At 42.6% G+C, this 144,179-nt stretch overlaps 1 protein-coding gene and 1 long non-coding RNA gene across 6 annotated transcripts; both read left to right on the top strand.

Annotated features, from left to right (window-relative positions):
- Positions 1 to 43,379: 43,379 nt before the first annotated feature.
- Positions 43,380 to 76,555, top strand: LOC147452745 (pentatricopeptide repeat-containing protein At2g33680-like). 5 transcript variants are annotated; one of them, XM_086518344.1, is made up of 3 exons: positions 43,380 to 43,833; positions 43,911 to 44,236; positions 74,282 to 76,555. In XM_086518344.1, exon 3 carries the CDS (start codon positions 74,313 to 74,315, stop codon positions 76,089 to 76,091), a length of 1,779 nt encoding a protein of 592 aa, XP_086374470.1. In that variant the 5' UTR covers positions 43,380 to 43,833; positions 43,911 to 44,236; positions 74,282 to 74,312; the 3' UTR covers positions 76,092 to 76,555. The 5 variants fall into 5 exon arrangements, with proteins under 5 accessions (XP_086374470.1, XP_086374469.1, XP_086374467.1 ...); XM_086518343.1 differs by lacking the exon at positions 43,911 to 44,236 and having other exon boundaries at positions 43,382 to 43,609; positions 43,704 to 43,833; XM_086518341.1 differs by lacking the exon at positions 43,911 to 44,236 and having other exon boundaries at positions 43,382 to 43,630; positions 43,704 to 43,833.
- A 2,493-nt stretch (positions 76,556 to 79,048) lies between these two features.
- On the top strand, positions 79,049 to 81,821 carry LOC147452744 (uncharacterized). The gene is made up of 2 exons (XR_015188923.1): positions 79,049 to 79,359; positions 80,837 to 81,821. It is a non-coding gene; the product is annotated as an uncharacterized LOC147452744 (long non-coding RNA).
- Positions 81,822 to 144,179: the final 62,358 nt, after the last annotated feature.

The raw sequence follows: 144,179 nt of genomic DNA, 5'->3' as shown, positions 1-144,179 counted from the left end.
AAGTGTCAAAATGAGACCTATGGGCACTCATTCTAGGGTTTTGGGACGTTGCGGATGCAACACTGTCGTCAAAATTGTCAAATTCCAAAACTATAAAAATTTAGATTAGCCCAAAGCTTTTATGAATCTTTTTTCTTTATAATAAAATGTATGGATATTTACTTTCAAGGTTTTCGCGACATCTCAATGCCATGATCTTTCGTAGGATTATGAGAATTTTCATGGTGATAGATCAAAATTATCAATATTTATCTCTTTCGCATAATATCATAATAATAAAACCTCTTTAATTTGACACAAAATATCTTGCAAGGTTTTAGGTCATGTCCACATTTCTTTTGCTAAGTGTTAGAACAAAGTGTATCTACATAATATAAAAGTGAGATCAAAGTTGTAATTTTCTATTGTCTGTCTATATTTCACTAAAAATTAAAGTGAAATATTCTTAAAATATACTTTATTGCAAATTGAATTCTATATTGTAGTCTCTAGAGAGATGGCTTATAAGTCATTATGCAAGGGAATCTCTTCAATGTCACCATGCACATTAGTTAGTACGATTAGTCTCTACTCTCCCACGAGCAAGCTTGATGATTCGGTTGCATGTCATCATCTCGCAACATCTCTTTGATGGCAGTATGAGCATAAATTAAAATTGTGTTATATTGGCTTCCTTTTGTAAACCAGTGGACAAATCACGATTTTTAGTCAATCTTTTCCTTGATTAGATGTATGACTCGCTCGGTATTTTGTTTGCATGAAAAATTTTGCTTGGTGTTTTATAAAACTCGATCAACAATTACGGTGGGGTTGGTGATTGAGAAGCTTAAGCGGGTCAAGGATTTCCTCCGAGACCACATAGAAATGCTGAGACTGGCTCGTCAAAATGTTTGACAAGCACATGATCGGTATAAAATGTATGCCGATGAGAAACGTCGGCAAGTTACCTTCAGGGACGGGGAAGAGGAATTTTTGCACGTGCCAGAGCATTTAGAAAGTCTAAAGACTGAGCCAACACCTAAATTATCTCCGAGGTATTGTAGGCCTTACAAGACACTCAAGCGAGTTGGTGATATGGACTTCAAGCTCTCATCACCTGCGCACTTTTGCATTCATTTGGTATTTCATGTAGGTCATTTATGTAAACGCTTACATAAGGATGAAAATGTTATTGACCAATAGATTTTGGTTGATTTCATTGAGCCTCCAACCCAGCTGTCTAAACCTGAGCGTATTTTCTAGTATCATGATCTACATATGCGCCATCATGTACATCGACAAGGATTAGTCAAGTGGAAAGACATACCTACAAAAGGTGTCACTTGGGAAAACATTAGTGTTCTTAAGAAGAGATTTCCCACTTTTGTTTTTTAGGATGAAAAGTCTTCTCCAAGGGGAGAGTAATGTCAAGTCAGGGGCCAGTCTGGACAGAGCCCGGGGGTGCCTATATATGTGGTTGGGTGGAGAGTCATTGTTCAAGCTCCTTCTAGTCTCGGAGAATAAAAGCTTACAAGCTCAAATTTACTTGCGTCACCACAACTACACCATCATGGGCATCCCATATAATGAAAAATGACGAAATTAAATTCAATAGCTACCAAGATTCTCTGTCTCACCCCCCAACATTCCTCTGCACCCCACCCTCTCCTCGTCCCACCTCCCCGCATGTGGTTCGTGAGTTATGGGTCTCCTCCCCTGTATCTTGCCTTCTACCCTCCCTTTTGACACCTTCCTCCATTGGTCCTTGATAGAAGAGAGTCACTAAGATTACACATGTTGTGGATTCTCTCAATGGTTGAAAGCAATAGAGTTGCGAAGGTTGCATATATTTACATAAAGATAGATAGATAGAGAGAGACAGAGAGAGAGAGAGAGAGAGAGAGAGAATCATCCACAGAGGTTAGATATGACCCATGGGACCAAAACAAAAGATAACAATCGCTCTAAGTATATGAGGGCGTTTGATACATATCAATTAAGGACTGAGGGTCCATCGAAAGGGTATAAGAAAAGATCAAAAACCTAAGGGGGTTCAAGTGAGTAGTTAGCTGGTTTGGGAGTTTGAAACTCTTGGATGATGGATTTACCGCCTTGATAGAGTGCCCATTTACCTTGCTTGCGGGCTTCGTGCATCTTGTTGAGTTAGCCTGCTTTCATCTTGAGTTGTGTCATGGTTAATTCTTCGGCAATCCAAAGCTTTATTCCCTTCAAGAGTTGGGATTGGCGTAGCAACTTGATCCACTCCTCTTTGTCCTTGAAAGAGGTTGGGTGGCACATGCCTATGTGTGTTGTTGATCCAAGAAACAATTTTTGGCTTGATCTGAACTAGTTGAAGAATATCAAGAAGTTTGGTGATTGCTTCTTCGAGGGTGTCCTTGTCAATGCACCATGGTGGGCAAGGCCCCCCAATCTTGACATTGAGGCCAAGAGATTCTTGTAGTTGGCACTCTTGTAGGGAGGGACGCTTGTATCTTGGTGTCAATATTTTTATGTGCTGCCTTGTGAGATTTCTTTTGGATTGCCATGACACTCTTGGCAAGGGAGGATTTGAATTCTTGTGCCTTTGCAAGCAGAGCTTGGTTCTCTACTTCTTTCCCATCCTCAAGTTTATGCAAGCGTTCCTTTAGTTTTCCATTCTCCTCAATGAGTTTTTGAGCCTTAGCCTCTAGATCTGTAATCCTTGCTTCTTGTCAAGCAGTGTGGTCCTTCTTTGGAGCAGTTGCAACTGCAAGAGAACTCTTGCTTGTGCATGAGATTGGAGTATCAAAAGACATGTTCAGCACTGCAATGGCCTTAACATTGTCTAAGAAAGACCTAAGGCTCAAAAAGAGATCCTTAAACCTTAAACACCTTAGCCTTCACCTTTGCCCTATTGAAGCCTGTAGCTTGAGACACTCAGCTCTTTGTTCGCAACACCGACAATAGATCTCTATTCACAACACCAATTGGGACTCAATTTGGGAGCAAGGCCAATTGGGAGGCCAACGAGCTTCAGTAGTGGCTATTGTGAGGAGCCAATGACCAAGATTAACGAAGGTGCTGACAAAGCAGCTGCCAACAAATCTTCATGTGAGGAGCTACTAACAATGATTAACATAGTTGTTGACAGAGCCCTTGGCAAAGGTACTACTAGACCTTGTAATGGATTGCCCTATTAACTTGATAGTAGCGGAAATTAATGAGAATACTTTTAAGAAATTACTTTTTGAGCATAGCGGGTGAACATAGTTAAAGATAACAACATAATCATAGCAATTAGTTAACTTGGCATGAACAATACTTTTGCAAGAGAGAGAATTTAGAGAAAATGACAACAATGGAGGACCGGATTTAGGTGGAGCCGGTCCCCCCTTCAATAGGCATCTGTATTATGATTTCTCCCATTAAGAGAGACTTGTTATAATACAATCTTTGTGTTCCTTGTGACCTAGGTGATGCAATGAAGATGAAAAGCTTCATGCATCACAAGCATAACATAAACTTTGGAGAAAGCTTTAACTCTCCCAAGCCTCAGTCCCAAGACCTCAACCACCTTCGAAGGTGGAGAGAGCTAGCAAGGAATGAGGGTAGGGAAGAGGAAGAAGAACCATTTCATAGGCAAAAGAATTAGCTCCTCATTTATCATAACTCTTCTTGCTAGCATACATAATAGCATAGTAATGAAGATAGAGAAGATGGCAAGCTTAAGCATTGAAGCATGGCCCTTGGTTGGATTTGCACTCCATAGCCAAGAGTGTTGGTGTAGGCTCTCAACCTCTACTTGCTTGGAGAAGGAGAGGGAGCTCTTGCACTTCGCACATTTCATAATGAGAGTGTGTGTGAGGGTGTGTGTGTGTGTGGGAGAGTATACCCCCTAGCTTGCTTTGGTCGACCCCCCCTTCTAGCTCATGCTTGAAGCTCATTGGACCCCTCCAGGCCTAGCCAATCATAAGAAGGAGTTATACCAAGCAACAAAGGTAGCCTTGGGACAAGTGTCCCCCTTTCCCATTTGAGAGAGAGGACTTGATAAATGCAAAATCAATCAATTAAATCTCCTAAATTATCATTGGACCCCTTGGATGGCCAACCAATGGGCTTCAGGCACACAATGAGGGCAACATTGTTACCATATACATGTCGTAGTGATGTGTGTGAACACACTAGGACCACCGGGGCATTTTTTCCCTCTTTAGGAGGTTTTCTCCCCTGAGCATTGTATATACGCCCATCACTCCAGGTCTATCTATCTTTCTATTGCACACTAAGTAACACTCTCTCTATTGTGTGTCTTGAGCTTCCTTTGTCTTCTCCAAGCTGTGTGTGTTTCTCTGCAAACCTAATTCCAACAATTGGTATCAAAGCAGGTTATGCCCTCCCGGGCTTAGTCACCAGTTGCTCCAATACACGCCTGCTCACTTTCTCCAATTACAGTGAGGTTTGGTGAGCGTTTGCAGGTCTACAGATATTATGCAAAAATGACAAAATTTTTGTTAGTGCGGATTTTTGCATAATAGTTGCCTTACAGTCTTCTACGGTTTGTGCTATATAGCACGTGTTGTTCCCGCTCCATTTCTCCTATTTTCAGGCAGTTTTCACATCAGGTACAACATTTACCATGGCTGACAACAACACATATGTGTTCAAGATGTTTGTTGTTGAGGACAAAGTTGGATGGGGACAATTACCCTATGTGGGCTTACATGATGCAACATGTTCTTATGTCAAAGGGCATCTAGAATATTGTGCAGGGCATTGATGTACGTCCTGGTTCTGAGCATGTAGGCGATGTTGAGGATGTTGCAGGTCTTGCTGCAAGGATTGCTTCTATTAGAGTTGTTTTGCCTACGGTAGAACAAGCTCATTGGGATGTAAAGGATGTACAGGCTCATGCATTGATTGCGTTATCTGTGAAGTGTTATTTGTGAAGCGCACCAATGTTCCTCACATCCGTTCAACAAAATCTGCAAAACAAGCTTGGGATATTCTAGCAGGTCTTTATGCAAGCCGCAATGAGGCTAAAATTGCTTTGCTGCGTAAAGAGCTGGAGTCGAAGATTATGCATGAGGAAGATGATATGGACATTTTCCTTGCTAGTGTCAAGGATATCAATGAGCAACTTATTTCTGCAGGTGAAGTCATTTCAGACGGTTCCCTTGTGCACACTGTTCTTGATGCCTTACCAGATTCCTACCATACTTTTGCTAGTTCTTGGAGACTGATGACCCAAGGAAATCTTGAAGTTGTCAAGTTTGATGCATTATGCACAATCCGGTTGCAAGAGTCACTTTCCAAAAAAAACAGGACTAAGCAGCGTGCAGTTGAACAGGCTTTTATTGCTTCTCAAAGAAAGGGTGGTAACAGCAATGCAGCCACTTCTTATGGTTCTGTTGCGAGTGGCAAAACTTCTGTTCCAAATGCTTCTGCTGGCAGCAATTTGTCTGGGAAATTCCGATGATAAGGGTAAAAAGAAAATGCGTTGCCATTATTGTAAAGCTAATGATCACTTGATCAAGTCGTGTCCTAAGTTGAAGGCCAAAGAGGCTAAGAAGAAAGAGGGTGGTTCCACTGCAAATGCTGGTTCCACTACAAATGCAGCCATTGTTGAGTCTTCGGTGAAAGGAGAGTGTGTTGCTGATGTTGATGCAGAATGGACTTTTAGTGCAGAGTGCACTTACAATCCTATTGTCCATGATGCATGCTTGTTAGTTGCTGCAGATTATGTGTGGTATTTCGACAGTGGTGCTACAAAGCACATTACCTCACATCGTGAATTGTTTACCTCTCTCGAGTCTGTCCCTCATGGGAATTCAGTCACTTGTGCCAACAATGCCTCTTATCTGGTTCAGGGTGTTGGAAAGATTGTGCTCACTACTGCGAATGGAAGTTCCTTCACACTTGTTAATGCATTTTATGTACCTGGGATCAAGAAGAATCTCTTGTCTGTATCCGCACTTGCTAGACTTGGACTTGTAGTCAAATTTGTGGATGATAGATGTACAGTTCATGATCTCAGTTTTGGATGAAATTGTTGCATCTGGCCTTTTGTGCCGTGGGCTGTATAAGCTCACTTTGTATGACAAGTGTGGATAAAATTTTGCAAATGCTGTTGAAGATTCAAGAGCTATTTTATATGCAAAACTTTGGCATGCACGTTTTGGTCATCTGAATTTTGCTAGTTTGCTGCGTTTGTAGAAATCTGATATGGTTGCTTCTTTGCCGCCTCTTGAAGCACCTGTCAAACATGTTTGTGAAGGCTGTATTTTGGGTAAGATGCAGCGTTCTAAGTTTCCAAAGGATGGTTCAGTTCGGGCCACATGCAGGTTACAGCTTGTGCATAGTATTATTTGTGGGCCCATGCAAACTCCTTCCTTAGCAACTATCTTTACTTCGTGACTTTCATTGATGATTACTCCAGGCATGCATGGGTATTTCCGCTTAAAGAGAAGTCTGAAGTTTTTATGTGCTTCAAAAAATTTCTGGCTATGGCTGAAAATGTCTTGAAATGTACTATGGGCACCCTCCGTTCCGATCGGGGGGGGATTATATGTCTCATGAATTCAATGCATTTCTGGCTAGTCGTGGGATAAAACACCAATGTACAGTGCCTTATACACCTCAACAAAATGGTGTTGCTGAGAGGAAAAAGAGGTCACTTACGGAAATGGCACGATGTATGGTCAAAAGTCAAGCTTTGCCGCATTCTTTTTGGCTTGAGGCCATCATGTGTGCCACTTATGTACTAAACAGGTGTCCTACAAAAGCTTTGCAGTCTATTACTCCATATGAAGCATGGCGTGATAGAAAGCCTTCTATTGAGCACATGCGTGCTTTTGATTGTTTGGCATATGCTTTGGTGCCACAAACACAACGCAGAACATTGGATTATAAGGCTGTCAAATGTATTTTTGTTGGTTATAGTGCTGAAAGCAAAGGTTACAGGTTGTATCATCCGCAAACAAAACGTATTCTGGTCTCACGAGATGTAGTGTTTGTGGAAGATTCTGTTCAGCCCTTGCTGTCATGTACTAGAGAGAGTAATGTAAGCTCACATGACATTTATGACACTTTGTTGCCTCTTTTCAGCGGTGGAAATACAAATGTAAGTTCCAATGAGGCAAATGTACAGCCTATGGGGGTTTCTAAAAATGTTACAGATCAGCCTATTACTGATGCAGATGTACATGATGTACTTGATGAGGAAAGGACTGAAAATGAGCAGGCTAGAGGTATGCCAAAATGACTAGTGCACACTTTGCGTGACAGTAAATTGGATGCACCTTTGTCTAGTCGTACTTGTTCAGGCTCTCGCCATGCATCTTATGCATCAGATTGTTATGTGTTGGCTGTGTCTAGCTTACATGATGTTGATAAGCCTCTGTCTTTTGATGAACAACAGAATTTAGAAAATTGGATGGCTACTGTACAATCAGAATATGATGCACTTATAGAAAATGACACATGGACTTTATTTGATTTGCCTCCTGGAAAAAAGGCCATTGGTATGAAGTGGGTTTACAAGTTGAAACGCAAGCCTAATGGTGAGATCGATCGCCATAAGGCTCGACTTGTTGCAAAGGGTTATGGACAGCAAAAAGGCATAGATTATGAAGAGACTTTTGCTCCCACTTGTCGTATGACTACTGCGCATTTTCTATGTGCATTAGCAGCTCATTTTGGTTGGGATGTACATCAATCAGACATTGTTACTGCTTTCTTGAATGGTGACATATTTGAGGAAGTTTATGTAACGCAGCCTCACGGTTTTGTCATAAAAGGACAAGAGGACAAAGTGTGCAGATGTAAGAAGTCTTTGTATGTGTTGAAGCAATCTCCTTGTGCTTGGTATGAGAAAGCTGACACTCATTTGGTCAAACGAGGCTTTCGTAATAGTCCAACAGAAAGCAGTTGTATGTAAAGCGTGAGGGTGATGTACTTCTCATTGTGGTTCTTTAGGTTGATGATTTGTTGATCACTGGACCAAATGAGAGACATATTGCTGAATTTAAGGTTGATTTGAATGCTACTTTCAAGATGAAATATTTGGGGTTGTTGCATCATTACTTGGGTATATAGTTTAAGCAATGTGATGGTGCTATTGCCTTGTGTCAGAAAAGTTACATAGAGACATTGCTATGTAAGTTTGGACTTAAGGATTGCAAACCTATTGCCACTCCCATGGAAACAAGTTTGAAGTTGAGTCTACATGATGCTGGCGATCCTGCTGATGTCACTCTTTATCAAACTGTTGGTGGCTGCCTCATTTATGTATGCAACACAAGGCTGGATATTCAGTTTGTTGTATCACAGGTCAGCAGATTTATGCATAGACCAAGGTCTAAGGATTGGCAGGCTGTCAAGAGGATTTTCTACTAACTTAGTGGCACTTTACATATTGGATTGTTTTAACCCAAGGGGGGATCATTGCCACCAGGCTTACATGCTTTTTCGGACTCAGATTGGGCTGGTTGTTTTGACACGCGAGTGCCCACAAGTGGTTTTTGTTTCATGCTTGGCAGTTCATGTATATCATGGTTGAGAAAGAAGAAACCTATTGTGTCCACTTCGAGTTGTGAGGCTGAGTACAAGGCAGTCTTCACAGCTACGGTTGAGTGTGTATGGCTCAGACGCCTTATGGCTGATTTGGGTTTTGGACAGGACACTGCCAACACTATCTACACTGACAGTCACAGCGCATTGGTAGTTGTGAGGAACCCAGTTTTTCATGCTCGCACAAAGCACATTGAGGTGCATTACCACTATGTCAGGAGAGGCTCTCAGCAGGAGAGATCAACTTGGCTTACGTGCCAACACAGGACAACCTTGCAGATCTTTTCACAAAGGCATTGTCTCGTGAAAAGTTTGAAGCTTTCCGCAAAGCTTTGGGCTTACTCCCCTTTGTGGACTGATCATGTGCTCAGGGCATGGCACTTCCCTTTACTCATGTGCCATCTCTCGTTCACCGCATCACTCCAGGGGGGATTTGTTACCATATACATGTGGTAGTGATGTGTGTGAACACACTAGGACCGCCGGGGCATTTTTTCCCTCTTTAGGAGGTTTTTTCCCCCAAGCATGGTATATACGCCCATCACTCTAGGGCTATCTATCTTTCTATTGCACACTAACTAACACTCTCTCTATTGTGTGCCTTGAGCTTCCTTCATCTTCTCCAAACTGTGTGTGTTTCTTTGCAACCCTAATTCCGACAAACATGTGGAGGAACTTGACAAGTGTCCCCTTTGCTTTTTTTGTACTAGGCATGCCTTGTGTGAGTGTGTGTGTGTGTGTGCTCTCTCATCCCCCCACATGTAGGGCTCGGCCCCTCCTTGTAGGGATTAGATATTTAACTTTTGACACCTCAAGCCCCTCAAGCCTAGGCCCAGTTCCCACCACAAGCTTGGCCCTTAAGCACTTCAAGCTTGGGCTGTGGGTTCTCACTTCAAGTACAACCCTAGCATCTCAAGCATGTCAAGCACCTCAAGCATCTCAATCATCAAGCACCTCAAGCACCTCAGTCATCAAGCACCTCAAGCACCTTAAGCTTGGGCCGGGTTCCCACCTCAAGCACCTCAAGCTTGGGCCGGGTTCCCACCTCAAGCTCAGCCCTAGCTTACCTAAGGTCAAAGGACTTTCACACTAACTATCGGAAGTCTTCAATGAAGCTAACCCTAAGGTCTTATGCTCCATGGGTTAGCCTTGCTCTTTGATAGACCATCTCCCATTTGGCCCCCTTTACCAGTGGCCCCGTGTTGAGATAGATCTATAAGCACATGTCTATATCTTAACCCTTGTTCCCGTTTATTCTCCCACATTAAGTGATAAGTTTAATATGAGAAAATCATTTGGTTTGGTTAGATATTAGATTTTATGACATTACCTCTCTCTTGAAATCATAGTCGTCCTCGACTATGAGGTAGAAGAGATAAAGCCTTAGTCATTAGTCAATCTTACTTAGCGAGTAGAGGATCCCTTTTTACCTACGAAATCTTTCCAAGATGGATGACTAATCCATTTGGTGCTTGGGAGACATAGATGCCACAAGCATGTCTGCTCTTTAGTCCATTTCATTCTCCCAAGGTAGAGTGACAAATTCTACTTGGTGTTTGAGAGACATCATCGATCACAAGCATGATTCTAAGCATGCATACTATTTAAATTTGTGCACAAGTAAAAAGAGAATTAGTCTTATAAGACAAAAACATGGATCATTTAAAAGAAATTTGTACATTTGCTTACTCTAGTGTAGCATTGTAAGCATTGACAAGGTTCATACTATCCTTAAGTTGTATTCCTTACATTCATTTAGCATCTTTAAAAGGATAATTTTTTAACTTAATAAGATACCATCGGATAATCTTACCATGTCGTAGTACCTTGTCTTCATGCCGAAGGATAGCTTCGGGTTGTAGCACCTCTTCTTGGTCTTCAACTTCGGGAGGGTCTTCAATAATTGGTTCACTTGGGGGCTCTCCTTTGTAGGGCTTAATAGGCTCACATGAAAAGCATTGTGTATGAGCCAATGGTTGGGCAACTTGAGTTGATGGTCCGTCTCATTGATAGGCTTCAAAATTTGGAAAGGACCATAGTATCATTTTGCTAGCTTAGCATAATACTTTTGATGGCCCGTAGGATTTTTGCCCGTCGTTTGTCTTAATCGAGCCTTAGGAAACTTAAGTAAGACCCAATCATTTTATTTGAATGTTAAGGCCCTTCTGTGCTTATCAACAGCAGCTTTTTGCCTTTGTTGAGAGATGGATATAGCCTCCGTAATCTTTTGATTAATTATAAAAGCCAAGCGTGCGAGTACTTCACATAAGCTTAAAGGGAGAGAAGGGATCCCACAAAGGAAAAAAGAGAGATTTTACTCAAACATGGTATCATGGCATTTGCCAACGCGTTTCGACTTATTGAGTCTCATCAGGGCATTCCATGAATACAAAAAATTCTCTCTTTAGGCTATTGGTTTTATAAGCACTTTTGGAGGGAAAAAAATATAAGAATTTTGGAGGGAAATGTGGGTAGGTGGGCATTCATTGGGCTTGAGTACAACTTTAAGAGTTTCAGTGGTGATGGATGTAGACCAAGAAATAGATTGGCTTTGTTGGGCATTCATTGGGCTTGTGTACAACTTTAAGAGTTTAAAATGGTGAAGGGTGTATACCAAGAAAAAGATTGGCTTTCTCTAGTTGAGCATTAAATGGGCTTGTGTACAACTTCATGGTGATGGATGAATACCAAGAAATAGATTGGCTTAGTTGAAAGTCAATGTAATTCCTTGGGAGTGGAATTTTTTAAGGTGTTAATTTATTGGTGATCTTTAGAGAGATTGCATAAAAGTGGTACCAATGGCTAGGGGGTTTCATGAAGCACTGGAATCCTTGATAAGGGTCAAACCGTTAGATTTCTCCAAGAGATTTTGTCGCAACCTCTCCTTCATTATACAAGATTGAAGTCTTGAGCTGTGCAACGATGAATTTGATGTACATGGCTATCTTAGGTTAAGGTTTGGGTCCAAAGTGTGATGGAAGGTTAGGTTGAGGTTTGGGCCTGGGGCCAGAGTGTGGTGGAAGGTTAGGTTGAGGTTTGGGCCAAGAGTCTGGTGGAGGCAAACGTTTAGCTTAAAAGAAGCTTGGGGTTATGGGGGCAAGGTTAAATTTGCTTGGGATTAAAGTTTTTATGAGGGCAAGGCTATCTTAGTACCAGTCACCAACTTGGCGAGGCAAAAAAGAATGACAAACTATAAAATTGGTGCAATTTACCATAGGCTAAACTGATAAATGAACTTGGAAGGGTTGCATCTCCATCGGATGTATGTGGACTTGGAAGGGTTGTATCTCCATCGGATGTATGCGAAGACTTACAAATTACAATTTAGTACAATTGTAAGGTGGGGTGCAAGTCTATGTCAGTAGGTTATTAACGGTGTCCAGCGAGTGGATAGTTAAGTAAACAGAGGTTGGTTATGATAATAACATTGTATCCAATAAAAAGCTGGTAGAGGCATTTTTAAGTTAAGGTATGCCAGGTTTTAAGACAACCAAAAAAAAGGGGCAAGGTTTAGTATGGTTTAGCATTAGAGTTTTATGAGGTCGGGTTCAACTTGGTTCTAGGTAACCAACTAGGCGAGGCAAAGACCGGGGAATGTACAAGGTGGAAAAATGGAATTAAATTTCCAGGTAAGGTCAAGGATGATTAAAGTTGTAGGTTATAACATACAAGGAAGGTGGGGTCAAGGCACATAAAGCTATCAATTTTAGCATGGTGCGGATGTACAAGATGAAGGGATAAAACGCATGTAGAAGGGGGATACAATCCACAAATAGCTATAAGACTGGTGCCTTTTAGATGAGGGTAAAGTGATAAATTCCTTAGAAGGGCTACATCTGCACCGAATGCATGTGGAGATTAATAAACAACATGTACAATTGTAAGGTGGGGTGCAAGGCCGTGAGGGTAGGTTAATTACTACGGTCTTCTAGCAAAAGATAGTAGAGTTGCATCGAGGTTAGCAAAGCTAAAAAGGACCTTGTATGTTGAAAATTTTGTTATGGTAGTGGATAGTCAAGTAGAGAGACATGGTTGCATGGAGATAATAAGGGGCGCTTGAAGGTGGGCAAGTGAGGTTATCTCTGCTCATGGGTTTGATGGAAATGGTGATTGCTCGGCTTGGGCAGTGTGAAGTAAGCAGATCTATGCAACAAGTGGATGTTTAATTAATGCAAGGGCAAAGGAATAAAGTTTGAGCTAGCTACTCTTCAGGTCTCAATACTAAGAGAACTGGTTGGACCTGATGTTCATGCAAGGGCAAGGGACCTATAACTGGCATGGATCATCACTTGTGGATGCAATTATTGGATGTTTCAAACACCTTAAGACACTCCAGCTCAATTATTAGCACTAAGGACATGCTTTTAAACTCTTTCCAGAACATACTCATTGCATCTACAAGCAATGTAGGAGATAATGAGTAGAACTTGCTGATTAGCTAAAAAATGAAAAGTGAAGCGAAAGGGCAAGGCGGGGGAAGGGGGGAAGACTTGCAGTAAGAGCGTGTTGCAGTGTTTAACTTCCTGTTCTTGGCTCAAGTAACAACTAAAAAGCGTTAATCAAGAGAGATAAGCATGGAAAAGGTCCATTAACTACCATAAGTAAGGTATAGAGGGAGATTTGGCAAAAGCACTCTACAGAGTAATGGGAATGGGGCTTTGGAGAGGGGGGGGAAAGGTATTATAACATGGGTTAAGGCAGATGCATGAGTATACTCAAGCATCTTCAGTTGAGCAAACTCAGATGAAGCATCCCCGTCAATCTTGGCTTAGCAAAATCAGAGTGTTTAGGTAGAGTAGCTTACCAAAGTAAAGGGGAAGTGGATTGGGAGAGAAAAGAGCTTGTGTCAAGCTGGAATCATGGGTATCAGCATAAGTAAGGTATAGAGGGAGATTTGGCAAAAGCACTCTACAAAGTAATGGGAATGGGGCTTTGGAGAGGGGGGGAAAGTTATTATAACATGGTTAAGGCAGATGCATGAGTATACTGAAGCATCTTCAGTTGAGAAAACTCAGATGAAGCATCCCTGTCGATCTTGGCTTAGCAAAATCAGAGTGTTTAGGTAGAGTTGCTTACCAAAGTAAAGGGGAAGTGGATTGGGAGAGAAAAAGAGCTTGTGTCAACCTGGAATCATGGGTATCACAGGCCAATGTTGATGAAGCATTTCCATTGATCCTTGTGAAACAAAAATGGCCTGCTCTTGTGTAATGCAAGGCCATGGAAAGGGGTGGCCTACACATTGCAGGCCCTTTGAAAATGAGTATCGCGATCTTGTTGAAGAAATGAACCCTTTCTCTTGGAGACAGACCCGCAGAAAAAATGGGTGTAAAGACCTCCCCACAAGCCATAGAACCGTCAATAGTGGGTGCCGCAGCTATTGCAGATTTTCAACATTGAAGGTTGCAAGAGGCAATACAGCAACAAGAAGCTAGGTGGTGCGGCTATAAGTGAGTTTATAAAGCAGTAGGGAACGAGCTTGAGAGGAAGCAAGAGAGGGAAGAAGGGAGCGAGGGCAAGGGGCAACACTACCTGTTCTGCCTTTGTCCTACTAGATGTGGTGGGTACAGGGGTATATGGGCACCCAAAATTTGTGGCTTTGATGGGTGTGGCACAAGGCACAGGGACAAAGGCAGGTTGAGAAGTGGGCGAAGATGCACAGAAGGCACTGGTTGGCTCTGCGGCAAGGGAGAGAGGGAGGAAGGAAGTGAGGGCCAAGTCAGCTTAATACTCACCTTACTAACTTCTTTCTGTTTTTTCTCATGAGTCTTTTCTATCAAACACATGGACAAAAATGAGAGCAAGACGTATCCACAGGCAATGGTCAAGAGGAGCCAATGGGAGGAAAGTTACAGGAGCTTATCAAAACCATGCTATAGAGGATGCTTCTGACTACCTGAAAGGTGTATTGCCTTTAAAGGGTTGGAATGGAGTTTCATAGCTTTCTGTGAAAGTGAGATGATGGTAATGGGACATGAGTTGCAAGCACGCAGGCGGGCTAACAACAATGGTGTAACTAGAAAGTAGTTGGTTGAGGGTGGGGGCTGGGGGCATCTTATTGAGGGTAAATATACAACCAATAGGGAGACAGGTCCAAACTGCTGTGAGGCATGGTTGCAGGGCATAATCACACAGCCGAGAGAATACCTGATAGAGTGCTTCAGGCCATTACTTCCCAAGGCTTAATAGGAGGTGGACGGCACCAGGTAAGACCGCCAGCTACCTATCTTGCAAGCTTGAGCTCGAAGAGAGAGATGGAGCGTGGGGTTTGTAGGGCACGGGAAGAGGATCATAACCAGCGTGGGGTTTGTAGAACACACAGGATACCTCCGTATGAGTCTTATTGGTGTGCCACTGAGTAGGTTCCTATGACCAACAGCACAGGCAGTTGTAGCATAAGGGTTGGTGTGCCACTGAGCAGGCGACTGCAGCGCAGAACCTTTGCGAGAGGTTTGCAGAGGGATGACCAACAGCGCAGAAAGCTGTAGCATAAGGGTTGGTGCCGAATCACTCTCTCAGTAAAACCGCCTCTGTTTTGAGGTCGTTCATCGAAGAGTTCACTTGATGGCGCACCCCTTTACTAAGAGGTAATCCATGAAGGAAACTATTGTCTAGAGCCAAAGCCGGTTTAGGAGGCAACGATGTGTCACGGCCATACTCATTGGCGGCAAAGATCTTTCCATGTACTTTGAGTAGCAAGGGATTTTTAGGTCTTCCCGCAATCATCTCAAAAGGTGCTTTTCCCGTAGAAGTATGTACAGTATTATTGTAGGCATACTCTACAAGTGGTAAGTACTTTTTCCATTGTGAGAATTGATCTACTTCTGTAACATAAGTCTTTAGTAGATTGAGTATCGTAAGATTGGCTATCTCACTTTGGCCATCCATTTGTGGGTGATAGGCCGAAGAGAAATTCAATCTTGTTCCTAGATTTTCAAAGAGACCTTTCCAAAAATTAATGGTCATTCTAGGATCTCTATCTGACACAATGAATTTGGGTAATCCATGGTGTTTGGAAATCTGAGATATGAAGAGAGTCGCCATTTGATGTGCCTTAATAGTCTTTATCACATGAATAAAGTGTGCTTGCTTCTAAACCTGTCGACTATTGTCCATATTCCGTATTTTCATGGATAGACTTGGGCAATCCAAAGATGAAATCCATGGATATACTCTCCCATGGTGAATTTGGGATAGGCAATGGCTGGGTATCCCAGGTTGCTTCCCTCTATCATATTTGGTCTTTTGGCATACTACACATTTTGAAACATACTCTTGTATGTCCACTTTTATGGTAGGCAAATAGAAATACGTCTCTACTCCTTGAAGAGTAGGTTGAATACCTCTATGCCCCGCGTACGGAGGAACATGGTATTCATACATAACTTTCTCAACGAAGCGAATGCGTAACACATAGCCTATTGCCATGGAGAAGATAACCATCCTGCAAGGTGAATGGTTCTTCTTTCTTCCCCAAAGCAAGGGCTGACATTATGTCTCTAAAGTCAGGGTCAGTAGCATACTCATCTATCATAGAGGATAGATCATTGTGAGTAGCTATAGACACCGCATTGACTTTTGGTCGTCGTGAAAGTGTATCGGCAACTTGATTGTGCTTAGCAGTGAGCAATATGGAAATTAAATTGCGAAAGAAAATTTTCCCACTTCATTTGTTTGTCAGAAAGCTTGGTTTGCATCATGAAATACTTTGAGACTTTGGTGGTCGGTTCGTAGAATAAATGGAGTTCCCAATAGGTAGTGCTTCCATGTGTCTAGGGCATGTAGAACAACTAAAGGCACTTTCTCATAAATGCCCAAGACTCGTTCATCCGTATTGAGCCTTCAGCTCTCATATGCAATGGCATTCCCTTTTTGAAGAAAAATTACTCCAAGGCAATCACCACAAGCATCGCATTGGACCTCAAATGGCTTTGAGAGATCCGGAAGCATGAGGACTGGTTGGGAGGTAAGCTTCTCCTTGAGCTTATCAAAAGCATTTTGCTCCTTAGCAGTCCATACATACTTAACGTTCTTCTTAGTTAAGTCATGTAGTGGTCCAGCTATTTGAGAGAATTTTGCTATGAAGCGTCTATAGTATGTGCACATACCAATAAAGCTTCTTAGCTCATGTAGATTCCTTGGATTAGGTCATGCTTTTATTACCTCTAACTTCGATGGATCCGTACGGATGCCATCTTGAGAGATAATATGACCTAAGTATTGAATCTCTTGAAGGAAAAATTCACTTTTCTTTTGGTTGAGAAATCTCCCTCAATGCTTGAAAAATCAATTGGAGATGTTGCTTATGTTCCTCCAAAGACTTGGAGTAGATGATGATATCATCAAAGAACACTCCAGTGAGTTTACGATAAGGTCTAAAAATTTTCTCCATTAGACAATTGAACGTAGTTGGTGCCTTAGCAAGCCAAAAGGCATGACTAGATATTCATAAAGACCAAACGTTGTGCGAACCACGGTCTTTCGGATATCTTCATCCAGTATCATTATTTGATGATAGCCACTTTTAAGGTCAATCCTACTGAAGTAGGTAGAGCCTTGTAGCTTATCAAATAGATCTTGTACCCAAGGCACGGGAAATTTTTTTTTGATAGTGATATGGTTTAGTGCTCGATAGTCCACACACATACGGTATGTACCATCTTTATTTTGCACTAAAATGACTGGAGAACAAAAGGGAGAGGAGCTAGGCCTCACCATCCCTTTGTGTACCAATTCTTTTACTTGCCTCATGATCTCCTCTTGTTGAGCTCGTGAGACTCGATAAGGAGGCTTGTTAGGCGGTGAGCTTCCTGGAAGAAGCTCAACGCAATAGTCATCATCCCCTCGTTTTGGAGGTAAGTCCATAGGGATATTATCGATGAACACATCTTGAAATCCTTTTAGAAAATTAAACAATTCTAACTCTTCTTGATTCCTACAATTTACATTTGATGAAACATTAGAATCTTTTAGAGACTCTTTGACAAAGATCATGTACGCAAAAACTGAGCTCTTCATTGATTTATCAAAAGCAGGAGGATTTACAAGTGGAATAGTGCGACCACGCTCACTAGCATCTATATACATGTTCTTTCCCCTGTAGGTGAAGTAGATTCTCATTTCAGGGAACTTCATATTGGCAGCCATGCGATCAAACCATGGCGCCCCTAGGATAGCATCCTCATGTTGGGGAGGAGAGATGAAAAAGTCTTCTTTGTTGACATAGCTTTGGACATGAAGCCTCAACTTCCCAATCAAGGGAGTAACGGAGGCTTCTTGTCCCTTGAAAGCTATGTCAGCCATTACCATATCTCCGATCTCGAAAGCTTGAATGCCCAACTTGGTGGCCAACTCCATTGATATGAAGTTGTGAGTAGAGCAAGGGTCAAACAAGATGAAGGCATCATGCTCTCTTACCTTTCCCCAAGCATAAGAAAGTGATGATCCTTTGCAATGAACATCCTCTTTTGGAGCTTTGATGGTCGAAGCCCTAGGAATCTCATTGCGAGCATTCTTCTTGGGGCAAGAATGATAGCCATGTCCTTGCTCTCCGCACTTGAAACACTTATAGTCCTTGTGAAAAGCTTCAAGCTCTTCAAGAGAGAGTTTGTTTTTGCCTTTGTAAACTCCCTTCTCCTTGGACCGATTGTTGTTGTTGTTGTTGGAAGTACCTTGGGAAGAATTTTGAACATTGGTTTTTCCCTTTGCATCGTTTTTGTCTTTGTTTTCCATGGGCTTGACATTTCGTCTATCCCCTTGATGGAAATCGATGTGTGACGCAACCATGGTGTGATGGATTACTTCACTAATAGTACCAGGTTGTTGAGAGTTGATGTATTCGGCCATCTCTTCAGGTAATCTTGCACATAATTGCTGCCTTTTCTTGTCAAAGTCTATCTTTTGAAAGACAGTAGCCTTGAGATGTAAATCCTAAAACTTGTCTACATACTTGTCGATAGACTCGTGAGAGAGAAGCTTCAAGTTGCGCCATTCGGTAAGAACTTTGTTCTTTGCATCGCTTGCAAGGAATTGCTTCATGATGGAAACTTGTAGAGTTTTCCATGTCTTTGGGGCTTTGCCGTTGCCACCAAGGCTAGCCCACCATTGACGAGCTGATTTTTGAAAGTGCATAGCTACATGGTGTAGCTTGGAGGACTCCGTAAAGCCCTCGTCTCCAAAGGTTGCATCAAATTGCTAGATGAAGGCCAACACTTTGTCGGTAGCACCAAAGGTGCCATCATAGGTGAGAAAAGAGATACTCTTTCCTCCCTCCTTGAACTTCTTTAGCTTTTGGGACCTCTGCCATGAAGGGTATGATTTGCGATGTGCTCCCCTCTTGTATTCTCTAGGAGAATAGCCATAGCTTTCGTCAGAAGAGGAGGAAGGTGAAGAAGAAGGAGAAGAGGGTGACCTCTTTCTAGCCCTTTTGTTCCTTTTTTTCCTCTCTTCCCTTTCGGAATGACGAGGAGAAGGACTGTGTGTTGATCTTTTCCTCTTGGGAGGAGTGGGCGCGTCTAGACCGTCGTCTTCGTGGAGCCACATCTTCAAATAATGTTTCATTGCTTTCTTGCTCTTTGGATTCCTCCTCTCGAATGGGAGAGAGTCTTCTTTTGGGGGTCTCTTCAAGAGGCCTCCTAAGCTCTCTCTCCTCTTGGAGAGGAAGGGAAATCCCATAAGCATGAAGTTGTTGAGTAACTTTGGCTTGCAAGGCAGGGTTGCCCATAGCTTACTGCAACCTAGTGACGAGATAATTCACAAACATGGGGGCATCATCATTAGCACCTTCATGTGCAAAATCAAAGCTATCAATGTTCATTCTACTCTCTTGATTATTGTCAGCCATGTTAACAAAATTTATGTATGTACTTAGTGTATGCTTTGGCAATTCAAAACCTTAGTTGCCACTCCTCTTAGCCTTTGAAAATCGGCTCTTAAGTATCTACATCCACGGCTCGAAGTGGTTAATTATATAGAGTAGTGGAGTAGGTCTAACATAGCAAAGTTGCCGAGGGCTAGCTCCGTTCGGACTTCTTATGGCTAAATAATGGTAAAGCCGTAGGCAAGTCTAAAAAGACTCCATTATTAAGTCCAAAGCTCCCGAGGTGTGCACCATATCCCACATAGTAGATTCAACAAAATCGATAATAGATTCAAGTTCCACTTACACTAATATAATTAACAAAATCAACCATTTATAGGCTACTTAAGGACCTCTCTTCTTCAGCAAGAAAAGAGAAACCAAATGCTCTTATACCAATGTAATGGAATTGGCCTATTAACTTGAGAGTAGCGAAAATTAATGAGAATACTTTTAAGAAATTACTTTGTGAGCATAGCGGGTGAACATAGTTAAAGATAACAACATAATCATAGCAATTAATTAACTTGGCATGAATAATACTTTTGCAAGAGAGAGAATTTAGAGAAAATGACAACAATTGAGGACCGGATTTAGGTGGAGCCGGTCCCCCCTCCAATAGGCATTTGTATTGTGATTTCTCCCATTAAGAGAGACTTGTTACAATACAATCTTTGTGTTCCTTGTGACCTAGGTGATGCAATGAAGATGGAAAGCTTCATGCATCACAAGCATACCATAAACTAAGCTTTAACTGTCCCAAGCCTCAGTCCCAAGACCTCAACCACCTTCAAAGTGTTGGAATTAGGGTTGCAAAGAAACGCACATAGCTTGGAGAAGACAAAGGAAGCTCAAGGCACACAATAGAGAGTGTGTTACTTAGTGAGCAATGGAAAGATAGATAGCCCTAGAGTGATGGGCGTATATACAATGCACGGGGAAAAAAACCTCCTAAAGAGGGAAAAAATGCCCCGGTGGTCCTAGTGTGTTCACACACATCACTACCACATGTATATGGTAACAAATCCCCCTTGGAGTGATGCTATGAACGAGAGCTGGCACATGAGTAAACGGAAGTGCCATGCCCTGAGGACAGGATCAGTCCACAAAGGGGAGTAAGCCCAAAGCTTTGCGGAAAGCTTCAAGCTTCTCACGAGACAATGCCTTTGTGAAAAGATCTGCAAGGTTGTCCTGTGTTGGCACATAAGCCAAGCTGATCTCTCCTGCTGAGAGCCTCTCCCTGACATAGTGGTAATGCACCTCAATGTGCTTTGTGCAAGCATGAAAAATTGGGTTCCTCGCAACTGCCAATGCGCTCTAACTGTCAGTGTAGATAGTGTTGGCAGTGTCCTGTCCAACACCCAAATCAGCCATAAGGCATCTGAGCCATACACACTCAACCGTAGCTGTGAAGACTGCCCTGTACTCAGCCTCACAACTCAAAGTGGCCACAGTAGGCTGCTTCTTGCTCAACCATGATATACATGAACTGCCAAGCATGAAACAAAAACCACGTGTGGACACTCGCGTGTCAAAACAACCAGCCCAATCTGAGTCCGAAAAAGCATGTAAATCTGGCGGCAATGATCCCCCCTTGGGATAAAACAAGCCAAGATGTAAAGTGCCACTAAGGTAGCGGAAAATCCTCTTGACAGCCTGCCAATGCTTAGACTCTGGGCTATGCATAAATCTGCTTACCTGTGAGACTGCAAACTGAATATCCGGCCTCGTGTTGCATACATAAATGAGGCAGCCAACAGCAGTTTGGTAAAGAGTGACATCAGCAGGATCACCAGCATCATGTAGAATCAACTTCAAACCTGTTTCCATGCGAGTGGCAATAGGTTTGCAATCGTCAAGTCCAAACTTACATAGCAATGTCTCTATGTAACTTTTCTGACACAAGGCAATACCACCATCACATTGCTTAAATTGTATAGCCAAGTAATAATGCAACAATCCCAAATCTTTCATCTTGAAAGTAGCATTCAAATCAGCCTTAAATTCAGCAATATGTCTCTCATTTGGTCCAGTGATCAGCAAATCATCGACATAAAGAACCACAATGAGAAATACATCATCCTCACGCTTTACATACAATGTGCTTTCTGTTGGACTGTTACGAAAGCCTCGTTTAACCAAATGAGTGTCAGCTTTCTCATACCAAGCACGAGGAGATTGCTTCAACCCATACAAAGCCTTCTTACATCTGCACACTTTGTCCTCTTGTCCTTTTATGACAAAACCGCGAGGCTGCGTTACATAAACTTCCTCAAATATGTCACCATTCAAGAAAGCAGTAACAAGGTCTGATTGATGTACATCCCAACCAAAATGAGCTGCCAATGCACATAGAAAACGCATAGTAGTCATACGACAAGTGGGAGAAAAAGTCTCTTCATAATCTATGCCTTTTTGCTATGCATAACCCTTTGCAACAAGTCGAGCCTTATGGCAATCGATCTCACCATCCGGCTTGCGTTTCAACTTGTAAACCCACTTCGTACCAATGGCCTTTTTGCCAGGAGGTAAATCACATAAAGTCCATGTGTCATTTTCTATAAGTGCATCATATTCTGATTGCATGGCAGCCATCCAATTTTTTGAATTTTGTGCTTTATCAAAAGACAGAGGCTCCTCAACATCATGTAAGCTAGACACAGCCAAAGCATAACAATCTGATGTATAAGATGCATGGCGAGAGCCTGAACGAGTACGACTAGACAAAGGTGCATCCAATTTACTGTCACGCAAAGTGTGCACCAGCAATTTTGGCATACCTCTAGCCTGCTCATTTTCAGCCCTTTCCTCATCAAGTACATCATGTACATCTGCATCAGTAATAGGCTGATCTAAAACATTTTCAGAAACCCCCATAGGCTGTACATTTTCCTCATTGGACCTTACATTCGTATTTCCACCACTGAAAAGAGGCAACAAAGTGTCATAAATGTCCTGTGAGCTTACATTATTGTCTCTAGTACATGACAGCAAGGGCTGAACAGAATCTTCCACAAACACTACATCCCAAGAAACCAGAATACGTTTTGGTTGCGGATGATACAACCTGTAACCTTTGCTTTCAGCACTATAACCAACAAAAATACATTTGACAACCTTATCATCCAATTTTCTGCGATGCACTTGTGGCACCAAAGCATATGCCAAACAGCCAGAAACACGCATGTGCTCAATAGAAGGCAATATCATGCCATGCTTCATATGGAGTAATAGACTACAAAGCTTTCGTAGGACACCTGTTAAGTACATAAGTGGCACACATGATGGCCTCAAGCCAAAAAGAATGCGGTAAAGCTTGACTTTTGACCATACATCGTGACATTTCCGTCAGTGACCTGTTTTTCCTCTCAGCAACACCATTTTGATGAGGCGTATAAGGCACTGTACATTGGTGTTTTATCCCACGACTAGCCAGAAATGCATTAAATTCATGAGACATATACTCCCCCCCTCGATCGGAACGGAGGGTGCCCATAGTACATTTCGAGACATTTTCAGCCATAGCCAGAAATTGTTTGAAGCACATAAAAACTTCGGACTTCGCTTTAAGCGGAAATACCCATGCATGCCTGGAGTAATCATCAATGAAAGTCACGAGTACAGGTAATTGCCCAAGGACGGAGTTTGCATGGGCCCACAAACATCACTATGCACAAGCTGCAACCTGCATGTGGCCCGAACTGAACCATCCTTTGGAAATTTAGAACGCTGCATCTTACCCAAAATACAGCCTTCACAAACATGTTTGACAAGTGCTTCAAGAGGTGGCAAAGAAGCAACCATATCAGATTTCTAGAAATGCATCAAACTGGAAAAATTCAGATGACCAAAACGTGCATGCCAAAGTTTTGCATCTGAAATAGCCCTTGAATCTGCAACAGCATTTGCAAAATTTTGTCCACACTTGTCATACAAAGTGAGCTTATACAACCCACGACACAAAAGCCCAGATGCAACAATTTCATCACCAAAACTGAGATCATGAACTGTACATCTGTCATCCACAAATTTGACTACAAGTCCAAGTCTAGCAAGTGCGGATACAGACAAGAGATTCTTCTTGATCCCAGGTACATAAAGTGCATCAACAAGTGTGAAGGAGCTGCCATTAGCAGCAGTGAGCACAATCTTTCCAACTCCCTGAACTGGATAAGAGGCGTTGTTGGCACAAGTGACTGAATTCCCATGAGGGACAGACTCGAGAGAGGTAAACAATTCACGATGTGAGGTAATGTGCTTTGTAGCACCACTATCGAAATACCACACATGTGAATCTGCAGCAACTGACAAGCATGCATCATGGACAGCAGGATTGTAAGTGCACTCTGTGCTAAAAGCCCATTCTGCATCAACATCAGCAACACAGTCTCCTTTCACAGAAGATTCAACAATGGCTGCATTTGTAGTGGAACCAGCATTTGCAGTGGAACCACGCTCTTTATTCTTAGCCTCTTTGGCCTTCAACTTAGGACACAACTTGATCAAGTGATCATTGGCTTTACAATAATGGCAACGCATCTTCTTTTTTCCCTTATCACCAGAATTGCCAGACAAAGTGCTCCCAACAGAAGCATTAGGAACAGAATTTTTGCCACTCGCAGCACAACCATAAGAAGTGGCTGCATTACTATTACCACCCTTTCTTTGAGAAGCAATAAAAGCCTGTTCAACTGCACGTTGCCTAGTCCTGTTTTTTCTAGAAAGTGACTCTTTCAACAACAATGTGCATAATGTATCAAACTTGACAACTTCAGGATTTCCTTGGGTCATCAGTCTCCAAGTACTAGCAAAAGTTTGGTAGGAATCTGGTAAGGCATCAAGAACAGTCTGCACAAGGGAATTGTCCGAAATGACTTCACCTGCAGAAATAAGCTGCTAATTGATATCCTTGACACTAGCAAGGAAAGTGTCCATATCATCTTCCTCATGCATAATCTTCGACTCCAGCTCTTTACGCAGCAAAGCAATTTTAGCCTCATTGCGGCTTGCATAAAGACCTGCTAGAATATCCCAAGCTTGTTTTGCAGATTTTGCTGAACGGATGTGAGGAACAATGGTGCCCTTCACAGACAACGCAATCAATGCATGAGCCTGCGCATCCTTAACATCCCAACGAGCTTGTTCTGTCGTAGGCAAAACAACTCTAACAGCTGCAATCCTTGCAGCAAGACCTGCAACATCCTCAACATCGCCTACATCCTCAGAACCAGGACGTACATCAATGCCCTGCACAATGTTCCAGACACCCTTTGACATAAGAACATGTTGCATCATATAAGCCCACATAGGGTAGTTGTCCCCATCCAACCTGTCCTCAGCAGCAAACATCTTGAACACATCTGTGTTGTTGTTGTCAGCCATGGTAAATGTTGCACCTAATGTAAAAACTGCCCGAAAATAGGAGAAATGGAGCGGGACCAACCTGTGCTATATAGCACAAACCGTAGAAGACTATAAGGCACCTGTTTTGTAGAAAACGGCACTGATAGAAATTCTTCACAAAATGACGAAATAGCCTGTGCAGTACTGTCTGTAGTGGAAACGGAGGCCAAAATGAGCGCAAATCAAAATTCTGCGCGGACCAAGCTCTTCGAGTTCTCCCGAAATTTTTGTCGACCTGTGAACGCTCGCCAAAGCTCACTGAAATCGGAGAAAGTGAGCAGGCATGTGCTGGAGCAGCTGGCGACTAAGCCCGGGAGGACGTGACTGCTCTGATACCAATTGTTGGAATTAGGGTTGCAGAGAAATGCACACAGCTTGGAGAAGACGAAGGAAGCTCAAGGCACACAATAGAGAGTGTGTTACTTAGTGTGCAATGGAAAGATAGATAGCCCTAGAGTGATGGGCATATATACAATGCACGGGGGAAAAAACCTCCTAAAGAGGGAAAAAATGCCCCGGCGGTCCTAGTGTGTTCACACACATCACTACCACATGTATATGGTAGCACGAAGGTGGAGAGAGCTAGCAGGGAATGAGGGTAGGGAAGAGGAAGAAGAAACATTTCATAGGAGAAAGAATTATCTCCTCACTTATCATAACTCTTCTTACTAGCATACATAATAGCATAGTAATGAAGATAGAGAAGATGACAAGCTTAAGCATTGAAGCATGGATCTTGGTTGGATTTGCACTCCATAGCCAAGAGTGTTGGTGTAGGCTCTCAACCTCTACTTGCTTGGAGAAGGAGAGGGAGCTCTTGCACCTTGCACATTGCATAATGAGAGTGTGTGTGAGTGTGTGTGGGAGAGTATACCCCCTAAGCAACCCCTAGCTTGCTTTGGTCGACCCCCGCTTATAGCTCATGCTTGAAGCTCATTGGACCCCTCCATGCCTAGCCAATCATAAGCAGGAGTCATACCAAGCAACAAGGGTAGCCTTGGGACAAGTGTCCCCCTTTCCCCTTTGAGAGAGAGGACTTGATAAATGCAAAATCAATCAATTAAATCTCCTAAATTATCATTGGACCCCTTGGATGGCCAACCAATAGGCTTCAGGCACACCATGAGGGCAACATGAGGAGGAACTTGACAAGTGTCCCCTTTGCTTTCTTTGTACTAGGCATGCCTTGTGTGAGTGTGTGCGCTCCTTGCCGCACTGTCGAAGCAAGGGACTTGCCTATCACTGTGTGCGAGCCACAGACGGCTCCAAGCACACAACTAGCTTAACTAGTAAGCTCAAAAGAGGGCAATGGTGTGTCACTCACCACTCTATGCTCCTGCCGTGGAGGATTCCTCGCCGCGAAGAAGAAGGAGACGCCGCTACGTCGCGCTCAACCGCTTCACCGCCGTCGTGCCGCCGCAATGCTCGATCACACACACACACTCTCTCTCTCAAGTACACACACACACACAGTAGTACACAAGGAGATGGAGCAAGAGCACTCTTCTTGCATTGCACAAATGAGAGAATCCTACATTTTAGGTTTAGAATGACTTTTATATGGGCTTGCCCCATTCACACTTGGGCGCCCATGCTTAGCCAACTAATCCCTTGAATGTCCCAAGTTAGAGTGCGCCTCTCATCGGCGATCACTCTTACCCTTTTCCTATTGGACCGACAAGCCCCATTCACACTTGGGCGCCCATGCTTAGCCAACTAATCCCTTGAATGTCCCAGTTAGAGTGCGCCTCTCATCGGCGATCACTCTTACCCTTTTCCTATTGGACCGACAAGCCCGGCACCTGACTCTACCAAATACATAATACACGTCTGTCGTAGGTGATGGGGTGTCCGTGAGCCGTGAGGGTTAACATGCCCCCCTTCCTGATGTAGATTCCGTCCTCGGAAGCTATTGAGTTGAAGCTCGTTCGTCGAGGTGGAAGAGCATTTGAGATGAATGTCCTTAGCCTTCTTCAATCACTGCAAAATCAAACAACATTGGTACAGTAATTGCATTCTCATAAGCGATTAAAAAGCATATGCAGTTTTAGGCAGACAAATCGATTGGTAACAGAAATTTAAACAATTTGTCAGCAAATAAACATTAAATTGCAATATAATCAAATGCATAAACAGATGTAAAGGTAAAAAATTAAACAAGTCTGGGGTTGCTAATTTAACGGTCGAAAGGCACTAGAGATCGACTATTAATACCATGGGTAAGCTTCTTAATTTTCTCTTGTTAATTAAGTTGTTTAATCGCGAGAGCCAAGTATTTCATGTTCGAGGGCTGACTAGAGGCTATACCTAGAGGACCTTGTAGTTAAACTACGATAAAAGGAATTTCTCATGAAATCATCGCCTGACTGATTACCTTTTCTTTGACCCCCCAAAGTCTTTTCACAATGATTCAATTTTGATGTGTGTGCTTATTTTGTATACCTTGGGTTTTTTTCTTTTTAAGGAAAAGCGCCCACACTGGGAACCTCTAGGGCTCTAGTACCATAGGCGATACATGTGAGTGGAGTACCAGTTTAAGCAGGGATTTCTCTTCCAGCTTAAAATTTTACATTGTGGCACTTTGATTTTTTTTTGTTTTGTTTGTTTTCATCATTTTAATTTTGTAGCTTTGGGGGGTCATATAACTCTGATACACCTCCCCAGGTTCATCACACTAGTAAACTCCCTTTATAATACTTAAGCTAAAGGTCAATAGGGTCAAGCCCACTAGAAAGCCCTAGTACATTTCACACAATGCTGCCTAAATCGGATTAAGAACCTAAGTAACCATTGTTTATTAGGAAGGCATTCCCCATGGTATTAAGAGAAGATTTATAACTCCTAGCTTGGTCAAACTAGCTTAGTCGGACTGCTTGATTTTTAAACCTAGACAAGTGATTATGACAAAAAATTACATTGAATTAAATGTTTGATACTAAGAAAATGCGGTGAATATTAGGCTACCAATCACAATTAAAGCAGACAAACATGGATGCAAAATAGATAGGGGCAATGCTAATGGACAAAAAACACCTGTTTGTGTTGATGGTCGTGCTTGATCTGAAGTGTGAACGAGAGAAAGGTTCCATGAAGGTCCAAATTCTATCAATAGCAACACGTTCCTGTACACACTAGGAAACAAAAGGAATACCTCCAGGAGGCACATTAGTGGGAAAAGGTACCAACACTTATTGAACACAACAAAAAACATAAGGAACCCTAACCTAATTATTTGCACTCCCCCTAGAGAGTCAAGGGAATAGGATATTGTAGAGGTTGGGGGGAAACCCTAAGGCTAAACCCCTATCCTCGTCGTCGAGATGAACAAAGTCATCATCCATGAGACCATATGTGCCATCCGTGTAGTCCTATAAATTTTCTTCTTCATCATAGGTGCCCATGTTTACTAAGAAGGTCACTAGACGCCTATAGTCATCTTGGTCAAAAGGGTAGGCTTGTGCAATGGGAGAAACGCTCTCTACTAAGTATGGATAAGACGTGGTCAAGAGACGTATCAGCCATTCTAACTCCTCAAAATTCCTCTCACATGCTAGCGTACCTATCAAATCCCATTCACATGCAAGCACTGGAAAGACCATGTGAAACATTTGTGAGAAGTAACGAGGGTACCTCTCACCCAAGGCAGGAGTGGATGACTCTAGCGTACTAGCCATATCTGTACACGCAAATAGATGATGGTTAGAGTGCAAATATTACAAGGGTCGTGTTCTTGTGCATAATTTGTTTTTATGATTTTGTGTTATGGCTCATGCTCTTTTACTTTTTTATCTTGTTTTTGTGAGTATAAGGCTTTATATATACATTCCCTAAGATTGGAGATTAAGAGGTCAGGGATAAAGGTGGAGAGGGAAGCAAGTGAATAATGGATGTCAACAAACACTCCCCCCTTCCTTGGGTAGATCATACCGTTTGAAATGATGTCGTCACCCTTTGAAACCAGTTGTTCCAAGTTGTTATAGGTGAAGATTTTTGCCATTAGTTTTCTATTACCTTAGGTGCCTCGTCGAGTTGCAAGGGTGGTAAGGTACTCTCCCAGGATCGAACTTGAATTGGTTCATCAGGTGATTCTTGAACACTGGAAGGTGTGGATTCCTTTGTAGCTTCATGGAGGTCCACTATTGTAGGTGGAGGCTGTGTAGAAGCTTTTACCTCTATGGATGTATTACATGAGGAGCTAGAAGCCTCATGGAACTCCCCCCTTCCTAAGCTAGGTGGAATAAATTGGTTTTTCCTTGGAGCCCAAACTAGCTCTGGACTAGGTGTGTAGCATTCTATGATCTTTTCCTTCCCACGGTCTGCCATTGGCTTTAGCGTTACACTGTTTGACTCATATGGGTTTGTTGTCAATAGGGAAGGACACATTTTACGTTTAGGTACCCAAATTTGCTCATTTCCATCATAGTAGCCTTGGGCTTCTAATAGTCGTTTTGGAATCCATCGTGATTTGGTCTTGACTCTCCTAGAGCGCGCTCTTGGTTTTCCAGGGAAATTTTTTCTTGAAATGGATGGGAGGGTTGAGGTAGTTGGAAGTAAGGCCTTGGGGACCCATTGATATGTACTCTTAGGTCGTGCAGGTTGAGTACTTGCAATATTACTGCTTGCTGCGACTACAAGTGTTGAAGTGTTAGGTTCATGGGTAGCCGGCAAAGACGAGTTAACCACCTTGGCTTGTGAATGTTGGCTATCCTTCAACTTTGCTAGAGTTTGCAACGTAGGTGACTTTGCTTGAATGATAGGGGTAAGAGTCGGTGGTCGCGTCGTGACACTACCAGTATCCCAATCAATAGTGCATTTGGTTGCCAACATCCACGTGCGTCCCAGGTTTACGTTGCCTTCCATAGCTCCCGCGGGCATGACTAGAAACCTCTGCACTATGCTTCCATTGTCATAGACAACAGGGGTCTGAAGGACTCCAAGAATAGCAGTTTTCTTTTTATTAATGCCCTTGACTTGCATCGTACTCGGGGATAGGGTCAGTTTCCCTAATTGACACCAAACTCCATAGGATAACAAATTGTGTTTAGCTCCCGTATCTAATAAGGCATTGTATAGTACTTTCCCATAGGGGCTATTTAGCTCAATTGGGTATCGTAGGGGTGGCTCAGATTCTAATGAGTCGTCATCTGTGTCCTCGAAAAATGCTTGCGTGATTCCCATATTAGCCTCTCGTTGGCGTCTAAGACGTTGTTGTCGTTCTCGAGCCTCAACTCTTGCTTGGATTTTTCTAAGCACTGCTTGTTCCTTGGCAGCCTTCTTTTGATGAATGGCTTGCAACTCTTCCTGGCTTAGAGGATCATAATATCTTTTGAATTTACTCCCATTAAGGAATCCAATGGTTTCAACTCCATCTAGAGTCTCCACACGAATGGTACCTTGCGGGGTAATTTCACACACTCGATATGGTCCCTTACTAGCGTATTTCAATTTCTTCTTTTCATTACGTACCCTGTACATAAGAACTTTATCACCAACCTTGATGTCTTTATCCTTTAAATGGCTATCAAACCACTTCTTTCTCCTATCCTTCTCCACTAGAGCATTTCGCACAGCTAATTGTCTCTCTTCATCTAGCCTTTCCAGGGTATATAATCGCTCAACTAAGGGGTTACCATCCCAACCTTCTTGAGAAGCTACTCGAAGACTAGGAATGACAAACTCCCATGGCATAACTGCTTCTTGGCCATACACCATCTTAAACGGTGTGCAATTAATAGCAACTTTATACGCAGTATGATAAGCCCATAAAGCTGATGTAAGCTTTAGGTCCCAATCAGTGCGATGAGCCTCAACTGTCTTTGTCAAAATGGAGATGAGAGTTTTGTTGGTACTCTCAGCTTGGCCATTTGCTTGGGGATAATAGGGTGTAGACTTGTGGTGAGATATCATGAAGTTTGATGTTAGTTCTTTTATTACTTCATTTATAAAATGAGTTCCATTGTCACTCACAAGTTCAAAGGGGCATCCAAAACGTGTGATAATGTTCTCAAAGAGGAACTTAGCTGTTGTTTCTGCATCTGCCTTTCGTGTTGCTTTTGCTTCAGCCCATTTGGTTACATAGTCGGTAGCCACAATGATATATCGTGATTGCGTGTTACGTGCAGTCGGACTAATCGGTCCTACAAAGTCTAAGCCCCACTTTTCAAATGGTTGGGTTACCTTGATGGGATGTAGAGGCATCCTATCCCTTCTTTGTGGCTTCTTGAAGCGTTGGCATTCATCACATCCCTTTGCAAAAAGTGATGCATCCTTAAACAGAGTGGGCCACTAGTAGCCTGACTGTAAGATCTTTCGGGCAGTCAACTTTCCTGAAAAGTGACCACCAACTACGCCCATGTGTGCCTCTTGTAGAATATATAAATACTCATCCTCGCGGGCACAGCGTCTAAGAACATCATCTTTTCCTCTCTTATAGAGAGTTCCAGCCAGTAAGCAATAGGGTTCGCATTCCTTGATTAATATTCAAGCTATATCTTTTCGTAGCTCTTTGGGTGGAAAACCATTAACTAAGAAGTTAACAATCTTTTCACTCCATTCAGGCATTGTCTCAACAATAAACAAAGGAGTATCAGACAATTCATCATCAACCCCCGTAGGAGCTTCGCCATTAGGGATACGAGATAAATGATCCGCCATGACATGTTTCCTCCCAGGCCTCACAACAACGGTGAAGTCAAACTCAAGAAGAATTAACAACCATCGTGTAATTCGACCTGTGGAACACGGCTTGTTTACCAAATATAGCAATGCTTGATGATCAACATAAAACACAAACTTGGTAGCAAGAAGGTAATAGCAAAATTTCTTTACTGTGTAAATCATAGTTAGACCTTCGCGCTCTGTAGTAGTGTAGTTCATCTTGGCATCATTTAATTGGCGACTTGCAAAGATGATAGGGTAGTCCAATTTATGTTCTCCTGGTTGAGTTAGAACACACCCAATAGCAAAGTTTGATGCATCAATATGCACATGAAAAGGTACATTCCAATCAGGTGTTCGCAAGATTGGAGCACTTGTTAGGGCCTTCTTTAATAACTCCTAAGATTGATGACATTCTTCCGTCCAGTGAAACTCGATAAGAAGCTTGTACAATGGACGCGCTATCTCGGCAAAGTTTAAAATAAACCTTCGATAATAACCAACATGGCCCATAAATCTTTGAACTCCTTTATAGTTCGTAGGTGGTGGCAAATCGGCAATGGCTTTAATCTTACTCTCATCTGTGGATATCCCATTCTTGGACACTATGTGCCCTAGAATGACTCTATGCTTAACCCAGAATTGGCATTTGAAAGGGTTCAATGAGATGCGATAAAATCTTCACCTTTCAAATATTTTTCGTAGATATAACAAATGCTTCTCCCAAGAAGAATAAACACAAAGGTCGTCTAGGAAAGCTTCACAAAACTCCCTTAGAAATTCTTTAAACGCGGTGTTTATTAATCGTTGGAATGTAGCAGGGGCATTTGTTAAGCCAAAAGCCATAACACGAAATGCAAACACTCCAAACTCTGTGATAAAAGCAGTTTTAGCTTGGTCCTCTAATGCAATTGTGATTTGATTGTAACCAGAGTACCCATCTAAAAAGCTATAAGCTTCCTTGCCCGCAACTCTTTCAAACACATGTTCTGAATATGGCAAGGGATAATGATCTCTCGTAGTGGCTGCATTAACTTTCTTGAGGTCCACGCACACTCTTAGTTTCCCATTCTTTTTTAGCACAATGACTATTGGAGAAACCCATTCTGAGTGCTCAATAGGGTATATGAATCCACATTGGATAAGTTTTTCAATCTCCTCTTGTACAATTTTGGCGTACTTAGGATTCATTGGATAGGGTCGTTGCTGGACGGGTTTAGCAATGTTGATCATGGGAATTGTATGCTGCACCACAAAAGGTGGAACGCCCTTCATGTCATGATATGTCCAAGCAAAGATATCCTTGTATTCCTTGAGGAGCTCCTTAAGTATAGCCTCTTCAGTTTCGGTAAGGTCTTGAGCAATAAAGACTGGTTTAGACTCCTCACCTGGTTCTGCTAATTCTATCTCTTTAACTACCGCTGGACCATCATAGACTCCACTGCTTCCATTGGTAGGTATTCGTTGGGCTTTGGCATACACAACCTTTCGCTCCCCCGTGGTATAAGATTTAAAATGTTCAGGAGCCGTATGTAAGTCAGCAGACTCTTGTCCTGACAGAGACCTTTCTTTTAGTTCTGCCTCCTTTTGTTGTTGTGCTAACCCTCGGTTTTGACGTCTTCTTATAGTTCGACTCAATTTCGGCTCTGTAACCTCCAATTGAGCGAGGTCAATGGGTCGCGGGCTACACCACATGACACTTTGGAGATGTTCACCCCAATTGTCTACTAGCTTTCGATGAGCATCACATGCCCCTAGATAGCTAAGCCATTCTGCAGTAGATCTTTCCTTGTTTATCCTAGCTCTCACATTTGCTCGATATCGTCGTCTCTTATATGACCTTTGTTTCTTGTTAAGGTTTTGATTTTGGTAAATGTTTGAACTCGACTCGCCTGATAGTTCTTCGCTTGTATCTTCTTCACTCTCATATAATTACCATAGACGGTCATACTAGGCCTTGAGTGTTTAGTTTCTATACTTGGTTCACTCGATGTTTCCTCAGGTTCTGAATCCATTTCTCCCTGAGATTCCGTTTCTGATGTGTATTGGCCTGAAGCCTTTGAGGAATCATCAATTTCACTCTCAGGTAGGTGTGCCTCTTTCTTATCATCGGATGTTACATGCGCTACACCTAACATGTTTACTGGTGCAATGTGTGGTATCTCTTCCCCATCTGGTGTTACCCAGGTTGTTCCTCTAGCTCCCCATGTATCTATAGTTGCCGCTAGGTGTACCCAATCGACATTGTCTGACTCAGCCATTCCGGGTAGGATATCCATATAAGGAGAGTTCTCTCCAATATCCGTGTCTTCGTTACACGTGTAACAATACTGTAATGGAGCTGAGTGAATTGTTGTGTCTGATCGATTATCAATGATGAATTTATTTCCTAGAGGATGTGTTCGACCACTTAAAAGATCAACTCGAATGACAGAGTCTTGGAACTGTAAGTAGACGTGGTTTTTGGACCAGTCATGCACCATTTTTGCTTCCCTCATGAATGGACGCCCTAAGATCATCTCAAATGACATAGGATGCTTGGAAATCCATAACAATGAAAGTATGTCTTACCTTGTGTCCCAAGACCTTGATCCTGAGATCCTTTAGCATTCCAATAGGCGTAACAATAGATCCATTAGCCATTTTTACCACTACGCTTGTGGATTCAAGGTGAGGTCTCCCCATAGACTCCCAACAACTCTTTGTCACCATGTTGACTCCCGCACCACCATCAAGGACCCCCTTTACAGTTAATCCTTTAGTAGTGATTGGTAGAGTAGCATTAGATTCATCACCTTCAAAGTATTTCCCCAACTTGTTAACGGGTATTTCAATTACAGATTCATGTCCCGCTAGGTCAGATGGTGGTGCTAAATGTTCCTCATCATTCATTACCGAGTCAGGTTTGTTCATATGTGCAAACTGTGGTAATCCGGCCTGTAATTCTCCATTGAGAAACGCTCGCAGTGCTAGGAATAATTCTGGATCTCCGTATAACTTAGATATGATAGTCGTACGTATTTCTGAGGACATGAAATCCATCAGCTTGGCAACATTTAATGGCATCTTGTGAGACGTAGGACCCTGACAAGAGAATGGTGAAGATGGAATCTTGACTTCCTCAAGGGGATCGGGCATTCCCTCACCAAACATTCTCTCTAGTAGGAAAGGTGTGTATCCACTTTCAGATGTCCTACCCTCACTCTCTTCCCGAATGATACTGGGTATAGCTAACGGTCTGTAGTTATTGTGAGGTTGAACTTGTGTGGGAAACACAGTGTCCGACATCTGGATATGTTTGGGTTCAGATTCTAATTTTCGTTGAGTTTCTTCCACCAAACCCCTCAATTGTTGGACTCGTTCAATTTCCACTGTTGGGTTTGGATAGGTTCCAATCTTTCTCTTGCAATCCTCATTTTTTGTCTCTCGTGGCTTATCTTGGGGGTTCGCAACTGGGTGGTTTAACTTTGAATACTCTTTTGGTGTTCGTCGTAATTCCCTCTCGTGATCCTCCTCACTGGCTTTTTCCTTTGTAGTAACAGTTTTGGTCTCCATGGTCTCTATCGAATCTGAGTCATCCTCAGGGTCATTCATATACACGGGATCCTCTCCTGTCCCTATGTTAGTCTTTGAACTAAGTTTTGAGCTAGAAGCATTAAGGGATTTCTTTCTTCGTGTTTTCTTCTTTCTCGCTCGGCCAATGGATGCAGCATCTCTCTCTTCGAGGATGTAATTTTGCTTTTGGAACATCGATCGTGTGAGTGCATTCACTGGTGCTATGTTTATAGTTGGTGGTGTCCCATCAACAATCTCTATTAAGTTCAATGGTGTGATTTTTGGTGCGTTTGGATTGTTAGGACACTGTGCGATCAAATGATCTATGCCGCAACGATTACAAGTGAGTATTGGCATTGCCAATGCACTCCCTTGACTTGTTTGCATTAGTGCAGCATTCTTTTGCATTCTAATGGGGCACTCAGCTACTCGATGGGGTCCACCACATTCGTAGCATTGAAGAGGTGGTCTCCTAGCAAAACTATTAATGTTTTGGCCTCTTGCTGCTAGCGCAGTAGCTTGATATACCAGTTTGATTTGTCCCCAATGGTCTTCCATATAGTACATGGGACACTCCTCAAGCATGTCGACTCCATAGGTGATACTAGAGTCTATGTCCTCTTTGCAATCTACATAAGTACTAGATGACTCGCAACCTATTTGGTTCATAGGTGTAACTCTTGGATGAGGGGGTTGCGGTCCTAGCACTGGAGGTGGCAACGGTGTGGTTTGGACCACATTTTGGGTTCTAGGGACCATGTGCTGTAATGGCAACTGTTGCTCCATGGGTGGGGTAGGCATCAATGCAGGAACTCGAGGTGAGTCTGCCCAAGCTATAGGCGGTCTATTTTCCATGATGTGTTTAAGCATTAGGCAATCCTTCGCTTGATGGCCATACCTACCACACGCGTTACAAGTCCCGTTAAACTTTACTCTGAAAGTAGGGCATTCACTCGTAGTGTGTGGGCCCAAGAAAATTGAGCACCATTGTTTCTCCCTTCTTGGATACATATGAGTGTTTTGTGGAGCACGATTACCCCTAAGGCTTTCTTGGATGGCCTTGGTGAGATCTGCCAAAGTCATCTCAGATATCGTTTGCTCTTTCACGATTGTCTTTATCTTCATTGGCTCATGCCTTGACGCTTGCGAGCTACTAGACTTCGGCTCGGCAGACACTCTTTCTCCTGCAATCATTAAATTATCCTCCAATTGGATTGCATTCATGGTGACTGCTTCCCAAGTAGTGATACCTCTAATGACTAGGCCATTATAGATACTTTCATGTCGTAGTCCCCTAATGAATCTATCGAGCAATTGCTTGTTGTTGAATCACTCGTTTGGATTGCATCGAGAATTCAAATTCTTTAGGCGACTAATGAAGTCTCTCACGGATTCACCTTCTTCTCGTTGGGCTTTCTGGAGCTGAGAGGCTACACCCCAAAGTACTCCCTCTCGTATGTGCTCTTTCAAGAACAATATCCTAAGAGTAGAGTAGATTGTTTTCTCTTCTACTCTTAAGGTTCTATACCAATCTCCAGCCTTTCCGCTTAGGGTCAAACTCAAAGCCTTACACTTATGTAGCTCATTGTGCTCTTCCAAGGAATCGCACACATGTTCAAAGACTTCCATATGCTTTCTAGCATCTCCGTCTCCACTGAATTTATGTGTGAGCTTAGCTACTTGAACTGCCTTGCTCCTCGGCTCTCTATCAGGTGCACTACGCATGTTTTCCGCAATAGAGCGACCAATAGTTTGAGAAAATGCTGCCAAATCTCCTATTTGAGCAGGTATAATGGGTGTATGTGCTCTTGGAACCACATGTGAGATGGGAGTTGGCCTTGGCCTTGGCATACGCGCGGCTCTTGGGTCCCATATTTCGTATGGTGGTGTACCAGACGGTGGTCCAAAGTTTACAGACGTGGCCCTAGGCATAGGGGGTGCCTGATATGGCATGTTATTATTAAATGGCATGGCTCCACTTGTATAAGAGCTTGGATAATGCCATTGTGGATTGTAAGCTCTTGGAATAATCAGAGGTGTAGGAGCTACATGAGGCTGAGGTACGACAGGTGCACATGATTGATACATACATGTAGGTATAGTTGGGGGCACTGTGCTACTAGGCATCGGCGCAGTATTAACAAATGAACTCCATGGTGTACTTCTTTTCATGCTCACCACTGGGATATGCATGGTAGCCGTAGTGTCATTAAGAGAAAGATGAGCTAGATCTGGGAAGGTAAAGCTGCCACTTGTGGGCTCAGATTGTACTGAGGCTCCCGGCGAAACAACATATGGAGGATCAATGGGGCTCACTGAGGGAGTCTCCATTTGTGATAGGGTTGGTTGGTTGGCCTTTCCCGTATCCAAGAATCTCATTAGGCCTGTTGAAGGCATGTTGATCCCTGTGTTCTGTCTTTCTAACTCGACAATCCTATGGAAGACATCACAGACTTTCTATTGTTGCTCATCTATGCTAGTAGCACCCGATGTGGATTGTAGAACATCTAACCAACCCACATGATAGGTGTGTCCTATGTACCGATCAGTTAAAGATTCTGCTTGTAGGTCATACTCCCAATTTTCGTTTAGGAATATCCCATCTAGGCCTGGCGTGCTGGAGGTTTCCCTCGAAGTGGAAGCATTATTGCTCCCCATCGCTTGCCCCTCCGTGACTGCTACCTTGGGAGCACTCGGTTGCTCGGCTGGCATGATTGTTGTCATAGGAGCCTTTGCTTTCAGGGCTCGACTTTGTTCTAGCCTTCGTAGGTTCTCAATTTCCCTCTCCCTTGTTGCTTGCATATAGCGTTCGATCTCTTGTACTTCGGCAAGACTCCTACCATCGGGTAGTAGAACCTCAGAGGGAGATAGTCCTAAAGGATCAGGAGGTGCAATGGATGGAACATTCACATGCACACTCTCAAGAAGCATAGGGTCTATTTTAGGCATGAATGACGAATTTACTTCCCCACTCCCTTCATTTATTTCATTAACCGCATGTTCGGAGCGAGTAGCTCTACTAAGGGTCTCTTTTAAGCGGCTAAACACGTTGGACCCGGGCCGTGGGCCCATGGCATGCATGTCTTGACTTGAACTATCAGGGTTTAGTGTAGGATACCCCTCCATGACTTCGTAGTCAGAGGAAGAATCACTAGATGCGATATGAGGATCTTGGGTCGCGCTACCTTGAGTCCCGGCCGAAGGTCCAGAACCTAGGGTGGAGGAATAATGGGTGCCCGCGTAAATGGAGGCACTACCAATATGCTCGTGCTCTAACACTCGTCCAGAGCGTAGGTTCATATGACTTTGATCCCCTAGAAGTGTCAGTGAGTGCCCGTGAAGGCTGCTCACCTAGTATTTTTGGGTGTTTTGCAACCCAAGTCTTTTCTTATTTTTTTTATTTTTTTGTCCTTTTTTTTCTTTTGACCCAGCTATAGAATAGAACGTATGATAGCTCAAAACGAGCGTCTCGGTCAGAGGGATGTGCCGTGCTTTACAGCCCTCCGTTTGGTCACTTTATGCCCTCGGAATCCCTAAAACCGTCAATTTCTAGTAGGGAACTAGGCTCAAATTAGAAAGTCTAAGGGTGCAAGTGGGAAGAGAAGGGAGGAGAGTGGAGGACTTGCCCCACATGCTCTCATTCCCTCTTGAGGGGGTAGGGTATATATATAAGAGTGAGTCTAGTATATATCGTTAGACTGAGGACTGAGGCCTAGGCCTGGGCTTGGGCTTGGGCTTGGGGAAATGATCCCGATCAAAATTTTAGTGTAGCCCCCCAATCACTCACGCTTAAATATTTTCGGATTTTTTACAATTTTTTTTAATTTTTAATTTTTTTAATTTTTTTTAAATTTTTGGTCGACGACCGCGCGCGGTTTAGGTGACCCTTTCTTGGCCACACACACTGTCAACACCTACCTAACCTCTCTATCAACAGCTCACAGCTCACTACCTTATCTACTTACTAACAGTGCTGCTAACCACTAACTAATCTGTTAACCACTCTGCTAACTGCTTACTGACAGTGAGCTAACTGTCCACCTACTTCCTCTCTCACTACCTTACTGTGCAAGGACTGTGTGCAGGAAAACCTTAACAGAAAACTGTGTACAGATTGTGTGCAAACAGAAATTGCTAACTGTCTACCTACTTACTCATTCACTGCGAACAAGCTAACGACTACTAATTGTGCAAAGACTGTGTGCAAACAGAAAACACAAGATTATGCAGAAATCACAGAACTTGTAGACAATACAGAAATTAACAACTTGCAGAAAAATAACTCATTCCTCTTCCTCTTCCTCTTCTTTCCTACTACAAACAACTCATAGAAGAAGCACAAAGTGCCTCTTGGGCTTAGTGCAGGGCGATTCCCTGGCAATGGCGCCAAAAATGTGCGCTCCTTGCCGCACTGTCGAAGCAAGGGACTTGCCTAACACTGTGTGCGAGCCACAGACGGCTCCAAGCACACAACTAGCTTAACTAGTAAGCTCAAAAGAGGGCAATGGTGTGTCACTCACCACTCTATGCTCCTACCGTGGAGGATTCCTCGCCGCGAAGAAGAAGGAGACGCCGCTACGTCGCGCTCAACCGCTTCACCGCCGTCGTGCCGCCGCAATGCTCGATCACACACACACACACACACACTCTCTCTCTCTCTCTCAAGTACACACACACACACACAGTAGTACACAAGGAGATGGAGCAAGAGCACTCTTCTTGCATTGCACAAATGAGAGAATCCTACATTTTAGGTTTAGAATGACTTTTATATGGGCTTGCCCCATTCACACTTGGGCGCCCATGCTTAGCCAACTAATCCCTTGAATGTCCCAGTTAGAGTGCGCCTCTCATCGGCGATCACTCTTACCCTTTTCCTATTGGACCGACAAGCCCGGTACCTGACTCTACCAAATACATAATGCACGTCCATCGTAGGTGATGGGGTGTCCGTGAGCCGTGAGGGTTAACAGAGTGAGTGTGTGTTCTCTCATCCCCCCACATGTAGGGGTCGCCCCCTCCTTGTAGGGATTAGATATTTGACTTTTGACACCTCAAGCCCCTCAAGCCTAGGCCCAATTCCCACCACAAGCTTGGCCCTTAAGCACTTCAAGCTTGGGCTGGGTTCTCACCTCAAGTACAACCCTAGCATGTCAAACACCTCAAGCATCTCAATCATCAAGCACCTCAAGCACCTTAAGCTTGGGCCGGGTTCCCACCTCAAGCACCTCAATCTTGGGCCGGGTTCCCACCTCAAGCTCAGCCCTAGCTTACCTAAGGGCAAAGGACTTTTACACTAACTATTGGAGGTATTCAATGAAGCTAACCCTAAGGTCTTATGCTCGATTGGTTAGCCTTGCTCTTTGATAGACCATCTCTCTTATGGGCCCCTTTACCATTGGTCTCGTGTTCAAATAGATCTATACGCACATGTCTACATCTTAACCTTTGTTCCCGTTTATTCTCCCACATTGAGTGATCACTTTAATATGAGAAAATCATTTGGGTTTGGTTAGATATTAGATTTTATGACAAAACCTAGTGATAAATGGCACTTGTGAACCGAGCCGTCGATTGTGAGAGCGAACTATTAAATGCCCCATTGTGTTTGGTGGGCTATTATTGTGTACAATTGAGTTCTATTGTAGGGTATATGTTAAGGTATTAAAGCCCAATGCCCCCCCCCCCCCCCCCCCCCCCGCCCCCCAAAAAAAAAAAAAAGCTGCCCATTGCCTTGGGGGAGACTGTGGATGTAGGGTTTGAGAGAGAGAGAGAGAGAGAGAGAGAGAGAGAGAGAGAGAGAGAGAGAGAGAGAGAGAGAGCTACACTACCTCCTTCTCCCGTATTTTTGGCAATGTTTTTCAAGCCATTCGACTATTGCCATTTCAATTGTGGAAAAAGCATGTGTAAGAGATTCTGCCTAATAAAGATATTTCCACTATCGTATGTGACATATTTACAAGCGTAGTGGTTAGGACACGTTGCTTGTATACTCAAGGTCATTGCTAGTTCAATTTTTAGTAAGCACTCGATGGGGATGGCTAATGATCGTGCTATACATCAATGCAACACTGGAGAATGAGAGCAAGGAGTTTCTATAAGTTTGTCCTTGTTGAAACTGTCAGATTGAGATGGGAGCTTCACTAGTGAGCCTTGCCAACTTGTTGAAGAGGTATAGAGGGTGACCATGCAGAATGCTAGCGCTCTCTCTCTCTCTCTCCCCCCCCCCCCCCCCCCCCCCCCAAAAAAAAATTTAAAAAATAAAAAATAAAATAAAATAGAGAAATGGTGTAAATCACCCCTTTGTCAATATATATATGCCAAAGGAAGAACTTTTTGGGGACCCACATGTATATGACAAGCCAAATGTAGTGGCACAACAATAAAAGTGTATGCATGCATGCCTATCAAACTTGGTGGAAGGAGAAGTGATTGAAAGGTCTTATCAATGACCGGATAAGGTTAGGGATTGACACCAAAACATAAGCGCTTTCTGGGGATGGCCAACGATGGTGCTATGCATCAGTGCAACACCACAAATTTGAGAATGATATCAAGACTAAAAGTGAAGTCCTTGTTGAAGTCGTTAGCCCGAGATGGGAGCTTCATAGGTGAGGCTTAATCAACCTTGGCATCTTGTTAATGAGCTCAGAGAGCATACCAAGCATAATGCATGGATGTGATGCCGAGAATAACATCTTAAGTTCTGGTTCTAAAGTTATGCTCTACTTGCCTACACTAGCTTGGCTGCCCACGGGCTTTATGAGGCTGGGTGCCCTCACCCTGAATTCCAACATAGTCGTAATCACACCATATCTCCACTTCCCAACCACCTTTATATACCCTTTTGTGCCTCCATATATACGATCCCTACACGTATGTCCATCTCTTGGAATAGGGAACTTGATAGTCCTTATTCCCATAAGCTCTTAGCCAAATCTCATAGGCCCCTAGTTGCAGGATCCTTGTCTTGACATTACTCCCCCTTAAAGAAGGGTGTCCATCTTGAAAAATACCAATGAAAAATCTCTTCTTAAGAGCACGAATGTTTGCCAATAAACCTTCATGAGGTGTATCTATCCGGTCATAGCAAAGGCTGAACATCTTAAAGCTGAATGATTGCAATTAGGATGACAACTAAAACCCATCTAGAGATTGTCCACTTGGCCAAAAGGGATCTCAAACTAGTAGAAGAGCTTATCCTCATTGAGGTGCTCCATTTGAATAAAACTTATTGCTCTTACTTGTTAAGAAACTTCTTTTGGAATCTGGAATGCTTACATACTTTCAGCTGAATGACTGGCATGTGAACTTGCCTATGACACATAAAAAAGTTTGGTGCCTTATATTAAAGTCCATGGGTACATTTACTCTCCATATACATAGTAAATTCCAAAACTAGTGTTGTCCAAGTGTAAAGAACAATAGCCTTGTATGGAGTGGCTATATGAATTGAATGGGCAAAGAGACCTTGCACCTATAAGCGAGCCACCAAGGGGTGCAAGCTAACAAAGTAGCCTGAATTCTACGCAAATGCACATGGCAAAGCACTCTAGTGCTTTTGCTTTCTAGTTTAGAAGCACTGCTCTTAAAAAAAAGCCATTTTCTTGGCCTTGTTTTTTTAGGTCAAATTGCTAAGGCAACCATGATTTATGCCCAAATCTAAGGATTCAGATTTCCCACATTGCCCTCCCCTTGGAACAAAGGCTGGTCCGAGCACTTTTTTAATTGCACCTATGTGCATGGGGTTGAACTCGGGACCCCACTGCTAATAAGCCAAGGAGATAAGTAGGAACTCTTTGACTCTTTGTTGAGTGTAGGGCCACATTTTTCCATAATATTCTTGTGCTCCAACAATGTGAAGGAGGTGGAGCTGAAAAAGGCAATGATAGGGTAGTTGTGGCCCTACACTTTTTCAAATTGCATCTATAGGCACAATGTTGAACTTGGGACCCCCCTACTAAGAAGCCAAGGAGATAAATAGGAGCTCACTGACTCTTTGTTGAGTGCAGAGCCACAACTTTCCATAATATTCTTGTGAGCTCCAACAATGTGAAGGAGGTGGAGCTGGAAAAAGGCAATGATAGGGTTTGCGACCTTGTGCAATCTAAAAGCACCCTAAAAGTACCCAAATTTTGGCCGCAAAAATAATGGTTCATAGAAATATAACACGGGATTGCTAATTTCAACCAGAAAATTTACACTATAGTTTTTTTTTCTGTTTTGAAGGTACAATTGACATTTTGAAAAATGCTGCTTGACTCGATGGCCACCCACAACACTAAGTTACACGGGGTCCGCGCGGTGGGATTGACGGTGTTGATCTCTGATGCGAATCTCGACGCAAATGGGTGGCCCAAAAAGACGCATTCTTGTGTGCACTCGCATGTATCGAACCTGGAACCCAGGTCACCCGGGTCCCGCGCAGATCATGTGCTCTCAATGGCAAACATAAGAGTTATAAATACTCAAGACATCCACTCCCCTCTTGTTTTCTAAATTTGTCCTTGTTTACTTCTATCTGACGGCGCTGCCCATATAGATTCCCGCTTGGAGTGCTGAGGAATGGCCATGATGGCGATCGACGTACGACACTACCATGACCTCATCAGAGTTGGGTAGAGTGGGGCAGCAGTAAGCAGTAAGTCTATGTTTCTGCATGCACGTGTTTGGGATGCAGTCTAAAGTGCATTTGGGTGCCTTGTAGGCCTTACACTCACATCCTGATCCGACTGTGGGAAAATGAAGACGGTCTTGTACCGCCAGCTTAGAGCTTACTGCTCTTTAGCCCAGTGCTTGCTTGGGGAGAGAATTGGTGTTGGCTGATCGTACATCTGGTGAGGTTTCCTCGCTACTTCCTTGTTTCTTTTGCGAGGAGTTTTGTTCGTACTTGAAGCTCTATCTTAGTTTTTAGTGTCAATTGGTTCCGCACATGCTACACGGGGCTTCATTTGGCTTGCCTCACCCATGAGAAACTACCCAGCTAGGCAGATCATGTTCGAATGGAGTGCAACAGCGGATTACAATCACATACACAAAGAGGATTATGCATGGTGAGATACCATTGATCCAAATGGGGTTATGCTGGTCAGATGCGGAGCTAAGATTGCCAAAGCTAAGATTTCCTAAGCTTTCTTAGGCTTACCTTGGCTCTAAAGTAGTACTAGCACATTGACGTGGCACAGAGAGCTGACATGTGACATTTCAACATACATGCTCCACCATATATTGAACATAGAGGTATTTTACCCATAATAGGGCTACCAAACCTTTCTTCTTTCTGCATAACATAAGGAAAGATACTGACAGTTATATCCATGAATGCGTTTTGTCTTGTTGAATAAAACAGGTCAAGGATTATCATGTATGCTTACTCCAAAATCTGACCTAACAACTGAGAGGGACGACTAGAGATATAATTTGAGGATGGAACACAGAAAGATTGTCCAATCATCTGTCCAATAAGGGTGCATGACGACAACGAATGGTGTCGTCCACCATGGTTAACTCCTCAGGGTTGCAAACATAGCACCAGGTTGATGGTTGGGGTGCCGCCGAAGTGGTACCCAATACCAACAAAAAAATGATGACCGGTGGACTGAAGGGAACACTCAATAGGGGATGACAAAGCACCCCAAAAACTCCAAATGGCAATTCACCTGCGAAGGTGCATGAGAAGGAAGATATAGAGGTGCTGTGTCTCTCTTCATGAAATTAGTAAAGTTGAGTAGCACTCCTACTGCTTTACTTTGGTCTAGGGCATACGTGTATGGCTAGTGTGTCTCTTGGGGCTGGCTATGTGACGACTTGTTGATGTGGCAAGATCCATTGGAAGCTAGGGATGATCGGGAGCGTAAGGGGCAGCCAACTGGAGAACAAGGCCAATGCAAACTGCAAGCTGCTACATGGCAATTTACGCTGTGCCTTAGACGTGGTTTCAAGGAGTTTCTTTTGGATCTAGGGAATATGTTTGATCTTTCTAGAATGTAAATAATGCGAGTGGAAAGTGTGGGCACTCTCATCCCGCCCCCGAAGTTTGACACATGTGGTAATTGTCTATCTGCGGCACCCGATATGCAACGATGCGCGAATCGCCTCAAAAGTGATAAAAAATAGAATGTGGGTTTGTGGCCATGAAGTTTAGGTATCAAGGATCAAGCCTACAAAATTTGGTGGATTTTGGAGTCTGTTTGGTATGTTTCCTGCAAAAAATACCCGTCGGGGTTTAAAACTGGTCCTAAGAAAGTCATAAAAATAGTAAAACAAGGTGTGAGATGGCCTAGTTCTACACCCATTATTGGGCACTGACGACGTTAGTGGGGATGTCGTGGTATTTAGTCAATACTATGCATGATGGAGCTGATGGTTATATCGTCTTGTGGGTGACTACCATGGGTCTATACCTTGCACTTTCCTTAAGGGTGAATCTGGGCTTATCTTGGATTCATCTAGGTATATAATACTTTTTGCCACATCACTCAAGGTGCTGTGAGTGTCTAGGCTTGAGGAGTCTTTGTGGAGTTAATTATGAGCATTGTCCTCTGTGTGTGAAGGAGGAAGCACGGTTACTACAAGTGGTCTTATGCAGTCCCGTCTTGTTCGCATCCTGTTTCCGAGTGTGTGGAGGAGTGATTGAGAGTATTTGCGAGGAATTGAGGAAAGAAGGTGTGGCTTTCTGTAAGACTATGTGACTCTGTATTGGTGCTATTAGGGTCGAGGCTACACCAAAGAGTCCAAAAAGAGTAGAGTTTGGTGAAGCTTTTGCAATGGTTTGAGAGAGGCCTTTTGTGGCTTGAGTTTTTGATGGTTTTCCTTGTATCTTTTGGTCGCCATCGAGTGTGATTTCAAGCCTTGATCAACTCGACTCGCCTTGTAGTGTCTGCGGGCAGGCAAGGGTTTGTAGGTTGAGACGTTTGGAGCTTGAAGTGGGTTTGGAGGGAGGATTTACATTGAGCTCTTGAGTGGTTGTGTATGAGGTGAGAAAATTAAGTGAATTCCTTGTGTTATGTTGAGGTGCGAGGGGGTGTGAGTGTGCACACTGTGTCTTTTGCTCCATCATTTTTTGGCGATCCAGTTGGGGAGGGGAAATTTGCCGGTTGTGTACCCAGGTGAAATGGTTTTGTTGTGAAGTCTGAGAATCTTTGAAGAAAAGTGGTGGTGTGGTTGAAGCATAAGACTTCAACTTTTGTGGAATTACTCAAGCAAAGGAGAAGCAACTCCAAAGGGATGACGTATAGTAGGCCGATGTTTACAGGGAAGGAGGATGTGAAGGATTGGATTGCTGACTTTGAGTGGCATACACTTGGTATGCACATTGTAAATGATGAAGCAAAGCTTCATGTATTTCCTCTTGTACTAAAGGAGAAGCTCGTGAGTGGTTTGAAGGTTTGAAGGAAGACAAAAAGCAAACATGGGAACAGATAAAGCAGACAATTTTTGACAGGTTTGGAAAGAGACTGACGACAGAAGCAACGACAAAGTTGAGAGGTTTGTAACAAGATGTTGATGCTAACTTTCAAGAGTTTTTGCAACATTTCAAAGGACTTTGGGTGCAATTAGAGGTAGCATCCCAAGTACTGCTAAGGGATTTCTTCAAAGTACGGCAGTTTATGGACTATCTGCATCCAAGTGTAAGGGAGAAGAAGGTCGACTGCTACATTTAAAAGAGCAGTGGAAATTGCCGAGACCAAGAACAAAAAGATCAAACGAAGGTGGAGCAAGGCACATGTCGACCCAATGGTGGTGCAACCAATGGTTCATATGGTAGCGGATGACAGAGTGAAGCGAGTGGTTCAAGATCCTCATCCCGTTATAGCCAGGGCTTTGCATGATCTTGCTAGTCAGTCACAAGAGTTGAGGATTAACATAATGGATAGAAATTAAAGAGAAGAGCGGGTAGCTGGGCGAGGCAGGGGACGAAGGCTACAAGGAAGATGCTACAATTGTGGTGAAGAGGGTCACTATGCCCCTGATTGTCCTGAACCACCAAGAAAGCGAGGAGGGATGTAGGACGCCGTTGAGGAAGGGGGGAGGAAAATCATCAAGAATGAACACTAGAAGCACCACCGCAGCAACAATAACCTCAACCATTGCCTGCAAATGGAGAAGGTAGTGTCAAAGTCGACAATGCGGAAGCGTAGAGACCAAGGGGAGAAAGCACGAGAGAGAGTCTCCTGAACCTTGGCAATGAATAATTGATGTTAATACAATGGGGGTTGAGGGTTGCTTATATAGCAACCTCAATAAATTACCCTACCCAGACTTTGACAAATAAGTAAAGTAAATACTTAAAAGCCAAACTAAATAATGGGATCACATTGGGCACATTGGGCAGTTGACTTGAGATGCCAAAACTCTTAACGTTCTCTTTGCAGCTCATAATGGACATAAATAGTGAGATCAAGTCGATGAAGAAGCTACCATGGACACCCCAACAACTGCAAACTAGTGGATACACCTCGGATTTGCTAATCCTCAACTTTGTACCTTCGAAGAATACCATCGTGAGCATCAATTGTCTTTTAGAAAATTGAACTATAGACCACACTACGTCCAAGAATCCCCATTCGTGAAGTGTGAAGTTGTGAACACATCATGTCGAAATTACTTTCCAGACAATGAACTTTGAAACACATCCTATCCATAATATGACCAACAACAATGGATTGGTGCACTCATCCATAGTGTTTTAGATACGTCTGATTGGTTCCGTGCTAGATGCATGTGCATTGAACACGGATTAAAACACCGATAACCTGAACTTCAACACAAGGGTCTAAATTAATTATATGGAGCACTGTTTGCCCCTCTCTGCCACTCACAAGCCTCTCTCTGGTTGAAGTAGTGACGGCAATTATCCTTTGACTAGAAATCTAGTGTCGTGGTCACTGTGGTCGCCACCACGTGTGCCATGGTCATATTTATAACAACTGTTGTCGGACCTCGTAGGTACCGAGGCATATGACTGAGTACTCGTAATGCAAGCCTCGTCAACCTTGCCTTTGCCGTTGTCCTCTAGCAAACTCGTGCATTTGCTTTTGGCTTCATCTTGAGCCAAACAATTTACGGGTTTCCTTGAGAACCTTTGTAGAGCATATGTCGCTAATGGGATGATTGATTTGCTATCCATAGCCATTTGTTGGTTTTGGTCGATGTTGTTGGCACTTGAGCAAGGGGGGGACATGTTGAAGTTACAAGATCTGGAAATCTTGGGATCCTTCTTGCACTCCAAGAGATGGCCGCACCAACCAAGCCGCAAGTTTTCCAACTTGTACCAATTCCCAAGCTGGTCTACTCGTCTGCTACTGCACAAATTGGTGACGTGGCTGGCCCCTGGACACACTTTGAGTGGGCAGTAGATACACACACACCCCGGCTGGCAGATCCCGAAAAGTTCGCTGACATGCAGATGTGGTAGTACCATACGGACTCCCAGATTTGGGGGGGCATTTTCCGTTGATAGGCTGACGTGGCTGAATGTACGGATTCCATGATTTACGGGCAGCTGTACGGAGACCTGCTTTTTGCGCAACTAAAATCCTATGCAATATTTTGAGAAGCTTTTGGGGTCAAATTGCTTTATTTTGCAAAGTTTTTAAAGGAACAGCTTTTGGGGCTCTGCTTTTGGGCATCCCTTGTAACCTTTAAATTGGTGGGCAAGGCCTCACAACTCAGAGCATCTGGACGCAGAGTCTGAGAGTGAGCGCCTGCCTACTCTCGTACTTTGAACACAGATTAATACAGAAAGAAATACCGAAAGGGGTGCCAGTCTTTGGGGCCAATATTTCTAGGCATGGAACTCCACCGGGCCGTGTCGAATCAATTGCGAATTGTGGACTGTTTTTAAGTGAGTCTCTGTTGTGTCGCGGTAGAATCTTGACTTGGAGTGTCCAAGTTTGTTACAGTTGTATTAGAGCACAGAAAGATTCTTCTTCTACGGAGGATCTGATCCTTTTTGCAGCGCGCACAGCTTTTGAGAAAGATTCTTTGTGTCTCGACCCCAGACATATTAGCCACTCCCACCCTTCATACATCGCGCATTGGGCGCGCTCCCGTCTTCATCGCTCTGTCTTACAGGGCATAAAGCCATAAAGAATCCCAGATTACACACATAGGTTCTTGTGGAGAATCTGATAGAGATGACACCTCTCAGTGGGAAGGCAAAGAAAAGTTGAAGATCTGGCGCAGGAACTGAAGAAAAGAATGAAGATTCGGGCAATTTTTTTTCCAGATAAGTTTGTCAGAAAGGAACACAAACGACAACTACAGATTGGCATATGTGTGAACAGATTGATTAAGTACTCCAGGGATCCAAGATTGGCGAAACACCTGAAGAATTATCCGACTGATAAGATTTACTCGAGACGGCGTGTGGTCATTGCTTCTCCTCTCAGGTAGGGAGGAAAGCCGAAAAGACAGACGAGTGTAGAAAAGCGGAACCTGTATTCGCAGAAAGACATGGACAAGCACTCTTGAAAAGACGCACTTCTACAGAGCCAACCAATATGACTTCCTCGAAGACGAGCAAGACAACAAAAGAATTTAAAGAAAGTGGACAACCGATTAAATTTGAATCCTTTTCTGGGTTCCGAAATGCTCGAACATGGTGGTCCACTCTTCTTGTGAGGAAGGAAGCTCTAGTTACATGGTTGAAATTCAAAAGGCTCTTTATTTCTTCTCGGTTGACTTGGGAGTACGAACGAGATAGATGAACCGCTTGGAATCATCTTCGGATGACTAAGGGAGATTCTTTGGATGCTGATTGCGAGAGATTTTGGAGCTCTTTTCTACCACTACCTTCATTTAAGAAGGTCTCGTTTAAAGAACAGATTGAGCGGTTTTGCTGCGGACTTCCTACGGAGATCCGAGACTACTGCTCGGAACAAAAGTCAAATTCCATTCAAGAATTCATGGGTCATGCGAAACGGGGTTTTGCCATACACTTGGGCAATCTGACTTACCCCATTGATGAGAGTTTGACTCAGAGAACCCAACATACTTCTAATAATGAAAGTAGAAAGAGCAAGAGTTCCAAAGAAAAGAAAAGAAAGATACACGTCCCTGACAGACTCTTAGAGAAAGGGCTATCTATCTCAAAGAGGGGAAGTGTTTTGGTTGCGGGGAATTTGGACACATCTCCGCAAAGTGCCCCGAAAAGGCATAGCAAGAACAAATTGAAGACAGGCTAGAGAGTTCTAGAGCAGTAGATGAAAGCAGAACTGGTACCACATTGCGTGGGGCCCGAACTGAATCAGATGAACGAAAGTACAAAACTTTGCCGCACTTAGGGAAAAGTGATAGATCAGGAAACTCTCATTTTCTTTGATGGAGGAGCCAAGGCCAACTTCTTTTCACTTGAATTGGCGGCTCGATTTGGAATTACGCTCGACAGGCTGAGGCCATAGGCGGAGGTAGTTCTAGTGGCAACCGGACGGGATGTTGCCATTACACCGATCATTGGCAAACTTCGTTCGCAATGTCAGTGGTGTTTTGGGCACGAGGACTTCTACGTAATGCTCTTAGGAGGTTGTGACGTCCTCCTCGAAATCCCTTGGTAGCACAAGAACAACGCGGTGGTTGACTATTGGGCTGAGAAAGCGACTTTGACAAATGAAGGGCACAAAGATTGTACTTGATGAAATTCAGAGAACTGAATGATGATTGAAGGTCGAATATATTTTGACCTCGAAAAAGAACGCCAAGATTTTCTCCACAATCATGCTGATTGTTTCTCTGAGGGCCTGCCGGGCGAGTTGCCACAAGCTCGTCCTGAGGATCATACTAATGATCTGATACTTGGAAGCACACCACCGAACCGGCCACCTTACCGTGTGAGCCGAGCCCATAATGAAGCGATTATGAACCAAGTGAAAGACCTCTTGGAAAAGGGTCTTATCCAGCCGAGCACTTCACCTTACTGCTCTCCGATATTGTTGGTTTTGAAGAACGATGGATCTTGTAGAATGTGCATCGATTATAGAGCTCTCAACAAAATCACCATCAAGAACAGATTTCTGATTCCTAGGATTGATAATATTCTTGACCGACTATAGGGATCCTCTTGTTTCAGCAGGATCGATTTGAAGAGCGGATATCATCAAATCCGAATCGCGCCAGGAGATGTCTACAAGACAGCTTTTTGGACGACCTTCGGTTTATATGAATTTTTGGTGATGCCTTTTGGCCTTACCAATGCATCAAAAACTTTTAACCGAATGATGGACATGATTTTCAGAGAGTACAGATCTTTTGTTGGCACTTTCTTTGATGACATTATTGTCTTCTCCAAGGATGAGGTAGAACATAGACATCATGTGATATAGGTCTTTCAGGCATGATTGCAATAAGGATTAGTCACTCGGGCATCTGCGAGGTCCCGACTGGATCTAGGTACGATTGCTAAATACGTTGCCGATTAATCATGGTCTGAGATTGGAATGATTGTTGAATGTGATTTGTCATGTGATGTCCTGTGATGTGACTGTCAATAGGTACATGTGCTAGATGTGTTGTTCCTAGTGTGTCGGCACTAACCGTCAGTGTCTGTTAAGACAGTTTATGGCCTTTGTTTGCTTTGCAAGCGTAATCGAGGGCGATTACAATGCTTTCAAGAGAGGGGTATGTCACAAACTGGTGACGTGGTTGGCCCCTAGACACACTTTGAGTGGGTAGCAGACACACACACACCCCGGTTGGCAGATCTTGGAAAGTCCGCTGACATGTTGACGTGGCAGTACTATACGGACTCCCGGATTTTGCGGCGCATTTTTCGTTGATAGACTGACGTGACTGAGCGTACGGAATTCCGTGATTTACGGGCAGCTGTACGGAGACTTGCTTTTTGCGCAGCTAAAATCCTACGCAATATTTTGAGAAGCTTTTGGGGTCAAATTGCTTTATTTTGCAAAGCTTTTAAAAGAACAGCTTTTGGGGCTTTGCTTTTGGGCATCCCTTGTAACCTTTAAATTGGTGGGCAGGGCCTCACAAGTCAGAGTATCTGGACGTAGAGTTTGAGAGTGAGCGCTTGCCTACTCTCTTGTACTTTGATGCTAAAGCCCACTATCCTGCAACTGACTCAACACACCTGTAAAAGCACTCAAATGCTCAGAAGTTGACTTCGAGTCATCAAGATGCATATTCACTAACTTTCGCATCAAATGCACATGGTTCACAGGCGTCGTGTTCTCATAATTAGACTTTAGCTTTTGCCATATGCGTAAGCAGAGTCTAAACGCTTGATATCCGTCAAAATGTCATCATTGATAGCCTTCTTATTCAACTTGGCCCACTCTTCATCAGACAAACCTTGCGGCTTATTCTCTTCCAATGCATCTTCACAATCCTTTAAGAAAAGGATACCTTTCATGCGTTCTTGCTAGAGGTCGAAGCCTTGACCATCGAACCGTTTGATTTCCATCAAACTTTCAATGTCAGATGTGGAAGAGGTAGAAGCCATCTTAGCTCAACCACAAGTGTGTATACAAGAGAGATGCAATAGGCTGAAAATTTCAGCAAATAGGAGCAACCACAAGACTTTGCATACGATAGACCGCAATTTCTTTACATGAAACTGTCCAAATCTGAATTTTCAGTTGAATATGTGATTTAAATCACCTGTACTCAGCTTTTCACTCAAATCCTCGCAGAAACTATCAATACATGTGATCCCACAAATTTGTTACATTTGCGTATTGCTGTTTTAGCCTGTTTTGACCTAAAAACAGCATGTTTTGGGTAGTTTTGGCTGTTTTGGTGACTTTCTTGACCTCGAAAGCAAGGGGCTTCGTGATGGAAGTGAAAATTGTCGCGGGAGAGCAAATTTAACTTGTTGTCCAACAGACTACGCAGGTCCTATTTTGAACCCTAGAGCTCTGATACCAGTTGAAAGTGCGAAGAAGAGGCTACCGGGAGATGCACGAGGTGAAGGAGTGCAGGATTGGGCCGGGGTAGAGCCAGACACAGATGCAGGAGAGCAGAAGCGCTAGGGATCAAAATCACAGAGAGAGAGAGCTCGCACGTTTTTGGGAAAAACTCAATAAGTGAGTTTTGGGCTTTCCCACTTTTATTATAAGTGACTTTAAAAAAATATGTCCAGGTTCACATTGAACCTGGGCAAAGTATAAAAACGTACAAAAGGGGTTATTTAGGCCTTTAACCCAACATGGGTCGAGTGCCAATAATCTTGCAGATAACCGAGGAGGATTTTAAGTGTTCCACCTCGGCCATCAAGCTCGCTTGCTCTTTTGGTGAAAGAGCAAGTCAAAGGGTCGGCTTCGCAGGGTCAGGCGAGGGGGCTTCTGTCACAAGGCAGGCACCACGTGCCAATAGAAAAGAATAGACTGAGCAGACTTTTAGCACTTCAATAACAACAGAACTCTGAGAGAGAGAGAGAGAGAGAGAGAGAGAGAGAGAGAGAGAGAGAGAGAGAGAGAGAGAGAGACGACACGCGACACGGAGTGGCGGAATTCCACCCTAGAGAGTATTGGCCCCAAACCTTGGCGCCCCTTTCGGTATTTCTTTATATTGCATCATCAAAGTACAAGCCGGTACTCCAGACTCTGCACCTTCTCCAGGAAGCATGCTAGAGAATGAGCCCTAGCCTCATATTTAAAGGCCCTTGGCCTAAAAAGCAGTTTACATGAAAAGCTTTTAAAATCAAAAGCTTCTGATCCAAAAAGCAGTTAAAAAAGCTTTCAAACTCAAAAGCTTTTGGTCCAAAAAGCAATGCCAAAAGCTGCAAGCGTAAATCACGGAAATCCGTACAACCTGCCACGTCATCATGCCAGCGCAATTTTCGGAAATCAGCCAAGCTGTTGCAGTTTTAGGGTTAGGGTTTCCAGAATTAGGGTTTGCAGGTTTTAGGGTTAGGGTTTTCAGAATTAGGGTTTCAGCAGTTAGGGTTTCTGGAATTAGGTTTCAGCAGTTAGGGTTTCCAGAATTAGGGTTTCAGCAATTAGGGTTTCTGGCAAAAATTAGGGTTAGGGTTTTTTGCACTCGGGCAACCACGTCATCACTGTGTGACACTTCTTCTGTTGCTTGTTCTTCTTAGGGTTTAGGCCCCTCGGTCGGCATCTGTAAGTTGGCTCCATTATTTAGGCTTTGACATGTCAGCAGTTTGTTACAGTTTTTGAGGAGTCCCTTTGTGGTGGAGTAGAGGCCGCCATTCTATGTCTGCTGCTATCAAAGAGGGGGCGAATGTGTTGATTCCGTCACCAATAGGGTGCAAATCAGCCCACAACAAAGGAGGTGGGTGAGCAAGTCGAGGGAGCGCGAGGTGGGAAGGGCTGGCGGGCTGCCAAGGGCAGCGCAAGGAGGGAGGAGTGGCGTGCTGCTGAAAGCAGTGCAAGGAGGGGAGGAAGGGTTGGCGGGCTGGGTGGATAAGGCAGGTTGCGCACGTGGAAATAGCACACGTGCTGGCTGGGCAGCGCACTGTAGGCTTGGCGCGCAACGCGAGGGGGGAAGGGAGAGGGGATGGGAGAGCGATGGCGAGAGGGGAGGAGGGTGCTGGGTTGCAAGTAGAAGATGCGCAGGGTAAGCGGCATCAGCAACGAGCTATTTGTAGTCCTTAATCTCTATATTTCTTTATTCTTATTACTCTTGAGAAAAACTTGTAAACTTCTACAAGCTGTCCCACTTTTATCGGGCTGAAATTCCCCTACTCTAACTCGATTTTGGCAGCATAACCATAGTTGAAGTCTCCATGGACAAAATCCCAAGTTAGCAGTGACTTTCCATGGACTTTACAAAACCTGGCGAGAAATTACAGCGCGCTGAATTCTCTGTTTTTGGCCTCCAAAATACAGCAAAACACTTGTTCTGTGATTCCCTAGCTTCCCCGATGCTCCTGGGACTAAACCTGCAAAAAATTACAGCAAACTGTAATTCTCTGTATTGCGCTCCGATTCACGTGCTGACCACTCCTCTTGGTAGCCCTCGAGCTCCCGCACCTGTAGGGTCACTTGCCCTTTGAATCAGATGAGATTCCTCGCGAGAAATCTCTCTAAATTCTCTGTATTGCGCTCCAATTCACGTGCCGACCACTCCTCTAGGTAGCACTCGAGCTCCTGCACTTGTAGGGTCACTTGCCCTTTGAATCAAAGGAGATTCCTCGCGAGAAATCTCTCTAAATTGTCCTATACAAGCACCCACGGCTTTCTCGAGACTCCCTTGGCGATAACTTGCAGTTAAGGTGCAAAACCCTAAACCTGCGGAAAAACACAGCAGGCTGTAATTTTCTGTTTCGCGTCATTTTGAGCGGAGCAAACACGTCTACACATGTCTTAGAGGTCCCACACGCAATGGGACATTTCCCTTTCGAATCGGACGAGTTTTCACGCGAGAAAACTCTCCATTTTCGTATTCCTTCGCGATGGAACTGTGCGTAGCTGTAGGGGATTAGCAATAAACTAATCCGATTCTTGTATAGAAGGCTCCTGCCTTGGCAAACATGCATAAAATCCCGAGAACTGTACGTAGTCATCTGAGAAGCTCAACTAGTGGGGCATTACCATATGTGCAAAGGGAAGAGAGAGATGCGCGAGAGCAAATCATCGCGCTACATAGAGCAAGGGAGAAGGCAAGCTTTCCATTAAATCTGTGATCACCTGCTCCCACTACTCTCTCTCTCACACACACACACACACACACACATTGTGTAGCACAATAATGAAGTCCAAAAATCAGCCCCCACTCAAAAATAGGCGCCCCCCTCTTGGATGAGGCTTTTGTAAAGTGTGTTGGCTTGCATGCAGCTCCCCTACTGTCAAGTGTCCATTTGACTCTCTTTGGTTTAATTTTCTAGTATTCACCAACTTAAAAGTCTTGCCGAGGGGCCTAAATGACTTTGAACTGAGCCTGGCAAACCTTTTACTACTCGGATTTCAGTGCTGACTGGCCTGACCATCTGTGGCGACTTGCCCTTCTTGACTCCGGGTGAAACTCTTGGTCAAGGACAGTTTCACACTTGCCATGCAATGTCTGGGCATTTGTGATTTTAACAAGAGGTCCCAAAAATCAAATAAAAATCAAGGGAAAGAAACTAACAAATATATATAGTGGTTGTCACAGTCTCGTGACACTAGTGCTCTCTCTTCCTGTCGTGCAAACGCCCTCTTCAGTGTGTCATTGCTTGTAGATTGTTCTCGTGCTCGTACGGTAAGGGGTTCGCGCTAGGATCTTGAGTACGAGGAGATTTATCGTGATAGATCCGAGATCTGTTGGCTGCCCGGTCTCGAGAGGAGGTTTGCTCACGGTTGCTGACAAGTTCATCATCTTATTCACCCTTTTCTGCTGCACCTTTGACACCTACATCTCGTCTGAACCGGGCCATAGATGTCCTCGTAAGTGCATTTCGTTTAAATAGGATTTTATTTTAATGAAATGACCTGATTTTAATACAATGGTCGCCCAATGTTTTAATAACATTAGAACTCGCCAATTTATTAAAACCCCTCACTTAATTGGCCACCCACGGTGTGAAACTTGCAATTTAAAACAAAAGCACCTTTGCGGGCAGTTTTTGGCGAAACTTCCCTCTCTTTTGAGACGGTTTGACCTCAAGGGCGGCTAGCCGTCCCGCTTCTCTCTCTTTTACCGCACCGATGCGAGAGGGTGTGAGTTTCTACGCCTCTGTAAACCCCCCCCCCCGCCATGCTACTCTTGCTTCTTTATCTAAGCGTCTTGGGCTTATTCTCCAAGCAAGCTATACGAACATACTCTTATATTACTCTACCTCCATGTCATGGCATTACATGGTGCATCTCTGCACGAGATTGGCGCCACAAGCACGCATCAACCCATGGAGGAAACACAATTTCTTCTCTCAACTCCACACACTCGCACGGGCATTGTCTGGATGCCTTTTCTTTTCCATCTCCCGCTCCACATGCATTTCGCGTTTTTTCGCCCGCGATCAAGAGTCTCTCGTCTCTTCAAACTTGTTCAGGCCCTCTCCTACATATTTAATCCTTAACCTAACATATCCTCGGGATGGGAGTAGTTTTGTTTGATATAGAGAATATTGTAGACCTAAAGCATGCTAGGGTTAGCATGCATTTTGAGAGCCCCTATATACACAGCTTTAGAGGAGGACACAAGAGTTGCATAGTTTGTTCAGTGCTGCCATCTATCAGTTTTCTTTTAGCCATGATACTACACAGACATGGACATCATTGGACTCAGTTTGTCTCATAGGCCAACATGGCCTGCAGACTTTAATACTCTCTCTCTCTCTCTCTCTTTCATTCTCTCTCTTTAAGGAACTTTGACACCCCCTGTAACAGGCTTGGACACTCCAGTCTCCAAGTGAGAAAATCAATTGCAACACACGAACAAAAACTTCAAAATCACTGAGCTTTAATAGAGAGAGAGAGAGAGTCGACACGGCCCGGCGTGGTTCTGTGCCTAGAGGGATTGGCCCCAAAGACTGGCGCCCCTTTCTGTATTTCTTTTTATATTAATCATTGCCAAGTACAACTCCCGAGGGACCTCTGCTCTTAGACTCTACGTCCATATTCTCTACAAAGTGAGGCCTTAGGGCCTCTTATAAATTTACAAGGGATGCCAAAAGTAGAGCCCCAAAAGCAGTTACATAAAAGTTTCAAACTCAAAAGTACAAGGCCTCCCAAAAGCTGGCTGCCAACGCAAAATACGGAAAACCGTAGGAACTGCCACGTCAACAACTCAGTGCGTTTTACTGAAATCCGTACAGTCAGCCACGCCAGTAGCGCGAATCTCGAAAATCCGTACAGTAGTCTGCCAACTTTATTTAAATTCTCTAGTGTCCTTTTGGGGCCGCGTCAAGAGGGTGCCCATACGTTGGAACAACGTTGTCAATAGCCCTTTGTCCGTTAGGCATGCCACGTCATCAGTTTGTGACATACCTCCGTCTTGAAAGAATTGTAATCGCCCTCGCTTACGCTTGCAAAACAGACAGAGACCATAAACCAGTTCAGTAGACATTGACTCAAAGTACCGACGCACTAGGAAACACACATCTAGCACTTGCACAAAGACGACACAGTCAATGCACATTCACATCAAATCAATCACATAAAAATTGATTCCATATCTAAGACCATGATTCTGTGCAACGTATTTAGCAATTGCATCTAGATCCGCAAAGGACCTCACTGATGTCGGATTCAACTAATCCTTATTGCGATCATGTCTATAGATTCTCAAGTCCATGAGTAACGTATTTAGCAATCGCATCTAGATCCACAAAGGACCTCACTAATGTCGGATTCAACCAATCCTTATTGCGATCATGTCCATAGTCTCACAAGAGCGAAATGCTGCAGCCATTCAGTCTTGCAAACCTGCACTCACAATCACATGAGTGAGCACACAAATCAGATTCATTTTCGGGAATTCCCATGTTGAAGTACTTCTTTCATAAAGTCCTATAGCAGAATACTGTCAGCACAACAGTATCCCTGAAGTCCAAAAGGAAATCAATGACTCTATTCCATCCTGGTAATCTGTGATAAAGGAGCGGAGTGACCCCTCTCTCGTGCAGTCCCATCTGCACCAGATTCAACCCTGCTGATTCAAGGGATCTCTCGGAATAGTCAAAGCTAGACCGAAATCTTAAGGTAAAGTTCCAAATCTGAGGAGTATCTGCTAGTCCTCCTCCTACATTCACTTCACATTCAATGCCGGATGGTTCTTAACCAAGAACCGCCGTTCACTTTACCGTTCTCTTTTCTTTCTTGGTGAGCCAGTATCTGTTTCAAAACAAGAATCTCCTCGCTCTCTTCCATTTCAGGTTGCACCTCAGGCTTCCTGTCCACTGACACCTCACCCTTGAAATTTTTCAAGAGACTCACATGAAAAGCAATGTGAATCTTCCAAGTTTCTAGCAACTTCAGTCTGAAGGATACATCATTTTTCTTTTCTTGAATCTAGAAAAGAGCCATAGTATCGCATTCTTAGCTTCGAAAAAAGATGCTCCTTTCCTTTTCAATTCCTTAGGCGTGCCTTCTCAAGCCGTAAGAGCACCCAATTATCTTCCTTTAGCTGCCAGTCGCGTCATATCTTGTCGGCTGTCTTCTTATGCCGTGCTTGAGACTTCTCAAGAGCCTCGTGTACCTTGGCAAAAGCAGTATCTAGATCTAGATTATACTGATCTGCTTCAAAAATCTTATCCTGGGTCTGGGGAATTCTCTGACCTACTAGCTGGTTCCCTTTTTCCTTTCTTTCCTTGTGCCCTGGGACTTGTGGGTAGCTTCTTTAGCTTCCCATGTTCATTGGCACGTCAGTCTCAATCATTGGAACCCTAAGACGCACTATCATCCGATCTCCTTTCTTAGGAATTTTTTGATGAACTTGCATCTTGTTCTCCTAGTTCGTGGAAACCTTCAGATGGGATGAGCTGTCATCCGGTTCCCCTGATTCATATCTGACGGACTCTTTCCTTGTTTATGGGGATACTATCTTCTGGTGTAAACTGTCACAAACTGGTGACGTAGCAGGCCCTCGGACACACACACTGCCGGCAAACGCGCCGACAGGATGACGTGGTAGTGCCGTACGGACCTCGGCAATTTTCGTTGGATGCTGACGTGGCAGAGTCTCGCAAAACGCGTTGAGTTGCTTACGTGGTAGAACGTACGGATTTCCGCGAAAATTATGCTACTGCTTTTGGCTGACTGAATAAGCGCTGAAAGCGCTTGGGAGCCATTGCTTTTGAGTTATTTGATTTTAGGGCTCTCCTTTTGGGCATCCCTTGTAAGAATAAATAAGTCCTTTTGGGACTCACTTCTCAGAGCATTTGGATGCAGAGTCTGAGAGTGAGTACCCACGGACTCTCTTGTACTTTGCACACATATTAATATAAAAAGAAATACCAAAAGGGGCGCCAGTCTTTGGGGCCAATACCTCTTGGCACGCAACTATGCCGGGCCGTGTCGTCTTTTGTGAAGCGTTTTGAAGTGAATCTCTGCTGTGTCGCGGTAGAATCTTGACTTGGGGTGTCCAAGTTTGTTACAGTGGTATCACAGCACAGAAAGATTCTTCTTCTATGGAGGATTCGATCCTTTTTGCAGCACACGCAGGTCTTTGTGAAAGAATCTTCGTGCCCCGACCTCGGACTTATTAGCCACTCCCACCCTTCATACATCGCGCATTGGGCGCGCTCCTGTCTTCATCGCTCTGTCTTACAGGGAATAAAGCCATAAAGAATCCCAGAATACACGTGTTTGCGTGGAGAATCTAACAAAGATGACACCTTTCAGGGGGAAGGCAAAGAAAAGTTGAAAATCCGGCATGGGAACTGAAGAAAAAGAATGAAGATTTGGGCAAATTTTTTTTTCGACGGACAAGTTTGTCGGAATGAAGTACAAATGACAATTGCAGATTGGCATATGTGTGAACAGATTGATTAAGTACTCCACGGACATGAGTTTGGCGGAACATTTGAAGAATTACTCGATTGATAAAATTTACTCGAGATGGCGTGTGGCCATTGCTTCTCTCCTCAGGTAGGGAGGAAACCGAAAGGACAGATGAGTGCAGAAAAGCGGACCCTGTACTTGCAGAAAGAGATGGACAAGAACTCTTGAAAAGAAGATGAACCAAAGGACAACCAGAAGATAAACTTAAGATTTACAGAGCAGCAGCCGAGTGCGGAAGAAAAGGAAAGATGAAAGCAAAACTGACACCACATTGCATGGGGCCTGACCCAAATCAAATGACTTAAAGTACAAAACTTTGCCGCACTTGGGGCAAAGTGAACGATCAGGAAGTCCTCATTTTCTTTGATGGAGGAGCCAAGGCCAACTTCTTTTCATGTGAATTGGCGGCTCGACTTGGAATAACGCCTGACAGGCTGAGGCCACAGGTGGAGGCAGTCCTAGCGGCGCTCGGACGGGATGTTGCAGTTACACCGATCATTGGCAAACTTCGTTTGCAATGTCAGGGGTGTTTAGGGCACGAGGATTGTTATATCATGCCTTTGGCAGGGTGTGATGTTCTCCGAGGAATCTCTTGGTACCACAAGAACAACGTCGTGGTTGACTGGCTAAGAAAGCGACTTTCACAAATGAAGGGTGTTAGGTGCAGTGGAATGATTGTGTGCGCTTTGCTCAAGATGAGTGCTCCGAACTGTGCTCAAGGTTCCTTTTGTTCTTATGGAAGGTAGAGCCTTCTGTTCTTAATGAGAGATGCTATGATCACAAACAAAGTGAATGGACATTGTGCGTGCAAGTGTATGAGAGTGAGAGAGAGAGATACGACACCAGAGACGTTGTAAAACCCTCCTCCGAAGGCCCCACTCTCGTCGGCGAGAGTGGTCTACTTATGATTGCACAAAGTGGTACAATGCGTATGCAATGGGTTGATGCAACTTGGACTATGCCAATGACGACGACGGTGCGACGACGACGACTTTAGGGCTGAAATCTGTGGTCTTCTAATCGCTGAATTTCCGGACTGTTTCGGTGGCTGAAAATGACTGTTTTGGCTGCGTTTTCATGGGCCCGAAATTGGGGGAACTTCTGCAACCAATGGGGATGAATCTGCTATTATTGTGTATGCTGAAAACGCTGAGTATTCTGCTGCAGAGCAGGCTGAAAACAAAAACGCTGGTGTTGCTCTGTTACTAGCAAAAACGCTGATGGGCTGAACTGGAAAAACGCTAGCAAAGCTGGAATTTGATGGCGATCATGGGAATCTGCAAACGCTGGAATGCTGAGGGTGATGGCGATCATGCAAAGGATGGAAATGCCAAGGCTGAAGTGCGGTGAGGATGGGGATGACAAACGCCTAGGGGTCTTGCGGGGTTCTGCTGAGAAGTTGCCTGTTGAGCGGGAAGCTCCTACTGCCTCTTCTGCCAGAAAGTGCTAACTTGGGTTTGCTTATATATTAACTTAGCAAAATTGTTCTACCTACTTTTGTTGGAAAGTCACTTAAAAATAATAAGTGAAAATACCAAAAATAGGGAAAATAGGCTAAATGCACTGGAAAATTCCCCTGACTGAATCTGATGGATCCTGAAGGGAATACTGATGATCATGCTGTGTGCAACGAGAGGATATGCATCTATGCTAAGTGACTGGGCATGCACGGTCTACGAATAGACTCACAAAAGTGCCAGATCACTGCTAAATTTAGATTGACTGAACTGACTGAACCCTGATCATGCTGTAGCTTGTCCACGGACACATAGGGTTGGATGTGTCACGTTACATCCCCTCCTTTTCAAAGTGAGGTACTAGTACCGAACTGTATGGCGTCGAGGGAGATCGCCAATAGCATCCGGAATCCTGGAAGGGACTCTTCGCCGGCCCACTTTGATGTGTGGGTCGTGCGGTACTTGAACTTCATAAAGGTCTGCAAAGCTTGCTTCTTTGGGCCGCGCCGAAAGCGACACAAAGTCTTCTGTGGCTCCTTCGATGCTTCAACTTCATCTAGAGTCTTGCTTCTTTCTTCTTCAAGAATCTCCATGGCTGAAAATTCCTGAAACAACTTCCAACACAAAAACATGAACATATCTATTCCATGTAAAGTGAGTGGAAAAAATCTTGTCTTCGCTAAAGACTGTGTATGCAATGTAGATGAACAAAGAGACGGAGTGACAACCCGTTCACCACACACATGCAAACAATGAGATCGCATCTTTTCTGTTGGATCGAAATCAATCAACTGTGGCAAATCACAATGGAAATGCCCATGCTTGGTGCTCATACTTTCTTGTGCTCGTTCTACGAATGTGTCATGCCAAGGAAGAGACATGGAATGTGACTTCCTTACATACATACTTTTCAGCTTTTCATGAACAATCCGCATACATTCGTGCTCATCCATGAGAGAAATGTGCTCAACATACAATATGTCATGCCTAGGAAAAGGGATCACATAACGATGCTGACTAAAATATAGGAAACGATCACGAATGAAACATTCGAACAATGCGTGCGTATCAATCATGCGAACACATAATACTTCTTGTGAGGGTTCTTTGGACCTAAGCTCGAGAGCCAAGATCGGTTCTTCCTGAATGATCAAATCGTCCTGTGGGGGTTCTTTGGACCTCGACTCGAAAGCCAAGATCGGTTCTTCGTGATTGATCGAATCTACAATGAGGTTAGCTTCGCTAGAAAAAGCATCAACTTAACAATCACATCTTCTTCATGCAACTCATCATGCTTGTGAGAAATCACATCTTGATCATGCAAATCATCATGCTTGTGAGAAATCACATCTTGATCATGCAATGCATCATGCTTGTCATTGGCATCCAAATTATCATGCTTAGCAATATCATTCAAATCATCATGCTTATCTTTGTCATCCAAATCATCATGCTTGTCACTCAAATCATCATGCAAATCATTGTCATTCAATTCATCATGCTTCTCATAATCATGCAAATCCTGTGGGTCATGCTTTGGAGAAGAAGAGACTGGGACAGTCTCCTTTCCCCAAATCTCTTGCTTATAAATGTGAAAAAGAGAAAGTTTTTCTTGCCCGAGATACATTTTTTGGGACACATCGTCTCAACAGAAAGGGTACAGATGGATCCGGCCAAAAGTGACACTATCCGCGATTGGCCTGACTTGAAGAATGTTCATGAAGTTAGAAGCCTCTTGGGCTTGTGTTCTTACTATTGGCGATTTATTCGGAAATTTTACAGAGGTAGCTTCCCCTTTGCACATTTTGACTCAGACAGGAGTCCCTTTCTCGTGAGGACCGACAGAGGTGACTGCCTTTCAGACACTTAAGGAAAAACTAACTCCTGGACCAGTGTTGGCTTTGTCAGACTTGCAAAAGCCATTTGGAGTTTATTGTGATGCTTGTGGTCGTAGTTTGGGAGCGGTCTTAATGCAAGAAGGCCATGTGATTGCCTATGAAAGCCGATTGTTTTTAAGGCCAAATTGACAGCACAGATTTATGAGAAAGAGCTATTAGCAGTGATCCATGCTCTTACTCAATGGCGACATTACCTACTCGAAGCCACTTTCACGGTCTTTACTGATCATCAAAGTTTAGGCTACTTGTCATAGAAGCAGCTTTCGGAAAAGCAGATGCGGTGGGCTAACGTCTTCTCACAGTTTCACTTCCAAATTGTCCATGTGCAGGGACATAAAAACTTGGTGGTAGATGTATTGTCTCGGAAGCCCCTAGTCTTGGCTATTTCTGCGTTTCATCATAGAAGCTTCGAGGATATGGTTGATCGGTACGCCACCGATCCGGATTTTTCCGATGTATTCACTCGAATACAGAATGGGGAGGTAGTAGCGAGATATTCCATACGGAATGGCTACTTGATGAAGAAAACGATGTTGTGCGTGACAAAGCCATTGAGGGAAAAGGTTTTGACTGAGTGCCATTGTCCACCTTTTACGGGTCACCACGGCATTGACACCACCTTGAAAGGTGTGGAGCGTTATTTCTTTTGGCCGAGACTCAAGAAGGATATGGACGACTTTGTTCGCAGTTGTTTACTATGCTAGAAGGTCAAGTTTGACAGGCAGAAGGCACAGGGATTACTACAACCTTTACCCATTCCCACCCGCCCCTGGGAAAGTATTGCAATGGATTTCATCTTTGATCTCCCGAAGACACAGAGTGTGTGTGATGGCCTTTGGACGGTCATGAACAGATTCAGGAAGGAGGCTCATTGCTCTGCAAAAAAGAAGACAGTTAAGCCCAATCCTTTGGCAAAACTGTTCGAATATATGGCATGTCTGAGCCCAATTTTTCGGACAAAGATCCGCGGTCTACTAGTTGTTTGGACATCAATCTGGGAGAACATTGGCACGTGGTTGCAGTTCTCATCCTTGTTCCACCCGCAGACAGATGGGCAATTTGAAATAGCCAATTCCATGGTTTTGAATTTGTTGAACTCTTGTTCTTCGGATTAGAAGACTAAATGGGAAAAGTATTTGCCCTTGATGGAGTTTGCCTACAATGACACACAGGAAAGACGCCATGTGAAGTGTTCGAGGGTGCTAAGAAGCTTCTTCAATTTCTAAGCACCTAAGACAAGATTTGTTTGAAGTAGATTTTTGAAAAAGTCTAGAGGGCATGAAAGGCCACCTAGCAGTTCAGAGGAGGAGAGCTCATCCTCTTTTGACAATGATCATATCAACACGAAAACCAAGGAGTTCAAGGAAGGGAGTCAAGCCGTCACGTTCTAGACATTTTTTTCAGGCTTGTACAACAGTTTGACGCTGCCTTCTTTGGAGAGCAGCGGTTCTCAGAACATTCCAAGGAGCGACAGGCGGCATCTTACTTGAAAGGAACGGTGCAGATGAATATGTCATCACGACTTGGTATCACTTGAAAATGACTTAGAAAGATACAGTGGATGACTACTGCCAGAGGTTTTTGGATACTTGTTGGAGATTCTCTTGAAAGACCAGATTGAGCGGTTTTGCTATGGTTTGCTAAAGAGATTCAAGACTATGCTTTAAACCAGAAGTCTCATTCCATTCAGAGACTTATGGGACATGATTAAGCAATGATTTGGAATGCATGGCGGCTCATTGACTTATGCGACGGGTAGGATAGTATCCACCTCAAAAAGGCAAGAGTCTACTAGTGAAGAGAATGAATCAAGGGAACCAGATAGTAGCTCATCACACGATTTTGGAGAATCAGAGGGTTCCGACGAACTAAGGAAACGAGATGCAAGTTCATCAAAGGATTCCAGAGCAAGAGGAATCAGATGATAGTGCGTCTTAGGGTTTCGATGATTGATTCTGACGTGCCAATGGATAGGGGAAGCGAAAGACGCTACCCGCAGGTCCGAGGGCACGAGGAAAGAAAGGAAAAAGGGAATCAATTAGTAGTTTAGAACATTCCCCAAACCTAGGATAAGAATTTTGAAGCCGACCAGTATACGATGGACTTGGACACTGCGTTTGCCAAGGTTCGGGAGGAAAGTAAGATGCCGCCTTTCGCACCCTGGGGTGTCTTGAGAACCCTCCAGAGAAGGTGACGTCAAACTGAGGTAGAAACTCAAGGGCTCGATGGGTGTCCTGGTAGCTTGAAAACGTCTCAAACGTGACTGCTTGACTCCCTTTGCCCTACAAAACAACTAGTAGACCAGGGATCTCTGTTCGAAACAATGGACTCAGGCATGCATCTGTAAGACAAATAGTTTTACTAAATGATTGGGCTTAACTGTCTTCATTATCGTAGAGCAGTGAGTCTGCTTACTGAATTTGTTGATGATTGTCCAAATGCCATCAGACCCACTTTGAGTCTTGGGGAGATCAAAGATGAAATCCATAGTAATGCTTTCCCAGGGGCGGGAGGGAATGGGTAAAAGGCTGTAAAAGTCCGTGTGCCTTATGCTTGTAAAGCTTGACCTTTTGGCATACTAAATAAGTGCGAACAAAGTCATCCACATCTTTTTAAGCCTCGGCCAATAAGAGTAACGCTCCACACCCTTCAAGGTGGTATCGATGCCGCGGTGGCCTGTAAAAGGTGGACAATGGCACTCTGTCAAGACCTTTTCCCTCAAAGGCTATGTAACACACAACATCGTTTTCCGCATCAAATGGCCAGTCCGTATGGAATAGCTTGGAATTGTCCCCCCATTCTGTATGCCGGTAAAAATATCAGCAAAGTCAAGATCAGTGGCGTACTGATCAACCATATCCTCGAAGCTTCTGTAATGAATCGCGGAAATAGCCAGAATCAATGGCTTCCGAGACAATGCGTCTGCCACTAAATTTTTCTGACCTTGAACAAAAGAATCTGGAAGTGAAACTGTGACAGGATGTTAGCCCATTGCATCTGCTTTTTCAAAAGCTGCTCCTGTGACAAGAAGTAGCGTAAACTCTGATGATTCGTAAAAACCGTAAAGTCAGCTCCGAGTAAATAGTGTCGCCACTGTGTAAGAGCATGGATCACTGCCAATAGCTCTTTTTCATATATTTGTGCTACCAATTCTGGCCGTGAAAACATTCATTTTATAAGCAATGACATGGCCTTCTTGCAACAAAACTCCTCCAAGACTACGACCACAAGCATCACAATAGACTTCGAATGACTTTTGAAGTCTGGCAAAGCCAACACTAGTCCGGTAGTCAATTTTTCTTTCAAAGTATGAAAAGCATTCACCTCTGTCGGTCCCCACAATAAAAGGGACTCCTTTTTGGGTCAGTAAATGCAAAGAAGAAACTGTCTCTGCAAGTTTCCGAATGAACCACCGATAATATGAGCACAAGCCCAGATAAGCTTCGAACCTCATGAACATTCTTCAAATCAGGCCAATAGTGTCACGTGTGCACTTCACTTGCACCACGTGGACACGCTTCTGCCATAGTCTAGCATGAGTCTTACCTTAGGACTGAGCCTAGCACCTTTGTGAGCCTCTAGCAGGACGTGCATGTCCAGGCCAGTCACACTTGCATACCCTCTCTTGCACAAGAACAGTCATTTCATCATGTAGGTATTTTACCGCGTGAACTACCTCTTATGAGTCATTTTATTCTTTTTGTAAGTTTATTGGGAAGCTTTGCCCTACCCAACATATAATTCCTATAAAAGAAACCCATTGGGCACTCAGTAGAAGGAGAAGAAGCAGGGACACAAGGAGGCAGGCACCCAACAGTCAGGCAGCACCTCAGCAGGAGCCCTAGCGTTTTCTCAAGAAGAAGAAGACCCAAGGGCCAGATCAGCCTGGCGTTTTCAGATTTCAGCAGACAGCCCAGCGTTTCCAGTTTTCAGCCTTAGCCTCGCGAGAACCCGCTCCCACCCGGTTATGGATCCTCGCCAGATTCCCCATCTAGTACCAAATCAGCCTAGCGTTTTCAGAATTCAGCAGATCAGCCGGCGTTTTTGCATTTCAGCCCTAGTTCGGCAAAGCAGTTGTTGTAGATCCAAGCCGCAGTACTGCCACAGTAGCAGATCCATAGTTGAACATCTGCGTTTTCAGTTTTCCGCATTGACGCCGTCATCGTCGACACCATCGTCGACATCGCCATCGTAGATCCCGGACTTAGTCGACATAGTCACCATCAAGTACCACAACATCAACACCATTAGCATCAGCATCTCAGCATTTAGTCAATGTATTAGCATTGTGCAAGAATAAAGAAAGTACTTGCTTTGGCAAGAGAGCAAGGGGGCCCTCGAGGGTTGGGACCCGACATCCCTGCATCGACTCTTTTCTCTTTCGTCTCTTTCTTTCATTCAGTTTAGTTCTTTCAAGTGAAGTAAAGTGTCCCTTGTGTTTGTGTGCAGAGTACTAGATCCGAGCAAATCTTTATTCTCTTTTGCAGCACCTGACATTGGTATCAGAGCTTTGTGCGTGCTTCAACTTCGCGATCTCGAGGGAGGAACCTAAAGAAGAACCCCATAAGAATCAAGAACCCCAAGTACTAAGAAGAACCAAGAACCTGAAGAACTCAAGAACCCAAGAAGAACGGAACCCAAAGAATCCAAACAAGACCAAGAACCCAAGGAACCTTTCCCGGTTTTTTTTCTTGAAAGAATCTTTGAATCCCGACCATGGACTTACGAGATCCCATCTTCATTGCCATGTCTTTGAAGGAAGACCGACATCGGATACACGAAAACCTAGATCTTGAGTACCAAGATCTCCTAGCCTTGTATGCGGATATGGAAGGAGTTGGAGACAGGATCCCTAACCTCTTCTGCATTTGCATTCGCATGTAGCATGCATCCACTTTCGTCGACAATTCTTTGAGCACCCTTTTCAGCTTCACCCGCAATGTTTTCATGACAGGACTATTGGGGTGGTGCTACTTGCTTGCAGGTAGAGTCAGCACGAAGGCTGGTATTCTGCGACAGTAGTAAAGCTACCTAGTAATTCGTACGGTAGATGTTTACATCGTAGTAGTACCTACATCCGTAGTATCTACCCGTTTGGAGGAATTTTCATTGGTGATGCATCCAAAGCATCGGAAGCATTCATCATTCAGCATCAGAAGTACAGATAGAAGTTCGGCAGTTGTGCCTCACTTTTAATCGGGGGGGGGGATGTCACTTGCGCACTTCACTTGCTCCACGTGGACACGCTTCTGCCATAGTCTAGCATGAGTCTTAGCTTAGGACTGGGCCTGGCACCTTTGTGAGCCTTTAGCAGGACGTGCATGTCCAGACCAGTCACACTTGCATACCCTCTCTTGCACAAGAACAACCATTTCATCATGCAGGCATTTTACCGCGTGAACCACCTCTTATAAGTCATTTTATTAGAAGTGACTTTTGGAATTCTTTTTGTAAGTTTGTTGGGAAGCTTGCCCTACCCAGCATATAATTCCTACAAATGAAACCCATTGGGCACTTAGTGGAAGGAGAAGAAGCAGGGACACAAGGAGGCAGGCACCCGGTAGTCAGGCATCACCTCAGCAAGAGCCATAGCGTTTTCTCAAGAAGAAGAAGACCCAGATCCTCCTGGCGTTTTCAGATTTCAGCAAACAGCCCAGCGTTTCCAGTTTTCAGCCTTAGCCTCGCGAGAACCCGCTCCCACCCGGTTGCCGATCCTCGCCAGATTCCCCATCTAGTACTAGATCAGCCTAGCGTTTTCAGAATTCAGCAGATCAGCCAGCGTTTTCAGAATTCAGAAGATCAGCCAGCGTTTTTGCATTTCAGCCCTAGTCTAGCGAAGCAGTTGCGGGTCCAAGCCGCAGTACCGCCACAGTAGCAGATCCATAGCAGAACATCTAGCGTTTTCAGTTTTCAGCATTGATGTTGTCGTCGTTGACACCATCGTCGACATCGCCATCGTCATCGTCATCGCAGATCCCGAACTTGACGACCGCATCATCATCGTCATCGTCACATTCGTCATTGTCGTCGTCGACATAGTCGCCATCAAGTACCACAGCATCAGCACCATTAGCATCAGCATCTCAACATTTAGTCATTGTATCAGTATTGTGCAAGGATAAAGAAAGTACTTGCTATGGCAACAGAGCAAGGGGGCCCTTGACGGTTGGGACCCGACATCCCTGTGTCGTCTCTTTTCTCTCTCTTGTCTCTTTCTTTCACTTCAATTCAGTTCTTTCAAGTGAAGTAAAGTGTCCCTCGTGTTTGAGTGCGGAGTACTAGGTTCGAGCAAATCCTTATTCTCTTCCGTTGCACCTGACAAATAGTCTCAATGTTGGCTGGGTCCATCTTTACTCCTTTTGCTGAGACGATGTGTCCCAAGAAATGTATCTCAGGCAAGAAAAAAAAAACTCGCTCTTTTTCGCTTTTATAGCCAACTTATGGTTTCGTAGTGCCTGGAAAAACTTGCAAGAGGTGGTGTTTGTGTTCTGCTTCATTCTTGAAGAAGACGATAATGTTGTCAAAGAAAGTGTCCACAATTGATCGGTACTCTCTGAAAATCCTATCCATTATGCGTTGAATGTAGCCGGAGCATTCATAAGGCCAAAGGGCACCATCAAAATATTCATGTAAACCAAAAGTGGGCCTGAAAACTGTCTTGTAGATGTCTCCAGAAGTAATTCGGATCTGATGATAACCACTCTTCAGATTGATTCTGCTAAAGCAAGTAGACCTTTGAAGTCTGTTGAGTATATCATCGATCCTTGGGATAGGGAATCTGTTCTAGATGGTGATTTTATTGAGAGCTCTATAATCAATGCACATTCTCCAAGATCCATCTTTCTTTAGTACTAGCAACATTGGTGAATAGAATGGTTAAGTGCTAGGTTAGATGAGATCCTTTTCAAAATGTTCTTTTCCTTGGTTCATTATTTCTTCATTTTGGGCTCGACTAACTCGGTAAGGTGGCTGGTTCGGTGGTGTACTACCGGGAATCAAATCAATCGTGTGATCTTTAGGACGTGAAGGAGGCAACTCGCCTGGTAAGCCCTCAGAGAAACAGCCAGCCTAAGCTTGCAAAAAATCTTGTCGTTCCTTTTCGAGGTAAAAAATATTCGACCTTTAATTGTCATTCAGTTCTTTCAAGAAAATAGAGTAAAAAAAAACCTGGATTTCATCAAGTGGGATGGACTCGTCTTTCGGTTTTTTTTTCCCCATCAAATACAATCTCTTTGTCGTCCTCATTCGTCAAAGTCGCTTTCTTAGCCCGATAGTCAACCAAGGCGTTGTTCTTGTGGTACCAAGGGATTCCTAGGAGGACATCATACCCTTCCAAAGGCATGATATAAAAGTTGTGCCCTAATGACCCTTGACAATGCAAACGAAGTTTGCCAATGACGGGTGTAATGGCAACATCTTGTCCTGGTGCCGCTAGAACTGCCTCGCCTGTGGCCTCAGCCTGTCGGGTGTGATTCCAAGTCGAGCCGCCAATTCAAGTGAAAGGAAGTTGGCCTTGGCTCCTCCATCAAAGAAGATGAGGACTTCTTGGTCTCACACTTTGCCCCATGCTGTGCAAAAGTTTGGTATTTTCGTTCATCTAATCAAAGTCGGTGGTCCCCACAAAAATCTGGTATTGGTCTTGCTTTCGTCTTTCCTTTTCTTCCGCACTCACGTGCTGCTTTGTAACTCTCTGGCTTATCTTCTGGTGGTCCTCTAGTTCATCTTCTTTTCAAGAGTTCTTGTCCATCTCTTTCTGCAAGTACAAGTTCCGCTTGTCTGCACTCGTCTATCCTTCCAGCTTTCCTCTTGACCTGAGAGGAGAATCAATGGCCTCACGCCATCTTGATTAAATCTCATCAATCAGGTAATCCTTTAGGTGGTTCGAAAATCTCGGGTCTCTGGAGTACTTCACATATGCGAACCTGTAGTTGACGTTTGTACTCTGTTTGGGCAACTTTTCTGCCAAAAATTTGTCCAAATCTAATTCTTTTCTTCAGTTTCTGCACCGGATTTCAACTTTTCTTTGTCTTCCCGTTGAGAGGTGTTATCTCTGTCAAATTCTCCACGAGAACCCATGTGTAATCTGGGATTCCTTATGGCTTATGCTTTGTAAGACAAAGCAACGAAGATGGGAGTGCACGCGATGCATGATGTACGAAGGGCAGGAGTGGCTAATATGTTCGGGGTCGGGCCAGAGTGGCTTCTTTTACAGAAAACTGCGTATGCTGCAGAAAGGATCGGATCTTCCGTAGAAGAAGAATCTTTTTGAGCTCCGATACCACTGTAACAGGCTTGGACACTCCAAGCGAGAAAATCAATTGCAACACACGAACAAAAACTTCAAAATCAGTGAGCTTTAATAGAGAGAGAGAGAGAGAGTCGACAGGGCCCGACATAGTTCTGTGCCCACAGGTATTGGCCCCAAAGACTGGCGCCCCTTTCAATATTTCTTTTTATATTAATCATTGCCAAGTACAACTCCCAAGGGACCTCTGCTCTCAGACTCTACGGCGAGATTCTCTACAGAGTGAGGCCCTAGGGGTTGTTATAAATTTACAAGGGATGCCAAAAGCAGAGCCCCAAAAGCAGTTATACAAAAGCTTCAAACTTAAAAGCACAAGGCCTCCCAAAAGCTGGCTGCCAGCACAAAAGACGGAAAACCGTACGGATTGCCACGTCAGCAACTCAGTACGTTTTACGGAAATCCGTGCAGTCAGCCACATCAGCAGCGCAAATCTCAGAAATCCATACAGCAGTCCGCGTGCTTCATTTAAATTCTCTAGTGTCCCTTTGGGGCCCCGTTGGCAGGGTGCCCATAAGTTGGAACACCTTTATTAATAGCCCTTTGTCCGTTAGGCATGCCACGTCATTAGTTTGTGACACCCCCATCTTTGATGTATACCATACTACACCCCCAATTTAGTACAAGATGGAGCTAACTAGAGTGCATATGATACTTGTATACCCTTTGCTAATCAGCAACGGTGGTTGCTGCAATTGTCAGCTGTGTTTTACGATTTACGAATACACATCAATGTAAGAAGTTGCCAGCAGGTCATGAGGCGGGTAGAATTGGCATGCGTAGCAAGGTTGTACTGTACGTACGTACAGATCCTATGCGTACAGTACAGATCTGTACCGTACGGATAGGATCCACATGGTATTATTTCGTAAAACATTTTAGAGCCCGGCTACCTGCGTGAGGTTGCTTAAGCAGGGTGAGGCTACGTTTACCCCTTTTACCAAAGTTTGAAGCCAGCTGTAGTTTGCAGTCATTACCAGAGGGTCTCTACAGAGAGTGTACAGAGGGTCGTCACAGGTTTATGGTTTAGGGTGTAGCCTTGGCAATGAGTATTGATCAATTGTCACTTTGTGGTATTTAAGTTTGAGATCATCTCATTGTACATGTGAGAGATATTGTGATTGAAGTACGTGTACATGGTAATAGGCATTGTCCGATTGTCAACGTACAGGCCACAAGAGACAAGTCACTTGATTGATGTTGGGGATAGGTAGCTCTCCAATCAGCTATATAAAGTGAGATTTTATGTGCTAGTAGGTTTTCTATTGTGAAATTCCTATTTTTCTCTATTTTTTAAGGTTTTTCATCAATGGTGCATATTTTTACGTACCTTAAACCTTAATCCGTACAGGATTGCGTACCTTACGTACCGTATTTTACGTCTGGCTCCACCTTGCTGCTGCACAGAACCAGCCACACTATGGCAGCACAAGCTGCACAGGCAATAAGTGACACACATTATGGTAGCTCCCACAGCCAGCGGCGCACAGCGCACAGCGCACAGCAGGTATGGCAGCGATGTGTGACAGCAGTGCACACAGCAGAGAAATGCAACATTGCGAGCAGCAGGCTTATTTTGGGGAAAGCACCCCCCCCCCCCTTTGTGTTTTCCCCCTTCTCCCTTGTGCACTTGTTTGCCAGCAGAAGTAGGAGCAGTCTCAGATGGCATGTCTATGGAGTCTTTGTGGGCTGCCTGTGCATCCCTTGACGGATGACTTCAATGGGAGATGGCTTTCCCCATCCTGTCAGGGATGATTGGGAGCGAGATCCACATCGAGTTGTTGGAGTCCAGGCGGCTATCACAGAGAGAAATTGTCATCACTGGTTGCTGCCCCATTCATTATGTGATTCATCTTCTGCTATGACTTTGACACATATATGTGTGCGTGTGTGCGTGCGTGTGCGCATGTATTTGTACATGTATGCCCTGAGTGAGAGTCGGCCAAACTGATGGTTCATCGTTTTCTTGTAAGTTATGCACAAGTATGGGTCTTATCGTGCAAATTTGATAGTTTTTTGAGTCTTCTTGTGCAAATTTGATAGTTTTTTTAATCTGGCACATACTTCTGTGTGTGACTGGATTTTGTTTGTAGGATCAAGAAATTCAGCTTTATTATGCTTTTCAACTTTGATAGTGAATACACTGTATATTGCCCACAAGATCACATGTTTGTGACACAATATTGAGCCTAATGTTTTGATTATGCATTCTTTTTGGGTTATCACCTGCACAGGGATTTCAAGTTGCATCTTGCAAGCTGCCAAATGCATACACAGGCCTTGAACTGTCAATTAAAACCTCAGTTCAGGATTTTACAACATACGAGTAACATTGAAAGGAGGCCAGTGATCGATCCTGGCATTCTGGAGACCGTGAGTTTGGAGGAGGCTCTGGCTGTACTAAATTCGGAAGCTTATCGTGTTTCTGTGCAGGGCTTTATTCATATTTTACAGAAGTGCAGGAGAAGTAAAAGCCTTGATTATGTGAAGCAAGTCCGAAAACACATTCAAGATCATGATTTGGAAGTTCATAATGTACTTGGAAGCTACCTTGTTCCAACCCTGGTTGAGTGTGGAAGCTTACGTGATGCTCATCTCCTCTTTGGACTGATGTCTTATCACAATGAATACTCCTGGACAGCTCTCATACAGGGGTATGTTGATTGTGGGGAAAGTGAGCGTGCCTTCCGCTTATACCATGACATGCAATCAAACAGGATTAATCCCAATACATATACATTTCAGTCTTTACTGAGAGGTTGTATCAAATTGAAGTCTATAGAAAGAGGCAGAAAGCTACATTTTGAGATTGCAGAAGATGGTCTAGAGGGTCACCCCTTTGTTGCATCTGCCTTGGTAGATATGTATGCAAAATGCGGCTTTATGGAAGAAGCACAGGAAGTTTTTAATGAGCTTCCCTGTCACGATGTTGTTGCATGGACAGCACTAATTGGAGGCTATGCTGAGCATGGATACAGTGAGCAAGCATTGAGCTGTTTAGATTTGATGCAGAAGGAGGGCATTATTCCTAATACTATGACTCTTGTGTGCAGCTTGAAAGGCTGTACTAATTCACACTCCATACATGGAGGTCTTTGGTTACATTCAAAAATTGCTGAGGAGAGGTTGGAAGGAGATTTGTTTATTGGGAATGCGCTGGTGGATATGTACGTGAAGCATGGCTTGTTGGAGAATGCGCTCAAAGTGTTTGAGACAATGCCCAATAGAGATGTAGTTTCATGGACTGCACTTATTATGGGATGTGGAGAACGTGGGCTCGGAGCAGAGGCATTGCTGTGTCTAAAGCGAATGCGGAAAGAAGGCGTCTCACCTAATGATGCCACATATGTCTGCAGTTTGAAAGCTTGTGGTGGGTCCGGTTCAGTAGATGTAGGCTTTGAGGTACATACACAAGCTTTTAAAGAAGGCTTTGACCAACATGGTGCTGTTGGCAATGCTTTGGTGGACATGTATGCTAAGTGTGGCTCACTGTTGGAAGCGTCCGAAACTTTCAGAAAATTGCCCATTCGAGACATAGTCTCATGGAGTGTGCTTATAGCAGGGTATGCGCACAAAGGATTTAGTGATGTTTCTTTTGGGTTGTTTGAAGGAATGAAAGCAGAGGGAATCAAGCCAGATAGCAGGGTGCTTCTTGGTGTTCTTACTGCGTGCAGTCATGCGGGCCTCATGCGGAAGGGCAAGCATATCTTTGACACTATGGAGAGCGAGTATGGTATCTCTCCAACAATTGAGCACTACAACTCTGTTTTGGATCTTCTAGGCCGAGCCGGTCGATTAACAGACGCAATGGAATGGCTTGAAGAGATGCCGTTTAAACCAAATTTTGTAAGTTGGATCACCCTTCTAGGTGCGTGTCAAAACTGGTCGAATGTGGAGTTTGGTAAACATGCCTTTGAGTGTGCAGTCAGGCTGGATAAGACTCAGATAAGCAGCTACATAGTGATGTCTAGCATCTATTTAGATGCTGGTATGCATGAAGATGCAAAGAGAATTGACGCTTTGAGAGCAAGCATTCTAACTTGAAGAAAGCATGACATATATATGGCATTTCAGGCTAGAAATAGGATGAATCAATTCTTAATGTCAAAAGCTGCAAGTTACATCCATTACGCTCCAATTGGTAGAGAGAGCCTGATTTCAAAAGTCAGCAGCAGCTTTCCATAGCCATAAAGGGTCCCTTGGTCATGGGCACAACTGGAAGCTAATCTAAGGGTGCCATTAGCACAACTGGAAGAGTTGCTATATCTCCCATCTGTAGAATAGCCGCACCTCAGAAGAGTGCCATCACTTTCCGCAATTCAGTAGAGAAAAGTGGGATCTTTTTAAATTGTGTTTGAAAGTTTCTGAAGTACACTGGCCGGCCACTAGTGCAGGCACGCAACCATGATGTCTGGGGATGTAACAGTGAAGCTACCATACAAAGCTATTGTACAGTGCTACATTGAAGCCACCATAGTGTATCCATATGGCAATCATGTTGGATTTTAGAGTGTGTGCAACTTGATTTGGCGCATAATTTGGATGAAGCATGTATGTGCATAGAATTGAAGTGGCAACACCTTAAACACCCCTTATTTCATTTCAATTTCATGTCTTTCTTCATCTACCATAGTGTATTTGAATGAGGGAACTGAGATACTAGTGTATATTTTGTAATTCTGCAATTGTTTAATTATACGACAGTCCAAGATAAGTAGAGCTTTCAGTTGCAAACATTGGGACCTTATCAATCAAGTTAGTCTTTGTAGGATATCTATTCTATATATTAAGCAGAGAGACATTCAGGGGGCCACGTGGTGCAATTTGCTTACCCGGCAGTGTGGCCCTGCATCTCTGGCAACAGTGAGGACAATGCGCGTGCAGAGAGAGAGAGAGAGAGAGAGAGAGAGGCGGCCGAAGTCCGTTGGCCACACTATATTTGTTTGTGATGGCTTTCTTTGTATTGTGGATTCTGGGATTAGTGGAAATATGACATACGAGTCTCAGTGTTTTTATAACTATCATGCTCTTGATCCTTTTTTTTTGATGGAAATCTTCAATCTATACAAGCAATGTGTGGACATACATTGTTTCTTTCATAAATGGTTAGAAAGTAAAACATTTCCAATTCAATCACACAATTTTGTAGGCACAGGTACTTCAGCTCTCTTGTATTTGCAAAACACTTTCTTTTGCATCCTTGTTTTGCTAGTAAGTAAACCACGTGCATGGCAGGTATAAAGGGTTGACATACAACCAAAGATTCTACTTGGATTCCTGCATATTTGGCTCGATTTATGTTTAGTCGACTTTGGAGTCTCCCTTTGAATGGCAAGTCGTCTCGAAACAAATTGGCATTAACAGCTACATCTTTGTACTATCAACCCTCCAAGGCTTGTCACTTAATATTCATCCTTGCTAGGAGTACATCTTGAGCATCTGTTCAAAGGGCAAAAAAGCATATTGAGCCCGAGTGAATGTAGAAATCATGCCTATGCAATTCATAGATAACGACACAAATTCAAAGGAATAAGTACATGTAACATACAAAACTTCCATGCAGCTAAAGATGTGTAAGTGACATAGTTGTCTAGGAATGCCTTGGTTGCTAAGGTGAGTTATGTTGTAGGGTGTTTGGTGAAGGACTTCATGAGATGTGGCAATACCTATCACCCAAAGTTGAGTCCAATGTGTTTGAGCAATGTCTAAAAAGTTGACTACAACTTGAGAATCCTTAATGTTAATTCCAAAACTTGAATTAAAGCTAGGTCATGATAGTCCATGTGGCAAGAATGAGTGCTTTTGCTTTGGAAAATCTTTGCGCAATGATAGCGCAAGAATTGGCTTACATTGATCTTTTGCAAAATGAGCTTAAAAATGACATACAAGGATATGCTTCCAATTGCATAATTTGTCAAATGGTAAAATATGATAGAGGGAAGCTGGCTATGTTATTGCAACCTTTGCCAATTCTAGAGGTACCATGGCAAAAGTGTTTTCGTAGATTACTTCTTTGCTATCCCAAAGTCAATTCATGGAAATAATGGAATAGGATCATAGTTGATAAAGAAGCTCATTTTTTTCCCTATGATTATGATAAGAAAATACATGGGTAATTAGTTTGAAAACTACCCGTTGTTAAAAGGATCATGGAATTATAGCTAAAGAATTAGGTGCATCTAGGTAATGCCTCCATTGGTTTCTATGGCTTTGAGAAATTTGAGGCTTTTGGACCTGCATGGTTGCCCCCTTCTCTACAAGTGAAGGAACACTGGTGGGGATTTGACACTTTCCTTGAGAGAGGGCAAGATGCTCAATACACAGTATATGCTAATGTGTCTTTCCATTTTTAATTAAAATCCCACGGTTTACATTTACATATGTGTACACATATAATGTACATGCTTGTTCGTGGCCTACGTCTCTCAAGCACTACATAGACAAGTAGTCTATGGTGGAATGGTTTAGGTTACATGGTAATGAGATTCTTGCAATGAATGATGTCCCTCGAGCATCAAGTAGAGTAGCCATCTATTGTAAAAATAGGTCTCGACTACAATGTTGGTGTAGGTTGAGACAAATTCACTCTTTGTATATGAAAAATCTTGCCGTTCCTTTCAAGTGTTTAGGGATAGATTAATATATATTTGCTTGTTATGTATGGTAAATCTACAAATTGATTTTCCCCACTTTTGAAGATGTCATTTATTAGTTGCACTGTAGTATTATTGACTTGAAGCATGTGGGGTAATTATCATAAAATGAGCATGCACATGATTTTGATGTGTTTGTCTTTTTTCAAAAGTCCAACTTTATTATAAACAATTTTATTGGCCTAAAACATGAAATGCTTGCGGAGTGTGTTTATGCCATGAAAAATACATGAGTCATGACTACTATAAGGGAGGGATGCTTTCTTCAAAGACCTTGACATTAGCCTACTTAAATGTCACATCTTGTGTGGTGGATAAGTGGAATGCACAATTGAGGTAGCAATTTTTATGCCATCTTTATCAAAGTCTTGAATGCTCTCTCTCTCTCTCTCTCTCTCTCTCTCTCTCTCTCTCTCTCACACACACACACACACTCACACACACACACACACACACACACACACACACACACACACACACACACACACACACACACACACACACACACACACACACACACACACGAAAGTTTGCTCGACGCAAACGCGATTGTATGCTATTTGCGCAGGCAATTTCTCTCTCTGTTCCAACGGTAGACCTCTTTGTTGCTTTTGCCCTCGTCAGTAGTTAGGGCGCTAGTCTTGCACATGGGTGTGCAGGTTTGTGCGTTTTGGCCCCTACGAGCTTCTGCAACTGTATTTATCTCAGTTTTGCTATGTTGATGAGTGTGTGAGAGGTTTGTGTGTAAGAGAGCAGACAGTTCATGTTGAGTTTATCCTTTTGTCGATATTCTTGGGATTTTCATCTCCTTCTCTTTGTTAAGGGTGTGGTAGTGGACTGCTATATCTTGGTCATTGGAATCCCCTGGATGGGATGGTCTTACATTTAGGTTTTTCCTTCGATTTTGGGAGTCCCTGAAATAGCCTCTATTTTTCATGATGAATCATGCATGGACTACACAATCTTTGCCCCAATCATGGAAAGAAAGCCTAGTGAAATTGCCTAAGCAAGCACTATGTGAATCCTTTTCGCATTAGCATCCTATTATGCTTATGCATGTCATTTACAAATTAATGTCAAAAATGATTGCTACACACATTAAAGATTCTTTGTTTTTTTGGGATGCTGCTCAGTATGGATTCATTCCTTGCCGACAAATTATGTATAATATTGCTAATGCTTTCATAGGCATTGAGTATACAAAATATACTAGACAAGATGTACTTATCGTGCATATTGATATAGAGAAAGCATTTGAAACTATTCGTTGGAACTTCATTGCACAAATCATGGCGTGCTTGGGCTTTGGTTTCAAAATGAGTTGTGTGGTCTACTTGACTAATCCTTGGGTATAATTTATGGTGAGCTTACGTAGTTGTGGGATCTTGGTCATTCTATCAGGTAAAGATTTCCTTTAAGTCCCATGTTGTATGCTAATGCCAGTCAGCCTCTATTACTTTATTTGGACTCCTTGATGGCATCTGGGCGGTTACATGGAATTTTGTGGCACAAGCGTATGCTAGTGATCCATGTTTGGATAGAAATCAACAAGATGATGTTTGATGTATCATGGAAGCCTTGCACATTTATGGGTTGGCTACTGGTCTTCATGTCGATTTCCACAAATCTAAACTTTTTCCATTGCATCAAACGGATTGTCATTTGAAATTATGGCCAGGTGAGATTGTGAAGTTGGATTAGATTGTGCGGCATCTTGGATACCCTTTGACTTGGTCAGTGAACAATGCCAAATGCTTGGATTGAGTTGAGCGTAAAATTAGGTCTAAATAATAATATTGAAAATTATCTACCCGGCCGTTACATGTATGAATCAGAATAGTGCAACCCATCTTGATGGCATACATGCAGTTCTTTCTACCATTGTTGCATTGGCCACCTCGTTGTCTTCGTGCTGTCATGTCTTGAGTTTTGGACCATTTTTGGTCTACTTGCTCGCACAAAAAAGGGATGTGATTTCTTGGTATGGATAAACTATGTACTCCAAAGCATTGTGGTGGTTTGAATATTTTACATTTGTATTCTCATGTTATTGCAAGGAAGGCCATGATGTTATTGGTACTGGTGGAACAAAAACAGCCTTGGAAACTGATGTTTGCTTTTTGTATTCTCATGCAGTTTCTACACCTGATTTTGGTCATTGGCAACCTTCATAGCGGGATGTGGTTTTTGAAAAATTTGAAGCTATGATTTCTGGATGTCCCCTTGTAGCTGATCGGAAACAAGTCACAAAGTAGTTGTCATGGCATGGTCGGGATGACGCGAGTGGAAATTTAGACTCGAGAGTTTGCATTGGAGTTTGATTTTGATGAAACCCTTATCCAACGGTCTCCTAGACATGCATATTTTATCTCCCAAAAATGCATTGATGTGATATCAGATGTTGTCGATTTGATGGGCACGTACTGTCATTCAAATAGGTTGCTCGCACTTTTGGATCTACAATGCAGTATGGACACACGTGGCAGGTCATCAAGGATAATGTTGATTCTAGATCTCCCATTTTGTCGCTTGGTGCTGAGGATCGACTTTGTGATTGGCATTATGTTGGTTATTTGATTCTCTCTTTATCTGTGAGAAAGCTATATTTTCATTTGCCGTCATCTTCTTGGATAGGGAAACACTTTAATATAATATGGAATATTAATAAGGGTACTGCATGGTGGTGCAACAAAGTCATCAAAGTGTGGCATGCTAAATTCCCTTGAAAGAGGGAATTTTTATGTGGAGATGTATCATTGGGGTTTTCCCAACTGGCAAGTTTATTCACTCCAGAGGAATGGCTTCCTCATGATCTGTTTATTGTGGTGCTTGCAATGAGAATATTCCACATTTATTGTGGTTCTTCTCTCATATGCAGTGGTTTGTGGATTACATCTCTTCTTGTCTTCACACTCAAATCTTTGAGATACCTTTCGGTAAATATTTTTGGCTTTTTGGAGTGTTTCCACCGTTGCTTTGACAGTATGCCTACTTTTTTGATTGGGTTAGATTCTAGGTGCTTTGGACAATTTGGAGAGCACATAATTTTCTCATGTTTCAACAGGTTTAGGTGAATTATGTATTCTTCTTGAAAAAATCTCTTTGACAGTCTCTTAAATTTGCCCATGACTTGGATGACCTCTCCTCCCTTCACCACCAGCTTTATTTTGATTGTTTCTAATTTATTGCATGTAATTTTTTCTATAGGTTTTCCTCATTTTGAGGTTTCCCATTAGTAATTCAATTTGACATCACTAAAAAAAAAGTATTTGTGTGTGTGTGTGTGTGTGTGTGTGTGTGTGTGTGTACACACACACACACATACTCTTATCTAGATGAGATAGTGTATTCTTACCCTCAGTTGGCTAGAGCTCTATACAATCTGGCCTACCCACACAAGTATCTTTTGAGCAAGTCTAGCTTGCACACGGCCGATTATCTATCTCTCTCTCTCACAAAGACTCATTTGGATTATTGACATGATAAAAAAACTCATTTGGTTTTCCTTAGTCCCTCAACATTTTCAAGCACCACTCACCTAGCATCAAACTCATTTAGTCTTCCTTAGTCCCTCACCATTTTTGGACATCACTCACCTAGCATCAACCGACTTATACATCTTTATATATTACCACATGTGGTAGCTCTACATATTCAATGTTACCTTATGAAGACATGGCATGACATGCATATGGTTAGAAGTAAGTGAGGGACTCCTACTTATGGTCATGATCATCTTATAATATCAAACTCGAGATTGAGCCACTTGGCACTTTAGGTACACACACACACACACACACACACACACACACACACACACACACACACACACACACACACACACACACACACACACAGAGTAGATAATAGACCTTCTTTAATCTCCCTCGCAAGATCCACCCTTGCAAAGTCCTTCTTGCCTCACTACTTGTTGAAGAAAGGAGCCCAATCACGCCAATCCAGACGGGCCTACACAAGCTTTTTCCTTATTTATTGTTCGCGTAAGCTGACGTTGTAAATCACGAACTCAAACCATTTTGTACTTAATGAAGAGGCTAGATGCCAGAACCCATCACATTTTTGAAGGAACTATCCCTTTCTAGCCAAAAACTCAATTTTCTACCTTAGGTGTGTGAGCCAAAATTGGTAAATTACTGGCATCTGGTTTTTACTTTGGAGCTCACGTAGTGAAGAGTATGCCTACGCTTGCACACTCAGTACTCTTTGTATGGGTAAGCATTCTTTATTATGAAACTTGATGTGCTGCTTCCTCATGCTCTTGGCATCATGTACATGTTCAATGTGCTACCTTTGAATGTGTGTGTGAGAGACGCAATGAGCGGTTTTAGCTCTAGGTCGCCTAGTAAGTTTAAGTGCTTGTTTTGACTTGTTGATGGTGTTTTAAGTGAAACTAAGCATTGAATGAGGTTAGTAGGTCTCATGATAAGCCAAACAACCCCTCATTCGTCATTTTTGGTGAAGGTGAGAGGTGGAAAAAATTGTGGTTGCTCACCTTACCAACTTTGACTTTTGCAGGGTTTGGTGACCCCCAACCTCAAGTTTCATGTCATTTGGAGTTCATTTGACCCCTCTACGACCATTTGAGTGTTAGTTAGACCGCACGGGAGACTCAGACATTTTCCACATAGTTGCTTCCTTGCTTGAGTGTGACATCTCTCTCCTCAGTGCATTGCCATTGAGGCATTTCATTCAACACTTCTATGTACTAGTGGGATTGGCTACGTCCTCGGATTAACATATTTATGTTGGTTTGAGTTCACCCCAGGCTACATTTTTCGATTGCTGCGATCCGCCAACATTGGCACCATTATCGGGGACGTAGGACTTACACTAGCGGAGGAGGTTGTGGTGAGGTTCTTCTTTCCCAGTTTCCAAGTGTTACAAATCATTACATTTATCTTTATGTAGGAGAGTCAGTGAGGCTCGCTGATTTCTCAGGTAGACTGAGGAGACGTTGTCGTGCTGTGACACGTACATAGTGGGAACGCATGCTACAAGATCTATCTTGTATTTTTTTTAGATACATAATTATATTTCCTATAGTGTACATATGCATATTTAAGTATAATAATAAGCCTTCTATCTCATCCTATTATTTTTCTCAAGGGTAACATATCCTTACTTTACCATCAGAAAATACTATGGGAAAAGCATCAATAGCTCCGCCTTTTTAACTTGGGGCAAAAAGCATTGATTCTTTATTTCTACTATTTCATTATCATCTCACACCCTAGCTAGGTCCTATATCTAGGGTAAACTCGAATATATATATTCTATGTATTTTTTATACTTTTCTTATATTTCTTTTTAAATAGCTACTAGGAGAGAATCAAATCCTAGTGGGACACCAGGTGGCATGATTTCAAAGATACACTTATTTTAATGCATTATTGCAAGCATGATTACAAAACTTTGTCAAGGAGCAATGTCATGCTTTCATATGGCATGAGGTGTCCTTTGGAATTAAATGAAAGTCAAGGCTAAGGAGACCACATGAAGACTTTTGCTGCCATAAATGGACCCTATTTTGATGAATTTTTTACACAAGGTTCCAATCCGAATTGGAAAATGATTTTAAAATGAAAATCGTAGCTAATGAGCTGAAGTTTCTGCCCATATTTTTACTTTTTTATTTGGAGCTACGGTTGAGGAGATATGATCAAAATACTGGACCCCAGTCTGCCCACATCATGCAGGGACAGCTCATTTCCAAACTTTTCCAATTCCTGTTCACACTGGCTCCTGTCTTCTTGTGTAAACCCTTGGGGGTTCCCTTCACCTATAAAAGGGGACCTCTTCTTCCTTGGAAGGAACTCAAGCATTCAAGCCATTGATGAGAGGAATTCTTGAGGGAGTGAGTAGTAATGCCTAATTGTACTTAGCCCCATTAACATAAGCCCAAGCCTACACTTTCTCCTAGAGGAAAACTAGCCATTCTTGTACGCCATCCTTGGAGGATCAACTCTAATCAAAGAAGGTGTTGTACTTGGCGTATCAATCAACGTTGAATTCTCTCCTCTTCTTCTCTCTCCCATCAATAATGGTGCCAAAGGGTTTCAAGTAAGATGTGTTCTACATTGATGTTTTCTTGATTTCTTGTTGTTTTCATTTTCATCTCTAATCCAACATATATATATGTATCTAATCTCATCTCCTTAACCAAACCTATCTCTCTCATTCTTAGTAATTCATCCTCTTTAGGTTCTCTTTGCTACAGGTACATCTCTCCCCGCAGTATCCTTATTGCTTACGGGCAAGAATAGGGCTTGGGAGGGAAACTTCTCATCTCTTCACTTCTCTCATATCTACATTTCTCACATACTATCCTAGATGAATAACCCACATGATGATCATTTCTATCGCTTTCACTCTATACGATCTATTAGAATTAACGTATGGATTAGCCGTAAAATACACTTTCAACAACGTATAGTGTTTCTCTTCGGTCCTGAAAGGCTCAATGAAATACTTCTATCACCGGATCCCATCATACTACCTTTCATAGACTATAATTTTTCTTTTGATGTAAGCGTAGTTATCTTGCTATGAACCAAGAGGATTTATACACACAATTAATCCCAATCACTAGACAAAATATATATATTATGGTAAGCACAAAACTACAATTCCAAAGAGCAATTCGTAGCCTATTTGGTCAGCCAAGATTGAATGCCATTAACTCATCCATTAACCCTTTCATATTACCCATGATACGATATGACCATAGCCTTGATGTTTTCATCTTCGTATTGTTTTGACATTCTCTTTTGCGTTCTTTCTTTGTGTGTGTGTGAGTGCAAGAGAGAAAGAGTGAGTCTTCTTTGATTGCACTTCATTCCAAACCCTAGTCTTCATGGCATCTATGGTTTAACTCCTTCATATAGTTTTTGTTGAGTTCTCTCACAAACTCTCACAGCCATAAGCCCGGTGCTTTCCTGGCAAGACCGCAATTTCTCGACATATTTTTGGTGAACCCAACGCGAATCTGCTAGGGTGAGAGTTTGTGGGTAACCATGGGTGATCATGTTGAGCAAGAGGGTATGCATTTTGACCCAGCAACAATGCAAATGTTTCAAGCATTTGCAATGTTCATGCAACAACAACATGCTACTGAAAGAAGGGAGATTTCAGCAACGAAGGCCATACAAGCGGTCGTCAACAGAATGGATCAGTTCAATGGCAAAGATGTAACCAAGTACTTACGCGAGTATGTGAAGGAGATGGAGCTGCATCGCGTGTCAGAAGGTGAGATGATTCAAAGCTTTGAGCTAGTTGTTGCTCCAGAAATTAGGGAGCATGTTAGGGCAATTAAAGATGGGCATGGGAGAAATTGGGAAGAACTCAAAGTAGCTTTAAAGGAGGAATATTTCATGGAGGACTCTGAGAGAGTGACCAAAAGGACATTCTTAGAATGGGTAGTCAAGCCAAAGCAAGGACTATCAATAACAGAGCTACTTAGGGAATTTGAGTGGCGCTATGCACAACTCACTAGGACAGAAAGGGCCACACTAGATGCAGAGAAGACAGATCTTTTCTTACAAGCTGCAGGTAAAGAGTTTCAAGAAAATTTGGAGCTTCTTCTTGAAGATAAAGATGCTGAGCAAGGACTAAAGACCGACTGGAATGAGGTTGAAGGTGCTGTCTCACTGCTTGCCAAACGACAAAGAAGTAGCGACAAGATGGTAGTAAACACTACAAGTCCTTCCACCTCAACTTCTGACAAAATGGTAAAGCCTACTTTTATTGCTCCTAAGTTTGATGAGTCCATGCTAGATGAGCTTGTGAAGGGAATGCGTGACTTGAAGGTGAAGTTTGCAAAGCTTGAAGAAAAAGGCCAACCATCAGGGCCACTTCCTAGGCAAAGACAACAGCCCAAAGAAGGGTTTGTTAATAGATGTATTTGGTGTGATAGTACAAACCATGTAAGAAGGGATTGTGATGATTTTAGTGATGCTTTGTCAAAAGATGTTGTCTTTTTTTAGGATGGTAAAATCCACTTAAGAGAGACAGGTCTACCCTTGAGAACTAACTTTGGGAAGGGGGGAATGCAAACCTTAGTTGAAGATATGGCAACCAAGCATGCCACCTCTTCAGTTGAGGCAGCTACTTATGGAGTAAAAATTGAACATTTTTGTGATGAAGAAGTGAGTGACCATCATGGTCAAATTTGGCCAAATGTCATGCAATTAGCTAAAAAGGGAAAGCTTACAAAAGAGATTCTACATGAAGCAGGTGATTGCATACGTCTAGAAACAGGATGGAATGATCCAGTGGACTCATTGTCAGTGCATGCCTACATTACAAAATGCCAACAAAATGAGGCAATTGTAGAAAGCACAGACGTGAGAATGCTGATGAAGGACCATCAAAAAGAGCTTCTAGAAGTGGGGGAAGAAGCGACTCAATGCCTTCTCAAACACCCTCAACACAAGGAGCATCTCCACCTGAAGTCCTCATGGAGGAGTCTACAACAGGAAAGAAGAAAGAGCCAACAAAAGGTAAAACAAAAGGCCCAACTTATAAACTACAATTTGATATTGAGGTTGCTACAGATTTAAAGAAAGTATTGGAGGAAAGGATCTTGAATAGCAAGATTGAGTTTACTCTGGGAGAAGTTCTTGGCATTGCAAAGCGTGAATTCCATGAGGAGATCATTGACATCATCAAGAGAAAGAGGCAAACCCTTGCTGAAGTTTCTCGTCCATAGGTTGAAGGGGAAACCTCAAAGACACAAGGGATGCAACTGCAAAATAAGGAGAATGATGGAGCTGTGGTAGGATGCTACCAATCTAGTGGGAGAGTGAAGCAAGTGTATTTCTCAAATGATGATGAAGAAGTTGAAGATATTCCTAGGAGTTACTATTCACGAAGTCATTGGGCAAGGGCTACTACAGAAACTTTGGTCAAGGTAGGTGATCTTGAAGAGCCATTTGTTGCCTTGATTGACCATGGTTCAGAAATAAACATAATGTCAAAGAGTCTCTACAACAAGTGCAAATGGCCGATGGACACAGATCATGGCTGGATGGTAAAAGTGGCAAACAATTCATCCGGTGAATTGTATGCAGCATGTCCAGGTGTGAAGGTAACAATAGGTGATGTAAAGATTGACCAAAACTTCTTTGTACAGGATACATCTTCATATCATCTCATCCTTGGACAACCCTAAATTGTGGGAGTTCGAATGGAAACAAAGGTAATGGACGATGGTTCAGCATATGCTAGGATACGTAGCAAAGATGGTAAACGTGCTGTCCAATTCCTCACAGTTTGTGTAAACCATGAAAGAAATCGTGACAACCTCAGAGAACATCCTCTACCAAAGGTGAGCAAAGAGTTTCATGATCATAGAGAAATGATGGGTTTTGGCCATGTACCATTGTAAAGCGGGATTGCAGTGGTACAGAAAGAAAAAGGGTCTCGCCTGATCCAAAAATAGGTGAAGCATTTTCAACGAGCTCCTTGGTAACAAAGAGTGGATCAGTATGTTTTACAAAACTTGAAGATTTGAAGAGATATGAGAGGCAATATGTGCATAATGTACAAATAGGCATGAAAAAGAGTGGGTTGCTAAAGCCTACTGAAAATGTTTTGGGTTTGTGTGAACAAGTTTCTTTTGTAGATACTATGGGTGAGCTTGATGCTATAATGAGGTCTAGTTTGCATCTTGAAAATGAAGTTGTGGAAGTTTGCTCTATGGAAATGTATCAAGTAATAGAAGCCTTTAAAGAAAGACAAACAGTAGGCCCAGAAGTCCATGTTGAAACTAAATACAAGAGTGTAGCAAAGAAGGTGAAACCAGTAGCTTCACCCTTACCACCCAACAACAGGGAAAATATTGAACAGGCTTCTTTACAACCAAGTTTGCGGAATCCTAAAAAGATCGGGCATACCTTCACAAAGGAGTCCTTTCAAGAGTTGCAGATTGGTTGCGAGGAGTTTCTAACAGAGGAGGAGACAAAGTGCTTCAAAGAAATGCTTTCAAAGCATGGTAAGGCTTTTGCATTTGAGTCACATGAGATAGGATGTGTTGATCCTTATATTGTAGCTCCTATGGTAATTTTCACAATACCTCATGTGCCTTGGAATCTGCGACCTATTCCGGTTCCAAAGGCTCATTTGCCAAAGTTAGTAGAGCTACTGAATGAGAAAATCAAAATGGGAATCTTGGAGCCTTCTTGTGCTCCATACTCAAACAGGTGGTTCACAGTTCCAAAGAAGAATGGTTCTCTACGCTTCATCCAAGATATGCAACCAGTGAACAAGGTGACAATTAGAAATGTAGGTACAGGTCCAATTGTGGATGAATTTGCAGAGGCATTTGCAGGGAGGGCAATCTACTCAATGGGGGATCTCTACTCAGGGTATGATCAATTTCAGCTTGCAATCGAAAGCAGAGACTTGACAACCATGAGGACACCTTTGGGTTTGGTAAGGATGTGTACCTTGCCACAGGGAGCAACCAACTCGGTTGCACATATGATGAATGGGATGAATAAGGTCTTACGTGACTTTATTCCTCAAATCACAATGCCTTTCATTGATGATTTGCCTATCAAAGGATGTGAAGAAAGTGACAAAGATGAAGCTTTGGATCTCAAGGGATGTCGCAGGTTTGTGGTAAATCACATAAATGATTGTGATAAAATTTTGTCTAGGTTGGAAGAAGTGAATCTTACATTGTTAGGGAAAAAGTCTATGTTTGGTGTCAAAGAAGTGCTCATTGTGGGGCACATGTGCGGGCCATATGGTAGGAAACCTTGTCCATCAAAGGTAGATGCCATCCAAAGAATGAAAGAAACATGCACTAGCATCACTGAGGTTAGAAGGTTTCTGGGAGCATGTGTCTTCTATGTTATTTGGATTCCACATTATGCACATGTAGCTGATCCTCTTTATCAGCTGCTTAGAAAGAATCAAAAGTTTAAATGGACAGAAGCACATGTAAAATCCATGAAAAAGCTAAAGGAGTTACTCCAGTCAGCAACGACTTTGAGAAAGGTAGACTATGAGTGTGTTGAGCCAGCAGAGGAAGTGTTGAGCCAGTAGAGGATCACACCCACATTTTTGCTCACACCCATCATTTTGTAACCATTGATTGTAATAAATGTCTTTCCGACATTAATTTTGATTTGAGCCATTCATTAAGTAACGGGACTCAATTGAGTTTCCAGCTTATAATCCCGAAGTAATTTCACCGGTTGATGTAAATAATTAGAGATGTTCTCACCTCCAAGGCTGAGGTATATAAGCCAAAGTTTTGTAACCTAAAGGAGATTCAATTATTAATCAAAGTGAGTTTTTGAGCGCCGTGACTGTGTCTGAGAGAGAGAGAGAGAGTCTTATCTTCTTGCTACGCGAGCTACGGGGCCGCCATTGGAGAAGCGACACCGCCATTGTGTTAGCAACGGTGAGAGCTACGCACAAATACCAAGAGTGCGCGCTATCGGCTTCTACGTGTGGTAAGTTCCTACGAGCTTCGATGTGAGTTTTCTTCCAACTTGTGTGTCGGAATAGAGCGTGCAGCATATCTATAGAACCACAACGAGTAGAGCTACACATTAGTACCATCGGGGTCAAGTTTCGGTCACCTGTATTTTTCGGCCTGTCTTCATACGCGTTTGCCGCACGGAGTGGTTATAGGTTGATTTTGCAGTTCAAGTCTTTAGGGTGTTGTTCTTACCTAGTGTATAGACTTCCCCTTGAGTTTGAGATCGATTCAATGATTCTAGATCCTGTTTCGTATAGCATTCGTTCGTAGTACGCATTTCAGTCACTTGCGTATTTTAGAACTTAGATTTGATTTCCTTAGTAGTGATTGTCATTAGAAGGTCAAGTAGGTGATTTGACACCCACCTAGTTGTTTCCATGCGCTTGCGGGTCAAGCTCCGTCCTCGTCTGACAAATTCTGTTGTTGGTTGAGTTCTCGCTATTTAGCTTCCGCTAGCGGCGTAACCGCCTTAACATTTGGCGCCGCTGCCGGGGACGAGAGCCCTAAGTAGGTGACCTTAGACTAATCCTACGAGGTGAGTCGTATAAACTACTTTGTATACTTTAGTTAGAAAAGATCTAGGAGTGGTGGACTCCGAAGGTCTCGAGAGATACTAGGAAGTGGGGTATTCCTGGGTCTTCCGTGTTGACAGTATTTTTAGTTTAGCTTAGATTAGATTGTTTTTGATGGTGTTTAAGTGGTTGTTGACATAAAAAGCATTTGCTACTCCTTGTGTGGTAGTAAATCTCTTTATATTTTCAATTGCAAAAAATCCATTTTATGATTAGAAGTAGCTTAGGTAGGGCCTGATTTGATCCTGATCTAGAGCTATCAATTGGTGTTCTATTTGCTTGATGTGTTTGATTGCATGTTAGATCACTGAAAAAGTCGCTTTGGTAGTGAAATATGCAATAAACAAAGTTCAGAAAAATTTTCTGTGTAACTGATTGTTGCTGAGCACTTAAAAGAGCTATTGGAAGAGTTCCGTGCTGAAAAACTGGAAATCTGCAACTTTAGACATCATACGCGTATGATGTCTTAGGACCTAAACAGAGACTAAAATTGAAAATTTGACATTGCCAGAGTGTTTAGAAGGGGGGTTTTACCCTAAGATCAACTTAAAACAAGAGCATTAACACTCAAAGAAACCCAAAAAGACAAGTCGGAGTCCAAGAAACGCAAAGAATATGAAATTTTGGATTCAAATCTTGTTTTTACATTCAAACCTGACAAAAACACTTGAAACTCAATTATAAACATTGGAGAAGGCTTAAAACAAAAAATAGTCAAAATCTGGGACAAAAGACATCATACGCGTATAATGTCTTTTGGCACTTCCACTGCTTATTTTTGAAATCTGACCTGACAAGATTGTTACAAACACTGTAGGAAGCATAAATATCAAGTTTGGACCAAAATTGATGAAAAAAACATCATACGCGTATAATGTCTTTTTCAGCATAACTGCGACAAAATTCTCACTTGATGAAACAGAAGTTGTCCAACTGACAAGATTAAACAATTGACCAAGTATCAGTCAGTTTGGATCAATTCTGACCACAAAAACTTGGGGAAAACAAATTGCCGAGACGGAAAAGTTACAGTCCTTTAGGGGAATTGATGAATTTGAGATCGGGCAGGAATCTCCGGAATAATCAACCAAAACAAGGGGAACCAGCAAGTGTCATATCAACCGAGGGAAGTGTAAACCAAAGTTGGGTGCAGCCATTAGAGCCGATCTTTGAAGGAAGTGTCTCTGATACTTCTTCGGAGAGATCTTACGAGATTTTCACCGAATACTTGGAACACTTGAACCTGAACAACAGAGAAAATATGGCAGCAGGATCATCAAACCCTTCCGCCACCATGAAGCTATTGTTCGTAAAATACCAGTACGACAATGAGCAAGGTACCAAGATCTACAAAGATGGAATGGACCGCTATTGTGTAAAGATAGAAGAGAGACCTAGTGAGTTCAAGGACTTAGTGCCTGTGAGCTATAGCGGAGATAGATATCTAGATGACGAGGGTACCATGTACTTGGTAGTCCTAAACCCTAACATTGTGGACAAGTGGGGATTGATGGGCACCAAAGCCAAAATAGATGAAGAACTCGAGGAGAAAGCACCAATAATGAACTTCCCTAATGCGAGGTTAAGAAGAGAGAATGAAACTACAAGGATCAACACTGATAACATCTATGTGGGGCTATACAAATATAATAATGGGGAGCAAGATCTCTATTATAGATGTGAAGAACCCTACACCGGAGAGTTGACAGACAAAAAAAGACTCTATGTCTTTACCTACACAGAGGGATCGGAAGTGAAAATTGCCGCTTACGATAAGTATGGCAGGCAATACTCAACAATGGGCAAGAAAGAATTAGAAGGATATACATACTTTGGGGGACCACTACATCAGTATTATGTTACTTCTAGCTCACATAGACCAGCACCAACAACTGGAGTGCAAAACTCAATGACAACAAGAGGACAAAGAACTCAGGTTGCTGACTCTTTCAGTCAACCTTGGGACTCGAAGCTCGGACCAATGGGATCATTACATTCCAGAGAGTCAATGGAGACGAATCGAGGTAGTGCAGTTCCAATCCCCACCTATACCACTCCAGGTCCAAGGTTTGAAGCGGAACCATCACATTTACCTCCCAGTAGTAGATTCAGGGCAGAGGAACCGACAAGGGTAACCCATGAAGTCCATGATGCTAGAGAAAGCTTTAGCCGAGACACAGGAGCAATGAGATTGGTAGCAGATCATAGACGTATGAGACCATCTCAAGTAGCCAAGTGTATGCCAAAGAAGTATGGTGGTTCAGGAGATCCGTATGCACATGTGTCACTCTTTAAGCAAGTCTTAAGAGCTGAGCAAATAATAGATTTCCATACACAATACGAGGGATTTGGTCTTACTCTAGAAGGTACTGCATTGACATGGTTTCAACCAATGAACATAGGGGGATTCCATGACATTGACCATTTGCTAAGAGAGTTTGCTGAGGAATTCTCAAAACGAGGGATTAAGCACAATACGGTCTCACAAATATATGCTTTTAAACAGAGAGAACACGAAAAAGTGAAGGAAGCTTCACTTCGCTTCAAACAATACATTGAGAGATGCCCAGTACGTGAACGACCACAAGATGACAGACTATCTGTTCTCTTTATTGAGGGACTAAGGAACGACACTCTCAAGAAGGACTTGCACTTGAAAGCTTGTACAAGTTTCGAGCAAGTAACGAGAGAGGCATTGTACTTAGTGGATAACTGTACGGTTTATGGAGAGGTGTCAGCGGATGCAGATTTTGCATCTAGTAGCTCCTTCTCCGTAGCGAGCGAGACTACCACTAAAAAGAATGTTCAAACAACAACCATGCCAAATGTAGAGAAAATGATAGAAGATGCTCTAAAAAGGATGGCACCATACCAAAAACCATTGCCAAAAACACTGAAATGGTGTGCTATTGAACAAAAATGGACAAATCATCCAACAGAGGAGTGTTATTACAACAAAGGGTATGTAAGGGAGCGCCAGTATACACCTCCTGCTCAATTAGCACCACCTCAGATACATCCAGTATCTCGATACCCAACGGGAAGTGTACCAGGACCTATGGGGATAGAAAGACCGCAACCGGTATTGGGACAACAACCACCTTTACCAGGAGCAAGACCAGTGGGAATTAGATATGCACCAACCTTAGAGAATCAGGAAGAACAAGCCTTAGTGCCTGTTCAAGCCTATTATGAAGAATCTGGTGCACACATGTCTCCAACTATGTATTACCCACCAGAAGAACCCAAACAACCAGAACCATGGGGCATGATTGGGAGTGTTGGAATACCAACAATTACAAGTGCTTCTGATGAAGAGAGATACAATTTGGACGCAAGAACATTGATGTTCATAGCTCATGGAGGGTTAACAGGACAAAGACCATCCTATCCACAAAGGACGAATCAAATGGGACCAAGACCAGCACTAGGTGAGGAAGAAGAGAAAAACACAGGTGAAGATCAAAGTGAACATGAAGCTCTGGAATCATCCAGTGAAGAAGAAGACAAGGAAGATGTACAAGAGGTCTAATCTTACAAAGAGACAATGTGGCACATACCGGAGGATGTGCATGTTTAGAGGGGGTGGATGTCGTGCTATGACACGTACATAGTGGGAACGCATGCTACAAGATCTATCTTGTATTTTTTTAGATACATAATTATATTTCCTATAGTGTACATATGCATATTTAAGTATAATAATAAGCCTTCTATCTCATCCTATTATTTTTCTCAAGGGTAACATATCCTTACTTTACCATCAGAAAATACTATGGGAAAAGCATCAATAGCTCCGCCTCTTTAACTTGGAGCAAAAAGCATTGATTCTTTATTTCTACTATTTCATTATCATTTCACACCCTAGCTAGGTCCTATATCTAGGGTAAATCCGAATATATATATTCTATGTATTTTTTATACTTTTCTTATATTTCTTTTTAAATAGCTACTAGGAGAGAATCAAATCCTAGTGGGACACTAGGTGGCATGATTTCAAAGATACACTTATTTTAATGCATTATTGCAAGCATGATTACAAAACTTTGTCAAGGAGCAATGTCATGCTTTCATATGGCATGAGGTGTCCTTTGGAATTAAATGAAAGTCAAGGCTAAGGAGACCACATGAAGACTTTTGCTGCCATAAATGGACTCTATTTTGATGAATTTTTTACACAAGGTTCCAATCCGAATTGGAAAATGATTTTAAAATGAAAATCGTAGCTAATGAGCTGAAGTTTCTGCCCATATTTTTACTTTTTTATTTGGAGCTACGGTTGAGGAGATATGATCAAAATACTGGACCCCAGTCTGCCCACATCATGCAGGGACAACTCATTTCCAAACTTTTCCAATTCCTGTTCACACTGGCTCCTGTCTTCTTGTGTAAACCCTTGGGGGTTCCCTTCACCTATAAAAGGGGACCTCTTCTTCCTTGGAAGGAACTCAAGCATTCAAGCCATTGATGAGAGGAATTCTTGAGGGAGTGAGTAGTAATGCCTAATTGTACTTAGCCCCATTAACATAAGCCCAAGCCTACACTTTCTCCTAGAGGAAAACTAGCCATTCTTGTACGCCATCCTTGGAGGATCAACTCTAATCAAAGAAGGTGTTGTACTTGGCGTATCAATCAACGTTGAATTCTCCCCTCTTCTTCTCTCTCCCATCAATAATGGTGCCGAAGGGTTTCAAGTAAGATGTGTTCTACATTGATGTTTTCTTGATTTCTTGTTGTTTTCATTTTCATCTCTAATCCAACATATATATATATGTATCTAATCTCATCTCCTTAACCAAACCTATCTCTCTCATTCTTAGTAATTCATCCTCTCTAGGTTCTCTTTGCTACAGGTACATCTCTCCCCGCAGTATCCTTATTGCTTACGGGCAAGAATAGGGCTTGGGAGGGAAACTTCTCATCTCTTCACTTCTCTCATATCTACATTTCTCACATACTATCCTAGATGAATAACCCACATGATGATCATTTCTATCGCTTTCACTCTGTACGATCTATTAGAATTAACGTATGGATTAGCCGTAAAATACACTTTCAACAACGTATAGTGTTTCTCTTCGGTCCTGAAAGGCTCAATGAAATACTTCTATCACCGGATCCCATCATACTACCTCTCATAGACTATAATTTTTCTTTTGATGTAAGCGTAGTTATCTTGCTATGAACCAAGAGGATTTATACACACAATTAATCCCAATCACTAGACAAAATATATATATTATGGTAAGCACAAAACTACAATTCCAAAGAACAATTCGTAGCCTATTTGGTCAGCCAAGATTGAATGCCATTAACTCATCCATTAACCCTTTCATATTACCCATGATACGATATGACCATAGCCTTGATGTTTTCATCTTCGTATTGTTTTGACATTCTCTTTTGCGTTCTTTCTTTGTGTGTGTGTGAGTGCAAGAGAGAAAGAGTGAGTCTTCTTTGATTGCACTTCTTTCCAAACCCTAGTCTTCATGGCATCTATGGTTTAACTCCTTCATATAGTTTTTGTTGAGTTCTCTCACAAACTCTCACAGCCATAAGCCCGGTGCTTTCCTGGCAAGACCGCAATTTCTCGACAACGTGCGTTCTGTTTTGGTTACCTTGTAGGCTAGAACAACCTTAGTTGTTGGTTTTAGTGCATTGTGCATTGAGTCCACACTTTGAGTCTTGTTGTAAATTGTGTTTGGTAGAAGGTTGTGGTAAGTTGGAACTAGAATCAGAAGTTTCGCTATTATCTACCCCGCTATCACTTCTTTTTACTTTGTGTTGTTTTATATTTTGTTATTTTGTTGTTTAGGTTAGTTGCAGGAGTACTAGTTAGGTTAACCTTATATTTTGGTGTTGCTTGGACGAGCCAAAGTTGCCATTGGATGCCATATTGCGACTTTTGATGGCAAAAGTGACTAAATGGTCAAGAAGTGTGCATAACTTGAGAACGGAGTGTGTGATTTGAGAAATTATTGCTTGTACACTTGCATACACTCTAGTAGAGTATATCTGAAAATTTTGGTTAATGTTTGAGTCATCAACTATGAGTTAAAGCAAATTCTACGGTAATTGGCCAAGTTGAGCTTAAAACTTTGGACAATCAATTTAAGTCATACAATGTATCATTGGGAAGCCCTAGAGGTAAGGAAACCACATGAAGTGACCATGTTGATTTGTTAAAATTTTGACTTAATTTTTAGAATTTTTGCAAATTTTTCATTTCAGTGTAGATTCTGGAAAGAAATTTGGACTAATTACTCAAAGAAGCCAAGAGGCAAAATGCTTGATTTTGTATAAACAGGTATCCAGTTTATTAAGAGCAAAGGTTGCACAAGGGGCTAACTGACCTCATAGGTAAGAGGTTGGGATTTTGCAAGAAAGAGTGTGTGTTTTTCATGTATTTAAGATCGGGGTAGGTATCTTTTAAGAGACGGTAGAGTAACAACAAACCAAGGGAGTCTAGTATCAACTGAGGAGAGTGTAAACCAAGCCAAAATGGATCCCTTAGCTCTAATCATAGAAGAGGACAATGATACTGACACCTCTTCCGACAAATCATATAACTGGATGGCTAACCAACAACTAGGAGGCTTCCAACAAAAAGGGATTATGGGGGGTAGCACCTCGCAGAAACCCTTGAATACACCATAATACTTGACAATCTTCCAAAAGGAAACAAACGCCCATGAAGCCCTAGTATATGCGGATGTTCAAGGATGTCAATGCATTTGTATTGAGGAACGGCCTGCTAGGGATTAGAAGTAAACCTAGTAAACGAAGATGGTGACAGATTCCATGATGAAGAGGGGAACCACTACCTCATTGTCAGAGACCCAAAAAACTACAATCAATATGGAGACAATGTAGCAAAAGGAAGATGGTTATGGAGACCCAAGAACTACCTCCTAAACTTAATCTTCATGGAGCCTTTTACATTCATGACAAGAGAGTGGCTACAATTCATAAAAATATTGGGATTAACAAACACAAGGATGCAAGAGTTATCTCCTACTACCTTTGCATGGAACCCCATGTGAATGAATTAAGCAAAGACAAAGTCTTGTACTTGTTTTCATATGACTTTGCAACAGAAACCCATATCATTTTTGTCGACAAGTATGGACGAGAATATGAGGCAATCCACCTAGGGAATGTAGGAAGAGTGATAATGCTAGAATTGTTAGCATAGGATTCTAAAGAGAAACAAATGCCCATACAAACCCCTATAAAATCCACAAATCCCTTCTCCTATGATTATGACACCACATCGCATATGAATAGACAACCATTGCCCAACCCTCAAGACCAACAAGCCACATCAATATCATTTCAAGTGTGGCTTGAACATTATGCAACACTAGAACCGAACCCATATAGTGGTGGTTATCAAGCCATGTCAGGGCTAGGAGAACAACCAACACCACCACTCCATCAGTAGTACCAAGATGAGAATAGAACAAGAACTTCAAATCCGACCAGGACATAAGCACCACATCAAGAACGAGAACAAGAAAAAGGGTCCGAGGAGAGGAACAACCACCTGCTAGACCAACCAGGAATTATGGACTAGAAGCACCCCTAGGGGAGGAATGCTTACCATATCCTAGACCAGAAAGAGCTCATAAAGGAGGATTGGGAGACCCCATGCTTAGATTGATGGATCATTGTAGGATCCATCTCAAGTCCAAAAATGTGTAAACAAGAAATATTTCGGGAACAGAGATCCCAAGGATCACATGGTAGCATTTGTGCATTTCATTAGAGCTGAGGAAGTCTTGGACTTTCCAACACAATTCGCAAGATTTGGACTAACCCTAGAAGAGGAATCCACCACATAGTTTGATTTCTTAGAATGTAGATATTTCCAGTCAATGGAGGAGGTGTTTGACGAATTTATCAACAAGGAATTCTCTCAAAGAGGGATAGCTCATAACACCATCTTGCAAATCCACAAAGTCAAGCAGAAAGAAGGAGAATCTGTACAAAAAGTAGCCTTATTTTGGCCGACTGCCAAGCCTCACCATTTCAATGCTAGCAAAGTGAAAACCACATACATAAAACCCAAGTCTAGGTGGTTTCTACCTAACTGGGTCTTAAATGTGTGTCAGACATCAAAAGCTACTTTCCTTACCCCAAGCTTATCGAGAAAAATTTGTGTAGCTACGGGATGAGCAGAGTATCCTTAACACTCTCATGTACTCAAATGTCATTTTTGACACTAAAAAATTGTGCATAAGATAAACAACCAATTTTAGGTCAGTCGATCTCGAGGTCCGAAGCACTCTATGGCTTCCTCTAGACGTGCTCTATCTATTCCTAAGGTCAAAAACCAGTTTTGGTATGTGTATTGTGCATAGGGAACAAAAACAACGCGTAGACGGGCATGACTAAAAACACATTTTCATCGCGAGAAGCTTACATTGAATGGAAGAGCTTTCACATGCGAACGCATTGATATGCTTGAAATAGAAATGCAACACCGTACAAAAGAGACACGCAAGGTTGAAGAAAACAGTACACTCATAATAAGTTTCTGCAGCGTACGCTCACTTTCATTATCCAAAAACTTAGGTCAATAGTTATGAAAAATTGACTTTTTTTTATACCTTATCCAAGGTTCAAGAATAAATTCCTAGCTAATTGGGCTCAATGAGAAGACTTAAGAACTACATAAAGTTACAAATTTGGAATCCCTCGGCCCCTTCGCACTCATTGGCAATTAGTAATATTACAAGGGCTTTGGACTTTGCTAGATTTTTCATTAATTCAAAGGGGTTTAATACAATCAATTGGGATAAAAAATGAGAGTGGTGTCCCTTTGATGCTCTTTTTTTGGCTTCTGGCTTTGTTAGCCGAGCAGGTAACATTCCCCCTCTCCCTGTCTGTGTCGTCCATGACACAGCTATTTAGGGTGCTAAGTAGTGGTCGAGCTTTCTTGCTTCAGTCCTTTTGGCATGCTGCTCAAGACCTTGTTGGTACTTGAAATGAAGTTATTTGTCCTTTGTTGACATGACCTGCATGGATATTTTGTTCCTTTGCTTGACTGCTGAGGAGTAGCTAACAAACCTAGCTCTTAAATTGGTGATGATGGGGCCAAAGATTTTGGATCTGTAAGTGACGAAGCCGGTATAGAATGCTTCTTCAAAGGTTTTCATGTAATAGGACATCAAAAACATCACTTGAGCATAGAATCCATGGAGCACTTCATCTGAAGGTTGGACTTATAGATCATAGCTCAATCCTTGCACAGTGGAAAGTTTGTAAGCAGGTTAGGAGCATTTTGGATATCTTGACCAACATGATGCAGGATAAGTCAAGTATCCCTCTAAACAACTGGATAGTAGAAGAGAGTGTGTCCACCATATAAGTCTCTGTGGGTGGTCCATTCTGTGGTGGTGGGAACCTTGGGTAATTAAGCCAGGTTGGCCTCTTTTGCTGGATGATTGAGTGTTGTTGCCAGCTTTTGACTCTTGGTACGGGACACTGCATAAGATCTTTATTGATAGTTGATGGTGCATTTGTATACAATATAAGATACATGGGGTGCCGGTTTAGCCAGACTTCTCACCATTTTGGATGTGTCATTGTTGGTTGGCTTGGAAGTCCTCTAGCAATCTTTCTTTGATCTGTAGTACTTCAAGCTTTATGAGTGGGAAGGGGAGAGCCTGCTGATGCCATGCTTCATTGATATTGAATGGTTTGAGAAGGTTGACATTGATTGACTATATGATTCACTCTTCCCACTGCATCACCTCTTCCCAAATTTCTTTCTCCTCTTCCACGTGCTTTGAAAGTACTTCAAAGTGCATAGAAAGAGATACAAAGTGCTTACAAGGTCATTAGAAGCTGCTTAGCAAGTGGTTAGAAACTGCTTTAGCAAGTGGTTAGCAACTTTTTAGAAGTTCTTCACAATGCTCAATGGTTCTAATAAAGTGCTTAGAAGTGCTAAGAAAGTGCCTAGAAGTGCTTAGAAACAACCTCAAAGTGCTTAGAAATCTCCTCAAAGTGCTATGGGAGGGGTTAGAAAGTGCTAAGCAAAGGTATAGGTGTGGTGTAGCAACTGCTTAGAAGTGCTTTACAGTGGTCAACGGTACTTAGAAAGTACCTTGAAGTGCTTGAAAGAGCTACAAAGAGTTGTGAGGTGATTAGAAAGTGCCTAGCAAGTGGTGACAAAGCAGTGTAGCAACTGCTTAGAGGTGCTTTGTAGTGCTCAATGTTGCTTAGAAATTTCATAGAAGTGCTTAAAAAGAGCTAAGAGAGCACTTGTGCTTAAGAAGTGTTTAGTAGGTGAATAAGAAAGTGCACGGAAAGTGGTTTGTTGGTGTTTCAAAAGTGCTTGCAAGGCATTCTTCAATCTCTTTTAAATTGTTATAACAATAAGTTAAGTGCAACCAAGCACAAATGATCTTATTCTTTGATGTTGTCTTTGCTTTGGTTGGCAGGAGAGCATGAATGCTTTGGAATGTGAATCACGGTTCTTGACGTCTCGAAAAGCATTCATGGATACAACAATTCAATATATGCAGCAGGAGAGTAGAGCCTTTATGGTGCCCTCACCACCTACAATGGCCTCGTTTTTGAAACAGGTTGCAAATATTGGTGGCGAATGTGTTGCATGTGGAAAACCCCTCTTAGCTAAGCACATGACAGAGCTTTTCTTGATGGAATGTCAACATAAGTATCACCAATTTTTCTTTGTAGTACTATGCAGCACCATGTCAGAGTGCACCTACCCAATGTGCACGGTTAAGATTCTAGAGATTTCCAAGTGCTGGGTGCTTTGAAACTGCATACATAGAGTGCGGGGGTGAGTTCACTGTACTCAGTTTAATTCCACTTTCCATGAGATTAGTCCGTAAGAGTCTAACATGACCATTCCTTCATAGAAACCAATGCTGAGAAAAGTTCATCTTTGCCTTGCATTTGATGAAAACAACATAGAACTATAGATGGATTTCAGTTGTTCAAGTACACAGCCATAGATGACAGCCCTCCTTGCAAAATAGATGTTGCAACAATAGGGATTTAGGAGAACCATGTTAAGGCTGCTATTGTGGATGACTCCATCAATCTCTCAACCCACAATCAGGAAGGTGAAAAAGAACATTGCTGTAATGTTTCATTTTTTTGGACCAACTTTTTACTGCTTTACCCTAAATATTGCTGTGATCCCAGAATAAAAAAATGTGGATACCCTAATGGACCCTAGGTTAAACCAATAGTGGTTAAGGAGAACCATGGCAAGGCTACAATTGTAGATGACTCTACCAATCTCTCAACCCACAAGTAAGAAGGTAGAAAAGAACATTGATGTAGCATCCCTACTTGTTGGACAAGCTTTCTATTGTTTTACCCTAAGCCTTGCTGTGATCCCATGATTGGAAACAACGAATAAAGTGGAGTGCCCCAAGGATGTGGAGATGTTACAAGCGATTGAAAAATGATGATGAAGAAGAAGAAGCATAAGAGACAGCTGGAGGAAGGAGTTCACCCTCCAGATCCAAAGAAAAGTACTAACCACTATCTCCCCAAAACCCATGCACATTGGAAACTCAAAGTCAGAATCACTTTGGACATGATCAATCAAGCACTGTACTTACCACTTGGAAACCATAACTTTCTCCTGAATTCAAAGACCGATGATAATGATAAAGAATTTGTGAAGCAACAAGGTCCCAAATTCACCTACAAAGACCTGGTATACTTAGAGATTGAACTACCCCTCTAACTGATTGCTTAACACCTAAAGGTTCAAAAGCCACCAAGATACACAGAATCAAACCTTCACATTGCAGTGGTGATGGCAATAGGGATATCAGAGAGAAGAACACCTACCTATTAGAAAACATGGTGGAGGCCAACTTGAAACACAGCGATTGCAACAAAACATACATGAAAGGTGGACCAATGTTGACAAGGATAGCCTACCAAGTACTGGGAATGATGAACGAGCTACCACCTATAGTGAAAAAAATTGAGTTGATCCACAAATCCAAACGTGCAGCCAAACCAGTTGCGAGACCCTTTGCAATACAACCTCCAAAAAAAAAGTGTCAAAAAGAAAGAAGTCTAACAATGAGGAGATAGAATCAGATGTAAAGTTGAGTGAGGATACCCCATATGAATAAAAATCCTCAGATGACAAGGAGAAAGAGAAGGAAGAGGACGAGTAATAAGAAGAAGAATATACACTCCATCAAGGCAGCTTAAGGAGATGATCAAGTGAACATAGAGACTAGATCCCAATATCTCAAGTACACATATCAATAGAAGAAGCCCAACAACTAAGAGAGGAGCTCCACAGAAAGAGACAAAAGAAAAGAGGAAGCTGGGAGCTGATGCTTATGATGAAGGAGAGAATGACCAAAATAAATTGCTAGAACAAAGAAAAGCAGAGCGATTGAGGAGATTAAGCAATACAAGAGATGCGCGGCTAAAGCGATTTAGAAGTTGTCAAAATGAAATGCAAAAAAAGATCAAAGAAGAGCTCAAGTGTAAGGTAGAACATAGGAAACAACAAGAGTCCAAGCCTAACAACATTCGATGATCTTAAATCATTCGACAAATACACTAAGTCCCAAGAGACGGACATGACTCGGTCTGGGAAGAAAGAGAGAGTAGAGGAGGTTGGTGTGGATCCTTTGGAAATCCACACTAAAAATATCCCTTCAACAACAAATCAACCTATCACTCCTCCTTCTATCTACTCAAAAATCTACGGATCAAAAAGTGGAAAGAGACATATTTGAGCGGACTACAAAGTTGTCAAAGCCAACAACGGGGCAAGTTTTTCCAACACCACCAACAGGTCAAGAGGCTGACAAATTAAAAGGCAAAGAGGAAGAGCAAGCTCCACCAGTATCACAAATACGAGGGGATAATGAAAGTAAAGAGATTTCCAAAGAAAAACAATAATCAAGAACTTCGAACCAACCTCAAAGGACACAATCAAAGCCGAGGTCGCCCCGATCACAGGCCATCATTGAAGAAGGAAGACAATTGATAGACTCATTTGACATTGACAACCATCTGGAACAAACCAAACTACAGTTTCAATGTCAAAAAGTCCTCCACAACCTACAAGGAGTAGAGGTGGAGGACACCAAAGAAGAGGTAACTAAAGCGTTTAAACTCAACCAAGAGCTACAAAAAAAGGTTGCAGGCTTGCAAGGTATCCAAAGAGAGCTTCAAGATTATCTACAAAGGGAGCAGACAAATGCTACACATTTCTACCAAGAAGCTCAAGCTTTTAATGAAGCTAACACAAACTTACAAGTGGAGAAAACAACGTCTAGAGGAAGAGCTAGAAAAGGAACGACAAAAGAATGCAAAGCTCGGGGAATCTTATGGGGTGGTCAGCAAAACGCTTACACAACTTCTAGCAATGCAAGCCACCCAACCACTACTTCTACTTCAGGAACGCCAGTCACAACCATGCAAGAGTTGAAAGATCTCAAGGTGGCCCTAGTTGAGAATAGTATACAATCAACTCATGACAGCCATGGGCATAAAGCCATCCAAAAACAAAAAGAGGCCAAAAGCTACAAAAACAACTAGCCAAAGCAAAAGAAGGACTGGTTGCTCAAAACAGAGCTCATGCCCTTGCTTTGCAACAAAAAGATTTGGAATTGAGTGCCATGAAGACTCAACAAACTACAATGGAAAGTCATCAGACAACCGGGGAAGAGAAAATAGGTATGGATCTTCCCCCAGTAGAGCTGCCAAGTGCATCTATATAGGAAACATTACATGATGAACAAGCCAAAGAAGATCATACAGATTCTTGGGAAGAAATTTAAAGGTGGATCTCAAAAGTGCATGATCTTTCTCATAAAGAGTACATGTAATACAAACTCAAAGTTCTTGAGTCAGCTACACTTCTCATGATCACACTTGACGAGGTGGTCAAGAACCATGGGTATGATGTGATTGCACTATCGTTGATGAGACAAGAGGCTCTTTGGAAAATGTTGCCTAGTCTCGAGCCCTACAACAAGGGGGATTATAGGAAGTTCCTTGTAACGACAACTCAAATCTAGACAATAATTGACAAGCAACCCCTGTGGAGAAAAAAGTGGTTTGAGAAGCGACCAATCAATGAAACCTACTATAGAAACGCACCGAAACATCTCAAAATTGATCCAAATTATTGCCCAATCAATAGAAGGAGATCCTGGGATAATTTCTACAACTAGAAAAGTAAAAGACCAGAGATGATGGACTACCCTGTCCTCATGAAGGCCACATGAAACTTTCCACCACTAGAGAAATATGTGGTCAACAATCTGAAAGGAGTCATCAATCAGATGAAGGATGTTCTGGACCTGGCTTGCCAAATGCTGGTAAAAAATTCAAAGATGATAATCACCTGCATTTAAATACACAGAGGCCGTAGAACATCCTTGGCAGGTATTCTTGGAAGGAGGCAGAGGGTTATAATAGAGCTTAGAGATAGATATTCCCAGCAGAAACATCATCATGTGGTTGTATGCACAGGTCATGTTTCTGCCTTGACACTACATGCAAACTTTCAAAGAGGCGTTCATGAGCGGGTACTTTGAACTCGACTCATCCATATTCAACCCCATGAAGAAGAATCTCCCAGCTCGGCACATTGACTATGAGAGAACTCTAAGAAATAATCCATTCAGGAAGCTGGCAGCCAAGGTAGCAATCAAAGCAAGGGTAGAAAAGTTCAAGAAACTCACACAGACACTAGAAAAATGAACACTAGACTACTAAAGAAGCTACATCAAGAACTCTAGCAATTGACCAAGCAAAACCAACCACACCAAATAAAAAAGCCATAGTTTTCATGAGGGTGTGCAAAGACTAGGAAGGGGGGAATCATTAGGAGAAATATGAACCTTGCATGGGCCTTGTAAGGAATCCTAATTTTTAGGGATTAAGGCTAATGTTGTGTGGGGTTTAGGGGGCAAGGGCATTGAAGAAGGTAGTTTTGAGTAGGCTTTTCTAACCTTTTTTTAAGACAAATGTAGGATGTGGATCTAAAGGGTTACTTTCTCTCTCTAGCTTTTTTTAAAGTGAAGGAAGCATAGGGGTGTGTCCACATCAGCAAAAACGTGGGTCACAAAGAGTCAAAATTTGACTTTTTTAAAAAAAATTCAATTTTACTTGTTTTTTACTTAAAACTCCCTCCCAATATATATACATATCCAAAAATCATTTTTTGACCCATTTTTTAACCCACAAGCTTAGAAAGTCCATTTTTTCAAAAATCTTTTCCCCCAAAAAGTAATAAACATTTTGTTCTCTCCTCCTCCTCCCCCTCTCTCCCTCCCTGCCTCTACCTTTCTCCTCCTCCCCAATCTCTCCCTCCCCCCCCTCCCTCCTTCTCTCCTCCCATCTTCCTCAACCTCTCTACCCTTCCCCCTCTATCTTTTCATCATTTGCTTCCTCACGCAACAGCTTCCATGGTGCTCACGGACATCACAAATGGTTTGCTTCCACCACCACATACTCCGCACACCAAAATCATACATATTCGCTTACCCACGGTATTTGCACCGAAGACCACTACTGAGGGTGATCAAAGGTCATCATAGGAACGTCTCACCGCTTGTGAGACCAATGTTGACATTTGGGTGGATGGCCATTTGTACCCTTACGATCCTATAAGCCGCTTCCATCCACCGTTTAATAGTCTTTCCACATTTCTTCAATTTTTTGGGAGGGGAGAAGCAGGCTTGTTAGGCTATTGCAAGCGGTTGTGTATGGGTGTAGGTGCTTCTTTGCATATGTGGATGCACGAATGTCAAGCTCTTCACCTCAAGACGACGGCATTACAAGAGAGTGTTGCCTCTTCAGAGAGGGTAGTTAAAACTCCTGAACAACAAATGCAAGAAAAGGAGTCCCACATTCAGAAGCTTACCAACACCATCACATACTTGAAAGAAACACCCCTTGGTGCAAGGGAGCGCAAACGCACGTATTCATCCATTGAAACTCTTGCACATTCGGGAGGAGCACGCAAACGACGAGTTATAGCCACAAGGTGATTTGGTCTTTACTTGCATGATGCATTCTTACTTCACACTATTTTCTAACATTTATGTTTATTTGTCGCTAGAAACTTCATCCAGGAGGCATGCGGTGGAACAAGCCAAGATGATCGAGTCAACCTTCTCACTAGTTGTCTCAATACCCAAGACGTGATTTCTATCTTACAATCACCTGGAGGTAAGCACATTAAGGATGCAGTCACCAAGGACCTTATGCGCAAATTAAGAAATGTGGTTAGTGATGATGACGTTCAACAAGCTTGTGATGAGGCTGGAATCAGCACCAAAGCCTATTAGGCTATTTTCCAACTCCTAAAGGATGCCCTCAAAGAACAGGGCATTGTGGAAAACCTATTTCCCGTTCCTCACAAGGTCAAGCTCGCAAAGAAGGCCACAAACAAAGATGTGTTCTCCCCCATTGGGACATTCCTACACATTGAGGACACAATGTGAACTTCCCTTTATGCTTTGTGCGCAACAAAGACAAGGGGAAAAGGTAAGAAACAATCCATAAGACCTTCAGATAAGGCCTTTCCTTACATAATGTGGAACAATATTTTCGTGGATCTTAGAAGGCTTCAAGAAGCCATGCTTAGATTTTATGAGTTACCTGAAGAAGGTGACACACTTTACTTTTTTCTTTGGTATTATTCTTATCATAGACTCTGAAGTTTAAGGTCTTAGCACTATTTATTTTGTAGTGCTTGGCACAAAAGTCGCTTTTGTGCTGAAACTCGATGAGTGTCAAATAGTGAAAGGCCGAAGGTTAGAGAGGCTAAGTGTCACTCTAATGAACGAGGCCCTTCTGCAAACCAAGCAAAGGGATTCATTCGAGCCATCTCCCACCCCATCTTTTAGCGTGCAATCAGAGAAAGACATTTGGTGGTTGGGTGCTATTGAGGTGCCCAAAGAGACCAATGGAGTACTTTCATGGATTTTTGAGAGAACTCCATGGATAACAGAAGTAATACACTCCCAAGTTGTAGGTCAAAAGTTGGAGATTGAGGGTTTTGGTAGTTATGATGTGGAGTGGCACTTAGGTGGGGATTTGAAGACCATAAAGTGTTTTGCTTAGCTGCAAATAAGGGGCTTCTTCTCTCATGCCTTGTCCATTTTTCACTTGAGGGTACAAACCTAATGGACAAAAATCACATAAGAGCACTGCAAAGGTCAGTTCCATGCTTCCATGGCAAGGGCATGGAGAACAAGGGTTAGATTGTCGTGATGTCGGAGATGAAGGTAGAGAATGGGAAGCGTCTATTCTGAGATGTCCCATGCTCAATGCCCCAGACCGTGATCAAAAGGACCACGCTTGGAATCCAATCTTTCTATTTCCTCTATCGAATGTACATTTTTTTACATTATACGCATTCATGCGCATTTTTGACAGGCTATTGAAGCTCCACATTGACTATGCTTTCACAATGAAACCGTTGGGAAAGTCCCAGGAAGCGATCGAAAGAGTGGAGGTACTCTTGAATTCCATTGGCTGTCACGGTGGAAATGTGTCTATCATTGCTGTAAAGAACACAAGGGAGGCCCATGAAATTGCTCAACAAGTGTCAATGGGTGGACAAAAAGCTAGACACTTTTTGAAGAAAGTTTCCCAAGGAAAGCCAAGTCGATATGATGCTCAAAACAGCTCCAACCAGCAGGCAGGTAACCTTTGGGAGCTTTGGAAGGAGTTATGCAAAGCTACTACTGACAATGATTCAAATGGCGAGCTTGCAAACAAGCGCAAGAAAGTTTGGGCACATTTTGATAAAATGGTCAAGCTTATGGGCCTTAACAACACAACAGAAGAACAACGCCAATCATTTCAAGAAGCCTTGGCGGATTTTACCAAGGTCTTCACCCTTTCTTGGGGTGAAAATAACATCATACATTACATGGTAAGTCATTTTACATGGTGTATTCATTACAAGGGATTGTTTTTATTTAATAATGTGGATCGTTTACTCATGTGAACAACATATCTTGTTTGCGCATGGTCATTTTTTATGCACAAGTATGGATCGCTTGAAATTTTTAGCACTCAAGGCATGGAGAAGTCCCATTATCGAGCAAGGGGAGTGTACTTCAAAAATACTCGACATGGTGGTGGAATGGTGCAATCCAATTATTTGGAGGAGATGTTCAACTGGTTTTTTCGCACAACATTTGCTCGTAAGCTCACAATGGAGCGTGCGCGACAATCCAAGATTGCTATTGAAGTGCGGAAATGGAGTCGTCAAGAGCATAGCAACAAGTGGCAAATGTCGCAAGGTCCCACCAAGCATGCTGCATGGCGGCGATGCAGAGTGCGACAAGGATCAAAGTGGATACTGCGCGAGTCACTAAACGTGAACACAGGGTCCAACTCTTAGCGTAATGTTTATTAAATTAAAAAAAAAAGAGTGAACATGGCCCTTTTTAAATGGGCCCTTATAAATATTGCATGCTCTCATAAACCACTCATTTCTTAAGAACAGGTGAGCTCTTACCAATGAAATGGCGCGCACCAAACAAACCGCGAAAGAGCACCCACCTGCCAACAAAAACACCCTCCAAGGATGTGAGAAGCCGTCATGGCTTAAAGGCACAAGAAAACGACCACGAACACCTGGCCGTTCCAGGAACTCTTCTGGTAGTGGGCATGGTGGTAGGGCACGAGAGTCATCGAGGACTGTTGAATCTCCACCTCCTCAAGATATAACACCTAGAAAGAGAATGATGCAACGTGCCCAGCGCTGGAGAGAAGAAGAGGGCCAGCAAACAACAGAGTCCGATAGGGAGAAACCGTCGCGCCAGCAACCACAAGCAGGACCATCCAGGACTCGGGTGGTCCATACAGACACTGAATCAGAGAGTGAGCCACCATGGCTGCGAGATAAATACCGTGCACACACCGTGTGGCCGTTGGGGGGAAGACATTGCCTCAAGGCTAGAAAGCTCTCCCCACACGACAAGATCGGCAGCCAAGGGAAGAGGAAGAATCTTCTAAGCATGTAAACAAGCGCAAGTCTAAGTTTTTCAAGAAGCCTAAACGCCGCCCGCCAGCAAATGTGCAAGTGCCCCCAAGACAACCGTAGCGGCGCCGAAAAATAGCAAGGGCATTTGCAGAAATCCGCCACTACCAGAAGACGACGGAGCTTTTGATTCGACGCGCCCCCTTTGCTCGCACAGTGAAGGAGGTGCTTCAAAGCTATGGCAATAGCGTTAGAGGCTATTCAAGAAGCTGCAAAGGCCCACATCATTTCGGTGTTGTAAGTACCAACTTATGCGCCATTCATGCAAAGAGAGTGACAATACAGCCAAAAGATATGCAGCTTGCACGTCGATTGCGACGAGACTTTGAGCATTAACCGAAGCTACCTCTCTTTTTGTATTGCACACCCTTATCTTTGTAATGATTTGACTTTCCAATGACAATATGATCAACAGTTGTGTCTACTATGTCTATTATCTTTGTAATGAAATGTCTTTGTAATTTCAAGTTCTGTATGTAATTTCAGTCAATTTCAGTAAATTTAGGTATTTTAAGTACCCTTGGGGGTAGATAAGCCTACAAGGGGCAAAAAAAATCTTGGCCACAAGGCCGCGCAAATGGCTCATCCATCAGTTTTGAATGGGCCATTTGTGTGCCCTTGTGGCCAGGCTTTTTTTTGCCCCTTGTAAGCTTATCTACCCCCAAGGGTACTTAACAAGCACAAATTTACTAAAACCTATTGGTTTTGCAACATTATTTTACATGGATCCTTGTGGACACGCTTTTTTGGCCATTTCAAGCTTTGAATTCCCTATAGGATATATAAAAAAAAAACATATTGTGAAACCAAGTGTCTATGCAAAATTAATTTGGATTTTTCTAATGTCCAATGTGATTGGACTTTTTGGTGCAGGGGTGTACTAGGTAGAGCTAAAGCAAGTGATAGTGTGCTGGAAACTTCATTTCATAATTGATTTCACCTTTTCTAGTGTCCTTGAGTGTGAATATATGCTAGAATTTCCATAAAACGGGTGCATCTAAATTAATGATGCAAAACGAATTCATTTCAATAAATTTGTGCTTTGTAAGTATCCTAGGGGGTAGATAAGCCTACCAGGGGCAAAACAAATCCTAGCCACAAGGGCGCGCAAATGGCCCATCCAAAACTGATGGATGGGCCATTTGCGCGCCCTTGTGGCCATGCTTTTTTTGGCCCTTGGTAGGCTTATCTACCCCCTAGGGAACATAATTAAAATACCTAAATTTACTGAAATTGATTGAAATTACATACAGAACTTGAAATTACAAAGTCACCAATCAAAACAATTTTCATATCACCAATTGAAACAATTTTCAAGATTGACAAATCACATTCAAAAGAATTTGCAAGATAGAGAGAAGATTTCAAATATATTTATTACTTCCAAAACGGTGATTTTACATCATGTATCTGAGGAGTTCATAATTTTTTTGACCAACTGTGGCGTCAAGGTCAGGGAGACGAGTAAAAAAGGTGTGGAGGTCCAATTTCCCTTTGTATTTGGTGTCCTCGAGGAAGAGGATGAAGCGTGACAAAGGGGTGGATGTGGCTGCAGATGCAAAGGCTGTGGAAGCATCCATGTCTAGCCTGGGGTGTAGATAGAGAGTGGAGGAGCTCAAGAGTTGCAAAAGTGAAAACAGTGAATGAGTTAGGTGGCCCCCCTTTTATAATGGACCCTTTTTTTAAGACATTTAAAAAAAGGCACTTTCACCAAAAAATGATTTCTCATCCCAATGCAAAAAATTATATTCAAAGGCATGATTTGCCGAAGCAAATCATGTTGATTACATTGTGGATCAGTTTGAAAATTGCAAGAGTTACAAAGTTATAAGATCGATATCATAGTTCCATCCATCCCCCAGTCCTCCTCGACCTTCAATTTGTCTTCCATTCTCTTCCCAATCTGCGGACATTCATTACAATAAGCATCCAATGATTGACAAACCATGATGTATTGAAAATGTGATGGAAGGATTCTCACCTTGTGACCTTGTAAACGAAATTGTGCTTGTTGAAGGGCCTCAAAACCCATAATAACCAAATGTTCTCGAACATTACTGAGAGTCCAATGCTTGTTCACTTGGACTGCCTCCAAAGCATCGTTGGGCATCTTCAGTGCAATGTCAAAGCTTGCAATAGGGCCGTCTACACTCTGTAAGGGAGTCCACACTCCAAGCTTGCACATCCAACGATCATAGTGAAATCGTATGTACAAGGAGGTGCGGGATTTCAAATAGCGCATTCCAATACCTGAAGCTCCAACCTTACAATGGTACCGGTCCCCGTTGTGCATGCCCTCCACAAAACCCGAGTCCTCTTCTAAAAGCCTTCCTAATTCCTCGTAATGCGCATCTTTACATACAAGCATTGTGGTAGTCTCCACAAATCCAAACTCTTTAAAAATGTGCACAAAACAATGAATAGGCAAACACCAACTCAAGCCCACATACCTAGAAGCTTTAGAGTATTTCAAAGAGTTTTGGAGATCCATTATCATCTTTTGCTTGAAAGATGCTACCGACCACAAATCTGGCACCGGCCACTCCATACTTAATAAGAAAGTTACTTTGATGGGTTCAAGCGTTCCAAACGCTTGTGAGAAGTAGGGACAATATAGGAGTGAGAATAGAAGAAAATCCTTCTTTGAACCAGTTTGGTTGGGCAAAGATGTGGGAACATTATTGCTCCAATATCCGCATGTATAGCATTGAATGTGTCAGAGAGACTGTGTAGTGGCTGCTCCTCCACCAACGTGGATGGAAATATGACTATAAAGGCATGAAAAATCTTAAGTATGAATCCATAATAACATTACACTGTGATTTCACACCTAGCTTTGTATTCTCAAAACATGTACTTACAATGTGTTGGAAATCGAGGTGGTTGTTGCAAATGCATGGTTGACATTGAGAAAACATGTTGCACAATGGCTACGGTCCCCTTATCTTTGCGGTTCTTGAAGCCAAGGAGCTTTCCTTTCCAATGAAGATCCAAGTTTGCACGATTCCGCACACGATGAGGGCCAATAGCAGATGGTTGCATGTATACCCAAGCACCTTTGGTGAACTCTTGTGGCACCCACTCATCATCTACACCTCTAGTGTTGTGGCATGCAAGTGCTGTGACCTCATCCTTTGGCCGCCTTTGCGAAGTAGAGTTGGCCATGGTTAATAAAAGAAAACTAGGAGGAGGAGAAGGACCTTGCTTGTTGCTACAATGTAGGTGGGATAAAGTGATATGAGAAGGTGGTTAACCCTTGTGGCAATGGGAGGAGAAGGTGGATAACCCTTGCTTGGTGTGGCAATGGGAGGAGAAGGTGGATAACCCTTGCTTGATGTGGCAATGGAAGGTGGTAGGGGAGGAGAGAGGAGCTTCCTTGCTGCAACAATGGAGATAGTGTAGAGAGAGAGAGTGTTGGAGTAGAGATGAGTGTGATGGTTGCAACCAAGGAGGGACTGGAAAAGGGGTTCTAAAGAGAAAAAATCACTTTTTGCCTAAGAACTACTTTTGGGGGAGCTCTGGATAGCAAAAAAAGATTTTTCCAAAGTTTTTTTAAAAATTTGAATTTTAGGGTTTTTGGGTGCACGTTTTGACTTTTTGAGGTCAAAAAATGTTTTTTTTGACCATAAAATAGTTTTAGGGGGGTTTTAAGAAGATGAAATTTGAGTTTTGAAAATTTTGAAAAATTTCAAAATTTTTGGATTTTTTCAAAACCGGATCAAAAAGGAGGGAAGTTGGAGGTTCCATATGGCCCACCCCCCCACCCCACCTTCTCACTAGGTAAGAGCCCATTTAAGAAGTGTAAGACTACTTTGTCCCCCTACATTTTTGAGGGCATAGAGTGTGTCCACCACCCTCTTCTCATTGACTGGCTTCTAATTTACCTTAATCCCAAAGGGCCCCTAGAGGGTTCATATTTTTCCTAATGTGTCAGCAATCAAGCTAGACGGGCCCCCTTCTAGTCGACCCCATCTTCTAAGAGCCTACAATTTTGACGTATTTCTATTCTTTTTTGAAAGCCTTGTAATTATTTTGATCATCTTTAATAAAGATGAACAAATCATAACAGTCTATAATGAATCTGAGTCTTGCAAATTTGGTCACTGGCCAAAAGAGCCCTAGGTATAAAGCCTAAGTTGTAAAGTGGAGAAAGGACACAACATCATTATCAAGTTTTGGAGGAGTTGAAGGGTACGGCTAAGAGTGACATCACCCTACAACTTGTAATCCCCATATCTTGAGCTTTGGTAACGAATTTTCAATTTCAAACCTTGCAATGTGTTCCTTGTTTGATACTCTTTCATTCAAGCATGCTCATTGTCGATTCTATAGTGATTTTTGACTACACGTTAGTAGACTAAATTTGCTAATTTGAGTGCGTTAATGAGTGTTTTTTGACATTTTGACTATAGGAGAGAGGAGAGTGTTCCTAGACTCTAGGGAGACCTATATGATATGCTCTATTGCAATTTTTGAGATCTAAATTATGATGGATTATGATTTTGATACCTTCTTAAAATGCAAACAAACTTGATGAGATAGTGCCCCTAAGTGTTCTTTACCTTCTCCTAAAGTTTTGTAGCATTTGGGCTCCGTTGAAGTGCCGAAATGGGTTAATGGGTTGAGTACTGAGTGCGTTGACATAGGATATAGGTAAATTGCCAAATCCAAGAGCGAGATATTTGCATGTGTACGGATTGAGCCATTCCAATGGTTCACTTCTCAAGGTTGACACCCTCGAAGAGTCTTTGTGCCCCATCCGAGTCGCTTCCCCGAGTATTGACATTATGTTAGTGCCAAAAAACTATGCTATAGATGTCCATTGTGGCAGCCCGCTACCATCTTTTACATTAGAATTATGTATATAATAATTTCTAGAAACCACTTCTAGAAGGTTTCAAGGACTAGTTAAAACTTGCATGAACCACTTGCAAGTAGTTCAAAGCACTTGCAAGTGAATGTCATTTTTTTCCACAACCACTGGTTAGTGGACCAACCATCTAAAAGTGGTTTACATAGGTTTTGAGTGGCTATAAGTACTTGGATGGATTAAAAAGCTTCAGCAAAAACATAAGATTTTGTAAGGATAAGATGCAACAAAGATGTACCCAACTATACCTCAAGAGTATAATGTGTTCTAATAAGGCATGGTATCAAAAGGCATGCTATTGTAGGTTTGTTCATACACAGTATTTGTCAAGGTGTAGACATTAGGGTCATCTTTCTCACGATACGAGGGGAACATAATGCATCTAACCAAGTGTGAGCACATGGAAGCAGGAAGTCTATCATCTAATAACACGTATGGATTGGAGTGTCCCTTGAATTTATCATAAAAGTATCGTCAACATAGTAGGAGTTTTTCTTGATCCGATTGTGCCATGCATCCTTTTGAGTTGCAATGGATAGCCTCTTCTCTATGCAACACCTCAATATATAAAAATCAGACTCTTCTTCCTCAGTGTTGACTGCAAAGTTATCTCCAACATGCAAGGTATCACTCAAATCATCATGATGTACATGGGTGCATAGATCTCCTCGTCGCTTGAAACAACATCTTCATCTGTGTTAGCCTCTGTTGGTAGGATCTTCAAATACCACCATGCTTCTATGTGCGCTTTGTTTTCACAACTTCTTCATTGACCATGCACACAAGCAATATCTACACCTCAGTGTAGTCATATCTATAGGAGAGAAACCATTCACACAATGCAAGGAACGTGATCCACTCACTCGCATGAAATCCCATTGTATATCTGTCAGCACATCGCCAACCTTGATTACCCAGAAGACCCTATCAACTTATTTCGGGATGACCAACAATAGCCTTTCCTATTGTTTGGGATCATAGCAGTGCCCCCAGGTTGGCTTAAACCCATAGCCAACCTGGGGGCACTGCTATGATCCCAGAACACTAAGCATCCATAGCCTTTGCTTCACGGCTCCTCTTACACATGATGTAGGCGGGGCTATTCATAGCGATTAACTACTTCCTAACCATTGAGATTAATTATAGTGGGGTACTTATTGCAATTTTGCTCCTAGCCTAATAAGCAATTAATATCTTCTCAAGGTTCTTAGAGGCCATTCCCACCATTGAGTGCTACTGTGGGGGACTTTGAGGATCTCTCTACTTGGGGTTAGCCAAGGACGATGGAGCAATCACCCAAACTCTCCTATGCCAAGGCGGTTATGGGAAACCAGACGTCGCTTAAGGATCAACCTGCCGGTCAAAGTGGAGTAGATGCGGTGGTAGACGGAGATCACCTAAGCAATACAAGCAATGCAATTGGAAAGGGTGTGATCAGAGTGGCTTGGCCGAGCGGAGCCAGGATGAACTAAGAGGAAAAAAATTGTAGATTGAGAAGAAACTGGCCGAGATATTAGGTGCCCTCTCGGTTAACAAAAGAACGTTGGAGGATGCTGAAAAGTTTGGTGACTGTCCTCACACTACCAAAGGTGACAAGGCCTTTCAAGCACTTCGGAAGACGCTTTTGAAAAGAGTAGAGGTTGAAGATGCAATCACTGTTGCAGTCCCACCCTCGGGGGGGGGGGGGGGGTGTCACTCTATGTAAAACCTATATATCACGTGTCTTCAAGCACTATTTATAAAACCCCTTAGTTGTGAAATTTTCATCAATAAAAGGGACCCTTTTTTAATTCAATCTGTAATTTTTTTTCAAGACCATTTTTTGACACCCTTTTGTATGTAAAAATGTGAGAAAATATAAAAGAAATAATCCCTAATGTTGAACCCACGTGATAGGCATTTTTAATTGTAGTAAGAGACAATTACATAAGCTTGCAAACCCAACACTAGTGTTTGGATTCATGGACCGAGGTCCAGCCAAAGCTGGTCAATTGGCTATACAATGCCAACGTTCTCAATCATGGTGGATCAATGGTAATGGTGAAATACTTGGCCAAAGGGTTTTCTTAGTGCAGTTCAATGAAGTGGCTTCTGTTACCAAAATACTAGCCAAGAGCCCACTCTTCTTCAATAGGGCGCCAATGTGTGTACTCCCCTAGGACCCCTCTTTTGAGTCTACCGATGCTTTCAATGACATGTGTTTGGTGTGGGTGGTTTTTGTAAGCCTTTTGCTATGGTTGAGGAGCAACTTGAGAGCTTGCAACATCCCTTGGTACCCCACTCTTTGTGCCAACTGGAAGAGATTCCGGGGTTACAACGAATAAGGTGTGTATATGGTGGGATCTTAAAAAGCCCCAACCCAAGAACCTAGTAGTGAATGTGGGGGCCAAGTTGAAAGTTATCCCATTGAATTTTGGCACCTTCTTTGGTGCATGTTTCAAATGAAAAAAAAATTGGACACTTTCGAGGGCTTGTCCGCTAGACTTGACATTGTCAGAAGCTCCCTCTAAGGAAGAGAAAGGGGAAACCTTGAACTCTTAGGAATTGGATGACACAGATGCTTCACCAGAGATGGGGGTTAAATACATTGGGAAAGAGCAACCAACTAAGGAGGTTCTTGCTACAAAGAGAACATTTCGAAGCCCTCTCAAGCTAAAAATAGAAACGGAAAGGACATTCAAAGGTATCAATTTCTATCCATAGCCAAGCCAAAATCATCAACTCTAGCAGTGCGAAAGATCGTATTGGCACCCTCATTGAGAAAGAAGGAAGATAGGTGGCAGCATCTTTCTTACATATCCTGCAAACAATTCAAATCTCAAGCTATCTGAGCAACTGGGATTGAGAGCGGCCTTGCTTGATCCTCTCAAATCACCAATCCTCTACGACAACCTGTCCGAGGTGTTGTAGGATGCCAATCCTTAGAATTTGATGATAAAAAATATGTCAACCTCACAGATTGGGAATATCCTTTTGGAGGAGTATCCTAGGAACGAGAACACTGAAGAAGAATTCCCCAAAGCAGAGGAGTATGTACCCCTATCTCAATGATGGAAGGTTTTATCATCAATCTTGGAACGTGAAAGGGTTGAAAACCTCGAAGAAGGGCACCCTCTTCTGGGAGGAAGTTAAGAGGGCTAAGGAAGTCAACTACTGGGCTATACAAGAGCTATCGGGAAGAAATTGGTGTTCTATAGAGAGTGAGTGGACGGGTACAGTAGCATCCTTACTATTGCAGATAGAGACCTAGAGCTAGAAGTAATCATGAATCACCCTTCTAGGCGAGTGTTAGGAGTGAGAATCAAATGGGTGGGTCAAGATCTCACTATTATTGACATTTATAGCCCTTGCAATACTAAGGATTACCCAAGTTATGGATGCAACTTAGATATACCTAGATTGAAGGTGAGTTGCTCCTGCTTGGGGACTTCAATATGGTGGAGACGTTGAAGGACAAAACCGGCTCCTCAAGTTTGTTAGCTGGCTCAAAAATATCTAAATGGATGAGCCTCTATGAGAAATGGGCTTTGATGGACTTGTTGGGCCCATGGAATAGCACACCAGGTGTCACGTATGTCAGACTACAATATGCCCGCACGACCTCCCATCTTGACAAATGCTATTTCTCTCATAGTCAAAACCTCTTAGATCACTTGCCACTTTCCATCAAATTTTTCAAAGCCAAAGGTGAGGAAGAATTTCCCAAAGGAACTAGGAAGCTTCTAAGAGAACATCTCTTTAAAGACCCTCTATTCTAAAGCCTAATGTAACATTTAATGGCCTAGCTACTTGAGTGTAGCGGAAAATAGCATGAACATAGTGAGCATTTCATTAGAATAGATTCCTAATGAGAATAACGAGAGTGCTTGGGTGGAGAGAGCAACAAAAAGTACAACACCTAGTTAGATAGCATGAACAATACTTCAAAAGAGAGAGAAATTAAGCAATTGACAACAATTGAGGACTAGATTTGCATGGAGCCGGTCCCCCTCCAAAAGGCTTTGTATTATGGTTTCTCCCATCAAGAGAGACATTTCGCAATACAATTCTTTGTGTTCCTTCAATCCTAGCTAGTGCTATGAAGATGGAAACTTCAAGCACTAAGCACAACACTTATTAAACACAACATCAATTCCCTCAATTCTTTGTGTTCCTTCAATTCTAGCTAGTGCTATGAAGATGGAAACTTCAAGCACTAAGCACAAAACTTATTAAACATAACATCAATTCCCTCACGGTCTCAGACCAAAGACGTTACACAACTTTGAAGATGATGAGAGCTAGCGGGGTATGAGAGTAGATTGAGAGGAAGAAGGAGTATTCTTACGAGAAAGATGTACATCTCCTCACATAATCACTCATATTAGCATAGCTTAGCTTAGTAATTAGCATGGTAGAGGAGATGAGCATGTATTAAAGCTTGGCTCTTGGTTGGATTTGCATCACAAAGCCAAGAGTTGTTGGTGTAGGCCTCCCTTCTCACAAGCTTGGAGTAGGTGGTAAGCTTTCCGTTAAAGCTTGAGAAGGAGAGAGAGAGTCTTCTTGCTTCACACATATATTGTGTGTGTGTGTGTGTGTGTAAGTGAATAATGCCTCTGAAAAATCAGCCCCCCCTCTCTCTCTCTCTTTCTCTCGGTCTACCCCTCTTGCTCTTTGCTCATGCAAACATCCCATTGGACCTCCCCAGGCTTAGCCAATAGGATTTCATGAGCATAAGTGATAGCCTTCTGACATGTGTCCCCCTTTCCCCTTTTGTGAGAGCTTTAGGTAATTAATAAATGCAACAAAAATCTCATTGGACCCCTTTGCCTCCTGGCCAATAGGAATCAGGAAAGCCATTGGGCTGCTGAATGCTCATTGGACCCGTTGGGAGACTGTCCAATAGTCTTCTAGAGAGCTTGATTCTTATTGGTTCTTTTATTAAGTGTTTTTAAATTGATTAAACTAGATTTACTCTAGCCTAATTCTCATTGGTCCACCTCCAAGTTCATCGAACAGGATTTGAGTACACCTTGTGGGCATCTGGGCTAGGGAGCTGACATATGTCCCTCTTTCCCTTTGTGTAAAGGGAGATTGTGTGGGTGTGTGTGAGTTTCTCTGTCATCTCCTACAACTAGGGCTTGCCCCCTCCTATGTATGGATGCATGAATACGTTTGGGACACACACAAAGCATCCAATTTTGCTAATGTTTTGACCTTTGGACACAACCTTTGAATTTTGTTACCTTAGTATTTTGTAAGTCTTAATGGGCTGAACCTTAGGGTAGTTTAAGCCCATTGTTGCACATTGCTTTTTTGCAGATGGTCCCCCCTTTGGATCCCTATTTTCTCTCCTTTGGATCCCTATTGTGGCCGGCCTGCCAGCTTAACCAATATTCTAGTTTTTTCTCCCTTGGCACTTCCCCATATTAAATGATCAATTTAACATGAAAAAATCATTTAGGAGAATTAGATGTTAGTTTTTATGACATTACCTGAGTCTCTTGAAATCATAGTCGTCCTTGACTATGGGGAAGAGAAGATAAAGCATATTCATTAGTCCTTTTTCCTAGCGGGTAGAGGATCCCTATGTTACCCTACGACATTGTTCCGGAATGGATGACTAGTCCATTTGGCACTTGAGAGCCTATGCTGCCGCAAGCATGTCTGCACATTACTCCTATCAATCTTCCATAGTAGAGTGACAAGCCCTACTTGGTGTTCGAGAGACGTTGTCTCCGCAGACTTGATCTAGGCATGCATACTATTTTATTTTTGTGCACAATAAATAAAAAGAGAGTCTTATAAGACAAAAACTTTGTTCATTTTTAACATTTGTACATTTTCTTACTCTAGGGAAGCATTGTAAGCATTGATAAGGTTTAGGTTATTCTTTAATTCTATGCCTTGCATCCATCTAGCATCTTCAAAAGGATAATTCTCAAACTTAATAAGCTATCATCGGATAGTATTACCGCTACCTTGTCTTCATGTCGGAGAATGGGCTCGGGCTGCAGCACCTCTTCTTGGTCCTCGATCTCCGATGGGTCTTCAATAGTAGGTTCTTGAGGTGGCTCTCCTTTGTACGGCTTTAATAGGCTCACACAAAAAGCATTGTGTATGAGTCAATGGCTGGGCAACTTGAGTTTATAGGCCATCTCATTGATTGGTCTAAGAGTTTCGAAGGGACCATAGTACCTTTTTGCTAACTTAGCATAGTACTTTTGGTGTCCCGTAGGATTCTTGCCTGTCGTGTGCCTTAATCGAGCCGGGAAATTTTAATAAGATCCAATCATTTTCTTTAAAGGCTTGGGATCTTCTGTGCTTGTCAGCAACAGCCTTTTGCCTTTGCTATGAGATAGAGATAGCATCCTTAATCCTTTGGAAAGATTCTTGTAGGTTGCTACTATACTCATGTGCAGCGAAGATCTTCCCGTGTACCTTAAGTAGCAGGGGACTCTTTGATCTTCCCTCAATTACCTCAAAAGGTGCTTTTCTCGTGGAAGTATGTACAATGTTATTGTAGGCATACTCCACTAAGGATAAGTACTTCTCCCAATTGGGATCTTTGATTTACTTCCGTTACATAGGCTTTTAGTAGATAGAGAATTACTAGGTTAGCTATTTCACTTTGGCCATCCGTTTGCTGGTGATAGACCGAAGAGAAATTTAGCTTTGTTCCTAAATTCTCAAAGAGACCCTTCCAGAAACTATTGGTCATTCTAGGATCTCTATCCGACACTATGGACATTGGCAAGCCATGGTACTTCAAGATTTGTGAAATGAGGAGGATTGCCATTTGATGGGCTTTGATAGTCTTTTTGACAGGTATAAAATGATCTTGTTTACTAAACCTGTCTACTATCGTCCATATTCTTGTATTCCCATGGACAGACTTAGGCAATCCAAAGATAAAATCCATGGATATGATCTCCCATGGTGAATTAGGGATTGGCAAAGGTTGAAACAATCCAATTTGCTTCCCTCTATCAAACTTTGTCTTTTGGCATACCACACATTTAGAAACATACTCTTGTATGTTTGCTTTCATGGTAGGCCAGTAGAAATATGTTTCAATCCCCTTTAGGGTAGACTGAATCCCTCTATGCCCTGCATAAGGAGGAGCATGAGATTCATACATTACTTTCTCACGTAGTGAGCTAGTAATGCATAGTCTATTCAAATTAGGAGATTTCGGAGGTCTTTTGGAGGGCCTTTTGGAAGAGAGAGGAAAATAAGCTCCTCCAATGAGAGAAGAGCCTACGTTACGTAGAAAAATAGATTGATATTAATAAAAATATAAAAGGTGTCCCTCTCCTCATTTAATAATCTAGTGGTCCTTGAAGATGATCACTCTCTTTCATTTAATGCGAGCACCTTTTTCAGAAGGTAGATGCGGTGCATTTGATACGGCTTACGTCATCACTAGAATTCAAAAAGTTACAAAACTATCAAGTGGTGGAAGATTTTGAAACTTTTGATACTGTCAATGCGTCCGGAACGCTCAAATATCTTAGAAATGAATGTCCAATTGCGTAGCTCCAACATCCAAAGAGGCAAAGAATGTCAAAAACCCCTAAAAGAACATTTTACTAACGGCGCGCGAGGGGGCATTCCAAAATTTTGGAATGCCTCATCGCGCGCTATTAGTAAAAAGCCCCTTTTTTCCTCTTTTAGAGAGATTTTTGAGAGGAAAATGTCAAAAAATCTCTAAAAAGGCCTCCATCTATCACATAGGTTTTTTCTTCATCATCTTAGCCTTAGAGATCATAATTTCGGGTCTATAAGAGTGAGCACACACACCCATTGTTAAAATTCTACAAAGTGCATTTTGATCACACACACACACACACACACACACACACACACACACACACACAGACAAATATAACATACACACAAACACACGGAGACACAAATATAACATATACACACACAGACAGACACACACAGAGACACACTCACTCACAAACACACAGACACACAAATATAACATACGCACACACAAACACAAAGAGCCTCTCTCTCTCTCTCTCTCTCTCTCTCCTCTCTCTGTCTCTCTCTGTCTCTCTATACTATAGGCGCGCGTAGAGAGGCACAACCGGTGTGCATGTCTCTATGCGCGCCTTTAGTATTGTGCATCCACCAGTGTATGTGTTTATGTGTGTATGTGTGAGTGTTATAGAGAGAGGAAGTAAGGCGAGGGAAAGAGAGAGAGAGAGAGTCTTTTTGTTACCTTATACTAACGACGCGAGGAGGTGTTTTTTGAGGTCAAAACATGCTCCACGCGCGCCGTTAGTAATGGGAGTCTCTCACTCTCTCTCTCTCTTTAAATATGCTAAGCTATAGAAAGGAGAGAGAGAGAGAGAGAGAGAGAGAGAGAGAGAGAGAGAGAGAGAGATAGAGAGCATGGTGCAAAAGTGCAATAGAGCAACATGGGTAGGCTTTCTTGAAAGATAATTGTCCAAAAATCACTAAAAGAAGCTTTGTACTAACGGCGCGCAGAGGGGCATTCTAGCATTTTAAAATGCCTCCTCGCATGCCTTAAGTAAAAAGCTCATTTTTTGGGGTTTTTTGACATTTTTTGCCTCTCCGGATGTCGGAATGAGACAAGTAGACATTTGTTTTTAGGGTATTTTGGCATTCCGGACGCATTGGTGGTGTCAAAAGCCTCAAAATATATCACTATTTGATAGTTTGTGACTTTTCAACTTTCAGTGATGACGTAAGCTGCCTTGAATGCGTCGCACCTGCCTACTGAAAAAGACGCTCACATTAAATAAAAAAGTGACCGTTTTCAAGGACGATTGGGAATATAAATCTACTTTTTAAAGTGTTTGGTTGTCCTTTTGGACGTACTCACAAGGTGCAAGTGCATTTTAAAAAAAGTTTCTAGAGAGAGAAATACAATTTCTTACAAGGCCCTCCAAATGACCTCCGAAATTTTCTAACGGCTATAGAGAAGACAACCATCTTGTAAAGTAAATGGTTCCTCTTTCTTCCCTAGTGCAAGGGCTGAAATCACATCTCCAAAATCGGGATCAATATCATTCTCATCTATCATAGAAGATAGATTGTTGTGAGTTGCTATGGAAACCACATTCACTCTCGGCCATCTTGAGAGTGCATCGGCTACTTGATTATGCTTGCCAGCAATGTGAGCAATATGAAAATGAAAATGTGAAAGAAAGTTTGCCCACCTCATTTGTTTGTCGGAGAGGTTGTTCTGCGTCATGAAGTACCTAAGACTTTGGTGATCCGTTCGTAGAATGAAAGGATTCCCCAATAAATAGTGCTCACATGAGTCTAAGGCATGTAGAACTGCGAGGAATTCCTTTTCATATATGCCTAGAGCTTGCTCAACAGGGTCGAGCCTTTGGTTTTCATAGCCTATGGCGTGCCCTTCTTGGAGCAAAACAGCTCCAAGGCAATCACCACAAGCATCACATTGGACCTCAAATGGCTTGAGAGATCGGGTAGTGTAAGCACATGTTAAGAGGTAAGATTTTCTTTAAGCTTTTAGAAAGCATTGTTCTCCTTGGCAAACCATGTGTACCTATCGTTTTTCTTTGTTAGGTCATGTAATGGTCCTGCTATTAGTGAGAAATTTTCTATGAAGCGTCTATAGTACGCACACATACTTATGAAGGTTCTTAGTTCATGAAGATTCCTTGGTTTAGGCCATCCTTTTATTACCTCTAACTTTGATGGATCCATTTGGATGCCATCTTTAGAGATAATGGGACCTAAATACTAAATCTCTTGTAAAACAAATTCACTTTTCTTTCGATTAACATAAAGTTTATTCTCTCTTAGAACTTGAAATATTACCTGGAGGTGTTGCTCGTGTTCGTCTAATGAATTAGAGTAGATGATGATATTGTCAAAGAAAACTCTAGTAAAGGTTCGATGAGGCCTGAATAGCTTTTTCATCAAGTGGTTGAATGTGGCTGGTGCATTGGTCAAGCCAAAAGGCATGACAATGTATTCGTAAAGACCAAACATAGTGCGAAATGCGGTCTTTACAATGTCTTGATCAACTATCCTTATTTGATGATAGCCACTTTTTAGGACAATCCTATTGAAGTAGGTGGCGCCTTGTAGCTTATCAAATAGGTCTTCTACCCGCGGAATAGGAAACCTATTTTTGATAGTGATCCTATTTAGTTCTCTATAGTCAACACACATACGATATGTGCCGTCTTTCTTTTGCACTAGTAGCACAGGAGAACAAAATGGAGATGAGCTAGGCCTAACCATGCCCTTCTCAACTAACTCATGCACTTGCCACATAATCTCCTCTTGTTGAGCTTGAGAAACTCTATAAGGAGGTTTGTTAGATGGTGAAGTACCTCGAAGAAGTTCAATTGCATGGTCATCATTGCCTCGTTTAGGAGGTAGCTCACAAGGGATGTCGTCAATAAAGACATCTTGAAGCCCCTTGAGAAAATTGGATAGCTCTAATTCCTTTTTATTGTGTATATTTTCTTTTGCTAAAACATTAGGCTCATTTTGAGAATCTTTAACAGAAATCATGTACATGGTAATAGAGCTCTTTATTGACTTGTTGAAAGCTTGTGTATGTACAATGGGTATGGTGTTACCCATTTGCTAGGCATCTACGTACATATTTTTTTCCCTGAACCTAAAGGTTATTCTGCTTTCAGGAATTTAACATTGGCAGCCATGCGATCAAACCATGGTGCCCCTAGGATTGCATCCTCATGCTTGAGAGGAGAGATAAAGAAGTCCTCTTTGTCCACATAGCTTTGGACATGGAGCCTCAATTTCCCAATTAAGGGAGTGACTGAAGCTTCTTGCCCCTTGAAAGCACCAGCTGCGGGTAGGACATCTCCCATCTCGTAAGCTTGTATGCCTAGCTTGGTGGCCAACTCTTTGGATATGAAATTGTGAGTAGAACCAGGGTCAAAGAGAATAAAAGCATCATGTTCTCTTACCTTTCCCCAAGCGTGGCATAGAGGAGATCCTTTGTGGTGAGTTTCCTCCTCTTGGATTTCGACCAAGGTAGCCCTAGGAGGATCTGGTGGGTGCTCTTTTGGGGACAAGCGCGGTAACATGCCCTTGCTCGCCGCACTTGAAACAACGGTTATCCTTGTGATAACGCTCAAGCTCTTCAAGAGAGAGTTTGTTTTTACCTTTGTAAACTCCCTTCTCCTTAGCTTTGTTGGAGTTTCCCTTAGGAGACTTTTGGACATTGTCCTTCCCCTTAGGCTCATTGAAACCCTTGTTTTCTGTGGGCTTAAAATTTTTTTAGCCCCGTTTGGAAATTGATTCAAGAAGCCACCATAGTATGGTGTATAACTACTGATATGGTGCATGGCCTTTGGGATTTGACATACTCCACCATTTCTTCAGTTAAGCCCGCACAAAATTGTTGCTTTTGCTCTCCAAAATCCAACTTTTTGAAGACAATGACTTTGATTTGTAGGTCCCAAAACTTGTCTACATATTTGTGAACGGATTCATAGGGAGAGAGCTTCGAGCTTTGCCATTCGGTGAGTACTTGTCTTTGGCATCAATGGCCAAAAACTACTTCGTAATGGAAGCTCTTAAAGCTTTCCATGTTTGTGGAGCTTCACCATTGGCCTGTAGCCTAGACCACCATTGCCTGGTGGACTTTTGAAGGTGCATAGATACATGGCATAGCTTAGAGGACTCCGTGAAGCCCTCATCTCCAAACACTGCATTGAACTGTTGGATAAAGGCCACGACTTTGTCCGTAGAACCAAAAGTGCCATCGTAGGTAAGGAAAGAGATGCTCTTCCCTCCCTCTTTGAACTTCTTGAGCTTGGACGACCTCTTCTATGCGGCATAGGATTTCCTATGGCCTCTTGTTTTTGATGGTTCAAAGGTTGCACCATCACTTTCTTCAAAAGGTGAAGAATTTGAGGAATATGGAGAAGAGAAGAGGGCGACCTCTTTCTTGCCTTTTTCTTGGCTTGGTCTTTGTTGTCTTCACCATCACTTTCATAAGACAAAGAGGATGGAGAAGATGGAGAAGAGGGTGCCCTCTTTCTTGCCTTTTTCTTCTCTTGCTTTTTGTCATCCCTCTTTGAAGTATGGTGTGGAGAAGTATGCGATGGTCTTCTCCGTTTTTGAGGTGATGGAGAGTGTTTAGCCCGCTGTCTTCATGGAGCCATCTCCGCCAAGGTGGCAGGAGAGTCAGTTCTTTCTCATTCCTTCAGTGGGAGCTCTTGAATTCTCCTTTGAGAAGGAGATGCGTCATCAAGTAGAAAATTTTTGAGCCCTTCGTATGGATCCTCTTCTTCTTCCCGAATCGCAGAGAGACCTCTTTTGGAAGTCTCACAAGGAGGCTTCCTAGGTGTCCTCTCATCATGGTGGGGAGCTTGAGGAATCCCATAAGCACGAAGCTACCGTTGCACTTCACTTTGGAGGGATGGATTGCCCATGGCTTGTTGAAGCCTAGAAACAAGATAGTTAAAAGCATCCGGGCATCATTAGTAGCTTGCTCATTAGCAAAATCAAAGTTATTAACATTAATTTCACTCTCTTTACTATTGTCAACCATTCTAACAACTTTTAGGTGTACTTTGGCACTTCAAGCCCTAGTTTCTACTCCTCTTTACCCCTTTAGAAAAAGCACTCAAGCTACTGTACCCGTGGCTCGAATACCATTAATTGCAAGGAATAGAGGAGAGGGTCATTCAACACCAAAATAGCACCGGCTCCTGTCACGCTTCTAATAGCTCAATAGTGGTTAAGCCATAGGCACCGCAGGACTCCACTATTAAGACCATAGCTCTTGACGGCGATGCCCTGTTAACTGCACAAAGGCAGGCGCACTGCAAGGCTGAAAAATCCCTATTCTACTTACTCACATGCAATTTATAGTACCAACCATTTATAGCTAGCTTGAGGACCTTCCTCCTTGAGCAAGAAAAGAGAAACCTTGTGCTCTGATACTAATGTAACATTTAATGGCCTAGCAACTTGTGTGTAGCGGAAAATAGCATGAACCTAGTGAGCATTTCATTAGAATAGATTCCTAATGAGAATAACAAGAGTGCTTGGGTGGAGAGAGCAACAGAAAGTATAACACCTAGTTAGATAGCATGAACAATACTTCAAAAGAGAGAGAAATTAAGCAATTGACAACAGTTGAGGACCAGATTTTCATGGAGCCGATCCCCCCTCCAAAAGGTTTTGTATTATGGTTTCTCCCATCAAGGGAGACATTTTACAATACAATTCTTTGTGTTCCTTCAATTCTAGCTAGTGATATGAAGATGGAAACTTCAAGCACTAAGCACAACACTTATTAAACACAACATCAATTCCCTCACTGTCTCAGACCCAAGACCTCACACACCTTCAAAGATGGTGAGAGCTAGTAGCGGGGTATGAGAATAGATTGAGAGGAAGAAGGAGTATTCTTACGAGAAAGATGTACATCTCCTCACATAATCACTCATATTAGCATAGCTTGGCTTAGTAATTAGCATGGTAGAGGAGATGAGCATGTTTTGAAGCTTGGATCTTGGTTGGATTTGCATCACAAAGCCAAGAGTTGTTGGTGTAGGCCTCCCTTCTCACAAGCTTGGAGTAGGTGGTAAGCTTTCCATTAAAGCTTGAGAAGGAGAGAGAGAGTATTCTTGATTCACACATAGATTGTGTGTGTGTGTGTGTGTGTGTGTGTGTGTAAGTGAATAATGCATTTGAAAAATCAGCCCCCTCTCTCTCTTGGTCGACCCCTCTTGCTATTTGCTCATGCAGACACCTCATTGGACCTCCCAGGCTTAGCCAATAGGATTTCATGAGCATAAGTGATAGCCTTCTGACATGTGTCCCCCTTTCCCCTTTTGTGAGAGCTTTAGGTAATTAATAAATGCAACTAAACTCTCATTGGACCCCTTTGCCTCCTGGCCAATAGGAATCAGGCAAGCCATTGGGCTGAAGGATGCTCATTGGACCCCTTCGGAGACTGTCCAATAGTCTTCTAGAGAGCTTAATTCTTATTGGTTCTTTCATTAAGTGTTTTAAATTTGATTAAGCTAGAGTTACTCTAGACTAATTCTCATTGGTCCACCTCCAAGGTCATCCAATAGGATTTGAGTACACCTTGTGGGAATCTAGGCTAGGGAGCTGAGACGTGTCCCTCTTTTTGTGTAAAGGGAGCTTGTGTGTGTGTGTGTGTGTGTGTGTGTGTGAGTTTCTCTCTCATCTCCTACAACTAGGGCTTGCACCCTCCTATGTAGGGATGCATGAAGACTTTTGGGACACACACGAAGCATCCAATTTCCCTAATGTTTTGACCTTTGGACACAACCTTTGAATTTTGTTACCTTAACATTTTGGAAGTCTTAATGGGCTGAACCTTAGGGTATTTTAAGCCAATGTTGCACATTGCTTTTTTGCAGATGCCCCCCCCCTTTGGATCCCTATTTTCCCTTCTTTGGATCTCTATTGTGGCTGGTCTGCCAGCTTAACCAATATTCTAGCTTTTTCTCCCTTGGCACTTCTCCATATTAAATGATCAGTTTAACATGAGAAAATCATTTAGGAGAATTAGGTATTAGTTTTTATGACACCTAACCAACCAAGCTCTACATAAACTGAATAAAGATGTTATCCACAGAAACCCTAAAGTTTGGGAGCTCTTTACCAAGAGCATGCAGAAAGATATCAAGAGCATGGGGCCAAAAACGAAAAAGGCTTGGGATGAGAATATGAAGAACTTGAGGATGAAGTGGCTGTTCCATCAAAATAAAATGGTCGGGTCAGCTTCTGAAGATGAACACAAAAGATGGATGGAGGCTAAAGATGACCTTGCTAACCATAAACTCAAGGAGATCAGGAGGGCTAGAGTGCCCTCTAGAGAGACCTTCCTTCAGCCTGAGGCCTCTAACCAAGCACATTTTTTTGTTCCTTGAAGATCTAGAGGAATAGGGCCCATGTCCAATCACTTGTTGATGCAGATAGGAATGCTATACATGACCAAGATAAAATGTCCATGATGATGCTAGAGCATCTGGGCCAAGTTATAGGCCAGCTTGATATACACTCTCAGGAGGTGGATGAAGCCAGAGCCTCTTTACTTGCTACTTGAGAATGATGAGTGTGTGTGTGCGCATATGTGTGCGTGTGTGCACGGTGCGATGCATGTGAGGAAGGGGCAAGAGCACAAGCCAGTGTGGGTGGAGCAGCCTTAGAAGACTTAAGATGAGGAGCTCCTTATTCTCGTATGTAATGAAGAATAAGGGTATGTACACACGTGGACGGGCGGCCGAACGCAGGCCGTCCGGGCGGGTAGAAGGCGAGCACCTTTACCCCAACAATGTCCCACTTAAAGGTGATGTGTGGATAAGTGAGGCCTAATAGCTAAACTACTAGTATGTACAAGGAACTAGGTGAGAGACTCTCTCAACCTACACCCACTGGCTCACTCTGTCGATCTACACACACTTGTATTGGCTCTGGTGGTAGGCTAGTGTGCATACCCACGCTAGAGCCTGCATGTAAATCCTGCAGACACTCTGTATGGTCTGCAAATCTCCACGAAGCGTCATGCTAGTGTCAGCCACCGTATGACTATCCCTGCTACAAATGCTCCCACTAGAGCTGCTAGGTGAATCCTTGACAGTAAAAGTCAAACATGAGACGCCCGAACGCTGATGAAATATGCACAAGAGTAGATGTACTTGCCTCCCCTTTGCTATGTGCAAAAGCTACATCCTCAAGACTACCCATCGTGTATGGATGTGTCAACACTGACACTAGGGAAGCTATGTCCCTCTCACCCATAGGCAAAACTGTGCATCCTGGCACCAACTCATCAGCCTCTAACATGAGCATGTTAAAAAAACTCCATATCTGTTAGTTCTATCTGTGTCTCTAGTGAATAGAATTCCTCTACCTCTGTCTACACAAAGTCTGACAATACTTGCTGTGTCTCACTAGAGCATTGCCACTCTATCTCTGTCTCTACAGATTCTACTAGCATGTCTTGCACAGCTAAATGCTCTATCTCTTGAGCATGATGGAGATCATTGAAAAAAAAGACACGTCTCGTCTCTTGATCAAATCATGCTAGCAACAAAATCAAGACTACGCCGTCACGAACCTCAGACACATGCATGGGATATACCAGGCCATTGCGGGCTCCTTTGGCAATCATTAGTGAATCGAAATGCGCATCTAGAAAGACTGCTTTTTAAGTAGTACCTGACAACCAAAAGCTTCCAACTGTCTCACTAAGATCAAGCTCTGTCTCAGTTGAGGGACATAGCACACGTGTCATAGTGTGTATGATGCACCACTGGACAGTGACAAACAAACATCTCCTGCACCCTCTACGTCAAACGCCAAACCATCGACCAAGTGCACACAACCAAGTCTCCCACTAGAAAATGTGCTAAACCACTCACAACATGGCGTGACGTGAAAAAAAACATCGCTATCTTGTAACCATTGTGGAGAAAGTGTGCTAACCATAGACAAATTTGCAAGAGGTACACTGGAGGCAAGCGTGACATCACCGTCACTGGCATAGACTGCCACTAGAACTGACCTCTCTAACATCTATCAAAGCCGTATCTGCATCTTGCATACATCTTTGCTACTGTCTCATACGTCTGAAACAATGGCATCTAATGTGCGCTGTGTGATCGCAATACCAACAATGCATGTATCGACAAGAACGAGACTGATGTCTCTCAATGTTAAACATGTCTGCTGCCATAAGTGAACGCCAAAATGGCAACAAAGGGGGAGATCACTCGACCACTATGCTAATCAAACATAAACCAACCAGTAGCTCAACAGTGAAAACTTGTAACTTGCATGCTAGAGTCTCACGCTCAAAATATGCGTTGATGTAAGAACATGAGGAAAAATCAAAGGAAACTTGTAACCACTACGAGCATACCATAAATGAATGGCTAAGAGCCAAAGTATGGCGAGAAATCTGGAAAAATCTGAGATAATCTCCCCTGTAAATTGAGCAAAACCTCAAGTACAATCTCAACCATAAACCATGCCAAATTGGCAACAAAGTGGGAGGTAACTCGACCACTACACAATGCTCAAAAGCATGATTAATCGCATCAAATCTGACGCTAACATATGCCTAAAAGCAACTCCACAATCTGCACACATTGCAAGCATAAACTAGGACAAAGTGCTCAACCAAGCATAAAGTGCATAACCATATATGCAAGTAGAGAACAAGCTAGCTCAAAACACATCCCATGAGAGAAACTGCTAGAAAATATCTACAAAAACCTGTGAAACCTGTGACTGTCTATCTGTAGCCACACAAGCATACATCAATCCTCACTCCTGCGAGAGTGGGTATATGCTATCATATACACGTGGTAGTGATGTATGTGAACACACTAGGATTGCGGTGGCATTTTTTCCCTCTTTAGGAGGTTTTTCCCCCTGTGCATTGTCTATACGCCCATTCTCTAGGGCTATCTATCTTTCCATTGCACACTAAGAAACACACTCTCTATTGTGTGCCTTGAGCTTCCTTCGTCTTCTCCAAGCTGTGTGCATTTCTCTGCAATCCTAATTCCAACAATTGGTATCAAAGCAGGTTGTGTCCTCTCGGGCTTAGTCCCTAACTGCTCCAGCAGACACCTGCTCACTTTCTCCATTTCAGTGAGGTTTGGCGAGCGTTCGCAGGTTGACAAATATTTTGGGTAAGCTCATAAAGCTTAGTCTTCTCAGATTTTTCATTCGGGCTCATTTCGGCCTTCATTTTTACTACAAGCAGGTCTGCATAGGCAATTTCGTCATTTTGTGCAGAATTTTTGTCAGTGTCGTTTTTTGCATAATAGGTGCCTTACAGTCTTCCATAGTTTGTGCTATATAGCACGTGTTGTTCCCACTCTGTTTCTCCTCTATTTGGACAATTTTCACATCAAGTGCAACATTTACCATGGCTGACAACAACACTGATGTGTTCAAGATGTTTGCTGCTGAGAACAGGTTGGGTGGGGACAATTACCCTATGTGGGCTTATATGATGCAACACGTTCTTGTGTCAAAGGGCATTGATGTAGGTCCTGGTTCTGAGGATGTAGGTGATGTTGAGGATGTTGCAGGTCTTGCTACAAGGATTGCTGCTACTAGAGTTGTTTTGCCTATGGCAAATCAAGCTCGTTGGGATGTAAAGGATCTCATGCATTGATTGTGTTCTTTGTGAAGCGCACCATTGTTTCTCACATTCGTTCAATAAAATCTGCAAAACAGGCTTGGGATATTTTAGCAGGTCTTTATGCAAACCGCAATGAGACTAAAATTGCTTTGCTGCATAAAGAGATGGAGTCAAAGATTATGCATGAGGAAGATGATATGGACACTTTTCTTACTGGTATCAAGGATATCAATGAGCAACTTATTTCTACAAGTGAAGTCATTTTAGACAGTTCCCTTGTGCAGAATGTTCTTGATGCCTTACTAGATTCTTACCAGACTTTTGCTAGTACTTGGAGACTTATGATCCAAGGAAATCCAGAAGTTGTCAAGTTTGATGCATTATGCACATTGCTGTTGCAAGAGTCACTTTCCAAAAAAAATAGGACTAGACAATGTGCAATTGAACAGGCTTTTATTGCTTCTCAAAGAAAGAGTGGTAACAGCAATGCAACCACTTCTTATGGTTTTGCTGTGAGTGGCAAAACTTCTATTCCCAATGCTTCTGCTGGCAGCACTTCATCTGACAATTCTGGTGATTAGGGAAAAAAGAAGATGTATTGCCATTTTTGTCAAGCTAATGATCACTTGATCAAGCAGTGGCCTAAGTTGAAGGCCAAAGAGGCTAAGAAGAAAGAGGGTGGTTCCATTGCAAATTCTAGTTCTACTACAAATGCAGCCATTGTTGAATCTTCTATGAAAGGAGAGTGTAATGCTGATGTTGATGCAGAATGGACTTTCAGTGCAGAGTGCACTTACAATCCTATTGTCCATGATGCATGCATGCCAGTTGCTGGAGATTCACATGTGTGGTATTTCGACAGTGGTGCTACAAAGCACATTACCTCACATCGTGAATTGTTCACCTCTCTCGAGTCTGTCCCTCATGGGAATTCGATCACTTGTGCCAACAATGCCTCTTATCCGGTTCAGTAAGATTGTGCTTACTTCTGCTAATGGTAGTTCTTTCACACCTGTTGATGCACTTAATGTACCTGGGATCAAGAAGAATCTTTTGTGTGTATCTGCACTTTCTAGACTTGGACTTGTAGTCAAATTTGTGGATGACAGATATACAGTTCATGATCTCAGTTTTAGTGATGAAATCCTTGCATCTGGGCTTTTGTGCCGTGGGCTATATAAGATCACTTTGTTTGACAAGTGTGGACAAAATTTTGCAAATGCAGTTGCAGATTCAAGGGCTATTTTAGATGAAAACCTTTGGCATGCACGTTTTGGTCATCTGAATTTTGCCAATTTGCTGCGTTTGCGAAAATCTGATATGGCTGCTTCTTTGCCGCCTCTTGAAGCACCTGTCAAACATGTTTGTGAAGGGTGTATTCTAAGATGCAGTGCTCAAAGTTTCCAAAGGATGGTTCAGTTCGGGCCACATGCAGGTTGCAGCTTGTGCATAGTGATGTTTGTGGGCCCATGCAAACTCCGTCCTTAGGCAATTACCTTTACTTTGTGACTTTTATTGATGGTTACTCCAGGCATGCATGGGTATTTCCGCTTAAAGTGAAGTTCAAAGTTTTTATGTGCTTCAAACAATTTTTGGCTATGGCTGAAAATGTCTGGAAATGTACTATGGACACCTTCCGTTCCAATCGAGGGGTGGAGTATATGTCTCATGAATTCAATGAATTTCTAGCTAGTCATGGGATAAAACAACAATATAAAATGCCTTATACATTTCAACAAAATGGTGTTGCTAAGAGAAAAAATAGGTCACCTATGGAAATGGCACAATGTATGGTCAAAAGTCAACCTTTGCCGCATTCTTTTTGGCTTGAGGCCATCATGTGTGCCACTTATATACTAAACATGTGTCCTACGAAAGCTTTACAGTCTATTACTCCATATGAAGCATGGCATGATAGAAAGCCTTCTATTGAGCACATGCGTGTTTTTGGCTGTTTGGCATATGCTTTGGTGCCACAAACACAACGCAAAAAATTGGATGATAAGGTTGTCAAATGTATTTTTGTTGGTTATAGTGCTGAAAGAAAAGGTTATAGGTTGTATCATCTGCAAACAAAGTGTACTCTTGTTTCAAGGGATGTAGTGTTTGTGGAAGATTCTGTTCAGCCCTTGCTGTCATGTACTAGAGATAGTAATGTAAGCTCACAGGACATTTATGACACTTTGTTGCCTCTTTTTAGTGGTGGAAGTTTGTATGTAAATTCCAATGAGGCAAATGTATAGCCTATGGGGGTTTCTGAAAATGTTATAGATCAGCCTATTACTGATGCAGATTTACATGATGTACTTGATGAGAAAAGTGCTGAAAATGAGCAGGCTAGAGGTATGCCAAAATGGTTGGTGCACACTTTGCGTGATAGTAAATTGGATGCACCTTTGTCTAGTCATACTCATTCAGGCTCTAGCCATGCAGCTTATGCATCAGATTGTTATGCTTTGGATTTGTCTAGCTTACATGATGATGAGGAACCTCTATCTTTTGATGAAGCACAGAATTCAAAAATTGGATGGTTGCCATGCAATCAGAATATGATGCACTTATAGAACACATGGACTTTATGTGATTTGCCTCCTGGCAAAAAGACCATTGGTACAAAGTGGGTTTACAAGTTGAAATGCAATCCGGATGGTGAGATCGATCACCATAAGGCTCGACTTGTTGCAAAGGGTTATGCACATCAAAAAGGCATAGATTATGAAGAGACTTTTGCTCCCACTTGTCGTATGAGTACTGTGCATTTTTTAATGTGCATTGGCAGCTCATTTTAGTTGGGATGTACATCAATGAGACATTGTTACTGCTTTCTTGAATGGTGACATATTTGAGGAAGTTTTCGTAACGCAGCCTCACGGTTTTGTCAAGAAAGGACAAGAGGACAAAGTGTGCAAATGTAACAAGGCTTTCTATGGGTTCAAGTAATCTCCTCGTGCTTGGTATGAGAAAGCTGACACTCATTTGATCAAACAAGGATTTCATAATAGTTCAATAGAAAGCACATTGTATGTAAAGCGTGAGGGTGATGTACTTCTCATTGTGGTTCTTTATGTAGATGATTTGCTGATCACTGGACCAAATGAAAGACATATTGATGAAGTTAAGGCCGATTTGAATGCTACTTTCAAGATGAAAGATTTGGGGCTATTGCATCATTACTTGGGTATATAGTTTAAGCAGTCTGATGGTGGTATTGCCTTGTGTCAGAACAGTTACATAGAGACATTGCTATGTAAGTTTGCACTTGAAGATTGCAAACTTATTGGCACTCCCATGAAACAGGTTTGAAATTGAGTCTTCATGACATTGGAGAGGGGGAATATGGAACACACCCAGCACACAAAATGTTTGCCTCTCTATAGCCCAGGGATTCCACAACACCCCTAACCTCTCACATAACACCTTCAAATTGGCTAATTTGCACTAACAGCTCCACTTCAACACACAGAACAACTATCTCATATCTTGCAAAAATACCTTGCAGCACAAATGCACCCACACGGCTCAACTCGCTCTTCCCCGACTCACAAAACACCCCGATTCTGTCCTCTTGATAACACCCTTCAAGCTGCAGGCACACCCTCTGTAGGCACTGTCAAATACACAAAGAGCAAGAGAAAAGGAGGGGGATGGGCAGAAGCAACATGAGAATAGGGGCAAATGCTTAGTAGTATTGCATAAGGAGACAGTACATTCAAATATGCAGGTTCAATGGCAAGCTTACAACCCACATGCTTGCAAACCTCCAATAACTCTCTCTGGAAAAAAAAAGCCCTCTAAAAATCACTTCTATGTCCTTTTATACGGCTTGGCTAAGGCTAAGAAAGAAAAAAGAAAAGGAGCTATCAAGCTCGTACAATCAACTGAAGCTCCCTTTACATTTTCACCACTTGGGCACTTTTGATTTTTTGGTATCTGCATGGTGCACACCTCTTGACTCCTTGTCCGCTCAATTTGGCCGCCCTAGACTTGCCATATGGTACTTTGGACCCTTCTTGGATTGGTTCTCTCTCTTCCCTTGCTTGATCTTTGTGGCGGGCGGGATAGGCCCCCTTGGACATGCCCCATGAAGCTTTCGAACTCTCTCTCCATCTCTTGCTTTCCACTCGCCGTGTGATAAGCCCCTTGATTGGCCTCAAACTCTCATTCTTTCTCTCTCTCTCTCTCTCTCTCTCTCTCTCTCTCTCTCTCTCTCTCTCTCTCTCTCTCTCTCTCTCTCTCTCTCTCTCTCTCTCTCTCTCTCTCTCTCTCTCTCTCCATTCAATGCAGGTTGTCGCGGGACCTCCCCCTTGTCGGGCAATAGCGACATCATTATTGTTGGGGGGGGGGGGGGGCACTTGCTCTCATAAAAATTGGCCTCTAAGTAGGCATGGTGCGGGAACCCGGTCACCATTGAACGGCCACATCATAACTGTATATCGCTAGTGCACGGCACCGGCCAAGGCCGCACCGCCACAACCACCAAAATCCATCGCCATGCTCCACTGCAGGGCCGCCTAGCGCCATGCACAACGCCCCAATGGGCAGCCATCGCCAGGGAGCTCACGCCAAGCTCATGCCATCCCATACTCTATAGTAGCCTCACAGGCTGGGTTAAATATCCCCCACTCTCATAAGAGGACTGCACATGTGGGTTATATAGAAGACACATGGCAGCTCCAGGCTCAAATGGCCTCCATGCCCTCTAAATTTTTTTTATAAAACCCCATTTTTTTTCCTTGCTTTCCTTAGCTTGCCGATAGTTCACTGGGGATCCATTTTTCAAGCCGCAAAAACCGGCCAAAAATTCATCATGTCAACTTGAATGCCCCCGGCTCTAACCGCACTTCACAATTCTTCGAGCCCCCGGAACTGAGGCCGTAAAAACCGACCAAAGCATTTGCAATCAACTTCGGATAAGTGCACCCAATCTTCTGGCTTCTATATCTTTCCGCTCCGGGTTCCATTGGACATGTCGTCAATTCCTGCTAGCTTTGTATGATGCATACCCTGCTCTAGAATCTTGTCAAGGCTCAAAAGACACCAGATGGCACGATTACCCAGGTGATCAGGTGGGCACCGACCTAGCCCCCGACAAAACTTCAACTGGCCATAACTTGTTATCCGCGACTCCTATCTGCAATCTAAAAAGACAGGTAGGCTCCATAAATCAAGAACTTTCCACTTGGACCACCTGTTTCCAGTTGCCCTGTCCGGCAAGAATCTGCAACACGTTGAACCTTCAACCTTCAATATCTTGGGCTCCGTAGCTCTGTTGGATGAGCCGTCTGCACGTGCTCGTTCAACACGTCACTCTCTACATTCCTAGACCCAAAGACTACACCTTGCATCTCCTTCACCTGCTACCCAAATTAGCCCCTTATGGAGCCCTTCTTGGCCTATAAACTACATCCGTCATACATCTCCACTGCTACCTGTGAGCCCATGATCTTCCTAGCTGCTCGATCTTTTTGCCATGATTCTCCTAGACTGCACATATCTGCCCATGCCATCTTCTATGGTTGACACACTTTGGCTGTACCATCATTGCCCACCCCCTAGTTGAGCATTTATGCTCAACCACACAAGATCTTTATTCCATTTCTAACTGCAAAACCTGGCACACACTATGAGAAAACCAAAACCATATGTACATAGTTTTATTGCATCCTACTGCCAAACCTTCAAGTGGGTTGCCCCACACCTTGTATCATATAGCTTCCACTTGGATCAAATACCCGTTGTGAATATCCTTTACCCATCTGTAACTGCTCACCATAGTGCCGTACCGCAACACCTAGACCATCATGTGTGTAGGCTACCCATAGCCCACCTGACACCAAGCTCCAACACATGTCTGACCTTCCCTCCCAACCAAGTAAAGTGGAGGCCTTGATCACAGACTCTTGCACCTGCCGAACCATCCACCGCATAGCTATTTCTACCATCATTTTCATCAATCATAGCTTCCATACCTTTAATGGAAGCAAAGCCACTGCTTGGGATTCTCCTTTCTCCACCATTGGACATGTCAACTGCATTGGAATCTCCACTGTCTTTGGCATCACAACTTCCTCTTTGGCCGCACACTCAATTCTAGCATCATCGAGCCCTTCCTCGTCAACCAGCCCTTCAAGGTCGATCAACACTTCTTGCTCTTCAGCTTCAACCTCTTGCTCTTCAATCACCTCTTCTACCGTTGCATCATGCTCTACCAAGGAAGAGAGAAACTCGTTCTCTTTTGCATTCATCTCGACTTCCTCCATAGGCACGACTGCTCTATCTCTCCTAGCAAAATTTTGCACCTGTTGCACCACTATGGCACATTCCACCGTTACTTTCATCAGCATAGCCATTAGCATGGCCCCACACACTACCTTCACCTGCATTCCATCATCTGTAGGCCTAGACCGCACCACTTGGTCTTCATCAAACATCTTGGCTTGCTCTGTTCCCTGCTCTTCTTGCACCTGGGCTATTACCATAACATCAAACACATAAGAGGGCAGCTTTACCTTTACCAGCTTAAGTTTGTCAGACTCCATCTCTTTGCCATAGGACATGGACTCATCCGCTCTATTCTCCTCGCTTGTCTCCTAGCTACACAAGCTTGTATCTTCATCATCATCGGCATCATATGCGGATTCCGTACCTACATCTTCATCTTCTTGTTGCTCCACAAAAGCTTGACCATCATCCTAACTTTTCTCTCTTTCTTCATCAGCTTCTGAACCCTCGGTATCTGCATCTCGATTGCATTTTGCTATCTTTTCATGTAAACTTTCCACAAGAATAGCTTTATCTCTTCAATCCGCACCGGAACCTCCTCATCTGCTACTACTTCTTTTGCATTTTGGTTGGCCTCGTCAAGGAGCATCTCCTCGTTGATAAGCTTGTTCACCCTTGAAACATGCACTTCACAAACCGGAAACCTCCAAGGAACATAACCAACAGTAGGCCTTACGGCAACAGGTTCTGCACTTCGAACACTGGGAATCACATTTGGTCGGACCAAAGAGCACTCTGCTACCTCCGCAACATGCATATAATCTACTGGCTTCAACACTCCCAACTCCAGCTTTCGCTTTACCTTTCTGCTCTTTATCTTTGCCAGATAGACCATGTCTTCGTGTATATCTGCACCATCTTTGACCTTTTCTCTAATCTTTGGATGCAAGCCCTGTAACAGTTTTGACAGCTTCAAGTATTGATTGCTTTTGACCCCAGTAACAACCTCTAACTGCTTCCAACAAGCTTCAAACTGCTCAATAAAAATGGAGAAATCCTTACTTACATTGTGGCGTACCGCCTTCAGCCTTGCATCAGCTTCTTCCGGTGTAATCACTTCCCGAAACTACTTCAAAAACTGATACCCTGTAACAGTTTTGACAGCTTCAAGTATTGATTGCTTTTGACCCCAGTAACAACCTCTAACTGCTTCCAACAAGCTTCAAACTGCTCAATAAAAATGGAGAAATCCTTACTCACATTGTGGCGTACCGCCTTCAGCCTTGCATCAGCTTCTTCCGGTGTAATCACTTCTCGAAACTACTTCAAAAACTGATACCCCTTCAAGGTTTTACATTATATTTGATGCTTCATTCTATGCTATTGTACATGGATATCTTTTTCAATGGATGTATAACCCTTGAGCTCTTTTACATAGTTTGGTCAGACTAGATTGGTTTTACACACCTTGTTGGATTTTTGTTAGAATGTCGTGGGTACAACGAGTATTTTGGTGATGGATGATGACGACAAAGATGCAGGGGACAAGACAGTCAAGCCGGTTCCTCTCGAGGTGCAAGGATTCAAGATGGAGTATGTTTTCCATTATGAATATAAACCATGTAGACGTATTTATAGAGCATGAATGTTTGCACATTTAAGGTTGCATACGGCTTGTAATCTCCATAACAAGAGCTCCATGCCACACAAATGCTTATTTATTAGAGTGATATTGATCTGTATAAAAAATTAAGCTCCTTGATATCGGCATTAGCATATAATACGCATATGCATATCCCTGATTGAGAGCCCATATGCTTTATACACACTTGGAAATTTTCCAATATGACATTTTTTGTGCTACAATGGAGTTGAACTTTGTTTTTGTAGCTCACCCACAACCTAAAAAGAGATATTAGTGCCACATGGAAAGAATAACGATGATATAGTGTTTCTATTATTTCTTTGAAGTGGTTCACTGACATTTATAGGACCACAAAGCCACAAGGAAATCTTGATGAGGAAAAACCTTTTCCTCCTATTTCTATGGGTATGATATCAGGTAGAGGCTCTCACACACTACCTTATCCTCTTATGTGCCCTGCTCAAAAAGGCCTCAAAGAACAACTTACAAGGGACTAAGGAGTCCTTCATGGGAGTTTGACTCAATTCATTTTTAAATACTTTGTGAAAGAGTCCTATCATTTAAGGACCTCATAAAGGTCTATTTCATTGATTTTTTTTATATTTCATATGCTTATCAAAACTATCTTTGTTAATGAGTCCTTTCATTTAAAAGATCTATTTCATTGAATTGTTTAATTATCTCCTATGCTTATTAAACCTGCTTTTTTTAATTGAAAACATTAAAATTTTCTTTTGTTTTAATTTGTTGGTGTTGTTTTTATTTTACTTCTCACTTATTTATTTTAAAATGTCCATGAGCACCTTTCACCTTATCGTTTACATGGGGCTCTTCGTAACATATAAGGGATTTGTGATATTAAAAAAAAATATATATACTACTCACAATTTTGAGTATTGAAAAAAGCATGCAAGGGATTTGCAAATATGTGTGTATAATGGACTATACAATTTATCTATTTTTGGGAAACGCTCTAGACCAAAGAGTGTAAGTGCGTTTCGGCAAAAGGGCAATCCTTTTGAAGACTTAAATTACCCTTTCTACTAAACTCTTCTTGGTGGATTGGGTACCACTCTCACTCGTTTGTTAGGTTTCTTGCAAATTGAACCCAACACTTTTTGGGGTGTATACAATTTTATATCAGAACACAAAAAAAGTGACATGTGATTGTTGGCACTCATTTAGACATACTCCTCATAACTTTGAACACCCCCCTTAACTTTGGCAGGCCTACATGACTCCTCACCTTGTTTTGAGTGGATACCGCAAAGCAACTCTTAAGAGAGACAAACAACCATAAGTTGATCACGGTTCAAAAATTTTTAGTTTTCATGGCCATATATTCTTAGTTTTTTAAGGCTCGTTAATTTTCAAACGCTTTTGGTGTCTTTCAAAAATTTGAGTGACCATTACTAGTACGAAGTTCCATAATTTACTCCTCGTCAGCTCATTTATTTTGATGAACATGCCAAAGGTTTTGATTTCTACCACTTAAAATTTATGAAAGCACCATATGGCCATAAATCTCTTGCTAACTTACTACATCAAGTAGAATCTTTGTAGATTCCATTCTTCTCCACGTCTCACCCTTGCACATGGTAATCAAAACTCCAGGGATAATCCCCAAGCAAGTTTTGAACTGGTGCTCTCAAGGTTTTAGCTCTATTCTCGCTAAGATGTCCAACTCATTTAGCCCATCTCAGTGTTTCACATTTGCATTTGTGTATTAAAAAAAAAACCTCTCTTGCGGTGTTTCCTAACCATCTCCTGAGCTACCATCACCACGTAGGCCATCCACCTACCCCATGCCCATCACTCTGCACATTGCCGGCCTGCTCTTCCCTTGTTTCATGCGATGATTTCACTACAAGTGCTACCATATACATGTGTAGTGATGTGTGTAAACACACTTAGGACCATAGGGGCATTTTTTCCCTCACTAGGAGGTTTTTTTTCCCGTGCATTGTATATATGCCCATCACTCTAGGGCTATCTTACCTTTCCATTTCACACTAAGTTATATAGTCTCTGTTGTGTGCCTTGAGATTCCTTCTTCTTATCCAAGCTGTGTGTATGTTCCTGCAACCCTAATGTCACGAATTGGTATTAGGGCAGGTTGCGTCCTCCCAGGCTTAGTTGCCACCAGCAGCTCCATCACATGCCTTCTCACTTTCTTTGATTTTTGTGAGCTTTGACAAGCATTTGCAGGTCAACAAATATTATGGGAGAACTCGTAGTCCTCGATCTGCTCAGATTTTTGATTTGGGCTCATTTCGGCCTCTATTTCCACTACAAGCAATACTGTGTAGGCTATTTTGTCATTTTGTGTAGAATTTCTATCACTACCATTTTTTGCATAATTGGTCCCATACAGTCTTCTACGGTTTGTGCTATATAGCATGTGTTGTTTCCAGTTCTCCTCTTTTTGGATATTTTTCACATGAGGTGTAGCATTCATCATGACTCACAACAACACAGATGTGTTCTAGATGTTTGCTGTTAAGGACAGGTTGGATGGGGACAATTATCCTATGTGGGCTTACATGATGCAACATGTCCTTGTTTCAAAGGGAATTTAGAACATTGTACAGGTCATTGATGTACGTCCTGGTTTTGAGGATGTAGGCAATGTTGAGGATGTTGCAGGTTTTGGTGGCAGGGTTGCTGCTACTAGAGCTATTTTGCTTACGGCTGAGCAAGCTCATTGGGATGTAAAACATGCACATTCTCATGCATTGATTGTGTTGTCTCTGAAGCATAGTATTACTCCTCACATTGTTCAATGAAATCTGCAAAACAAGCTTGGGATATTCTAGCTGGTCTTTGTCCAAGTGGCAATGAGACAAAAATTGCATTGTTGTGTAAAGAGCTGGAGTTGAAGCTTATACATGAGGAAGATGACATGGACACTTTCCTTGCTAGTGTCAAGGATATCAATGAGAAACTTATTTTTGCAGGTGAAGTCACTTTAGACAATTCCCTTGTGCAGATTGTTCTTGATGCCTTGCCAGATTCTTACTAGACTTTTGCTAGTACTTGGAGACTTATGACCCAAGGAAATCATGAAGTTGTCAAGTTTGATGCATTATGCAAATTGTTGTTGCAAGAGTCACTTTCCGAAAAAACAATACTAGAAAGCGTGCAATTGAACATGCCTTTATTGTTGCTCAAAGAAAAGGTGGTAACAACAATGTACTCACTTCTCATGGTTCTTCTACGAGTCGTAAATCACATGTTCCTAATACTTCTAATGGAAGCAATTCATATGGGACTTCTGGTGATAAGGGAAAAAAGAAGATACGTATCCATTATTGTAAAGCTAATGATCATTTGATCAAGCAGTGTCCTAAGTTGAAGGTCAAAGAAGCTAAGAAGAAAGAGGCTAGTTCCACTACTATTGTTGGTTCCATTACAAATGCAGCTATTGTTGAGTCTTCTATGAAAGGAGACTGTGGTGCTGATGTTGATGTAGAATGGACTTTTAGTGCAGAGTGCACTTAT

The sequence above is a fragment of the Adiantum capillus-veneris genome, chromosome 8, assembly GCF_014529385.1.
Source record: "Adiantum capillus-veneris isolate H3 chromosome 8, ASM1452938v2, whole genome shotgun sequence".
NCBI lineage: Eukaryota > Viridiplantae > Streptophyta > Polypodiopsida > Polypodiales > Pteridaceae > Adiantum > Adiantum capillus-veneris.
This window is presented reverse-complemented; position numbering and strand designations above follow the sequence as displayed.

Bases quoted from the DNA above. Each gene is read 5' to 3' on its own strand.
- LOC147452745 (XM_086518344.1), top strand. From the start codon at position 74,313: ATGCATACACAGGCCTTGAACTGTCAATTAAAACCTCAGTTCAGGATT.